At 43.1% G+C, this 144179-nt stretch overlaps 1 protein-coding gene across 1 annotated transcript; it reads left to right on the forward strand.

Annotated features, from left to right (window-relative positions):
• The first annotated feature begins 1510 nt into the window (after positions 1–1510).
• RYBP (RING1 and YY1 binding protein) lies at positions 1511–75375 on the forward strand. The gene is made up of 5 exons (XM_054481104.2): positions 1511–1728; positions 2486–2611; positions 70568–70744; positions 70858–70956; positions 71358–75375. Exons 1-5 carry the CDS (start codon positions 1697–1699, stop codon positions 71608–71610), a joined length of 687 nt encoding a protein of 228 aa, XP_054337079.1. The 5' UTR covers positions 1511–1696; the 3' UTR covers positions 71611–75375.
• Positions 75376–144179: the final 68804 nt, after the last annotated feature.

The following is a 144179-nucleotide window of genomic DNA, read 5'->3' on the forward strand; positions in this document are numbered from 1 at the left end:
CTTTCATCCCTCCCCTAAGGAGACAGCTGTGGCATTGAGGCCTTGAGAGGTTGCTGACCCTTGCTAAACAGTGTTGCTTCTCCTGGCCCTCCTGGGTGCGCCTGCCTGGAGAGGACACTGCGTGCTGATCAAACTTATTGTTGACACATTCATTTTCCGTTTCATTCTCTCCCTTCTGATCCCTGGACTGATCTCTAGGAATTTCTGCTCCCTGGGTGCTCAGTCTCAGTGAGCTTCCCTGGTCGCAAGCCCTAATATGCTTCCCTTCCATGGGGCAGTCCTGATAACAACCTATTTTATATTTGCATATAAACCTGGCTGAGGGTCTGTCTTATCTCCAATCCCCCCACCCCCGGGCCCCAACTCCTAGCAGCATTCTAAGACTCCGTCCCTCCCCTAACCTGGGGCTTCAGCACAGCCGTGTCTGTGTCTTTTATCATCTGGGGTCCTCCTCCTACCAGATCTCCCGGCCTGAGGACAGAGGGTCCTGAGTCACGTTCAAGTCAATTTGGCAAGCGTTTTTGGAGCAGGGCAGAAAATGAAGGGCACTACCCCTGTTCCTCGACTTCAAAAATCGAACGCGGGGGAAATGGTGCACAATTCAGGCCCAGTTATAATAGCTCCTAATACCCAATATCTTGTTTTGGTCCTTCGGGAATACCAGGCATCCATCAGCGAACCTTCCATGCACGATTTCTCTGAATTTTCAAAACAACCCTGGGAGGATTGGCCCCATTTTGGAGATGAAGGAGCTGAGGCACGAGGTTTTAATGCGCGCATGTGGTCGCCAGAATTTGAATAGCAACTTCCCTGAGGAAACGCCCTATTTAGACTCTAGGGGAGAGGAGGATCCCAGGAGGAGTCCGCCAGCAGAAGCTCAGAGTCTGGCCTGGGGGCATTTAGTTATGCCACACCCTTTCTGCACTGTTCCCTCCCGCGTCAGGGGCCTGACAGGGAGGGGGTCTCCGCCGGAGGCAGGGACTTCAGAAGAGGCAAATACAAAGCTCCGCATGGCAGAGGAACAGAAGGGCGCGGGGGAACGCGGTCCAAAGGAGGACCTTGTCGGCCCCCAGGGCACTGCAAGCCTCGAGGCGCTGCGAGCGGTGAGGCTGTTGCAAGCTCCCGCGGCGCGCGCAAACTGCGTGGAACTACTTCCCCGGGGCGGCTTCGGGGCCGGGGTCCCGGCAACAGCCTCACGGGGAGCCGTGCGGGGCCCGAAGCCAGTTGCCAGCTCCCGGGCGCGGCCACGTGCGCCCCGCCGGGCTTGCACGCTCCGCCGCGCCGGGTCGCGGGGCCACCGACAGGCACGCGCGCCCCAAGCGCGCACACACTCCCGGGCACGCACACCGACGGCCCGGCCCACGTCCGCCACGCCCCGCCTTCCCCCGCGCCCCGCCTCCGCCCTCGCGGCGCCGGCCGCCGCCCTCCCATTGGCCACACGGCGTGTGACGCGCGGCGCCAGACCCCGCCCCTCGTCAGTCACTCGGCGGAGGCGGCGCTGGCGGGGACTAGTCTCGTCCGGAGACTGGCAGCGGCGGCGGCGGCGGCGGCGGCGGCCGGAGCTCGAGCCCCAGCGGCTGAGGGCGGGCGGGCGCGGGGGAGGGAGGGGGGCCGGTCCGCGACGACTCCCCGGACGGCGTTTCTCCTCCGAGCGGCGCCGGTTTCGGCTTGGGGGGGGCGGGGGTACAGCCCATCCATGACCATGGGCGACAAGAAGAGCCCGACCAGGTACCTGCTCCGAGCGGAGGGGGCAGAAGGGGAGGGAGGGCTGGGGGCGGGCGGGGGCCGGCGACGACTAGGCCCCGGAGCCACCCGGGGCGGGGGGAGGCGCTGCTAAGATGGAGATCCGGGGGCGGGGGGAGGCGGCGGGCGGTGGCGGCGGCGGCGGCGGCGGCGGCGGGAGGCGGTGTCGCTCTCGCTCGGGGCCGGCGGCCGTGCGCGCCGCAGCCATGGCGGCTCCTCGTCAGCCGCCCTCCGCCGCCGCCGCCGCCGCCGCCACTCCTCCCAGACAAAGGGAGATTTAACCAGGTGGGGAGGGAGGGAGGGCGCGAGCTTGGGAGTGGAGAGGGAAGGAGCCGGCCCACTCCCCGTCGCCGGCCTCGGGCTGCCTCTGCGCGCCCCCTCCAGATCCGGCCCGCGGCTCCCCTCCCGGCCCCCCCAGCCCCACGCTCAAGTCCACAAGTCCGCCCGCTTCCTGCGCCTGCCGCGGCCCTTCCCGGGGCGCCGCCGCCACCGCCTGGTGTGCGAGGCTATCCGGCCCGGGCCCGGGGCTTGCAGGGTGCCAGTGGGGGCGCCCGGTTCCCTTCCTTGCTCTCTCTTCAGTCCCCGGAAGGGGTGGGTGGGTGGTCGCCCGAGCGAAGTTTCCAGCACTGGATTCCTGCGAAATTACGACGGCTCACCCGCGCCTGTGTTTTGCTGTCTCTCCCCCGTTTTCCTGCTCCCTGCCTCTTCCCTCCCTTTTCCCCCACTCTCCACTCCTCCGAAGGCCAAAAAGACAAGCGAAACCTGCCGCAGACGAAGGGTTTTGGGATTGTAGCGTCTGCACCTTCAGAAACAGTGCTGAAGCCTTTAAATGCAGCATCTGCGATGTGAGGAAAGGCACCTCCACCAGGTACTTGAAGATCTGTGTTACCTTTTGTTAAAGGACTTTTTTTTTTTTTTTTTTTAAGTGAGAGAGAGGGTAGTGAGCCTTACTTTCTGCCCTTTTTCCAACTTGTTGATTACGGCTTTTTTTGCATTTGCGGGTGGGTTGTGTGTGTTTTTGGGTTGAGTGTATTAAGTGTTGGGTGAAAAGCCTTGTGTTCACTAAATGATTTGTGGGAGGGAATTTTTCTAGGTTTTCATCTTATTTCAAACAGACACTGGATTTATTTGACACTTGTGTCTATTGGCTTATTGGTATTGGCTGGGGAAGAGAGGAAGCAGTACTATCGCTATGGATTGTAGGACATAGACCTTTTATATTTTTGCCACGTGTAGAATGGTTTTAATTTGCCTGTCCCGAGTTACTTTTCTCTTGTCTGAGAAATTTAGTGGGGGTAGTAAGGCTGGCTGTGCTTTTCCTGTCTTGAGCTGCAAATGTCTGTTACTTTCTTGCACTTGAAAATAAATGTCGGTATTTGATAAAGTAAGTGCATTTTGTGGGAGGCTGAGCTGTCAGTTTTTTTTTTTCTTTGACTAGCTTATGTGGGGTGGTGATGGGGGACGATTTTGTAAAATGGTGAAATGAGCAGTGACTGTGGAAGTTTGTGTTTAAAGCTCTATTATGATGAAAAGAATGTTGAAAGAATTCCTTTTCATTTTGATGAAGGTCGTAAACTGCATGTGATATTAAAACGAGTTGAACTACTTTAGATTTAACATTCATAAATACTTGGATAAAATGTCAAGACTGATGTTGTAGTCTTTCGGTCATCTTTTAATTTATGTCTGGAATTTGTTTCATTGGCGTTAGAGTTTAAAGTTAAACTGTTCTTGGTGTCATTTAATGAAGAGGCATTGGGTGTGTGTGTGAGACAGAATGAGTTTTTGATGGATCCTTTAGAACATTACAGTTGATTGCCAAAAGTCTCATTTTATCAGGTACTTATTTTTGAATTGGTGACATTCCAGTATGACTGTGTAGTAGTACTTCACAGTTCCAACTGGATATTGTTCTTTGATTAGATGAGTATGTCATGTTAAGGTTTCATTGGTTTATTTATACTTGGGATTAAATAGGATTATTGGGCAACCTAAAATAATCTAACTCTGAGATTAATTGGCCTAATTATTGTTTCTGTGAATTGCCCTCTTTGAATGATGAGACCTTTGAATAAAAATAATCAAAAACTAAAAATATTACTCCATACGTTGTTTTAAGTAAATTTTTGTCGGTGTTTTGTATTATCATGGAATGTATCTGAAGTAAAAAACACGCATCAGTAGTTTCATAGATTTTGTTTTGCTGTCTGAAATAGGGAATTCCATCAAATGGCATGAAAGTTTTTAGAAATGTATTTGTTATTTAAAGCAGTAGTGATTGTATATTATTTATGAGTAATGTTTTTTACATGTAGAATCCCTCAGAGGCCAAACCTCTTTATTGTGGTTTTGCTTTGAGTGTTACCGTAGATGGTGTTCAAGTAAATGATTAGGAAACTCTTAAGAACTTGAGAACATTACTGGTGAAGAGAAACGTAAACCAAATTCAAAAGTTTATGTCTGATTTATTGCTGGGAATGATTATCTCATAATGAAGTGCATTTCAGTTTTTAACATGTATTTTAAAAAACCTTACTCATCAGTTTTTTGGAAGCACATGGAAGGTGTTGACTTTTAAAAAAGGTATGTATATATGTTTAAAGTTTTTTCAGAGCCACAGATGACTGTTGACACTTAGTTAAAAATACTGAATTATTCACAATGAAAATATTTTAGAGTCGATTCAGGAACAGGGAAAGGCATCTACTTTAAGGATCTTCGAGTAATTTTCTGATGTCATTTAATAGAATTTGAATACAGCTGTAACAGGTGTGAGGACTGAAAACTGTGTCCATTCATGACACTCTTAGCTGGCCACAGTTGGTTTCATTTTGGTTATTGTCAATATTTTGGTGTTTTAGATCTTTTCAAAAGTCATCATTGGTTGGAATGCAAATAACGTTTTGGTTTTCCTATGTTATGAACAGGTTTTATGTGGAGAAGTGAGTTTGACAGGTTTTCATCCTATCCTGTCTTGTGTGTTAACTGTTGATTAATCCCTTTGTGATACTGGTTACTGCCATGTTTTTTTCTTGGCCCTCGTATTTTTTTTGTACCTCAAAGGTTTGAATATGAACTTGACATTTTCTATCTTGTGTAGTTTTAATCAGACTTGGTATTGATTGATGGCAGTAGAAAACTTGTGTTTTGGATGCTGGGTAATAGGCAAATATTTGTGATTTTTAGAATAATTTGTTTCGTGGCACAGAAATTGTGTTTTATTGCTCTGAGCTGGGGTTATGTATTTTAACAATTCTAGCTAGTTGGCTAGCCGGTGGTTATTTTGCAGTTTTTGATCATTCTCGTCACTGTCACCATCATCTACCAGTCAACCAAGGAAACCACCTATGACTTAGTGGTGGGCCGGTATGATGGAGAACTATATTTGCCCTTTGAGGGTAGAATTGATATTGCTGATGTGATTGGGAAAATACTGCCATTCGTCTAAAGAACACTTATTACATTCGTAGGATATGAAAGATGCTGCTGAAGGGATTGGAGAGAGGAGAGGGGAGTGTTAAAATGTTGATAAGCCATGTATGGGAATGACCATAATTCCAATTATAAAGGCTGTATGGAAGCAGGGGTCTGGCTTAGGGAATCAGTTAGAAGGATTCCTTCTCCATTTCTTTTGGACAAAGAGAATTACAAACTCACCTGTCACCTTTTCACTATTACCATGTACGTCAGATATTTTTAGTTCTGCAGGTGGAATTGTTAAGGTGATTGAGAATGAGGTCTTTTTTTTCTTTTTGGAGCAGCAGTAGAGCAGAATGAAAGGTGAGATGGTCTTAAGGAATCTGTTAAGGGAAGAAGGTGGCCTAGGCTGTGTGGAGGTTCAGGGGCAGCAGAAGAGATCTATATTTTAGACGTATTATCAATATGTGTTGGGTGTCTTTGATTCTTTGATAAACTTGTTTTTCTAACTAGACTGTCCACTCTTTATGCCTTTTCTGGTTATATATATATCTTTTTGTTTGGAGACAGGGTCTTTCTCTGTCACGCAAGCTAGAGTGCAGTGGCATGATCATGGCTCACTACAGCCTCAACCTCTGTGGCTCAAGCGATTCTTCCACCTGAACCTCCTGAGCAGCTGGGACTATGGGTGTGCACCACCACATCCGACAAAGTTTTGTTATTTTTGTAGAGACAATGTTTCACCCTGTTGCCCAGGCTGGTCTTGAACTCCTGGCCTCAAGTGATCGTCCTGCCTTGCAGGAGTGAGTGATAATTTACTTATAACACCCATTTTAAGTGTGCAAATGAGTGATTTCTAGTCATTTTAAAGAGTTGTGCAGCCATCACCGCAACCCAGTTTTAGAACATTTCCATCATGTCAAATGGTTTCCTTATATCCATTCTGTAAGTCTAACACAACAGAATGGAGAAGTCATGGGCAACAGGTTGCTTCCCTACCATGCTGATGTACCCTGAGCCTTTCAAGGTAGAAAATAAAAGAGTACATGTTAGAATGTGTGTGTAAGGTGGCAAGTGGCTGGGGGAGAAACACTGTCCCTTTCTTAAGTGGTAAAGTAGTATTTCCCATCCTGCTTTGCCAGTCTCAAGAAAGAGGATACCAGCTTTTAAAAGTAGAAGAAAACTACAAATGCATGAATGTACTCAACTGTGTGTGTGTGTGTGTTTTTTCTTTGTATTTTCCACCTTCCTGCACTTCCAGCTGATTTTTTTTGTTGTGGTGGTAGTTTTTTTTTTTTTTAATGAAGAGACAGGGTCTTGCTATGTTGCTCAGGTTGGTCTTGAATTCCTGGCCTCAAGGGATCCTCCTCCCTTGGCCTCCCAAAGTGCTGGGATTTGCCCAGCCCCTAACTGTTGTTTTGTTAAGTTGCATTTCTCAAGATTGGGCAGAGTAGCTTCCTAGACTTGGTGATTTAATTTTACTTTTGTGGTCTTGTTATTTCTCTGCATTCAATGTTACCTTAATTGTAAAATAAAAATTACCAAGACATTGCTGAATATAGTTGCTGATTAGTGTTCCCTTGATAGTAGTCCTGCATTTTTACTTTCAGCTACTGCTTAATCACATTCATTTGCAAAATTGGAAAATTTTTACTTTGGCTAATTACCATAGGTTTAGAACTTTCTGGTCTTCAACTCCAGAAATGTATCACTGTGTTGAGATCATGTTTTATTTCATCCCTGTTTATTTGAATACTGCGCCTCTGAAAAGTTGACTGTTTTTGGAGCTTTTATAGACAAGTATGTGAGGAAATTACTTTAGGTGTAGAATAAAATTGTGTAGAAATAATTATCTTTGAAAAAATTTGGTATTCAGGATATTGAATTGGAAGTGTTGAAGAAGCAGCTGTTTTGTGTGTAACATGTTTCTCTTGTTTAACTTACCAGTTTTTTGCAGTTGTAGCTTTGAACTATCCATCCCGCCCTTAAATTTAGATACCCTGACAACCCAAAATCTCTTGAATTGTAATGAAGTACTTTAGTAGAAGTTTTATGGAAAACACGACATAGTTATGATCTTTGCTGAAAGCTTCAAAAAGGCATCATCCTGTGATGCTTTTTAGGTAGAAAAACTCCCAGAAGTAAGATAAGGTACCTACGCTGGGCAAAGCCCAAGCCTCTTACTCATGTTTCCTGGTAATCCACAGCAGTGGTTTTGCTCCTTTCATCACATTGTTTTTGTTTTAGTGTTTGTCTTTCATAAAAATTCTCCATAAAAATACATAAAAATTACCTGTCTTCCAAATCAAACTTTTATCAAACCTTCCAAGCTGAAAGCTGGTACAATTTAAGATCATTCTTACCCAGGAACAGAGTAATAATTTATTTTCTGTTTACTGTTGCATTGGACTTACTGATTTATTGGTAGTGACTTGATCTTATGTGTACTTGGTGACCTTAAAGTAAATTACCTGGGTAGTTGTGGTCATTTGACAAGTTTTTATTGAGCACACAGCCATTTGCGCTCTCAATGTACGGTGGTATTAAAAACAGACCAGGTCCCTGTTCTTACGGAGCTTAAAATACTATGGACGGGAAGAGAAAATAAACAAATGAACAGAAAAATAACAATTTCAGCTGGCGACAAGTGCTACGAAGAATTTAGAGCAGGATAAGGAACTACAGAGTGATGAGAACTGGGTGGAGTGACTGCTTTATAGACAATGTTGAGATAATGCATTTAATTTTTTAGGAAAAAGTAATGCTGCTTCCTTTTGGAGCCAGGGATAATTCTTATGTAGGTTTACCTGTGCCATTTAGCTCATTTGGTTGGGGGACAGACAGCTTTTAGATTTGGAGCCCTTGTGCATAGGCTGCTAAACTTATAAACTTAGTTACATGTTGTAGACTAAACCTGGGCCAGCTAATTTACTAGTATTGTTAGTCATTAGGATGGGAGATTATGAATGGATTCACTTACATATGATTTATTCATGTGGCATCTATTAGTTGTGTATTTCAGTAGGTGCTGAAGAAAATTCCAAGATTAAGAAACTTTCTCAAGTAGCTGTAGTTTACCAAAATAGCTATCAGAACTAATTCGGTTCATTAGGACTTTCAGTAAATAGTAGGTCTCTCGTGTCCTAAATGACTTGAGCTAATACATTCTGCAGTCTTTCTTGCACTTGTTTTCTCTTTTGCCTCATCACCCATGCTTTTTCTCTTTGTGGCATCTTCTGTGTTACTTTTCATAACTAGTACTCCCACTTCCCTTTTTACCTATAGATATAAACTTTTTCAACTGTCACATACATAGAAGGGCACAAATCGTAAGTATAAGGATTTGATAAAGTTTTGCAGAATGAGCATACCTTTGCAACTAGCACCCAGATTGATTTTTTTTTTTTTTTTTGGAGACAGGTATCTGGCTCTGTTGCCCAGGCTAGAGTGTGGTGGTGTAATCACAGCTCACTGTAGCCCCTACTTTGAGGCCCAAGTGATCCTCTCACCTCAGCCTCCTGAGTAGTTGGGACCATAGACATGTGCCACCATGCCTGGCACATTTTTAAGAGCTTTTTTTTTTTTTTTTGTGAGACAGGGTCTCCCTATGTTGCCTAGGCTAGTCTCTAATTTCTGGGCTCAAGCGATCCTCCCGCCTCAGCCTCCCAAAGAGTTGGTATTATAGGCATGAGCCACTGTGCTGGCTTGCACCTAGATTCTTAAAGAGAACATTACTAGAACATTACCGGAAGCCCCTTTGTGCACTGTGCCCTGTGGGCCACTTCTCCCACCCCATTCCTGTCTTTTAATACTAGAGATCAGTTGTGCTTGTTTTTGAACTTTATGTGAGTGGAGTATGCTATGTATACAGTACACAGTAAATACCATATGTACCACTGCGTATATACAGTATACTCCACAGTGAGTGAAACAAGCCAGACTCAGAAGCGTACATACTGTATGTACCACTTTGCTTAGTAGCCACAGTGTATGCACCATGGTACATACATATACTTCTGAATCTGGCTTGTTTCACTCATGGTTAGGTGTGCAGGATCATCCATGTTGTTGTGTGCAGTTCTTGCTTATTTTACCAGTCTGTTTTATCCTAAGAATATCTTTGGCATTCAACTCTTCATGCAGACCCTTCCTTACACGTTCTAGAGAGAGGACCTGTCTTCACCCTGTGTGTATTACCCTCATACTTGAACAGCTGTCTCCTCCAGGCATCATTGTGCAAAAGGAATGAAACCCGGTGTGTGCAGCTTTTTTAGAGGACGTAAAAGGAGTCAGCTCTTGCCTCTCATCAATAGTATTGTTTATCAGTCATTTCTCTTTTGAGGCATTGGTTGAATAAATGGGAAAATTCCTGCTTTCAAGGAACTTAGCAGACTTGTTGACAGATAAGACCATAAGAAGAAAGTCAGTGAAGTACCCAGTGATGTGAACGCCATGGTATGAGCAAGTGCATAATAGAGACCACAAGTGCTTTTTAGAAGTTAGAGAGAGTCATTCTCTGGGGCTTCCTCAGGAAAATCCTCACTGAATCTGGAATCTAAACTGGGCCTTGTGATTCTTGGATGTAGGGTTTGTTGTATAGGTTGATACAAGTTACTTATTAATAGTTGTTTGCCCCCCTCCCTATTCACTATCTTTAGGTGATGATGTCCACACCTTTCCACATCTCCTCAGGAGCTGGTGATTCCCATATACTATTTGTTAACCTGCATCACCGCTCCCATGCACACAAACACAGGACAAACAAATCCAGCTGCTTCCTGGCATCTCTACTTGAACAACTTAAAGGCAATTCAGATCCCACAGGGTGAAAAGCTGAATTCATCTATCAGAGTGTTTTCTAAAATCCCAAATAGATTATGTCCCATTCCTGCTTAAAATGATCTCCTGATTCTCATTGCCTTTTGGATAAAATCCAATCCTGAGTATCACAAGGGGCTTGTGATTTGGTCCTTTTCTGTGTCATTCTTTGGAATTTCTGGAAGCAGCCTATCATCGCTTCATCTGATACACAGAGTTTGTGTGTGTTATGCCTCCATACACAGTTTGTGTGTGTTATGCCAAACTGCTTGGTGTTTTCCAACCGTGGACCATGATATCTCACTTCCTTACCTTACCTTACCTTCATATGCTTTTCCTTTGTGTCTTCTTCTGAAATGCTTCTTCCTTTTGTCCAGGCCGACTCCTGTTTGTCTGAGACGTGTCTCAGGAAGCCTTTCCGTTCCCCTCCAGTCATTCATACCTCTGTCATAACACATAGACTGTATTTTTAATTTGATTTCCAATCTGTCTCTTTTAGGTTGTCATCTTTTTTGAGGGCAAGACCTTTTTTTTTCATAGCTTTAGTTTGCTGTGTCTGTTACAGTGCCAGGCATTTGGTAGGGGTGGAGTAAGTGTATACAGAATAAATGAAGACTGGGAGGAGGAGTTCCAGTTAAGAGTTCTAATAAATAACTGTTTTTTCAAAATCTTGGGGCTTTCATCTGTGTGTTGAATGTTACTGGATTAGGGGAAAGATGTCTTTATGAAGTGTGCCCTTAAAACTAGTATTCGGTCTTTCTGTTACAGTTCCCTACTCCCCGCCCCACACCACCCCTAAAAAAAAACAAGTACTAGAAGTTAAACACAGAACTGTAGCCTTGGAGGCTGTAGGCAGTGCATTTAAAGTACTTCTGGAGTGGTTTTGAGCTTCAGAGCATTGACACACTTCCCTAAATAACTGTGACAATTCTTTCTATTTGCTCTTGACCATCGGTGATTTCGTTGGCCAGTAGTCATATTGGAAAGTCTGATAATAAAGCAGGGGATCAGTCATGTGGTACCAAACCAGTTGTGGGGAATGTTGGATGTGTTAAGATGTGATAAGCAACTACATTCCTGTTTGTAAACTGGCATCTGTGGCGGTTTAAAAATGGTGGCAAAACCATTTTGAGTATTGTTGGAAATGTTATCTGTTGTTCTGCCATGTTAATATACCTATAAGTTGGTAGTTGCGTCTTGTACCCTTGATAGTCATACTTTGTACATTGTGTATGCCACTATTCTGTTGAGTAATTTGGATTAATTACTTTGGTTAGATTGGTCTTGATTCATTCACTACACTCATTTATTTAGCTGTATTTTCAGTTCCATGCAGTGAGTGACACAGACTGTGGTGCCAAAAAGGAATTCTCAGTAAGGGCAGTGCACATAAATTACTGTGTTACTCAGAAATCATGAATAGTTGAAATCACAAGGTAAACGGTGAAAATTTTGTTTTTAAATAGGATTAGATATGACTTTCTCCCCTCCTTTCCTCCCTCTGTCAATTTAGGAAATCTACTTAAATTGTCCTGTGGTGGGGAAAAGAAACTAGTGGAAGGAATATGTTAAAAAAGCGTCTTTCTTAAGATGTATTCAAAATATTTTTCTCTACAATTTAAGAGCATTAGCAAATACAACCTAGGATGAAACTTTAACAGCCTTTGGGAGGGACAAGAAATGAAATTAAGGGTGATATATGATGCCAGTATCATCGGTGTATTGGGTCTCATAATACATACAATACATGGTAGTCAGTCATAGGGAGAAAACAAACCTGGTGGCTGCTTTCTAAGAACAAATCAGATTTCTTGTGTAGCTATGTGGTTTAACTGTTCTTGTCCTTCTTTTACAAAACTAAACAGGTTTAATATCATAAGTGCTACAGAAATAGTCAGGATTGCAATAATTAGGAATCTAGCTCAAACTACCTTAAGTCAAAAAAGCCAAAAATTTACTGGCCCACATAGCCAATGAGAGAAGGTTGATGTTTAAACTCAGGGAAACAGGAAGAACTGCAAGAATCAGAACTCCTGTCACTTGACTAGTCCCTAGATTAAAACAGAAAAACAAAGGTCACCCATCATCCTGCCATTCAGAATTATTTATTGAGCAGTTTGTTCATTGACTTCACATATTTGAGTAACTACAGTTTTCCAGGTGCTTTGCTTTAATAATGATATTTCATTGAATTTTCAAAATGATGGTTCCATATGGGAGTGGGAATTATGCTATGTGTTATATGAAACAAATTGAATTTGATTTTTAAAGGCATGTATTCTGGCCTGTTGGTTGATAGAGTTCATTTTGATTTTTTCTTCTAGGGGAGAAGTTTTATGAACACTTAATGGTTTTAGAGTTCTATTTGTAGAAAATAAAGATAAAATCCAGATTTCTTTCAGGATTATTTTCATTTTGGGAAGAACTGAAACATTGGATTCTTAATATCTATAGCATAATTAACTTTGCCCAAATCTTCCATTAAAGAAAAATTATATATACAAGAGAACCCACACTTAATATTTTTGTTGTAAATTTGTTTAGAGTGCTGGTTCTCAAACTTCAGCATGTTATCAGAATCACTTGGAAGACTTCTTCAACACATTGCTGAGTCCCATTCCCAGAGGTTCAGAAAATTAGATGTTGACATTTTCAAAGTGAGCTTAGGAGAAGTAAGTGGTCTACATTTATAGGAACCATGTTTTTGGCATTTGAGGTGATTCCTTAATTGATGAAAACATTGTGCAAAGTATAGGAGTGTTTATAAGTTAGGGAACCATATCAATTAAACTCTATCTTTTTGCATTCTAAAATCATCTGTCTTGCATTATTAACACTTAGGATTGGATTTCAGATACGTTTAAAAAAAAATCTCATTTCTGGCTCTGATGTGGTGGCTCATGCCTGTTATTCCAGCACTTTGGGAACCTGAAGCAGGAGGCTTGCTTGCTTACAGTTAGGAGTTTGAGACCAGCCTGGGCAACAAAGTGAGAACCCGTCTTTACAAAAATAAAATTAGCTGGGCATGGTGGTGCATACCTGTAATCCCAGCTACTTGAGAGGCTGAGTCAAGAGGATCCCTTGATCTCAGGAGTTCGAGGCTACAGTCATCTATGACTGCGCTCCTATACTCCAGCCTGGACGACAGAGCAAGACCTGGTCTCAAGAAAAAAAAAATCCTATTTTTTTTTTCTTGCATTGCGCAGTAGAGAGATGGAACCAGGTCTTATAATCAGTAAACCAATATTCCAGTAAAAAGCCTGCAAAGAATGCAAATAGGTAATAAAAGAACTACAAATTAAGTCTGTAAATATGAGAAATGTATAGCCTTCCCATTACTCAAAGGAATACAAAATAAGATAACTTTTTTTTTTTTGCAAATCAAGTTTTAAAGATTAAAAAAAAAACTTTACTGAGACTGAGAGATAGGCATTCTCATAGACTCTTTGCGAGTATAGGAGTTGATTTACATTTTCTGAATGCCGGTAACGGCAGTTGGTATCAAATGCCTTTAAAATATTTGTACCCTGTGATCCAGCAACATAACTTCTAGGAATTTGCTTGACCTGCGTGTAAAAATTTCTGTTACGAATTACATCATTATTACAACAAAAAATTGAAAATGACTGAAATAGGGATCGTTAGGGAATTGCCAAAGTTATGGAACCGCCATGATGGAATATTTTGCAGCTGTTAAAAATGTTTTGTAGGTTTTCATACCTGTCTTTTTTTTTTTTTTTGAGAGGGAGTCTCACTCTGTTGCCTAGGCTGGAGTGCCGTGGTGCGATCTTGGCTCACGGCAAGCTCCACCTCCCGGGTTCACGCCGTTCTCCTGCCTCAGCCTCCCAAGTAGCCCGGCTACTTTTTTTGTATTTTTAGTAGAGACGGAGTTTCACTGTGTTAGCCAGGATGGTCTCGATCTCCTGACCTCATGATCCGCCTGCCTCGGCCTCCCGAAGTGTTGGGATTACAGGCATGAGCCACCGCACCCAGCCTATACCTGTCGTTTTTTTTGTTTTTTTTGTTTTTTTTTTTAAGTTTTCAGATCTGCCACACATTGCTGGTGAGAATATAAAATGGTACATTCCACTTTGGAAAATAGTTTGGCAGTTTCTTACATAATGAAAAATATACTTACCATATGACCTAGCAGTTGCCTCCTGAGCATTTATCCCAGAGAAATGAAAGCTAATGTTCACAAAAAACCTGCCCACAGCTTTATTTGTAATAGCCCAAAACTAGAAAAATCTCACACGTTCTTCAGTAGGTGAATGGTACATTCAAACTATGGAATACTGTTCAGCAACAAAAAGGAACAAACTATGGATACATAGAATAACTTGGGTGGACTCCTGGGGCTTTATGCTGAGTGAAAAAAGCCAATCTTAAAAGGTCTTGTACTATAGGATACCATTAACATTCTTGAAATAACAAAATTACAGAGATAAGAGAACACATTAGTGGTTGCCAGGAGTTAGGACTAGTGGCAGGAGGGAGGGAGATGGATATAACTGTAAAAGGGTAGCAAGAGGAAGATCTTTGTGGTGATGAGATAGGTCTGCATCTTGATTGTAGTGGTAGTTACATGAATCTAAACGTGATAAAGTGGCCTAGAACTATATGCATACCTACTAGTGTCAGTTTCCTGGTTTTGACATTGTGTTATCAAGAAGATGCACATGTTGGGAAACTGGGTGGAGATTACGTGGGACCTCTGTGTACCATTTTTGCAACTTCCTGTGAATTTATAATTATTTTCAAAATAGTTAAAAATGTCGAGAACATGTGATGATAAAGGAAAGGGTTCATAATCAGAAAAACAAGTTACAAAATGATAAAATTACATGAAACTAATATTTCATACCATTCATACTAATACATATACCTAGAAGGAATGACAGATAAAAACCTTAACTCTGAGATGGTGGATTCTTTTTTGTATTTCTGTAGTGTATGCATGGATGAGTCAGTATCACTTTTATAGTGATATTGTAGCAATTAGGAAGAAAGCAATTTTCCTAATAGGAAATTTTTAGAATTAATCTGGTTTGGAATATTTAAGTGACAATGTTTTTACATTAAGGGATTAAAATTTTTATCGGGCACACTACTAACTTAGTATTAAAACAGCTGTTAAGATTGGAAAGTATCTGAATGTATTCTTTAAAACATTGTATTTGTAAATTTAAAATTATTTCGTACTCTTCATATATAAGACATTTTGTGTGATGTTCTAAATCAGTGCTATCCAAAAGAAATATATTGTAAGTCACATGTAATTTTAACTTTCTAGTAGTCACAGGAAGAAAGTAAATTAAGCAGGTGAAATTAATTTTAAGAATATGTTTTATCGAACCAATTATATCCAGAATGTTTTTTTAACATGTAACCAGTATTACAGTGAGATAGTTTACATTCTTTTTTTCAAAGAAAGTCTTCAAAATCTAGTATACATTTTAGGGTTACAGCAAAGTTTAGTTCAGACTAACCACATTTCAAGTGCTCAGTAGCCACCTGTGGCTAGTGGGTACCACATTGAAGAAGAGGATGAGTAGTTGGGAGTGAGGGCTTTGATGTCAGACCCAAGTTTGAGTAACAGCAGCTCTGCCATTTGCTCACCTTGTGACCTTGGGTATGTTACATGAACCTGTGCTTTTGTTTTTCATTTATAAGATAGGGATAATAACTTCTCCATAGTGGTATTATAAGGATTAAATGAGTCAATGTAGGTAGCATGCTTGGCACAGGACTGGGCACAAAATATGTACTGTAAATAGTATATGTTACACAGTGGTAATTTTTTAAATTCCCATATATTGTGTACTGAATTGAATGAGTAACCATTCTAAAAGTGTGACTGATTTCTTAGTAGTAGTAGTGAGTAAATATATAAGCAGTACATGAAATAATCCTTACTTTTTACAATTAAAGTTTTGGGTCCTTTTAAATTATGACTGATTGAATAGACAAATATTTGAGTACTCGTGCAAAATATTGTACCAGCCACTTGAACATTTAGAGGGTAGGTCTTAAGATGATATTCTCAGATATTGTATATTTACATAAGTACTTGACATTTTGCATGCCACTTTTGTGTCTTTTTTTTTTTTTCAATGTAATACTCAAAGCAATCCTGAGAGAGAGTTGTTACTCTAACTTTCACAATTGAAGAAGCTGAGTTTCAGAAAAGTAACTTACTTGGTGTCATACCCAGTTAGTAGAATAGAAGACAGGTGATTTAATTAAATGGACAAATTTAATATGATGTTTAAAGTGTTTCAGCTACACTCCTTTGATTCTTTGCCTTCCAACTTTGCCATCTTTTCCAGGACCATTTAAATTAGAGGACAATAAGATGTCACTTGAGGAGTTACCTTGCTCCTAATTATCCTGAGGTTATTAGCCTATTCAGATAATCTATAATGTAAAAAGTCAATATAAGCCTGTATAGATTGGATGATTTATTTTGCTTTTTGCAGTGTTTCTCTTTATAAAGTTGAGTATTCTTCATCCTGTCTTTTGGATACATATACCTATAAAAACGGGCCAAGAATGTGCATTCTGTGCTGACTGCTTTAAAATCGGATTCTTTGAAGTGTAGTTTGTCGTTTCACTTATTCAGGAAATTGCACAATTCTTTTAAGGAACTGCGTGCCACCATTAAAATCACTAGTGAAAGGCAGTGAGTTTGTGAATGATTGACTTTCCCAGGGCAGTGGTGCAGTGGAATGCACTTGTTACCTGGGCAGAGTTAGATGGAGCATATTTCATCAGGCGTTCAGGCTGTGTTATAATGTGTAGATTTTGTTTTCACTGTATGCATTGCTGGCTTTATTTCCAGTTTCTTCTCTAGTTAAAATATGGAGGAAGTCACAGGACATCCAGTTTGTTCTTGGGTACTATGGGACAAAATATATGACAGTAAACAATCAGCTCATCTTGGCAAGTACTTTTGGTGTGGACCACTGAAGCATATTTGTAGGAAGGGAGTTACATTTTGGTGCTCAGGATGGGAGTGATGATAGTTTCAAAGATTTCTATCTTGGAAGGGGGATCTCAATGCCTAGGATTTCTGAAAAATTTCACTGTACACAGTTTCTGCTACTGCAATTACGTTATAAATAAATGCTTTAATTATAAGATACAACTTTATATGTGTAAAGATGTGTATACTAGGTTGAGATTTAAAACCGTGGGTTGCAATTAAAGTAAAAGATTCCCTGAAATTCATGGAACTAGACGATGTCTTTCCTTTCCTTCTTTATGTTTTTTTAAAGACAGGGTCTCGCTCTGTTGCCCAGGCTAGAGTGCAGGAGCATGCTCATAGGCCGCTGCAGCCTTGAACTTCTGGGCTTAAGCAATCTTCCCATTTCAGCGTCCCAGGTAGCTAGGACTATAGGCTTGTGCCACCAGGCACAATTTAATTTGGTTAATTTTTTTTTTTTTTTTTTTTTGTGAAGATGAAGTGTTGATATGTTGCACAGGCTGGTTTTGAACTCCTGGCCTCATGTGATCCTTCTGTCTTGACCTCCCAAAGTGTTGGGATTACAGGCATGAGCCACTGAGCCTGGCCAGAACTAGATAATGTCTATGTCTTTTCCAGTTCTAAAATACTGTGCTATGTCAGTTTGGGCAATTTATCATACAGTAAGATGACTCTTAAAATTTTACAATGCCAAATTACTTGTCTACAAATATATAGAGAAGATAATTTGTCATTTACTCTCCCCCAATGTGTTGTATAGATATTCATGCATTTTGGGACGACTTCTTTTTCTTTCTTTCTTTTTTTTTTTTTTGATGGAGTCTTGCTCTGTTGCTCAAGCTGGAGTGCAGTGGTGCGATCTCGGCTCACTGCAACCTCCACCTCCTGGGTTTAAGCGATTCTCTTCCTTCATCCTCCTGAGTAGCTGGGACTACAGGCGCCTGCCACCATGCCCAGCTGATTTTTGTATTTTTAATAGAGACGAGGTTTTGCCATGTTGGCCAGGCTGGTCTCAAACTCCTGGCCTCAGGTGATCCACCTACCTCGGCCTCCCAAAGTGCTGGGATTACAGGCATGAGCCACCGTGCCTGGCCACATTTCGTGACTTCTGAAGAGGAAAGCTTTATTTTAAAATTTTTTGGTAGTGTTATTTATGTGTAGCTGAATGATTTTCTTATTTAAGTTATAATTAAGGTTTTAATTTTGAAATCTTCATTCAGGGGTTAAGAAATCTTTGCCCCATTCTAAGAAATTAAACTCAATGCAGACTGACCAAAGATGAGATTCAGTCAATCTCCTTTGCAGGATCTCTGAGATGAGGGCTTCAGGACAGAACACCTGGTGTGGAAGGCTAGTGTTTTCAAGTATAAACAGGTGTACTGCAGCCCTAAGGCTGTTGTTAATTAGAGCTTGGTTATATTAATTAAAAGAATGACACTGATACATCTTTTTTTTTGAAAAGTGTTTTTATTACTGAAATGGTTAATACTGAATCATGCTCCACAGCAAAGCTTGGTTCTAATAGAACAGGTGTACATTGGGTGTTTTTCCTGCTTAACATTTATTGATACCCATCCCTAGCATTCAGTCTGATACCAAATTCTGCTGACTTTATTTGTCCAGTATCCCTGTTGCGACTGCCTTAATTTAGGTTCACATTATATTTCATTTTTTATTTCAATTCTTAATTACAAGGCTGTATTGCCCAGACCTGTACCGTTGCAGTAGCCTTGAAAGTGTTCTGGCAAGTCTAGTCTGTTGTGCTGCCTAGAGATATCTCTAGAAAGCACATAGATCATGTAGTGTGCTTAAAAAACCCTGGATACTGCCTCAATCCCCAAAGAGGTCTTGCCCTTCTTAGCATGCACTTTCTGGTCAAACTGTTCAGTGTTCCCTGAACATGCTCTTTTTTTATGCCACGGTGCTGCCTGCCACATGTACTTCTAGAACTGCTTGAAGACTTACCTCTTTGCTACCGTGGTAAATGCTAGCTTCTGCTTCAAGACCCAGCTCATGTTAACTCTTTGGGGAAACCTTCCTTGATTTTTTTTTTTTTTTTTTTTTGTGACAAGATCTTGCTCCTTTGCCCAGGCTGGAGTGCAGTGGCGTGATCAAAGCCCACTGTAGCCTCAGAACTCCTGGGCTTACGCAATCCTCCCACCTCAGCCTCCCAAGTAGTTTGGACTCTACAAGCATGTGCCACCATACCCAGCTAATTTTTTTCTCTTTTTTTGAGAGATGGGGTCTCCCCCATTTTGTCGAGGCTGGTCTTGAACTCCTGGCCTCAAATGATCCTCCCATTTTGGCCTCCCAGAGTGCTGAGATTACAGGCGTGAGCCATTGCTGGGCCTTGATTTTTGTCTTTTGTGATCATTGAAGCACTTTGTGATATACTTATCGTACCACACAATCATTTTCTACTGGAATTTCGTGTTTACATTTGCTGCTCCATATCCACCCCTGTGTGAGGCTCTCAGGGATAGAGACTATAACCTGTTGTTGAATCTTTAGAGGCAAGGTCTTACTGTGCTGCTTTTGTGTTCTTCAAATGTATTTAGAGGGCAGTCTGTTCTTCTGATTTCTTATTTAAAATGTTTTCTTTTTAAAATAATTGTGTGATGTGTTGGTTAACCCCGTCTGCCAAATAGGTTTATTCATTTAAAACCTTTGGGAAATGCCTTGGAAATACTGCTACACTACTTTCCTTTTTCACTTCAGTTTCTAGTTTTACTCTGTGCATCATCTCTTTTGTTACTGTAAAGATGATTCCCTTGATCATCTGTCTCTCTTTGAAGTTCATGCCTGCTTTTCTGTTCGTAGCTGATACAACAGTTGATTGCTAAATAGGATTCTTCTGAAGCAGTGTCTGTTTTAAAACGGTGATCCCTCTTAGTAGGGCTCCCATAGAATGCCTTCTGAAGTTCTCTTCTGCTCTGTGCTCTCTGGCTGAAAGTTTTAGAAACAGAGCGACTAGAGTGGTCTAGAGTCAGAATACAGTGTAAGGAAGCAAAGGGGATGAAAATTGAGAAAATCGTGAAGTCTGTATTCTTCATGAGATTTTGCAGCTGAATAGAATTCAGAATAGTTGTAGTTCTCTTGGGCTAGATAATTGTTTGAACTGATAAATAATTTAGATACCGGAATTTTCTCTCTTCTTTTTCAGGAGCCACCTCCTAGATAATATTCCTCTTCAGCTAGTACTGTTTTATAAATGAAGCCTCTGAATTGTTCATTAGCATTTTCAGAGCTCTTTTATCTAGTAAGTTTTATGAGATAAGACATTTTTCCTGATGAATTGGAATGTTTTGATTAAAATTTTTTTTTATGTTGTAAGTTAATTTATTAGACATTAGTAAGCACTTAATTTTTGGGGCACAGTATGTGTGGAGACTAATGCTCAACTACAAAGTTAGTTTCTCAATAGATGTTATGTAGAAACTTCTGTAATCTCAGTACCTAGTTTAAAAAAAAATTAGAATTAGGAAATGATCTATATAGAAGTGAATAAATTTAGTACACAGTGACCAGATTGATCCCTAGATTGGGGGATTTTTGCTAATTTAATATTAGATTTAATCCTAATAGTTAAATCAACTGGTAATGCCATGAATAATTTTGATCCTTTTGTGGTTTGAAAGATGTATTTTCAGAATTAATTTTATTACCCTCATAACATGCTCAGGGAACTTTGGTGTAAAGATAATGCGTTGTTTTTCTTGGTGGCCAATATAATCTTTTAAAGTGTACTTTTTAGCTTAGGTATCCCTGGAAGTTTTTGTTCTCAGTTTAATGATCTTGTCAAGTAAATACCACCTAATTATCTATTCCTATTCCGCTATCATTTATCCAGGCAATAGAGTTTTATATTAAATAATGCTTTAGGAATGAGAGATTTATTTTTAATTCCTGTTCAGCTATCTTATCTATAAAGCAAAATTCATACTTAGAGTAGTTTTTATTCTCTAACTTCTCAGTTAATAGGCAGTGTGGTGAAGTGGAAAAACCCTGCAAACTAACATAATGACAAATACATCTTGGATATTTTTGTGTAGTTCTCTTGTCATTTTAACTTTTCTAATCTGCTAATGAATCAGACTTTAGAGGGAAGAGATAAGAGCTGACCTTCTGACTTCCTCCATATAACTGAGTAAACCTATCTGGATTGTAGATTTCATTTCATTTTTTTTTTTTTTTTTTTTTTGAGACGAAGTTTCACTTTTGTTGCCCAGGGTGGAGTGCAATGGCAGGATCTCAGCTCACCGCAACCTCCGCCTCCTGGTTCAAGCGATTCTCCTGCCTCAGCCTCCCGAGTAGCTGGGATTACAAACGTGCGCCACCATGCCTGGCTAATTTTGTATTTTTAGTAGAGTTGGGGTTTCTGCATTTTGGTCAGGCCGATCTCAAACTCCTGACCTCAGGTGATCCACCTGCCTCAGTCTCCCAAAGAGCTGGGACTGCAGGCATGAGCTACCACGCCTGGCTGTAAATTTCATCTATAAGAGAGTGATACTTGTGGTGTTCTTGTGTTTATATATTTTTTCCTCTAAGAAAGTGGGCTTTTTGACTGATGGCTTGTTCTTTAGAGTCATAATATCTTTAGTGTATAGATAAACCAAAATTCTTCTATAGTTCTGTGGTGGAGGACATAATTTGACCTTCAGGTTAGCGAATATTTGCATTGAGATGTGCAATATTTCTTCTGTGTATATGAATGAACACATTTCTGATTCTTGTCACAGGCTGTTTAGAATCAGAGGAAGCAAGGCTTGTTAGTCTCTGCTGCTTTACTGCAAAAGAAATGTGAGAGTGATGAATGCAGAACAATTAGTGTAGCTGCCAGTTTTCAGTTGTCTTATGATTGGAAAGTTCCTCATCTAAACACTAATTTATTTTAATCATTAACCTTTTCATTATTTTCTCCCTCAAAGATGCCCCCCCCCCATCAAAAACAAAAACCCACCCAAGCCCTAAAATTAAACCAAAAAAAGACTTCTGGCAAATAAAGTTGATTTGCTTTTCTTTCCTTACCTCTGGCCTTTCAAGATTCAGAGACTCAAAAGTAGTGAAACAAGTCATACTTTTCCCTATATCCTGCCCACAGAAACTTTCAAATGACATGAAGCAAGAAAGAACTAACTAGATAGTTGACTTTTGAGTAAACTCAGGCTTTGTTTCTTCTCTATCTTGTGGTAGATAAGAAAGACTTTGGACCAGATACTGGTGTGAAGATAAGAAGAGTAGGATTACTTTATTGTTGGGAATATGGGAAATATATTCAAAATATATGAAGCTGTGTTCCAGTGTAAATATGCTAGGTTGATTATCTCTTCCAGTCATCATGAAAAGCACTTCATGCCTTAGTGAAACTGGCAACATGGGTTGTTTCTGAAGAGAGATGCATGTTATAATTTATGAGGTGTATTTTTTGTATTTGTGTGTGTAAAGGTAATGATGGTATTCATACTGAATTTACTGCTACAATGTTACAATCTATTGCCAGTTAAAATTACCCAGGAATGAAGATAGAGCATTTTGAAAATACAAGTTAGTGGTAAAATACTTTGTTGTACAAAAATAGAATTTATTTGTTGCATTTCTATACTACATCATCAAATAATATTAAACAATTGGATTTTATCTCCTGATAAAGCTTGTCTAAAGTAAATGCTGTAGACTAATGTGTAATTTTGAATTATTTAGTCTCTGTGTTTAAGAAAATCCAACAAGTATTACACTGCAACCAGCATAAAAACACAGCATTTGCCATCCTCATTTAAAAATTTTCAGCTTTATTAAAGTGTAATTGGCATGTAAGTAACTTCACTTTTAAAATATTACCTGGGAAACTACCACTGTGAAGATAATGATCACATCTGTCACCCCTAAAAGATTTCTCCTGCCTTTTGGTAATTCCTCCTTCCTGTTCCTTTGTCACAGGCAGCCACTAATCTGTTTTCTGTCACTATAGATTAGTTTGCATTTTCTTGAATTTTATATAAATGTAATAGTGTATGCTTTTTTTTTTGGTTTGCCTCCTTTCAGTCATCATGGTTGAGATTAATCAGTGTTTATTTTGTTATTGCTGAATAATATTCCATTGGGTGAACAATCTGCAATTTAACTGTCCCTTCACCTGTTGAGGGACATTTGAGTTTTTTGCAGTTTCTAGCTCTTACAGATAGAGCTGTTGTATGCATCCCTAAACAAGTCTTTTGTGTGGACATATGCTTTCACTTCTCTTGAGTAAATACCTAGGAGTGGAATTGCTGGGTATTTTTAACTTTTTAAGAAACAAGCTGTTTCTGAAAGTGGTTGTATCACTTGAAATCCTACCAGCACTGTATGAACTCCAGTTTCTTCATATCCTTGCCGGCCTTGATATGGTCAGTCTGTTTAATTTTAGGCTGGTGGCAGGTGTCTAGTGGTAGAGTAGTTCGTTGTGGTTTTATCTTCTGTTTCCCTAATAATTAGTGATGTTGAGCCTGTTCTCACGTGCTTATTTGCCACCTGTATTTTTATTTATTTATTTACTTATTTTGAGACGGAGTCTCACTCCGTCGCCCAGGTTGGAGTGCCGTGGCACAATCTTGGCTTACTGCAACCCCTGCCTCCTGGGTTCAAGCGATTCTCCCATGTCAGCCTCCCGAGTAGCTGGGATTACAGGCATGCGTGACCATGTCTGGCTAATTTTTGTGTTTTTAGTAGAGATGGGGTTTCGCCATGTTGGCCAGGCTGGTCTCAAACTCCTGGCCTCAAGGGATCCGTCTGCCTTGGCCTCCCAAAGTGCTGGGACCGCAGGTATGAGCCACCGCACCTGGTGGCCCCCTGTACATTTTTTAAGTGTCTTCATATTGTTTACTCATTTTCAATTTGGTTGTTTGGCATTACTGAATTGTCCTTTATCCTAGATTCGTGTATATATTTTGAGAGTGTCTTTTGAAGAGCACACTTAATTTTTGCTTTTTGTGTCATAGTTAAAAAATCATTACCAAACCCAAGAATACTAAGATTTTCTCATAGCTTTACCTTTAGAAGGTTTATAATTTTAGCTCTTATATTAAGTACTTGGATCCATTTTGAGGTAATATTTGAATACATGTTTCTAAGGGTGAGGTAAGTTCATTTTTTTTTTAAACGTACGGCTATCTAATTGTCCTGGCACCATTTATTGAAAAAAATTACCCTTTTCTTATTGAATTGCCTTTGTATCTTTGAAAATTAATGGGCTGTATATGTGTGTGTCTCTTCATTTTGTTTCATTGATCTTTCTTTACACCAGTACTATTACTTAAATAATGTAGCTTTATAAGTCTTGAAAATTAGGAGAAGTGTAAGACCTTCAGTTCTTTTTAGAGTTATTTTGGATATTCTACATCCTTTGCATCTCCTTTAAAATGTTATAATTAGCTTGTCAATTTTGACACAAAAGGGATGCTGCTGGCATTTCTATTAGGATGCATTGCAGATATAGATACATTTGGGAAAAACTGAAAATCCAAAACATTGGACTCAGTATTCCAATCCATGAACGTAGGTATCTCTGCATTTACTTAGGTTTTCCTTCAGCAGTGTTTTGTAGTTTTCAGTCTCATTTGTTAGATTTATCACTATTTCATATTTTCGATGCTGTATAAATGTTACTATTAAAATGCCAGTTTCTGGTTGTTTGCAGGTAGTTTATGTACAGATTATTTTTGTGTATCTTGTTTCCTGTAATTTGGCTAAACTTAATAGGTTCTAGGAACTTTTTTTGTAGATTCTGTAGGATTTTCTCTGTAGACAATTTTGTCTTTGAATTGAGACAATTTTTACTTTCCTTCCAATGTGGATGCCTTTTATTTCTTTCCCTTGCCTGTTGTGCTGGCTAAAACTTCCAATACAGTGTTGAATGAAAGTTTTGAGAGTGGACGTTCTTGTATCAGTAAGTGTGATGTTAGCTGTAGTAAACATTTAAATAGGTTTAGGGAATTTTTTTCTGTATTAATTTGCTGAGGGTTTTTTTTTCTTAGTCTGGGTCTTGCTCTGTGGCCCAGGCTGGAGTGCAGTGGTGCAGTCACAGGTCACTGTGGCCTCAAACTCCTGGGCTCAACCTGTCCTCCTGCCTCAGCCTCTTGAGTGGCTGGGACTAATGCACCACTATGCCTGGCTAATTGTTTGGGGGGCCAGGGGGTTGGAGATGGGATCTCACTGTATTGACTACGCTGGTCTGGAACTGGCCTCAAGCCATCATGCCATCTGGCTTCGGTCTCTCAACGTGCTGGCATTAACAGGTGGGAGCCATCATGCCCAGCCCACTGAGCGTTTTTATTAAGGAATAGAAGTTGGATTTTGTCAAATATCTTTTTCTCCTGTATTTAGTAAGACATACAGTTTTCCATATAATGCTGGATTACATTGGTTGATTTTTGATTGTAGGAATCCTAGACCAACTTGGCATTCCCAGATTAAATCTCACTTTGTCATGATGTATTTTCATGTCGAATAATCCATGCTGGATTATTTTGTTAAGAAAACTTGGCATCTGTGGTCATGAAGGACATTGGTCTGTACTTATTTTTTACCTTCTAGGCTGTTTGTCTGGTTTTGGATTCACGGTAATGTGGGTCTCATAGAATGAGTTGGAAAATGTACTGCCCTCTTCACTTTTCTGGAAGAGTGTGTGAAGAATTGAAATTTTTTTTTTCTTTTTTTTTTTTTTTTTTGAGACGGAGTCTCACTCCATCGCCAGGCTGGAGTGCAGTGGTGCAATCTCGGCTCGCTGCAACCTCCGCCTCCTAGGTTCAAGTGATTCTCCTGCCTCAGCCTCCCAAGTAGGTGGAGCTACAGGCACCCGCCACCACGCCTGGCTTATTTTTTGTATTTTTAATAGAGACGGGGTTTCACCATGCTGGCCAGGATGGTCTCGATCTCTTGACCTCATGATCCACCCGCCTTGGCCTCCCAAAGTACTGGGATTACAGGTGTGAGCCACTGTGCCCGGCCTGAAATTATTATTTTCTTAAATGCTTGGTAGAATTTACTAGTGAAGCCATCTGGTCTAGGATTTTCTTTCTGGGGAGGTTTTACTACAGATTCAATTTATTTAAAATACATAAGGGTATTCAGATTATTGATTTATTCTTGTGTGAGCTTTGGCAGTTTGTACCTTCCAAGGCACTTAGGAATTTGTTTGTTTTATTGAAATAGTGTTCATAAGATTTCCTTATCTATACCTGTAGAGTCTGTAGAGATGTCACTTCTTGTTTTCATTGGTAATTTGTGTCTTTGTCTTTCGATGAGTCTGGAGTATCAAGATTTTATTGATCTCAACAAGCTTATGATTTCACTGTCTTTTTGTTTTTGTTTTGTATTTCATTGATTTCTCATGTGATCTTTATTTTCTTTCTTTTGTTTATGTTGAGTTTCATTTGCTCTTCTGTTTTTAGTTTCTTAAGGTGTATACTTTGCTCCTTGGTTTGAAACTTTTCTTTTTTTTCAGTATGGGTGTTTGGCGCTAAAATTTTTTCCCTCAAGTTCTGCTTTAGTTGTAACCCACAAATTTTGATATTTTTGTGTTTTCATTTTCATTCAGTTTCAGATGCTTTCTAATTTTTCTTTTTTTTTTTTTTAATCTTATGGGTTATTTAGAACTGTCATTTAGTTACTAGATATGTGAGGATTTTCCAGATACCCTTCCGTTTTTGCTTTCTAATTAAGTGATGTTCAGCTTTGTTACTTTGGTGCATAGACATTTAAAATTATGTCTTGATGAATTGACCTCTTTTTCATTCTGAAGTTAACCTACTTTATCCCTGGTAATAGTATTTGCTCTGAAATGTACTTTGGCCAATATTAGTGTAACCACTCCAGCTTTGTTTCGAATAGTGTTAGCATGGCGTCCCTTTACTGTATTTGTGTCTTTGTATTTGAAATGAGTTCCTTATAGGCAGTATGTAGTTGGTTTTTGTTTTTCTAATCAGATACCATAATCTCTGCCTTTTAATTGTGGTTTGTAGACCATTTGTATTTAATGTGGTTATTGACATGATCAGTTTTAAATCTACCATCTTGCACTTTGTTTCCACTTTATTTTTGGCTTTAGTTATTTTTAAAATATAATTTATGTCTTTTATTAACTTACTAGCTATAACTGTAGTTATTTTATTTATTTAGTTATTTTGAGACAAACTCTTGCTGTGTTTCCCAGGCGGGTGTGAAGTAGGACAATCTGGGTTCACTGCAGCCTGGACCTCCTGGGCTCAAGCAGTCTGCCCACCTCAGCTTCCTGAGTAGCAGGGACTACAGGCACATGCCACCACACCTGGCTAATGTTTTGTGTTTTTTTTTTTTTTTTTTTTTTTTTTTTTTTTTGTAGAGACAAGATTTTGCCATGTTGCTCAGGCTAGTCTTTAACTCCTGAGCTCAGACGATCCACCTGCCTCGGCCTCCCAAAGTGCTGGGATTATAGGGATGTGCCACTGCTCCTGGCCAGTTATTTTAGTTGCGTTAGTATACATCTTTAACTCAAATCAGTTTGCCTTTAAGTGGTATTACACATCTTCACATACAGTCTAACAACTTTATCAAAGCTCCTTTTTTCCTTGTGGCCTTTGTGCTGCTATTGTAATACATTTACTTCTGCATATGTTGTAACCCTCCCCACAGTGTTGTAATAATTTTTACTTCAAGTAGTCTGTTATTAAATATTAAAAAAAAAAAAAAGAAAATTTCCTACATTTTTACCATTTCTTGTGCTCTTCATTCCTTTGAATAGATCCACATTTTCATCCAGTAATATTTTTTTCTACCTAAGGGACTTTGTTTAATATTTCTTATAGTACAGGTCTGCTGGTGATTACTTTTAAAAAAAGTTGCAAATTTTTTGTTTTGCCATTTTTCTGGTAACAGCTTTATTAAGGTGTAATTCACATATTATACAGTTCATCCATTTAAAGTGTGGAATTTATTGGTGGTTCGTACATTCACAAAGTATGAACCTTTGCCATATTTTGTTACCCCCCCTCCCCAACAAGGAATCCTGTACCTTTTAGCGGTCACCCTCCAGCCTTCCCCAACTCCCAGCCCTAGGGAGTGTTTAAAATAGTACCTGTCTCTAAAGATTTGCTTTATCTTAGAATTTTGTATAAATGGAATCATACAATGTGTGGTCTTTTGTGACTGTCTTCCTTCAGTAGCATAGTTTCCAGGTTCGTTTATGTTGTAGCGTGTGTATCAGTACTTCATTCTTGTTTATGGCTGAATGATATTCCATTGTGTAGACATGCCACATTTTCTTATCCATTCATCAGTCGATGGACATTTGCTTTCTACCTTTTGATTATTATTAATAATGTTATTGTGAACATTTGTATACGTATTTGTGTGGATATATGTCCTCTTGGATATATACCTAGCAGTGGAATTGCTGAGTCAAATAAGAACTGCCTTTAACCTTTTGAGGAACTGCCCCACTGTTTTCCAAAGTGGCTGTAGCATTTTATTTACATTCCCACTAACAGTGGTTTCCCATTTCTTGCCCTTGTCTCAAGACATATTTTCAATGTGTATAAAATTTCCAGGTTCAGTTTGTTTCTTTTAGTTGTCTTAAAAGATGTTACTCCATTGTCTCCTGGGTTACATAATATACAGTCTCACTCTGTCACCCAGGCTGGAGTGCAGTGGCGTGATCTCTGCTCACTGCAACCTCCCTCTCCTGGGTTCAAGCGATTCTCGTGACTCAGTGAGTAGCTGGGACTACAGGCATGCACCACCACGCCCAGCTGATTTTTGTATTTTTAGTAGAGATGGAGTTTCACCACATTGGCCAGGCTGGTCTTGAACCCGACCTCAAGTGATCTGCCCACCTCCCAAAGTGCTGGGATTACAGGCGTGAGCCTCCGTGCCCGGCCAATATTTGATTATCATTCTATCATTTTTATTTTTGTTCTTTAAAATAAGTCTTGGTTTCTCTGACTGCTTTTAAGATTTCACTTAATCACTGGTTTTTTTAGCATTTTGATTATAAAGGGCCTTGGTATAGTTTTCTTCATGGTTGTTGGGCTTGGGGTTTGCTGAACAGCATTTTGCCTTCTTATTTAAAGCTTATATCCTGTTGGGAAATATATAGAATTTTATAAAATGAGAATGTTAAATCCTCATTCATATTAAGAAATATGCCATAGGCTGTCTGGCCAAGAAGAGCTAGAATCCTTTAGATTGCCCTTGGTTGCCACTGTATCTTCTGTGGAAAAATTTCTTTAAGACAGGTTTTAGAGATATTGCCCAACCTTTAACTAAAATCCAGTAATTGGCACAAGGTTATGTAACGAGCACATTAATAGTAATAGAGCCTGCACTGGACTCTTGGTCTACCCTTGGGTCTTCCCATCGAATTACACCACCTCTCTGACAAACCAAGTACTAGGAAGATGACCAGGGTTACTCCTCTGGACCCTGTGAGTGTGACTGCTGCTGTACTCTATATTTTAGATTCCTTTACCTCTAAGATAGAGAAAGAAATGGTGTGCCTCATTCCCCTTCCTTTCTCCCCTTATCCATCCTTCCCTGTCTTTCAGAACTATGGTAGACTCATGTGTATTTCATAATGAAATAAAAGCTATTCAATTTCCAGCTCTTTCATTTCTCCATACAAACACTTCTGTGAAACTTTTTTGTTATAGTCCACAAACAATGATAACTGTCTCAGACTTCCAGTTATGTTACTTTAGGAAGTCTATTTGGGTTGGCCTGCTATTCTCAAACAGCAGTTAGCTTGACCAACTTTTTTATTTGGTACGATGGGCTTTGGGGTGTGAACTTGCTTTCTCTTAACGTACGTTTCTGTTCTTCTGCCCACCTTATTTCCCCCTAATGGGAAGTATGTATGAGTGTGGGTTGGTGATTTTAAGTTACCATCTGTATCACATCCATAGCGCTTCCTTTCACTTTGTAAGATTTCCTTCGTTTTTAGAATCCTCTCATATTGGTTATTCGACATTCTTTGTAGATAATTGTGGAGTACCTGGAGCATTTTGGCTGAAGTGGAATGCTTTACATGTCTTTATCCTTTTTGAAGCTTATCTGATTGGTTGTACATTCCCATGCATTAGAAACAGATTGTCTAGTATTATGGAACATCCAGTCACCTTATCTTGCAGAGTTCAGGAAGTACGTGTATCTTCCTGAAGTATCTTCTGGCGTTCAGGAGGAATTTTCTAATGGAAAACCAAAATGTTGTAATTTTGAGAAATCTTTTTTAAAAAGTTTATTGAGGTATGATAATACAGTAAGAGTAACCCTTTTTGCTGTATAGGTTCTGTGAATTTTGATGAATTTTAAGTCCTATGATGACAATCAAGAAAAAATAATGTAGTTTTAATTTTCATTTCCTTGATGACTAATAATAAGCATCTTTCCTGCGCGTATGTGAGTCATCTATATATTTCTTTGATGAAGTGAGTTCAGATTTTTTGCCACAATTTCTAGATTGTGTTGCTTTCTTATTACTGAGTTTCTAGAGTTTTCTGTATATTCTGAATAATAGTTTTTAATTAGGTATTTGTTTTGCAACTATTTTTGCTGAGTCTGTGACTTTCCATTTCATTTTCTTTTGATTTTGACTTTCCATTTTCTTAATGGTGTCTTTTGAAGAGCAGAAATGTTTAATTTTTATGAAATCCAATATATCAGTTTTTCTCCTTAAAGGCTTATGCTTTTTTAGTTCTTCTATATGGAGAAAGATATGGATCGAGGTTCTTAGTTTTGATGAATGGATGCCCCATTTTTTTCTGCACCATTTGTTGAAAGACTCTCTTCTCCATTGAGTTAGATTGGCATATTTGTAAAAATTCTGATTACTATTAATATATATGTGTGAGTTTATTTCTGGACTCTGTTCCATTGACTCTTAAGTGTCTGACCTTTTGCCAATACCACGCTGTCTTAAAAATTGTAAATAGGTAAATCATGACATCAGGTAGCATCAGCTCTTCAATTTGGTACTTTTTTTCCAAAATTGTTTTGACTTCTAGGTGTTCTTTTTCCATGTAAATTTTAGAGTCAGCTTGTCAATTTCTATGAAACTTGCTGGAATTTTGACAGGATTGCATTGAATGTGTAGATCAGTACTCTTCAATAGGATTATCTGTAATGATGGAAATGTTGTGTATTTACACTGTCCAGTGTGTGGTAGTCACTAGCCATATATGGCTATTGACTACATAAAATGTTGCTTGTGTAATTGGAGAAATGAATTTTAAAGTTTATTTCATTTTAATTTATTTAAATTCAAATATATTCACATGTCACTAGTGGCTATTGTATTGGACAACATAACATAGATTATTTTGGGCACAATTATATATTATTTTGACTTCTTAAAGTCAGTATTGAGTTTTAAAGCCCACAAATGTGGTATATCTCCCTATTGAGTCCAAAAATTTGAGATTGCAGCATACGTAACAGATCTTATAGTACATATTTTGTTAAATTTATCCTGGAGTATTTAATGATTTTTGGATGTTATTTTAAGTGATATTTTTTCTTTAATCTTTTAATTGTTCATTGCTAATACGCAGAAATAAAAATGATTTTTGTATATTGACTTTGTATCCTTTGCCTTGCTTAGCTTCACTTATTTTATTCTAGTAATTTTTTGTATGTTCTTTGGGATTTTCTGCATAGACAATCATGTAAACTGTCAGTAAAGACAGTTTTATTTTTTCTTTTCAGTCTGTATGGGTTGTATGTATTTATCTTATTCTTTTAGTGCATAGGTGCGGATCACCAGCTAGTTTTGACCAAAAAGTCTTAGTTTGCTGAGTTTTAAAAATTATTATGAATGGATGTTGAATTTTATTAATGCTTTTACTGCATCTATTGAGATGATCATATAGTTTTTCTTTAATCTGTTGACATGGTGAATTACTGATTTTTCAAATATCGAACCATCTTTGCCCGACCCACTTGGTCATCATTTTTTTTTATATATTGCTGGGTTCAATTTACTAATAAATTGGATCCATGTTCTTGAGGGCGATTGATCTGTGTGATCTGTGGTTACTTTATATTGTCTTTGTCTAGTTCTGATGTTCTGGTAATGCTTGTAACATTGAGGTGAGAAATGTGTCTTGTCCACCCCCTCAACCCCAAAGACACACACGTTGTGTAAATTAGCTGGGCTTGTTGGCACATGCCTGTAATCCCAGCTACTCGGGAAGCTGAGGCAGGAGAATCACGTGAACCCGGGAGGCAGAGGTTGCGGTGAGCCAAGGTTGCGCCATCGCACTCCAGCCTGGGCAAGAAGAATGAAACTCGATCTTAAAAAAAAAAAAAAAAAAAGTTACCTTGGTGGGAAGAGGGAGGGGTGTTTGGTTTAATTGTTGAACGTTTTAAAGCACACTCTAGTTATTTGAGACAGGGTCTCACTCTGTCTCCTAGGCTGAGTGTGATCATGGCTCACTGAAGCCTCGACCTCACAGGCTCAGGTGATTCTCTCACCTCAGCTTTCCAAGTAGCTGGGACCATAGGTATGTGCTACCGTGCCTGGCACAGTTTTAAGAAAAATTTCTTGTAGAGGCAGAGTCTCCCTGTGTTGTCTAGGCTGGTCTCAAACTCCTGGGCTCAAATGATCCTCCCTCCTTGACCTTCCAAAGAGCTGGGATTACAGGTGTGAGCCACTGTGCCCAGCCTAGTTTAATAGATATAGATTTATCTGTTTGTTCCTTTATGTTATCCGGTTATTCCTTTTTGAGAACGGGTCTTGCTCTGTTGCCCAGGCTAGAGTGCAGTGGTGCAATCATACCTCGTCAAGTGCGACCTCAAACTCCCAAGCTCAAGCGATCCTTCTATCTTGGCCTCCCGAGTAGTTGGGACCAAAGAAAGGCACACGCTGTCATATCCAGTTAATTTTTGTATTTTTTGTAGAGACAGGGTTTTGACACGTTTCCCAGGCTGGTCTTGAACTGGGCTCAAGCAGTCCATCTGCTTTGGCCTCCCAGAGTGCTGGGATTACAGGCGTGAGCCACCATGCCCAGCCTAATTTTTATTTTATTTTGTTTTTTTAAGTGTAGACAAGATCTCACTGTATTGTTCAGGCTGGTGTCGGACTCCTGGGTTCAGGCAATCCTGCTGCAACCTCTCAATTATCTATTTATTCTTAAGTGAACTTTGGCAGTTTGGAAAAATTAGAGATCGAATTGCATTTAAGCTGTCAACCTTAATATTTATAGAATTGTTTGTATTCCTCTTTTATTATCCTTTTAATTTCTGTAAGACTACTCATGTTTTCCCTTTTGTTTCCAATACAGAGAATATTTATCTTCTTTTTTTTTTGGTTTTATATGCTACCCCTTTTAAAACTTAAGAAAAAAACCATAATGCTTCAAACGAATAGAAAAGCATACACAGTGATATAAGATACCCATATATGCTCACCACCTAATATTTGCTTTAGTTTTAATTGAATTTTTAAAACAATGAACATTTAGCATTGCTTTAAAAGAACAAATGCCTCTTCTCTTCATTTCCCTTAGTGCCTTTTCTAACCACTGTCACTGAAGTAGGTATACAGCATTCTTATGCATATTCTCCTATTTTTAGTTCTTGTTTGTATCAGTCCATCATCATTCTATACCTTTTTTGTTTGATATAGTTACTTAAGTGATACACTGTACATATCCTTTTGGATCTTGTTTTTTTCACTCAGCATTGTTTGAGATTATAAGAATGTTGACACTACAGTATGTGTACTATGTTAGAAATTAGATTCTAAACATCATGTCTTAAATGGGAAACTGCTGCTCTCTTCTTTTTATCTTACTTGCAATTTATGTTTGAAAACATAACCTATTGTCTGTTGGCAAATAATAAAATGTGAGAATATTTTGAAAATTGTATTAGCCTCTATATTGAAAAGGTTAGAATATTGGATTCTAAGTTTTATTGCCATGTAATTTACATACCATACACGTTGCCCTTCAAACAGTTCAGTGACTTTCAGTTTATTTATAGTTGTGCAACCATTACTACAGTTCAGTTTTAGAACATTTATATCATTCCCAAAAAGTTACCTCATGCCTGTTTGCAGTCTGTCCACTCCCTTAGGCAACCATTGATCTGCTTTTTGTCTTCATAGAAATTTTCTGTCAGTGGAATTATACAATATGTAGTCTTTTGTTTATGTCTGGCTTCTTTCACTTAGTATAATGAATTGAGATTTGTCTACCTTGTTTGTTGCATCATCAGTACTTAATTCCTTTTTATTGCTATGTAGTATTCCATTGCATGGATAAACCACATGTAGCTGGAAACGTAACTAATGAACTCTATATTGGCTAGTTGGTGGACATTAAGAGTGCTTGCAGTTTGTTGCTGTTGTGAATAAAGCTGCTGTAAGCACCTCTGTAGCAGTCTTTGTGTGCACATATATATATATATTTTGGAGTGGATATGTAGGAATAGATTGCTGAGTTGTATAGTAACAAGATGTTTTAACTTTTAAAGAAACTGCCACACTGTTTTCCAAGTGGTAATTTTATATTACCACCAACATATGAGGGTTCCAGTTTATCTGTATTTTCACCAACACTTGGTATTTTTTTAATTATAGCCTTTTGAGTTGGTGTATTGTGAAACCTCATTGTGATTTTTTAAATTTGCATCTCTCAAATGACTAACGATATTTAGCACCATTTCTTGTCATTAGCCATTTGTAGATCTTCTTTGGTCAAGTGTCGTCTATTCATATATTTTACCATTTTAAACACTGGGTTGTCTGTCTTATTTATTGAGTTGTAAACAGTTGAGGAATGGGCTTTACCAGATACCAGGTACGCTGGTGCCTTGATTTGGGACTTCGAAGGCTCCAAAATGTGAGGAGTAAATTTCTGTTATTTATAAATTACCCCATATCAGGCATTTTGTTAAGCCCCCTGAATAGACTAAGAGTTCAGTTTATAATTTACTTCTACAGAAATGTATTTTTCAAGAAGGTAATTTTAGCAGTGAAACAATGAGGTATACTTCATGAGCCTTTTTTAGTTGGTTTCTAAAACCATGTTGAGATACTGCCTTGATTCTTGGTTTTTAGCTTTCTTATCCCAAAACGAAAAAAACCATTTACCATATCTGTATTTCTGTTCTGAACCTTCTGGATGTATACTAGTCTTCTCCCCCGACCCCCCGCCCCATTAGTGGGAGATACATTTTAAAACCTCCCAGTGGATGCCTGAAACTATGGATAGAACTGAACCCTAGATAAACTGTTTTTTTTTCCTGTGCATACATTGCTGTGATAAAAGTTTAATTATACGTTAAGTACAGTTAAGAGATTAACAAAAATAACCTCACTACTCTTGTCTTTTGGGTCATGAGTAAGTCAAATAAGGGTGACTTAAACACAAGACTGATACTACCACAGTCAAACTGAAATGGCTATTGACAGGCAGGATGGTGTCTACAACATGAATATCTTGAACAAAGGGGTGATTCATATCCCTTGTGGGACAGAGTGGAACAGTGAGGGATTTTATCACGCTGTTCAGAGCAGCATGCAATTCACAACTTAAGAATTGTTTATTTCTGGAATTTTCCATTTAATATTTTTGGACCATGGTTAACTTCAGAAAGCAAAGTCTCAGATAAAAGGAGATGACTGTATTACATATCTGTGAGAAGTTTTCATTGTATTACTTTGTAGTGAAAAGCAATAGATACTCTCAGCCTAGGCTTGCTCAGGTCGTTTTCTTGAAGAACAAGTAATCAAGCCACCGACTAATTAATTTACAAAAAATAGTAGAAACTTATTTCTCACAGTTCTGGAGGCTGGGAAGTCCAAGATCGAGATGCCAGCATATTGTGTCTGGTGAGGGCTGCTCTCTACTTCCAGCTTTGTTGATGTGTCCTCACATGGCAGAAGGTGGAAGGGCAGAAAGGCCTTGCTAGTTCCCTCCAGCCCCTCTTTTTATTTTATTTTATTTTTTATAGAGATAGCATCTCCCTGTGTTGCCCAGGCTGCTCTTGAATTCATGGCCTCAAGTGATCCTCCCACCTCGGCCTTTCCGAAGTGCTGGGATTACAGTGCGCCTGGTCCCCCTTTTAGAAGGCACTGATCCTATCCATAGGGCACAGCCAGAATGGCCTAATCACGTCTTAGAGGCCCTGCCGCTTAATGCTGTCACCTCAAATGCTGTTGCGTTGGGATTTTCAACATGAATTATGGAGGGGACACAAACATTCAGATAGTAGGAGTATACGTTTTCCAATTCATATGTATTTTTTGCCTGCAAAAGATAAAAATTTTTCTTGCTCAAAAAGTAAAATTGACTTCCCTAAACTGGTGGTAAGATGGGGAAGAAGTTAATAGGGATTTCATTGGTGCTTTACTGCGAAGCTTCTTAAATGAAAACTCTGTGAGGGAGAAAGTGAGTGACTTGGAGTTTTGGTGGATTAACATGTAAGCTCTGGTGCAAGATTATTCCCATCAGAGAATTAGCTGTGCCTTTTTGGAAGATATCTATTTTGTATTTTACACAGTTATGTAGAGATTGATGTAACAGATGAAGCACCTGCTTCATGCAGACATTAACTTAACAATATTTTTCCAGCATAGTTGATGCACAGAAGTGCTAATATGGAAAATAAGGACGGTGTTTTAATAAGCATGTTATAATCTTTTAAACATACATTATCTTGGAGCTTGCCTGAAATGGATTTTGAGTGTTTTCAAGTCTTCTCTGGTGATGATAGGTACTGTTGAGTTAACCACAGTCTTTTGGTTAGGCTACAGTTAGTAAGCAAAGAGCTACATGTAGCTATGTAGGTAGTCTGATTTTGTTCTCTTATCAAGCATAGCCTAATAAACTGAATGGATTTCCCAAGCTGATTTGGATGTTTTCCCTCAGTTACAAACCAGGAAGCATGTTTTGCAGGCTGTTGAAGAAATGTGGATAACAGGTGACTGGACTTGATTTCCTTCTTTAATTCTTTCCCAAGCATGACAAGTTTTGCTCTCATTAGCTGCCTTTTCACTGTATAGTTTAATTAGGTTTTCCTTACAAGATTCAGCACTAATAATGCTTTTTGCTTTTCTGTTTTTGAAGAGTATTCTCTGACACTTTTGTTTATTAGTGTCTTTGGGAGTGGGGAGGGAGGGCATTTGGAGAAGGAATGCTGATATGACTGGGATACTTGTGCTACTACCTCAGCTCTAGGCTGCTCTACTTCATGTGGGCATAAAAATGTGTATAAAAAGGTAAACCTGCTAACACATAATGGAATCTCATTTGGTGCAATATAAAGGTAGTATCTCTTGTCTCTTATTCTCATCATTAGTATAGCTGCGAAAGAGGATTGATTGGAACCCTTCTGAATCTTTCGAGACTGATAAGAAAGAATAAACCAACTTCACTGTTCACCTCTCTGCAGATCGTGGCTGTTAGCACATCTAAGGTGCATCTGTAGTTCTTGTCACCGATGAAATGGCTTCATGGGATATGGGGGATCCTTTTTTTTCTTTTTTTAAACATTGGTTTCCATAGATAAACATTGAGCTGGCTTCTTGTAACAAATTTATGAATTGGCTGACCCATCCTTAATCTTTGCTATTTGTTTGTTTAGAATTTGTTCTCTGGGCTAAAGTTGATTTCTCTTTCTCCTTATATGTATGTAAAATGTCCTTAGGTTTGTGTTCTGAGATGTCTATGTGGTTTATAATATACTTTAAAATTTCTAAATAGCTTAGAGTAAAAGATAAGTAATTATTTGATAAGGCTTAACAGTTAAATTATTTGCACATTTTTATAGATTGTGGAAAATAGCATACCTTACTGCTTTTGTAACCACAGTGAAAGTTCCTTACTGTTTACTGGCTTTCAGATAAGAGCACAAACCTCAGGTAGAGTTCTGTGTGTTCAGTATTTGGGTAACTGCAAAGAGTTCTTATACCCATCAGCCTTTCTTAACCAGCTCTGAGAGAATTAAGCCCTCCTGCTCCAAGACTTCCATTGTAGACAGTTACCTTTTCCCCTATGCATTCAAAATGGTACTAGTTGTAATAGATACTTGGAAGAATTGAGAAAATAATCACTCACATCATTTTTTGGGTGTACTGTGGTTCAGACTGAGAAAGGCCATGGACCTAGAGAGTACACTGTGATATTATTTCTCATTCAGATTTACAAATGTAAAACAAAACTGCCTGCAGAGTTGTTCTTAGTACTTTGAGACATAACGTGGCATATGCTTTTGGCTTTTCAATAACCCAAATAGTTAGTGAACCACCTGTAGTCCTTTCTTTCACAGGCAGTAATGTGCTTTGGCTGCTCGAATTATTTGGAATTCCTGTACTTTTTGTCTCTCACCTTACATAGGTTTTCTTCTCTGTTAGGGATGTTCCCTTTGTTCACCTAGTTCACTGAACTTGAAGAGTCACTTCCTTTGTGAAGCCGTTAGTCATCTGCCAGCACAAGGTTGGTATTCCCTCTTTTGTGCCACAGTACCTGCACTTAAAATCATTATCTATCACATTTAAAAATAATATTTTACAGAATTGCCTCACCATTCCTATCTCTATCCATCTCTGGAGGGCAGGGACTGTTAGGTTTGTCAACACCCAATGTATGTTGGTTAAATGTTGAATGAGTTGTTGATACACGTTTGCTGTATAAGGTAGGCATTTTACAGTAAAGTTTTGCAGTATTAATAATGGCAGTGGCCGGGCATGACGGCTCATGTCTGTAATCCCAGCACTTTGGAAGGCTGAGGCAGGCGGATCACCTGAGTTCCGGAGTTCAAGACCAGCCTGGCCTACATGTTGGTGAAACCCCGTCTCTACTGAAACTACAAAAAAATTAGCCGGTTGTGGTGGCGGGTTCCTGTGGTCCCAGCAACTCAGGAGGCTGAGGCAGGAGAATCGCTTAAACCTGGGAGGTGGAGGTTGCAGTGAGCCAAGATCATGCCACTGCACTCCAGCCTAGGTGACAGGGCGAGAGTCCGTCTCAAAAAAAAAAAAAAAAAAAAAAAAAAAAACCCAGAACAAAACATTCAAAGGGCACCAAACAGTGGAACACATTGGCCTTTGTGGAGATAGAAATACCATCATGGCTTCATTAAAATACCATGCTCAACCCTGCTGAACCCGTAACCATAGCCTGACTGGGGCATAAGAACACTGAAGCACATTCTGAGCGATGTAAAACCATAATACTTCAAATACAGGTATGTAATTAATTGCAGAGAATGAGGCAGCATCGTATTTGATAGATTAGATAGATAGATAGATAGATAGATAGGTAGATAGGTAGATAGATAGATAGATAGGGCTTCAAAGGAGGTACGTACCCAGAAGACCTAGATGAGATTGCCTGCATTGTCACTACCTAATATCTTGAAAGGTCACCACCATCTCTGGGCTTCTCATATCATTTTCTCATTTGTGAAATTGTTGTTTTGGGAGAATTTCTTGAATATATGAGCAAGTGTGTTGAAAGTGAGAAGGCAACAAAATAGATGTGTGAGTGAACTGTAGTGAAACTTAACAAATTCTAAGTTTGGATTGTTGAGAGGTTTCTATCACTTCTCTTGTCAGTCAAAGAGACTAATATATAAAGTTCTGCCATATAGTGGCTATTCAGTAAATGTTTGTTGATCCAATGAAAGAAGTGAAATTCCAAGATAGAATTAACAAGAATGACACTGTAGGTTGAATTGGGGCCCAGAAAGAGTAGTCTAGGCAAAAGATGACTGGAGAATGTCTGGAAGTACCAGTACTACATGGGAATGGATTGTGAAGTTAATTAAAACCTTAGATCTGGCCTATAGTGCATTGTGGGAACCCAAGCTGATACTTCCGTACTTTGATCTGATGCAGGAGGTGGGATACTTACCATTTATTGAATGACCATTGTATGTCAGACCAAGTACAAAGCACCTTATAGATGATTTTTATGTTGACAGCAGCTGAAGACACCTATTTTTACCCCCATTTAAAAGATGAGATAGAAATAAGCCTTCCAGAAAATACGTAGAAGGTAGTATGATACAGTAACTTATGTTGCAGAGGAAGTAGTTACATGGAATAGAGGGGGGAAGAGGAAAGCAGGAGGGATGGTAGTTGTGTTGTTGCAAGGGTTGCCCTTCACACTGGATCTCTCAGACTTTGCCTTTACAGATTTGGTGGGGAACAAAGGTGAAGCTGGTTTTCCTTCTTTTGGAAACAGTTACTTGTTTTTGTTTTAATTATTTACTGAAGGATTTAGTCAGACTTTTAAGTTTGTTTTGTTACATTGAACATTGGTCATACTGTGAGGAAGGGTCACAATTGATAATGCTTATTACCTATTTTTAAAAGATCAACTGATGAATGAGTAGTGGCAGTGTATTGTGAAAGCTCTGAATTTGCGGAGGAAAATAACAGTTGAATTTTCTTGAAAGTAAAACTAAGAACTGTGTGTAGTAATTTAACTTCCCACGTCAGTGAGTAATTTAACCATATTAACCACCCAAAGAAGTAATGAAAATAAAACTTTTATTCGAATATTTGGCTGTACGCATTATATCTGTTGTTTTACATTTCAAAGCTACATTTATTGAATGGACAACATTTTTTTCTCTCACACTTCTTTACCTTCTGTAGAACAGATAGAGCGAGTCACTTAAGTTTTTAATTCCTACCTGCAAACTTTCTTCATAATAACATTTATTTCTGAAATGCCTTACAGCATCTTGTCAGCTTCCTCCCCTCAGCCCCAGAGATTTAAATCAGGTAGATTCTTAGGATATCAAGAAGTGTTCAGCTTCTTCTATAGAAAGTCATGATTTATTGCAACATACTGCTATAACTGCTTTGCCAATTCATCCACTGCGAATCCACTGACTGTACTCTCTAGTGTGCATCTTAGTACATTTTGTGTTGCTGTAACAATACCTGAGACTGGATAATTTATAAAGAAAAGAATTTTATTTGGCTCATGATTCTGAGGTTGGAGAGTCCAACATTGGGCAGCCCCTTTGGTTGCGGGTCTTGTGCTCCTTCAGTTCATGGCAGAAAATGGAAGGAAGCCAGCATGTGCAGGAGGAGGAACAACCCACTCTTTGAGTAATGAATCCAATCCTGGGAGAGCAAGAACTCACTCCCACAAGATGGCATAGTCTATTTATTAGCTATCCCTCCCATGACCTAAACACCTCTGACTAGGCCCCACCCTCTAACACCGCCACACTGGAAATCAGATATCAACATGAGTTTTGGTGGAGACAGACCACATCCAGACTATAGGCACATGCATCAAATATTTTTGCTTTGTATGCTCTGAATATTTTGTGGTGTTCATAGGTTTAGCTCATAATCTCCAAAAGGGAAATTGTAATAACTTCTAACTTGCAGTTGAACTCAAACCAGTATAAACAGGCTTATTACTTTTAAAAAAAGTTTTAGGAAGAAGTGGTAGTTTAGTATTTTAAGCTGTATCAATTGGATGAAATAAAGTGGAGGAAATGGTTTAGAAGTATCAAATTGCTGAGTTTATAGAAATAACTTATATGTACTGCATGAAAAGGAATGTATTTGAAAAAGATGCCTGATGTACGATAAAGCAATTTAGCATTATTTCAGCGCAGAGATTGATTCATAAGTTAATACTTTAATATAAAGTCATACCATTGCTTTAATAGTGATGGAGCAGAACACATTTCTAAGAATTTACTACTGTTAAAACAAAGATTTCTGTTGGAAGACATATGTAAGTCATCCTTTTTTTTCAAAGTGTAACTGTGTTTGGGAAGGAAATAAAATATGAATAAAATATATTTTAAATTATGTCATCAAAAGGTGGGATGTAATGTTCTTCACAGATTTAAAGAAACATTTCATGTATATTTGAACTTAGAAGTTTTGGAGACTGAAGGCATTTGCTAAGCATTGTTTTTCTTTTCATTCATTTAAGGCTCCGTATGGCATCTGTGTCAGGCTGACAAATTCACATGTGTTACAGAGTTCAGTCATGAGGCCAGGTGTGCAACCGTTAGCTAACAGGTGGTATAAGCGTTAAGAAGCCCAATAACCTGTTCTCACATCTGTCTCTGTATACTGTGGTCAGTGAAGACTGTACAAGTGTAGCTGTGGAAAAGTTTATGGACAGTAAGTGGGATAGGTATTGAAAGACACTTCTGGCATTGATGGGAGACTGTTCGGTGGAAAGTGACTTCAAACAATAGTGTCAGGATGGTGTAATTTACATTTGGCCCAGATTCACCTTAGTTCTTTGAGCGAACTAATTTTTCTCATTGTGGCAATTGTAATTGGCCCTCGGAATGGATCTGTCTTTAAAATAGTGAAGTGAACATTACATTGCATTTTTTACTTTTGAGATAAATTTTGGTAAACAAGTCTTGATTTTTTTCATGCGTAAAACTGCCTGCTTAATGGTTAAAGTCTCCTTATGCTTTAATGTAAACGTTTGTTATCGAAGATGTGCAACAGCCTGATAGTAAAAACAGATGCACAGATAAGCCCAAGTAACCAGTGCAATCTAAAACTATTCATAAGGTGAGTTTAGTTTTGAATTATTATATACACTAACCTGTGTATATAACCAGTATTGGGGGCAGAGTCCTATTGGTACAGATAACTAACACTGGTTATCAATTTTCTTATATAACAAAGCACAGGCTTTTTACCCAAGGCGTCTCTACTTGTATTTAGGCAATTTTAATAGCTAAAGAGTTGACCTATATGTGACTTGCATTTGAATTCTTAACTGTAATATGCCAGTAACTTTAAGAGTAGTTTTGAATGCAGCTCCTCTCTTCAAGCCTCTTGGGACACTGCATCTGTCCTTGTCTGTCAGATTCTCAAAAACTTTACCTGGGACGCACACAAGTAAACCTGGGTTCAGTAGTTTCCCTTTCCTTTTTTCCTTTCTTGAGAGTGGGGAGAAGCTTCTTTGTTGGACAAAAATCACTCATCTCATTTTTTTCTGCCACTTTATGGATTTTACGCCGTCTCCTACAGAATAGAGTTTTGATTAGAGTATTCAAGACCAAATTGCTTACTTTCAGGGTAGCTTTATTATTCCAGCCCAATACTGCACTCCCTACTGCATTTTTGATACAAACTTGCTCATTTGAAAGGGTGTGAAAAGAATGATGTGGTTCCTGAGATTTAGCTACTCAGATAGGGTGTAGGAGGAGACAGCAGGAGTTGGGTTAAATCTAGGAGGAATGAGGTGGGGGAATGTCTAGTGTTTTGAGGAAGGGCTGTGAGAAACAAAATGCTATTTTCTGAGAAGCTTGTTAAGAGAGTTATCCCTAAGGCAAGTAGTTCTCTACGAGGATTTCACCTTTCTAAAATCTCCTCGGGGGAGCTATTTAAAATACCTTTGCTTAGGTGGGCCCATCTCCTACCCATTAAGTCGGTGTCTCTGTTAAGTAAACAGCATTTGAGCTGTTTGAACTTAGGAGTTTTAGAGGCTGAAGGCATTTACTAAGGAGACTTTGATTTTCTTTTAATTAATTCATTCGAAGGCTCCATATGACACTTGTGTCAGGGTGACAGGTCTCCATTTGTGACATAGTTTAGGCTGGACCAGAGCATCATTGTTCTTTAAAGGCTCCCCAGCTGATCTAATGTGCAGTCAGATTTTTGAGCCACTGATCTCCAGGACAAGCATGGTTGAGAATCAATGATGTAATCTGGTGGCTTTGTCTTCCAAGTTGCTTATTTTTTAATAGTGTGTGTGTATTTTGTTTAATCTTCAAGTGAATTTTAAGTTTCCAGTTAGATAGTACAGTAGTACGGTATAGGGGTTCATAGTAGCTGAGTACATACATGATCCCTAAGTAACAGTGCTGATCTGGCTCCTTGCCTTCAGTTCCTGCCTTGTCTCGTCAGCCCAGTCTCTTCAGCTTAGCCACCCTAGTCTTTTAGCGTTAACTAACGTATGATTTTTCTTCCTACCACAGGGTCGTTTTCCATGTTTTTCCTGACTGAGACCACCCATTCTTGGCCGCCGCCTACCCCACCCCTGGCCCAGACGTGGCCACATTTTTTGAAAAAGTCCTTGATGTGCCTGTCCTTTGGAACACTTCCCTCGTTTTCAATTTTCTATCCATGTGTGTGATTATTTGCTTGTTTGGCTCCCTTATTAGACCAACCTTTTTGGATCTGCCTATTCTTATCCACCTTTATTTCTAGCATCTCCTCAGTGCCTGAGATACAGCAGATGTTGAATGAATGAATAAATGAAAAGTGCAAGGTAACTAGACAGAAATTCAATTAGTTGTATGTGTCTGTAGAACAGAATAGGAGAGCAGTGCAATAATGTAAAAACTTCTGGGGCTGGAGAAATTGGAATGGATAGGAATAGTCAGGGAAAGCTGTAAATTGGAGGTAGAAATAGGGAAGAGGGTAATCGTTGTCAGGTTTGGGGGTGAGAAATAGTGGGAAAATAGGTAAAGTAACCAGACCTATTTGTTTAGGATATAGGGATGTTGCTTGGGAAAGGCAAACATTAAATTGGTATCAAATTGAGGGGTTTAGGTTTTAGTTGAAAGACATTGAGGGTCTTAGAGGAGGGATTAAAGCAGTATTGGTAAAAGATGAATTTAACTTTAGGGTAGAGGCTAAAGTGGGAACGGTAAGGAAGGAACTGGAAATACTGTGTGTGAGAAATGAGTAGGATATGGGTTTTATCTTGGCTTCCTGGAGTGTAGTTTTGAGGAATCTGGGGCCCCATTTTCTACTGTGTTTCCTATGGGTTTAGGACGGAGAGCATTTGTTTATGCTTGGGTATTTGTTATCTCTGGGCTTTTTGGAAATGACTAAAGATGAATGGTAAAGTCAGTGTGGGAAACCTTGTGGAGGAGAAATAAATAGCCAGTGTTTATAAAGGGTGGTTATTTTTTAGAGGAATTGTTATCAAATGATAGTTAATGCTTATTGTAGCAAAATTTAAGTAGTTTGAATTCTTTGGGTTGATCTTTTTTTAAAAAAAAAATTAGGATAATCCAAACCTTTTTAAAGTTCTAAATTGGCAGGCAGACTACTTGTTCATTCTTTTGATTGTTTATTAATAGCAGATGAATCCTAGGACAAATTTTTAATATTTTAGAAATATATTTTCATGTATTTATGAACATTAATTCCAAGATATTTATATGAATTTTATAAGGAAGGCAGTGTTACAAGATTTTAAAAAAAAAAAAAGGCAAGACTACTGTACCCAGAAGTTAGCAGACACTAAACTTTTGGCAGATCACTTAGCATTTGCATTTCATCTTTAAAATACAGTAGTCCCCCATAGCTGTGATTTCACTTACCAGTTAGTTACCCACTGTCAACTTCTATCAGAAAATAGGTGAGTACAGAAAGATATTTTGAGGTAGGAAGAGAAAGCAACATATACCATGTTCACGTAATTTTTAATACAGTATATTGTTACAATTGTTCTGTTTTAATATTGTTAGTCTCATTGTGGCTGATTTATAAATTAAAGTTTATCATAAGTATGTAAGTGTAGGAAAAAGCGTAGTATGTAGGGTTCAGTACTGTCTGAAGTTTCAGGCATTCACTGGGGGACTTGGAACATATCCTCTACAGATAAGGTGGACTACTGGTAGAAGAAATCTGACTAAATAATTCTAAATGGGAAGGGGCAACAGAACATGGTTGCCCACTATTTATTGTATGGACTTACCCCATAGCTTAAAATAAAACAGATCCTAATACAAAGAAAAATGGTAATCATAATTGGTGCTTTTTAATTTTTTCGATAATTGTTCCTGTTTTTAATTGTCCTGGGAGTAAGATGCATGGGGATTTATCAGTGTTCTTTGCTAATGACTAGCCTTGCAGGAAGCCTAAGCCTATTTAGTGGCTAAGCTCATCCGAAAGCATTGTCAAAGCCAGAATATCCGTGGCAGTATCTTGAAGGCTTTTCTGTGATGCTGGTGGGCACCTGGTTGGAAAATTTTCCATGCAAAGGTTACCTTAAATGACCTGTGATGTACAACTTTGGGGAGTCAGTTTAGTATTGGTACATGTGCTGAGGTAGGCCCTCCAGATACCTAATGGCTTTGCCTTCAGCTGTCTCTACTATTTACCCCACAATGGGGTAGGATGGTCTGACCTGATTTAAGTTCCTTAATTTTTGCCATACTTCAGCACCTATCTCTATACCCAGTTTCTAATATCTAGACCCCTTAGAAAATGCTTCCTCTACTGCTTTCTATCCAGCTTCTTCCCAAAAATGGCAAAAAATTTTCGCATTTAAGGAAGATTAGAGGCAATATAGTCCCTTTTCCCCAAGACTGTCTTTCCTGAAGGATCAAATGGAGCTAATCAGAGGCTGTTAAACCTGGGAGAGTGTCAAATATGCAGGGACCCTGTCTTGTCTTACCCTAAGAAACTCATTTGTTTTGCTGGCTTCTCCCTATGCCCCCATCCTTAATTCATCCCCCTCTTCTGTCCTTTTTCATCAGAGCTACCTGGAGTTCATCCAACCATAGCAAACATGTTGTATATTGTATATTTGTTCTTTTTCCTAGTCCCAATTTTCTACTAATAAGCACATTTAAAATATTTCATTTCCACTCTGTACTTTGAAACATATAGGTGTTTTCTATCCTTGTCTTAAACCTACATTAAAGTAGTATATAGAATACGTTTATTGGAAGGGAGTTGATTAGCCATGGTACAGTGCTAAATTTACTAAAAACTAAATTTTAAAAATTAAGATTTCTTAAAACATTGAGTTTTCCTAAGATACTTAATATTTTTCAGTTTTTAAAGAATTTTACTTTAGTATGGACCCTATGTAAAGTACATGCACAGCTTTAGACTAAATAAGTCTGAAATTTTGAAGACTTTAAACAATTTATCAATGCATATTGTAGTTAGATTCAAGCTGGATCCTTACCTGTTATCAGATGCCAAATATAGGATAATGCTCTCAGCCACCAAGTATAGCCAAGCGAATTCAAGACTGTGTAATTTCACAGTGAGCACCCAGCTTTCCATTTGTGGCAGATGTAGCTTGGTCCTGTTATTTTTCCTGTGGGGATATTCAGGAGCATAGATTGGCCCACTAGACTGATTTCAAGTGCTTTGAGTGATATTTTCACTAGAGAAAAGGACATTTAATGGGAAGCTTTTATTGGGGAAAAAAGAATTCTACCGAGAAGATTAATGGGTCTATAATTTTAGAGACAGAGACAAAACACTGTTTCAGGACAAATTAAACAGGGGTACTGGCATTAACTTCAGAAAACATTTCACTGGATTCTTGGAAAGAAAAATTTTCCTAACCTGAGAACCTAAGCAGTGGCGCATTTTCCAGACCAAAATTTCTTCTTGTCATTCAAAGGTTTCAGATGTAATAAATTATAGCCCCATCATGAAGAGTCTGAATGCCAGAGAAAACAAATGACAGGATCGCACAGCTACTTACTATGCATGAAGGCTAGACGCTGGTCACCTCACCACCTTATTGTTATGAGGGCTAATTTAATCAGATTAACTTCATCTCAAGCATCTATTGGTTCAAATAAATTGAGTTTACAGAGCTGTGCGCTTTTTTTTTTTTTTTAATATGAAGCCTGTAACCAAAGGATGTGATAATGGCAGTAGTCAAAAAGGTAAATTGACCAGTATGTCAGCCTTGCTACTCAAACCCCTTACTTGCTTAATGATAGATATTTGCTAGGAACATTACCACCGCCAGCCCTGTCTTAATCCGTTCAGGCTGCTATAACAAAATATCATGGACTGGATAGCTTATAAGCAACAGGAGTTTATTTCTCACGGTATTCCAAGATCAAGGTGCTGGCAGATTGATTCAGTACGTGGTTCATCACAACTTTTTGGCTGTTCTTACATGCTGTGAGGGGAGAGGGGTCTCTCTCTAGAAGAGCACTAATCCCATTCATGAGAGCTCTGACTTAACTACCTTCCAAAGGCCCCACCACCTAGTATCATCTCCTTGGGGATTAGGATTTCAACATATGAGTTGTGGGGGCGGGGAGGACACAAACATTTGGATCACAGTAAGTCCCTTTTCCCTAATATCCTAACTGAAAGAAATGTGCATTTTTCCAGTTTGACGGGATTGTATATCTTTACTCTTTAGGGCTGTGTGGTTGAGTGGATACCAAGTATTGTTAACTTGAGAATAGCAGACCTTGCTCTCATGAAAAAGCAAGGTTTGCCATTCCTTGTAGCTCTTGTCATCTAGACTCTAGTTGCCCTACCCTCTGTATTTTTAGGGTCTGGGAGCTCAGAATGGTTTTTACAGTTTTAAATGGTTGTTATGTATGTGTCTACATAATATTGTTGATTTTGTTTCTTGGCCTGAAAGAGTTATTATCAGACCCTTTACAGAAAAAAATTGCTGATCCCTGGTCTAAAGGAATACGATACATGGCCAGGCACAATTCCTCATGCTTGTAATCCCAGCACTTTGGGAGGCTGAGGTGGGTGGATCACCTGAGGCCAGGCATGTTTCAGAGTGTGGAAAGTGCATATGTATCTATTCATTGTCTGTTGCTGTGTAGCACATTACCCTGAAATTAGCCACTTAAATATTATCCCACAGATTTTTGAGAGTCAGGAATTTGGGAGTAGCTTAGCTGGATAATTCTGGCTCAGAGTTCCTAATGAAGCTATAACAAAATGTTAGCTGGGGCTGCAGTCATCTGAAGGCTTGACTGGGGCTAGAGGATCTGCTTTTCAAGATGACTCACTTACATGACTGCTGAAGATCTCAGTTCCTTGCTGGTTTTTGGCAGGCAGGTCTTAATTGTTGACCATATGAACCTCTCCATAAGGCTTTATGAGTGTCCTCATGATGTGACTGCTAGCCTCTACCAGTGACCCAAGGGAGAGCAAGGTGGAAGCCAGAATTTCTTTTATATTCTAACTCAGAAGTCACTCAGAACCTCATATTCTGTTAGCTGTGATTCTCTAAGTCTAGCCCCACAGTCAAGGAGAAGAGAATTAGGCTCCCTATTTTCTTCTTTTAAGGGAGGAGTATCAAAAAATTTATGGACAAATTTTAGAACCACTGCAGTCTATTTCATTGGTAGTGGTGGCAGTGGCAATGGCAGTGGGCTGTAGTATATATGCATTGGAAGGTATTAATGGATTGTATGTTTTTTAGAAGTATGGTTGGGTTACATATAGTAAGTCTTGGTGACCTTTCTAGGCAAGCAGCAGAAGGGAGGCACATGAGCATGTATATTTTGGGTGAAATTAGGCGTGTTTATTTGGATGGTGTGTGTATTTTTTGTTGGTATCTTGGTGTATGTATGCATGTGTTTGAAGGCACGTGCATTTGAGGGGTGTGCGCACTTGTGTGGGGATAGATTGCTTGAGGGGCATGGGCAGGTTTGTGTGCGTGTGCATGTGCGCACACGTACCTGTCTGAAGGGCGAGTCTGTGCTGGTGTGTCTGGGATGAGGTTGGGGTAGGGTGACACTGGGATGCTGTGTTATCTGGAAGGAAAGTTGATTGGTAGGAAAGAATAGACTCCCCACTCTCATCAGATGGGTTAGGATTTCATTTGGAGGCCTCTAGGAGAGGCCATATCTCTACTTTTGGGGTCTGCTTTTGCCCTGAACTAGGATTATTTCATTACAAACGCACATATGTATGTACATACATACACATGTGAATTTTATATGGATGGTTTTGCTGCACAAGCCTGTGGAATGCATCTCACCCAAGCCACCCCATTGTAGTCTACCTCCATCAACTCAAAGGTTTGCTTGAGATATCTCCGGACTCTTAATTTTCATGTTTCCAAATTGGCCCGATGGATTTATCTATGAAGGAGATTGATTAATATACAAAGACTTATTCCCTCCTATTAGAACATATCCCAAAGCATCTCTATTCTGAGAAGACCTTAAACTGTGGGTTTTAAAATCAGGCTACTGGTCAAGTGTCATCAGAGGAAAGAAACACAGAAGTGATTGATCCTGCAATACCAGGTGTTGACACTCTTCCTTACTCTTCAAAATATTATTTCCAGAGGCTTGGGTTTTAAAAGAAAGAGTGAAAACTTTATGAAGTACTTAAGATTTAATTAGGGAATTAAATACATATGCAAAAACTGAGTTTAAGAATATATAAGCAAGTAAAAACAAAATATAAACTCTGTTAATTCTTCTGCAATAAAAAGCAATGACGGGGCCGGGGTGGAGAGGGAAAGTTCTTGGATGTAGATATTAAATTGCTCCATGATTGTGTCACTGTGTAGATGAAAGTATCTGTAAAAAAGAGGTAGACGACATTTGTGTATGGTCATTTTCAGTCAATTTAGCTATGTTTTCGAATACTCGTCAAGGCATAATCCAATGTAAATACTATGTTTTTTAGTTCCCATAGTTGATAACTTTAGAAAAATTAAAAATCAGACATATTAAATGTACCACCTGAGATTCTACGGGTCCCACATGGAATCTTAGCCAGTCATCCTTGTTGTTTGTTTTTTGTAAACGGGAATCTGCTGGACCAGACGTTCATTATTTAAGATCCACAAGGCCCCTGAAATTGCATGCAGACATCGTGTGTGTACTTATTTCTGAGTAGGTTAAAGTTTCAACATACAGTCCTTTGTATCCCAAGTTTCACTCCTTGGATTCACCCGACCACTTGTTGAAAATATATTCAGGAGAATAAAACCAATAAAAATAACAACACAATTAAAAATAATACAGTTTGATAATTATTTCCATAGCATTTACATTGTATTAAGCATTATTAGTCATCTAGAGATTAAAAGGTATATAGGAGGATGTGCATAGGTTAAATGCAAATATGCAATTTTACATAAGGGACTTGAGCACCCACAGATTTTGGTACCCGTGGGGGTCCTGGAACCAATCTGCACAAGGAAGATTTTGGTTGGCAGCGCCACTGTCCAGTCTAGTCGTTGCAGCTGTTGGTCTGAGTGTGGATAGCTGTTGGTCTGAGTGTGGAACTCAAAAATTCAGAGGGGGAAATCACCATATGCTGTACCTTCCCCCACAATCAAAACCACTTCGTTTTAAACATGTTCATAGTTAATCTGTGGGACAGTTTGTTCAGTTCTGCCAAAACCTTGTCAGCCAGGGGTTCGTTATGATCTTAAATATTTGAGAAGGTTGAATAAAGTTAATTGTTATTATGCAAACAGATCAGTTAAATTGAAAATTATTGAGTATTTTTTCTGTGCGAAGGCTTATTTTGAGTTTTGTGCTTTTGGAAATATTCTTAGTTGAATTTGCTAATTCCTTCAGAGAAGATGGGTCATTTGTTGGATAGGCAACACCTCTTTTATGATTAAGGTTTCAGTGGTTAGTCTTGATATGTCCTGACCCATATCCCTACCAATCCCAAATATATTTCCTAGCTCTCGTTTGAAAGGGAATGATTTTAGCCCCAGGTGACTGTATTTGTTGTTCCCATGAGATAATACTTCACATAAGAGACTATTGATGTGTTTGAGTCTTCTTGAAGTTTTTCTTACTAAATGTTATGTTTGGGGATGTGGAAACATACTGGAAATAACATGGTGTTGTGGGTTGCTTATTAAAAATAGTTAAGTATAAAAGGAAGTTGGTTTTCTTTTCTTTTCTTTTCTTTTGAGACAGAGTCTTGCTCTGTCGCCCAGGCTGGAGTACAGTGGCGCGATCTCGGCTCACAGCAACCTCCGTCTCCCGGGTTCAAGTGATTCTCCTGCCTTGCCTCCGGAGTAGCTGGGATTACAGGTGCGCACCACCATGCCCAGCTAATTTTTGTATTTTTAGTAGAGACGGGATTTCACCATGTTCTCCAGGCTGGTCTCGAACCCCTGACCTCAGGTGATTTGCCCTTCTAAGTCTCCCAAAGTGCTGCGATTACAGGCGTGAGCCACCGTGCCTGGCCATAGGAGGAAGTTTTAAACGTGCTTTTTATGACTGATAAATTTAATGCAGGAATACCTTATTTAAGAGGGTGAGTCTCTTTAAAGGACACTTGGAGAAGATGCTTTATTGTTGGTCGTGGATGGAACTCAAAATTGTGGTCTGCTTCTGAAACAATTATATTCTCAATTCTAGTATGTTGCTTTAAATGCGTTTGTCTCCCATAATGAGGGCTGGGTGCTGTTGTGGAAGACACAATAATAGTAGGAACCATGGACAGCTGCTAGAGTAACAGGTGGGACACTGTCATTGCTGTAAACCATCAAAACAGTGGCAGGAGCTGTATTGGGTAGGGCAGCTCTGAATACTTCTCCAGGGAATCTCACCATAATAGCAACTTAAATTAATCAAAAGAAGAAAAAATTCTTTTCCGTGTAATATTAAATGATACAGGGTCTATAGAATACAGTTTTTAAAAACTAGATTCAGTGGTGGTGCTCAGTAAATGTAGTGTGGTAATTAAGGCTTTTTTTTTTTTCTTTTGGAATATTTTTTCTGTAGCATCCACATTCTGAGGCATATATGTGTCTGAAACTTGGGGGAAAATATATTCTTCTGATTTCACTAAGACCAAAGTTTTTAAAACTTGAATTTGCTTTATTAATATGTATATACAAGTGTGTAAGAAAAACAAAAATAGCACTTGTATACTTTTTCTTCCAAGTGTTTATTTTACTGATTCCAACCTTTTTTTCTCAATCACACTGATGAGAATGTAGGACAGGTATTTTCTTTGTTTTAGCAGTTGGGAAAACAGGCTGAAGGCTGTGGTTCGTTCTTACAAGTCATCTGCAAATTGATAAAAGAGCCAGGGCTAAAATTCCATTTTCTTAACATCTGTTACTCTTTTCACTAGCGTTACATTCAGATTAAGAAATGCAAGGGCTGATCACGTGGCTCATCCTGGGGGTCCCAGCACCTTGGGAGGCCAAGGCTGGAGGATTGCTTAAAGCCAGGAGTTTGAGACCAGCCTGGGCAACAAAGCAAGATTCTGACTATAAAAAAACAAAACAAAACTGGAGACGGTATTACGCACCTGTACTCTCAGCTGCTCGGGAGACTGAGGGAGGATTGCTTGAGCCCAGGAGTTCAGGGCTACAGTGAGCTATGATCACACCACTGCACTTCAGTCTGGGTGACAGAGCAAGAGCCTAAAAAAAAAAAAAAACAAGCAGATGAGTTCTATAAATATTACTATGCTGTGAAATCTTGTCTGATCTCAGAATCTATTATTCCAGTTCGCTGAACCCCTTCAGATTTTGGTTGTCTCATCCAAAGTGCGGCATATCCATCCAGCTCTCCTTTCCAGTAGACGTCGCTTGTCTACTGTGTTTACTTCCAATTCACCGATTCTACAAACCTTTATGCAGTGCATACACTCTTACTCATCTAGGTCAGTGCTTCATTTTTAAGAGATGGTTGATTGTACCTTCTTATAAAGCTGTTCAGCTTAGAGTAAAAAATGCTTTACTCTATTACTCTGCTCCAAAATTAGACAAGTAGCTGTCTTTACTTTCATTCTCGTCTGAGTTCTTGTACCTCAATTAAGACATTCTTTGGCCATGAAACTCCGCGGGCTTCTAGTTTATTTTTAACTTTCAAAAATGGATATAACTGAAACACAAGAATAGAAATAATCTCCCTGTTCATCACCCAGCGTCAACAGTTTGTATATTGGCAGGCCTCTTGATCTTCATAAATACTGTACGGGCTTATTGTTTTTGTTAAGCCATCAGCTTAACAGTGCACTTGTATAAAAGTGCATTCTGGGCAAAAAATTGGCTCAACACCATTAGTCATTGGGGAATTACAAATTAAAATCACATTGGGATGCTACTATACACCCACTTTAATGGCTCAGATTAAAAAGACTGACAGAACCCAGTGTTGTTGAGGATATGGAGCAATTGGAATGCTCATACTTTGCTGGAGGGAATGTAAAATAGTACAATCCCTTTGAAAAAGAGTTTGGCAGTTTATTATATAGTTGAATATATATCTTGCCATAAAGTTAAACATATACTTGCCATAGGCATTTTAGCCAAGATAAATGAAAACATATGTCTGCACAAAGACTTGTTAATGAATGTTCATCTCAGCTTTATTTATAATAGTGTTGTTAATGAATGTTCATCTCAGCTTTATTTATAATAGTGGCAAGCTGGAAAAAGCCCAAATATCCATCAACAGGAGCCTGGATAAACAAAACACATAACAACATGGATGATTCTCAGAAATACTCTGCAATGAAAGTAGCCTTACACATAAAGAAGAGTATATAGTGTATAATTCCATTTACGTGGAATTCCAGGAAAGACAAATGGAATCCATAGTTACAGAAAACATCAGTGGCCTCCTGGAGCTGGGAATGGGGATTGTCTAGAAGGGGCACCGAAGAGGATGAGGGGTGATGATTAATAGCTGTATACATTTGTCAAAACTTCTTAAAACTGTACACTTTACTGTATATAGATTGTACCTCATTAAAATTTACCGTGTGCAAACATTGGCCATGTCAGTAAACTGCAGCACCTGTTCTTCACGTTTTTTATTTTTATTTTTGTTTGGATGGCAGGTAATCATTCACCTGTAAACAAGCAGGGTGTAATTTTGGAGGTACCACTAGTCTTTAGTTCTATTCCAGCTGTAGGGAGGGCTGGATAGGGTCAGAAGTAATGGGATTCTTTGCTGCTTTCCTCTACTACAGGCTGTTTGGGTCTTCTTTGGAAGATGAAGCTTTGGCTCTTATATCCTTATTCCTGGGCAGGATAGCTTCAGTTTCTTTCAGAGACTGAAATATTTTCCCCTCCCTTCCCCACTATCCCAGAAAAACATACTTAATGTTTTAGAGAACACTTTGTCTAACTAATGAATCTGTCGTTATTTCTCCTGATAGTTCTACTTTTAGCCACAAATTGTTTGATGCTCAAGTTTGTCTTTAGAACGCAGCAGTTTCTCAGTAGCAGAGGTATTCGATTAGTGATATAAATTAGTTTAAAACTCCGACAAAATATGGTCATAATGATATTCAGAGCTCCCACACCTAACTTTTGGTGTTGGTTATGCTGTCTGGAATATAAGGCTAATTGGGATAGGGTGTAATGATATATCACTTTGCGTCACTTACTAGTTAGAATATTGTAATCCTTCTCTAGGTGGCCCGTAATGGTTTTCTTTGAGTACAGTGCTTAGGAATGTGAAAAAGTCCAAGAAACATCTGTTCCTAAATATCATCTAGATTTTTAAGAGTTCGAAAAAGGATGGGGGCTTGTCGAAAGGAAATAGGGATTGGGTGCAGTGGCTCACACCTGTTATCCCAGCACTTTGGGAGGCTGAGGTGGGCAGATCACTTGAGCCCAGGAGTTCAAAACCAGCCTGGGCAACACAGTAAGACCCCGTCCGTACAATTAATTAGTTAATAAGCCAGGCGTGGTGTCATGTGCCTGTATGTAATCCCAGCTACTCAGAAGGCTGAGGTGGGAGGTTCACTTCAGCCTGGATATTTGAGGCTGCAGTGAGCTAGATCGCTCCATTGCGTTTCAGCCTGCTCAATAGAGTGAGACCCTGTCTTTTTGTTAAAAAAAAAAAAAAAAAAAGAGAGAGAGAAAATAGGAAACAGCCCGAAGGAGCAGCTCCTGATGGCCAAAGCTGGAACAATTTGAGCAAAAAAATATATGACAGTTTTCTATTTTAGCCTGTAGGATAAAATAATTATCCATGAATTCATATTGATATAAATAATTGAGTAAATATATGGGAGAGTAGAGACAGCTCTTAAAGAAAAATTCCACTTAATAATTATAAAAGAAAGAGGGAACTAGAAAATCACCATTAGGACAAAAATACCACCACTACCAACAAAAAGTTAAGAGATTTGTGCCGAATCCACGTTTGGACGCTAAAATTAGTAGCTTAAAGTTTCAGGAGAAAGAGCTTATTTATATAGTCTCAATAAGTATTTATTTGAAAGACAGTAACTTTAAGGTGGAGAAACATAGCAACATCATGAACCCTTTGGTGTGATACACTGAGGAGGGCACATCATTGTCGTGGTGTTGTAAAAAGGCACGACCTTCATTCTGATCATGAGAAAACATCAGACAGACCCAAATTAAGGAGCATTTCTGCAAAATAACTGACCAGTCCTCAAGAGTTTCAGGTTCATAAAGGACAAAGGCCAGAAAACTATCAGGAGGAGCCCAGAAAATGAGAAATAACAACAGAATGTGATGTGAGACCTAGATAGGATCCTGAAACAGAAAAAGGTCATCAGTGGGGAAACAGAGGTGAGATTCAGGAAAGGTCTGTGGTTTAGTTAACAGAATTGTACAGATGTTAGTGTTCCAGTTTTGATCATTCTGTGTTTATATAAGATGGTAACATTAGGGGGAACTGGGTGAGGGGTGTATGAGAACCCTACTATTTTTGCAACTTTTCTGTAAGTCCAAAATTAGTTAATAAAGCATCTTAAATTTCTACTTCTAAAAGGCATTCGAAAAATCTGTTTTCTCTTTGCAAATTAGTGAATCATTTTCAGCAAGTCTTTGCAGAAAGTATACTTATAGCAGTTTAGTTTGGTGGGGAGGGAGGTGTCCCCTCCCTCTCTCCCTCCCTTCCTTCTGTGGGGAGGTATCTCCCTCCCTCCCAACAAGGTCTTGCTCTGTCGCACAGGTTAGAGTGTAGTGGTGCATGATCACAGCTTGCTGCATCCTTGACCTTCTGGGCTCAAGCAATTTGCCCACCGCAGCCTCCTGAGTAACTGGGACTGCAGGCGCGTGCCACCACACGCAGCAAATTTTTTTGCATTTTGGTAGAGTTGGGGTCTTCCCATGTTGCCCAGGCTGGTCTTGAACTTGGGGGTCAAGTAATTGGCCTGCCTCGGCCTCTCAAAGTGCTAGTATTACAGGTGTGAGCCACCACACCTGGCTTCCCTCCCACCCCCCTCAAATAAAGACATTTCAGAGTCATTTATGGAACATACACAATCCTCACCTTGTTGGAAACTTTTTACAAGGGATAAAAATTGGATTACACTGATGCCAAAGGCAGATAATTTGGAGTGGAATACTAAATTGAAAAGCTTTTGTGTCGGAATGATTACACTCATGCAGATACTTTCATGTATGCAGCGTACAATCCCAATTTTCAAAATACCCGTTTTTTAAAGCTAAGATTTTAGGTAAGTCTGTAATTGGAGATCTTGCTAGTAGTGTGAGAATCTCACTTGATGCCACAATACTTGGGCTTGTGATAATGTAGTTTCTCTGAGGTTAAATAAGCAGGCATATTATGCCATGCTCTGGGGACTCAGTTTTTACTACCTGTAGACCTTTTCTGTTTTGATAGAGAAAGAGAAAAAGACAAAGAGCATTCCTGAAGGACTAGATTCAACTTCCTGAGAAGTTTATTCTAGTTCCTTGTTCTAAGATTTTTTAAAATCATAGGCATTGTAGAGCAGATTGCCAAAGTAGCTTTTTTCATACCAGTATAGGTGGGGCATGTTTTGGTAGTTGGACTATTTGAGGTAGGAGGAAAGGTGGAGGGTTAAGGGGCATGTATGTAATCTGGTGAAGGAATTGGAAAAGAAACGCTTTGGAAGGATACCTTCCTGATTGCCAGGTTCAGAGGCTTGTCCTCAGGCCTTATTTGCTATAGCTTTTAAGATTATTTTTAATATTATTGACCATTCTTTCCTTGAAAAGCTTCTCTCCCTTTTAAAATGGTATCTCATTCTCTTCGTTTTCCCCTCTTTTACTGGCTTCTGTTCATCTCCTTTCTTTCTCACGATTTAGTGGAAAGAGCAGAAACTTGGGTTAAACTCTGCTTGCGCTAGTCTCGTTTTTACTGTTGGGTGTTTGGTTTATTTAATAACTTCAAGAAGTCATGAGGATAGTGAGAAGTAATGTTATGTAGAATGCTCAGCACAGTGCTTCCTCATGGGAAACATTCATTACCTGTTAATTTTCTTACTTCTTCCCCTCTTTTAACGGGGAGCAGTTCTATCTCTGGGTAGATCTTTATATTCATTGAGATCGCTCTCTCTCATCTCTCTCTCTCATGTATCATATACATTGAGATCTCTCTCTCATATATATAATATCGCTAAAAAGCTCAGTTCTGAGGCCCAGAGAGAGACAGTTAAGTACATCATTATAATACAATGTTATGCAGGATGCTGATGTAGCATCTGCTGTCTGCACTGCATTATGCAGAGGACATACACTCTTGTAGCAGGCATTAGCTGACCTACTGGCAGGAAATTATTATTTTGAAGCAAGTTTGGGGAGTATACATAACATTGAAAAGGTCGGTACTGTCTCAGAGATGTTAATCATCTAGTAGGGGGACATAGACAAGCAGGGTGGTAAATCATAATGTAGAACCTTAAGTGGTGGAGGTATGTCAGGGTGGTTTGGGAACACTGAAAACCTGACCACAAACTTATTTGCCAGGAGAAGTTGGGAAAGAAGTGGCATTTGAGCTGGGTCTTAAAGCAGGTATGGGTTTTACAGAAGAAGTATGGAGAAAAAGGGCATTGCAGAAGCTAAGGAATAGATAAGCAAATAAAACAAGTAGTAAAAGGTATCTTCTGAAAAAGATAAGATAAAGTTTAGTGTGGCTTGAGTTCCTGTGAATGAGAGGCCTGGGACAGTGAGTGTGGAGAAAAAGCAAACTGAGAGAAATGTCTGAAGAAACTTGTGAAGAGCCTATATATCATGCTAGGGAGTTAGGATTCCATTCTGTTAGCAGCAGGCTGTGGCAGAGTTTTAAGCAGAGGAAAGGGAATTCACCTTTTCTCTTTAGGCCCTTTGGTCTTTAGCATCATGTATGATAGCTAGAGGGAGGACTAGAAAAGACCAGATAGGACCTTATGGACATAGGAAGATATTTAGGTCCTGAACTAGCATGGAGGAAGACAATGAAAATGAAAGGTGGGGATAGGAGATGAGAGAGTCCTTTCTGAGGTTTCCTTGGCATGTGAAGAATGAGGGTAGGGGGAGAGTTCACATACAGCGGTGTGTTCCAAACATAATCGTCTTAACTAACTGATGCTGAAGACATTAGATGATACACATTCTGATGCATTTTTTTTAAACATCATTTCACCACACTTGCTTGGAAAGTTCTTTGGAGAATTTTGCTTAGGTAAGAAAAGTACTCAAGAGTGGGAGCTGTGCAGAATTAAGTTTTTATGTAGAAGTACTTAACACCACTCTGGTCCTTCAAAATGAAAAGAGTACAGAATGAAAGAATTGATTAAGATTTTCTGACGAATGTTTTCTTTAGTTAGAGTGGACTTTGATACTTGCATGATTAATTTCTTAGGCACTAAGATGTGCATGCTTGGGTGTGTTAGGATGTGATACATGACTATTGACAGCCTCAAAGATTCTCTTCTTTATTCAAGTTTCTATTCTTATGCAAATGTTTTCTGGTTATTCTGATAAATATTTCATCCATATGTAAAAAATGACCAACATTTTAAGTTCAGAGATCACTATTTAAATTGACATACGAATTCTCATCTATCTGTGCCAATCTGTGCCCTCCCAGCCCCCAGAAAAACAAAACCGTATTTATGGAGTTGAAGGAATTATCAAACTCGGTGCTAGTGTCTCTAGTAATAGATACCAGTAATTTTAGAGTCTTCTTCACCTTTATTATTATCTGATTTTTCAGCCATTTGATCAAGTAAATAAAGATACCCTAAAACTTTTCTTCCCTTACTCAAAAGCCATTTCCTTCCCTTACTGGAAATAAAGATCATGATTACCAGAAATGTTTGAGGTATAGATGGTATTGTCACAGTTGTAATTGTGTAAAGACCATCAAATTGTCTTTCCATCTGGCAGGAGAAGAGTGATCACACATCTCAATACAGAGATAACATAGTATCAGTATACTCAGTGTTCTTGGCATTTCTCTCCCTATGTCCTACCCTTTTATAGCCTGGCCTACCAGTCAAAACAATGAACACATTGCAGATATCTTGGGCAGGCATCTTTTGATAAAACTGATGAGAGAAGTTCTCTTTGTTCTAGATTGCCCTCCCATATTTGCAAAAATTTCTACTCCCTTATATTGTATTCCTGTAGTTAAGGTTAGACATTAGCCCAGTGCTTCTCACCTGAGAGTGATTTTTTCCTTCCAGGGAACATTTGGCAATGTCTAGAAGCAAATTTGGGTGTCACAACTTGAGAGAGTATGGTACTGCTGGTGTCTAGTGGGCTGCTAAACATTTGCCGATGCATAGCACAACCCCCACAACAAAGAATTAAGGGGCCCAAAATAATCAATAATACTCACATTGTGAACGCTGCAGTTGGTGAAGTGTTGAGAATCTTCTGAAGTGAAAATGGGCTTCAAGAAAGTTTTTAATAACCAGTAATGTAATTTTTAATAACCAGTAATAACATTTTAAAGTATTAAAACAATAAAGTTTTAATAACCAGTAATTATAATAGATCTCTTGACCATGAATGAATTTATCAGGGCTGTTATTTTGTATTACTTAAGTTTTTGTTTTGTTTTAAAGGTTAGATTTGAGGGAAACCTTAAAAGTTTACCTTAGTTTAGTTGGAATCTTAATTTGATAGGTGAGGAAACTCACACCTGAGGAGGGCAGCTAGTTTAGTGTTTGTTAGGCTGTGGCTTATCTAATAGCTTCTTTCTTTGATGAATTACTAATTCTTTTGTGTTTTGGAAGTACCCATGTTTGTGACATGAACTGTAATTTCAGAATCGTTAAATGCATTTTAAATAGGATCTTTGACAGCTTTAAAGTAATTTGCAGAGCAGATTGGATTGCTTTAGTGTAATGTTTCTTGGAGAAAGACTTGATTTGTCAAATTTATTTGCATCTGAAAATAGCATTTGCTTAGAGATTCTTAGTTTCTGGGATTCATCTTAATCATTGACATGGTTTAGAAGGTACTTTTGTGTATCTTTTTTGTTGGGGGGGAAGGAGCAGTCATGTCTAAGTCACTAAACCAACAGTATGTAGTTTTAGAAGGTTTGTAAAAGGATGATGTTTATTTCTGACTTGAATGAGTTACTAAGAACATAAACTGCAAACTTGCCTGCACCTCAAGAACAGATACTTTATTTAAGTGTCTTTATTAAATACTCAATACAAGTGTCTGAGCTAAAGGAACCTTAGAGATCATTTACTCTAATCTTTTTATCAACAAAGAAATTGAAATTTGGAGGGATTATCTAACTCATCCAAAGTCACAGACTTAGGGTTCCAAGATAATATGAAAGTGAAAAGGGGAGGTCTAGGTATCTCTTCCACTAAAGGCCTGTGTCCCAGCTTGTGTGACAGAGCAGACCCCATGGAAGACGAAGGACCTCGCCAGAGGTCTGGGCTGTTGCAATCTCTTGTGTTATTATCCCATTGGACCCTTGGAAAATGAGCGTGTATCCACACACATCCAGAATGCACAGCACTGTGCCTCTACATTTAGTAGGCACTGGGAGAAGTCTGTTGCATGAGTTTGAAAACGTAAGTCAAAATGCTAAAGGTGAAACTGAGATGGAGAGGAGATGGCATAAGCCAAAATGCCAGAGATAGAGTTGAGATGGGAGAGGAGATGGCACAAGAAATGTTACATCTCTGACGCAGAGAGTAGGGCTGGATGTCCACGTAGGCTTTGCTCCTTCCAAGGAGGCAGGTGAGGAGAGGTTTGCCTCTACCTCTCCTGTAGTTGCAGTACCAGCAGCTGCCGTGGTGCTCACACTGCCTCAAATGGGACAGTGATCCTACAGCACTGCTAAACCAGATAATCAGCAAGCAAAAAAAGTCTTTTACCATAGAAGAAAGTTTATGTTGAAAATATGGAATGGAGGTATCAAAAAGAAATGTAACCATTTTCAAACAAAAGTCCATTTTCAAAACAATTTAGGAAATCTTTTTCTTTACGTGATACATCGAACTAACACATTCTTTGTCAGTGGGCATGTTCTTTGGAGAAGGGCTGAGGGAGAGCTAAAGGCCTTATTTATTATGGGACATTTACTTAAAATATTTGAATAACCACAAATAAAATTTGTTATAGGCACCACAAGAGAGAGGAAATGGAAGGAAGCCAGCTTTATAGTCTATGGCTTAAGTACTCGAAGCCCACTTTTAGAAAGTTGTTCTAGTGTTAAATAAGTTTAAGATTTTTCTTTATTCTCAAAATGTTTCCTGCAATTCGAGTCAATGCTGCTTTTCACCTTTTTTTTTTTTTTTTTTTTTTTTTTTTTGAGGAAAAATTTAAGCCTGAGAAGTTACCTTCTCAAGACTCTCTTTCTTTGCGCGCGATGCAGTAGACTTGCACAGTCCAGGTATTTGGCATGGTGCTGCAGTGGCCGTTTGCAAGCGTTTTGGTCAGAAGATCCCTTACATTTCGTAAGAGTATTAATGACACCAAGGAGCTTTTGTTCATCTTAGTTATAGATACTTCCCGTATCAGAAATTAAAACTAAGAAATGTTTAAAACATGGAAATATACAAGCTCTCAGACCAATGACATCAGACGTCATTGCTTTGGAAAGCTCCATTGTAAACTTTTGAAGAAAGGAAAGTGAAAAGGCAAGTAATGTTTTAAAATTATTATGGAAATAGTTTTGTCTCGTAGATCCTCGTGAAAGGGTCTTGGGGACACCCAAGAGGCTCTGGGACACCAAGAGTCTCTGGATCAATACTTTGAGACCCACTGGGCCGAGATAACTGTCTGTTGCTGCCAGATTGGTTTATAAAATAGATCTTTTGTTTCCAAAAATCAGAACCACTTTTAGCCCGTTTTATTTATTGAATATATGTTCCTGAGTTGCAGAAAAGTTACCCTGCTTTCCCCTATTGGTGCTCAGGTAGTTAAGTCTGTTTTCAGGGCATAAGAGACATTTTAATATCCAAAATGAGAATTTAAGGTGAAGGAGAACATTTCAGAATCTGCTGTTTATTAAGGTAAAGATACTTACTAATCGTGTGGAGCCAGTTATTTCTAACCAAGCAGTATCTGGTGTATCTGGTGAGAGTTTGTGTAACACCATGTGTGGATATTTTACAATTGAAGTTCAGTGGCCTTCCCTAAAGGCATCCTCTTTTAAAAGGGATTTCTGCAAAACCAAAATTCTCTCTGAAATATGCAGAAAAACTGGCAGCTATGTTGGTGAGGCTCCTTAGTGCTGCTGTTGCTGTTAGACAGCATAATTAACTTTAGGATGCTAACATATGCAAAGGATTTATGTCTCTAGAACCATTTCCCAGGGCAGACTTACCAGCTTCTTTCACTTGTAAATCTTTCCACTTGCCTTCCAGTATCTGAAGAAGGGTGGCAGACACATCTACGGCTGGAAAAGTAGTGCTTTGGAATGTGTGTATTATTTTTACAGGGAATTGTCTTGTGGAATATCTCTCTACATGTCCTGTTGCAAGAGCTAAGTGAATAGTACCTAATTTCGTCCTCATTTCATCCTGACCTCAGCCCTGTGAAAATAGGTGTGGCCTCATTCTCATTTCAGGTAATTTACCTTAGCTCAGTAGCAGGTCTGGATAAAGTCCAAAGGCTGTCTTAACTCCAAAGTCTATACTCTTCCTTTATACTACTCTGTTTCCCTATTACCTGTGAAGAAGACGGAAGGAAAGATCAGGGAGAAAGGGGATGACTTGAGTTTTGAAATTTTGATAGGATCAAATTTGAGGGAAGTTTTGCTTTTCTAATACAGAGCAGAGTGATTCTCTTGAGTCAAGGATGTATGTGGGAAAGAGTAACCTAGAGTGGGACTAAGACCCCCTTCAGGTCACCTAGTAGCTCCTTGTAGATGGGTCAAAGGATTTGAGAAATTGAAGAAAAGTGTTTACATGAAAGAGGAAAGTACTATTTAAGAAAAAAAAGGAACTACAAAAAACAATACTGTTTGGGAAGCAGAGGGAAATTAATAATGTCCTGCAATGTATGACCCTGGTAAAGTGACAATTGAGTTTTTAATTGTCCATATTATAATGATGGTTGGCTTCAGTCAAGTCATGAGGTCATATAGGTTCCTTGGTATATAAAAAATACAATGGAACAGACTGTATGGGTTAAGTGAACAGAAAACAAATTTTATTAATCATCAAAGCCAGAGACCAATAGTGTTTACTGGACAGTGCTGTTGGGATAAAACATTTCAGGTGCTTTCACACTTTAACACTGCTTTCCTTAGAAGTAAATATATATGTTGCCCAACTTAAAAATGGATTGTATTCCACAAACATATTTGCAATTTGGTTATTTACAACTTGGAATACATTATCTTAAACAAGTCCAGACAAAGATTTAGCCTCAGTATGGCTTTAACAAGGTACTTTTGCAAAGAAAAAAAAAGTTGTGTTCAGTTTATAAAGCATTTTCACACATGTAGCCCACCTAGTTTCCTGCAGTTGGATTTTACTACCATTCCTATTTTGTTTTTAGAATGTTTTAGTCGGCAGGTGTTAAAGAATAACAGCTGAGTTGTATACTTTGGTAGGTTCCAACCTGGGATATATGCATTTTGGGACATCAGTAATATAAAAATTCAGTCATTATTGGATGGGGTAAAATCTGTCCTAGCCATCCCAGTGCACATGTGTATGTCTGTACAGTGTACATGTATATGACCTTCTGGATGTAGGGACAGGAAAACAGGTCATATGAGAAGGCTCCTTTTAATTACAGTATCATAATGTGACTTGTCATAAAGAATCCTGATAAAGAGTACATTCAGTGGAGAGACTTGCCCAGAGTTGCTAAATTCTTTGAAGTTGCTAATTCTTAGACTAATAGATTGCCAAGGCAAGGAAGGGTTAGGGGGAACATAAAAGCAGCATATGAAGAACTCAAGGGCTCGATGTAAGCTGATTTGATGAAGACATTTTGTAGGTTGTAAGAATCTGTCTTAATTGTAAAGTACCTTTTGTTTGAGATGGAGGTTTATTGCCTTAGTTTCACAACCCGTGGGTATTTTAATTGAAAAGTGAAATGCCAGGTGGAATTCCAAAAGTGAGCACAATGAACACATGATTGATAGTTTATGAAAAGCTGGACACATAATCAAGGAAAAGATAGAATTTATTAGAGACTCTTCTTGCGCTTTATTGCCTGAATCACAAGAAGATGGCTTTGTCATCTCGTTGCTCGTTGTGGTAGCTGAGATCCAGAGAAGTATATGAGAAATGAGCAGTAAGATCTCAGGTTGCACAAGAGGAAAAGGAAAAGAAGAGTAGTACACGGGGGAAATGCCTCTTTAAAAAATAACTGTTTTGCCTGTGCTCCCTGAAAGTGGTATCAGTACACATACCAAAGCAATCCAGAAAAGGTGTCTTGTTTTCTGTTCTCATTTGTGCTCGTGTACATTTGAACTCTCTGAAGTTCTTCCTTTCCAGACACTAAGAATGCCCCAGATAAAGATCTGCTGCACTTTTTATAGAATGGACTCTTTTCTAAAATGTTAGCTGCTTAAATGCAAATAAATACTTTCCTGATGATGTCTCTTATTGAAGTTTCATAGCACATTTTCATTTATATGCTACTAAAATGGCAACAATAAACCTATAAAATAATATTTCAAGAAGACACCCTTTTCATAAGAAAATATAGTCGTGAAGAAGATACAAAAAGCTTGTTTGCTAAATTTATGAGGGAAACTGTTATTTACTATCTTGAATCTCTGGTCATTTTTTTTTTTTTTTTTTTTTTTGGAGATTGGTGGTGGCGGTGGTGATGGTGGTGATGATTGATTGGTTTTAATTTGAGACTTAGACACCAAAAGTTGTAGGCCATAGGCTCTGATCTAATATTTACCACTGTATTGTGAAGGTGTTTAACTGCTTATTTAATGTTAGTTGGGGAAACTTGAATGATCTCGGAGACTCAGACTGTCAGCTTCGTATTGAAGAAATGACTTGCCACAACATGTTGAAAGTTTTGCCCATTAAATGAGTGCTATTTACGGTGTGTTGTATGACACTTAGAAGACTTCATTAAGCAATGTGAATTTGTGGGAAGTCACTATTTCTCACCGATCAGCAGTGTTAAATATCATAATATGAGTTCATTCGTTACAGAGAATGTTCTGAAGGCAGTGGAAAGCAAGGAAAACATTCTTGCCTGTTCCCCCTGCCCCCTTCTCTTTTCTTAAGGACAACCAAGTAGTCCCCTTCTTGCCAGAGTAAGGCACGGTGAGGCTAACAAAGGTGGCAGTGGTGTTCTCAGGGAGGAGTCTAGCTAAACTGTAACTTGGGGACCTGAGTTTTTCAATCCGTAGTACCCTCATCACTCTTTTTATCTCACATTGCCACCCCTGACACACACGCCAGGCTGCACTCTTTAAAGGCATACCTGTAGAGTGTTTAAGGATACCTGAAGATAAGAGGAGTCCATGAAGAGTCCAGATGGAGCTGAACCTTGGGTGAATTTCTTGCTCTTTCTGCTCCTCAGTCTTCCTAAGTTGTAAAATGGAGATGACAATTCCTCCTTGAGGGGATGTTATGCTGACTCTGACTTCTTGATGTGCCTGTCCTGTGATAGCTTTGAAAAGATTCTACCTCTGTCCCATGTGAGGTACATTTGTAAAGTTTAACCAACCTGGAGAGCCTGGCACAGCGTCCCAGGAGTGGAATGTGGGAGTGTGCATAGCTCTCAGTGAAAATTGGACTTTCTCATTCTTCCACTTGCCATGCAGCGAAGAGAGTATTAGCCCAGAAGTGGGGAGGGGACAGATGGCAAGAGCTGCCAGAACAGCTCTGATGGCGCAGCATCTTTATATGGGAGGGCTCAGCCTGGTGGCCCTTGTATTTTTCTTTTCCTTTGCCTTCCAAAAGGTGAATTTCCCTACCTCATCCCCTGCCCCCCAACTCTAGGAGTACTGTGGCATTTATTGGGAGAAATAGTTTGAAAAAGCAGTTACGCTAATTAAGATGATAAATGCTCACCTGTTGTTGAGGGGTTTGGGTGGGGAAGGGGGCAAGTGATGGTTTAAGGGTTAGGTTGTCATTTAAGGACACATAGAGGACATTCAGAACACAGCAGTAGTTTTCAAACAACACAGGTAGTTTAGCAGATGCCCCATTTTTCTTGGTAATAACCAGATCCCAAATAGTCTTGCGACCTTTTCATTTGTGAAGTTTTGGTTTGTTGACCAACAGAGGGAGGAACACTTCACCATACTAGTCAAACATTTTCTTAGGAGCAACTGAGATATTCACCCAGTTGTGCTTATATGTTGCATTTTAGGAGGACTTATGGCTGAAATTTACCTTTTGTACGTACAGACTTCATCCTGTAGATACTGGATTGTGTTGCATGCACTGAGGAATTCTGAGCGTGCATTTGCTGAACTGTTGAACGATATCAGTGGCAGAACCATCCAGAGGGCGCCTTACATGTTGTCTACAGTGTGCCAATAAATAGTCCTGGCAGATGGGCCGTGTTTTAGGAAATAAGTCATTTTGGATAAGCATGATCTCTGGGTAGTGGAGACCTGCTTCTTTTAGGCATACCATATTCATGCTATTAAGAGTAATTTGTGAGATGCAAGTAAATTTCCTATTCTCTCTCTGTTCATCACTTGCTCTCTTTTCTTCTGTACTGTCCAAACCAGGCACTGCTTTCGATCTCCGTGGTTCATTTAATCTCTTTTCTGATTTCTCATTTCCAAATTCTGCTCACGACCCCTACACTATCTCTGCCATATTGCCTGCCTCCCTGGAAAGGGAGAGGCCAACTGAGAGAACGTCCTCAGATTGTCATCTTTCTAGTAAAAATGTCACTTTATCTTTACCTAGCATCTCTCTCGTGTCTCAGCAGAAAGTGTCCCCATTCCTTTCCCCAGGCCGTTTGTTTGATTGTGTTCTTTCTCTCCCTTTGACCAGTGATTTAACCTCTCTGTCTTGCATGCCCTCTATCGTTCTCCCTTTTTGATTGTACAGCATCATCCAAGACCCTATTTCCTACAGAAATTCTTCTCAGTTTGCTTGGGTAATAAGCAGAGCAATCTCTTAACTCAGCACCACAGTTCTGAGGTAAGGAAGAGCTCCTGTGCTCTTCCTCTGACAACCTTCAGGCTCTTAATTCTTGCCGCCCTGATCCCACATAGCCTGCTCTCCTAAAAGTCACCAGCGACCTCGATTTCCAAAGCTTGGACCCTCTTCTCAATTTGCATCCTACTTGGTCTTTCTCTGCAGTGTTCATTTATTCATACAGTAGATAATTTTATTGAGTACCTAGCACTGCTTAATGCCACGATGACAAAAGATGATTAAATGTGGTCTTTACTATGGAGTAGTACACAGTTGATTGACAGTTACAGTGTAATGTGATAAGTGACAACTTTTATAGGTTGTCCTGGAGTAAGGTAGGCTCCTCCATCTCAGATTGGATGGGCCTGGTGATTAGGCTGAGATTTCTCTGGGGCCAAGCACCTGGCTTACCTTTGATTCTCTCTGTGTTTAGGATAGTCTTAAATTGGTGTTCAGCTGTCCTCTCTTGTTCTTGGATCAGATTTCTCTGGCGTAAAGTACCCATATTGGCTTAATTGAAACTCTTCATCAGGGTGTAGTTTCTCATAAAGTTTGAGTGGTTTATTCACATTATTAACTCTGGCTACATTATTTCATTTTAACACCTGAATATTGGTTAATGTATGGTAGTTTATTTTAGCACTAATTTAAACTGTTTGGTAATCCCTGTAGACATCTAATCTGTGGCCCCAGTGAGTGCATGTGCAATGTTTTGTAACGGTCATTTTTTTTTTTTAACTATTAACACAATCATACTTCCTCTTTAAAAGGAGTAAAATGTGTTAGAATGGCTACTGCTGCTGTTAGAATCTGTGAAAAAGGGAAAGTCACCTTTCACTTAGGGAGTCCTTTGTGTTTCTTGGAAGAGAGGGGCTTAGAGTAAGTACATGCCCCTTCTCCAGGGTGCTTTCACATGTGTTTGAATCAATCCCTTGTCACTTGTGATCCAGGCTCAGGTAATACAAGGTTTCATGGTATGCCATCCCATGACCAAAACTTGCATTGCTAGAGGCCAGTGGCAAACTTGCTCTGAGCTTGCCCCTTTTTTTGCAGTGTTTTCTTGCAAAGCCGTGACCAGTACTGAAACACTCAGAATATACCCAGTTCAATGCTCAGATTAACTTTGATACTGTCATGGCATAAGCATCTGTCGCTACCTCTCCTGCGTCACCTGTCAGCTGTATCATAGCCACTGCTCAAGAGGTGCTCCAGTAACCACACTTAGCTTAGGGAGCCAGCATGTCATGCGCCTAGTGACTCTCATTTTGTTTCCTGGTAAAGAATAGCAACATTGGCCAGGTGCAGTGGTTCACACCGTATTACCCCAGCACTTTGGGAGGCCGAGGTGGGTGGATTGGGATCCGTTCAAGATCAGCCTGGCCAACATAGTGAAACCCTGTCTTTACTAAAAATACAAAAATTAGCCAGGCATGGTGGCAGGCGCCTGCAGTCCAACCAAGCTACTCAGGAGGCTGAGTCAGGAGAATCGCTCAAACCTGGAAGGTGGAGGTTGTAGTGAGCCAAGATCGTGCCACTGCATTCCAGCCTGGGCAACAGAGTGAGACTGTCTCAAAACAAAAAAGAATAGCAGCATTAGGTAAGAATGCAGCAGCTTTGTTTTGGGTTTTGTTTTTAGATTTTTGTTTTCTAATCCTCCACCACTGACTCTCCCATTGATGAGTCAGACTTGGTCTGTCCAGTTATTTTTCTCCAGTCCATTTCTCCATCCTGGGGAATTGGAGAGGGAGCTGTCGGTTCTGAAGGGGACTATAACATTGTGGCAGCCAGTTGTTTTACTTTGTTAATGAACCATTTGTATATTTGTTTTCCATCTTAAACTTGGAGAGTTTATTATATTGTAAATGTCTTATCTAGATGGGAATGTCTTGGAGAGTTAATATTATGTAGAAATAAAGCATAGGCATTCCTCTCTCCCTTTCTCGTTTAGGGCTGTGAATGGTCATGCATTATGAAAGTGTTTGGCATCTCTTAGAATTTGTGAACAATAGTGCTAAGAGCCAGTGTCAGTTGGAGATTGGCACAGACATAATGGTTTATGGCACAATGAATGTGTCACTTGTGTAAGATTTTTTTACAGTGACTTTCAGTCTTCACTCCCTTGGGAGCTAGTATGAACCATAGTTACCTTTATTGCTCTATATGTGTTGTCTGTGCCAATCACAGAGCTGCAGGGGAGCAGAACAAGTTGGAATAATTAGATTGAGGAGTGAATGTCACACTTCTAATTTCATTCTCTTTTCAAGGGATTACCAGTGTCCATTTAATAAAATGAGATTAACCCTCTGCAGCAGGAGTACTTGAAAGCTGTCAGTCAGTATAATCTTGACGGCTTGAAAGTAGTGTTCTCAGCGCTCTTAGAAACACTGTCATGTTTTATTGGCTCAAAAACTATTTTACTGCACAGGGATGTGTATGTTAGTGTTATCACATGTGAATGTATCGTTTCCTTTGAAAAAGGAAAAGTTTAGTATCCATACTAAATAATCCATACAAAATAATGCAGAAAGAACATGTACCTTATAATTTAGTTTTGAGTTGGCAGTTATCAGTAATAAAATACCCAAGGAATGTGAGACCAGATAAAAATGTTTTAAAAATTTATAAAGGAAATAGTGATATATGTTTTTTGAACATTTCAGAAAACCTCGGATCAATTCTCAGCTGGTGGCACAACAAGTGGCACAACAGTATGCCACCCCACCACCCCCTAAAAAGGAGAAGAAGGAGAAAGTTGAAAAGCAGGACAAAGAGAAACCTGAGAAAGACAAGGAAATTAGTCCTAGTGTTACCAAGAAAAATACCAACAAGAAAACCAAGTAAGTTTCTGGTTAACTAAGTACAGGATATTACTTTGCAAGTGAATTCAAGATATCTTCTAAATGCCTGGTTTTTTTTGTTTGTTCGTTTGTTTTGTATCTCCCTCATTTAGACCAAAGTCTGACATTCTGAAAGATCCTCCTAGTGAAGCAAACAGCATACAGTCTGCAAATGCCACAACAAAGACCAGCGAAACAAATCACACCTCAAGGTACTTGGAAACTAGAATGACATACTAAATTACTGCTCTGATTTATTTAATTGTAATCATGAATCCAGGGTGGTTTTGTGCCTTGGGTTTGTAGGCTAAGAAGGTGAAGAGCTAAGTGTGGGTGGGGCTGGTGACTTTTTCCCTTTTTTAAATACTGTGGCCAGAACAGGAAACAGATAATAGTAATTTTACATTGGTCCCAAGCCTTGCTATCTGTGCTTGTTGGATTATTGCTAAAACTGAGCAGCATGCTCTGTAGTTGGCTTTGGTATGTGTGGTAGGCAGTTCAGATTCATTGCCACAGTGTCATGAAGTCTTGTGTGTATTGATGATATTCTGCCAGAAGCTGTTTTTGATCCATAACTTATTAATTGGCTCTTCCCCTGTGGTGTTGCTTCTAGGCCCCGGCTGAAAAACGTGGACAGGAGCACTGCACAGCAGTTGGCAGTAACTGTGGGCAACGTCACCGTCATTATCACAGACTTTAAGGAAAAGACTCGCTCCTCATCGACATCCTCATCCACAGTGACCTCCAGTGCAGGGTCAGAACAGCAGAACCAGAGCAGCTCGGGGTCAGAGAGCACAGACAAGGGCTCCTCCCGTTCCTCCACGCCAAAGGGCGACATGTCAGCAGTCAATGATGAATCTTTCTGAAATTGCACATGGAATTGTGAAAACTATGAATCAGGGTATGAAATTCAAATCCTCCACCTGCCCATGCTGCTTGCATCCCTGGAGAATCTTCTGTGGACATCGACCTCTTAGTGATGCTGCCAGGATAATTTCTGCTTGCCATGGGCATCTGGCCACCAAGGAATTTCGCACCCTGACGATTACTCTTGACACTTTTATGTATTCCATTGTTTTATATGATTTTCCTAACAATCATTTATAATTGGATGTGCTCCTGAATCTACTTTTTATAAAAAAAAAAAAAATCTGCTGTGCACAATTTTCCATGTACATTACAACTGGTTTTTTGTTTTCGTTTTGTTGCCGGGGGGGAGGGTTGGGAGGGGGAGGGAACTTTTATTTATTGTGTTCACAAACTCCATCCTTTCAGTATATCCTTTTAAGTTTAGTTCTTTCTTCCAGTTATACTATGTACTATCAGTTTTGATATAACTATATATATATAAATATAAAATTATATATAAAGGGTTATTTGAAACCAATCCATGGCAACGCTGGTGCTTGATACACTGTGAAGTGAATACAACATTGAACAGTTACAGATCTGGGACAGTCCCTTCTATGAAAGTGCTGAAATTTAATTAAAATCAGTCTTACATGAAGTATGTTCCAATCCATGTGGGAACTTGACTCTCTCATCTGTCTAAAGAGTACTGGACGATATAAAAATATATATTTTTTAAACAATGTGATCTCAAATTTAAAGACTGCTCCAGATAGCCTGCATTTGCAATGGAATAACTGACAAATCACAAGTGGTTTAGTTGGGGAGGGCTTTGATCATTCAAAAGTAACTAAAGTAGCTCCAGAATGCCAAGTATTCATGTAAATTACGGTTACATGTTATCATTTGCTGTTCTTACATAAGCACTCATGAAAATATGGTATTCTGTAACTCGAATTCCATCCATTTTCCAGACCTCTACTCATGTCTGAGGTAAATCTAGAAATTGTCTTAGTTTTAGGATTGAAACAGTCTATAAACTGTATTTTCAGTCCATACAGGAAGCTAGTCCCTTGTTTCTACTTTCTACATGACATTGCAGTGGTGGTTTCTGTAATTAAAATTTGTTTGCCTCATGTCCTTTGTCTCATAAACCTTCACTCTACCGATTCAGTTGTGAGCATTTTTTTCCTTCTCAAAACCTACTATGATTTGTTTTACTGAACAAAGGTTATCAACCACACATCCAGTCCTGACATGGAGCTTTTCAGTGTTTGGAGACATTTCTCAGTCCCCTGCTGTGGTAGGAACTCCAGTGGTGAACGGCTTGCGCGCCTGCAGCCAGAGTTGCAGGGAAAGCTTGTACTTACCGCGAGCAGCATGTAATCTTTTTTCTTCCTGGACATAAAGATAGCTTGAATAAACTGTTCTATTTCATTCTCTTCACTCTTTTTACTGTCTTGCAAAAAAAAAATAATAATAATCAAAGACCACTAATAAGATTCCACCTCTCCTTATTAAAATAATTTTTTAAAATTTTGTTTTGCTTTTGTTTGGATGTGGGGTCTCTCTTCTATTTGACTTTTACATTTAGATACAGAGTTTGTAGTACTACAGAGACATTTCAAGCATGAGAATTTGAGGTTACCTCTCTTTATTTGACCTTTAGGGACTCACGGGAGGGCAGCCCAATTTGTAATGAAGCACCACATTTTGGTGTTAAAAACCTGGTTTGCTTAATAATAGAAGTAATTTCTGTCTGTGGAGGCAACAAATAAAAAAATTAACAGCTTGAATTGAGTAGCCAACAGGAAAGGTTCCTTTCACATTTACATTAAAACTATTCTGTAGTTGCTAATGTATCATAATTTAAATTCTTTTCTCAAAGGTATAGATGATAAAGCAGTGCCATTTGTTGCTGTGGTCCTATTCTCAAATGCATGGACAATGTTCCCCCCTTTTTAAAATAATGCTTGTGTCTGGGATGCAAGCTATGCTTATCTTTTTAAATACATTTTTAAAGTATTTATTAATGAACCAAAGGAAATCAGATGCTTTCTATGAGCATCAGAATATATAATACATAGTGATTTGACTATGAATTTTAAATCCACATTTTAATATTAGTGGGATATTGCAAAGACATTCCTTCTAAAGTTTTAATATTCCTTTTATTAAGGGTCTCAGGGAGGGTAAATTAGTCAGCCATATTTATTTTCCAGAGGTTTAAGAAATTGCTGTTTTTAACTTTTTAAAAAAAATGCCACCAAACTCAACATAGGTTGCACTGCTTTTTGAACCAATAACTGTTGGTATGCACTTTGTTCAGACACACTGTGTACTTTTTCAAAAACTAGTTTCATGTAAAGTGATTGGACCCCATAGATTAGTGGAAAAAGCTGATTAACCAGCTACTCATAGGCTGCTAATTCATTCATGCCAATGTTTTGGTTTTTCAGTTTTGCCTCCGTGATAAATTAAAGAATGGGGAGGGGTGAAGGAAGGGGAAGAAGATTGCTTTAGAACAAGTGGCATGAAATTACCATCTTCATAGAAACCGCAGCTAACAGTGAGAGTTACCTAAGCAATCAGATGTTACAGGGCCAGCCCTTTAGCTGCTGTGATGTATTCTGTTGGGTAATGAGGTAGTAGGTACTTTATAGACTTTTAATTTTGGAAATTGATGACGTCCCTCAGGCATGTATTCTGGAAATGGAATTCCTGTAACTTCCTGTGTCTGCAGTGTGCCCTACAATTAGTAGGCAGCGCGTAAAAACACTAGTGTAGATTACAAAGATACTTATTAAAAGAGGACCAGAAATACTTGGTATTCAGTGGCACAGAAAGCAGGTTAAACAAACAAAAAGCACAGTGTTTTGCTTGCAAGTTTCCATTTGTTTTAATACCACGCAATCTTTCACACTCGTGCGTGTGCGCGCACACAGAGCTTACCTGACTTGCTCTACTTGAGTCATGCAGTTAAAAAAAAAAAAAGACATCTTGACACCCACACAATATTCTAATCAAAACCTTTCAGTTTCAATCTGGATATTTAAAAACATTGGCAGAAGCTTCTGTGAGTTTAGTTCCACTAAGATGTTTCACCTGCCTTATCAAGACCATTCTCAGTCTACTTTTTTAAGCTACCGTATCTTAAATTATTGAAAATTTATTAATTGCTGAATATATAATAACCTTTGCTTGTATGTAACCGAAAATGGTTTAAGAGCCAACATTTAGAGTATGACAATGGAGCTGAACAGTTTTTAATGCGCAAGCAGTTCTGTTCTTGTGTATGACTTGTAACCTTAATTTACTGTGTAAAGATGGTTACATTATTTCCTTAGCTTTGTTTGTTGGAGACAAATAGAGAATGCTTGTTAAGTATGTCAAAACAATCTTGTGAATTTTTGTTAATGTATTATACGAGCTATATTTTTCATTTGCCCAGAAAGACAGCTTGTATAACGCTTTTGGAAGTTTCTGCTCTGTAATGTCTTTAGAGCTGACAGTCTGTTAGGTTTGTTTTTTTCTTCATGCTAAAGTGTCAGTTGGTGGTTTTGTGAACTGGTCAAAAATTCACAGGTCTTAAATGTTTTGGGGGAAATTTATATTGGACACTGCTCTTTGTCTAGCAAATAAAAGATGTTAATATATTCCTGTTACTGGCATGTGCACGACTATGTTATTAGAAGCCACTTTATCATTTTCCTGCTTTAAATAGAAATGTCTATTTATGAATTCTGCTTGTAGTTTTTTCACAAATAAAATAGTAAAATTTACATTGGAAATCTTTATTTTTGTGTGTATAGATTTTAGCCTTTAGAATAATAGTTAATTTTTAATCTGTGGAATATTTCCAATGTGAATAGGAAGCTCACTTTGTATTTTAGAACTCGTTATTCAGAAGCTGAAATAGCTGGGTATCTTAAGTACATACCTCAAAGATGCAAAAGGACATAATTGAGCAAAAGAATCACCAAAATTTGAAAGAAAATGAACTGTCTCCTAAGGTAACCTTTGAGATAGATTGCAATGATGTAAAGGAAGGAAATGGGATTTAAGGAAAGAAAATGGAGATGATGCTAAGATTTGCTAATTGAGGATTGAAAATCCTCAAAAGACAACCCCTGTTCCTGGCCAACTGGATTTAGGTGAACTATGTCTGAGAGATGTGAATAAAGTGTGTTACTAACCTAAAAGCCACAGAAGCTCACTTATTGCCCCATGCTAGGGAGACTCCTGCCTGCTTCTGCAGGTGCTGAGGCATACCAGTCTATATAACCTTCCAAAGAATTAAGAAACCACTTAAAACACGTCAAGATCCATCCCCAATTATTTTGTCCTGGGTCTGCACCTGAACTAGCACTGGAAGGAAGAGAGTGTAAATAGTGCAGGATGTTGAGTTGAAAATGGGTCTGTTCTGATAAAACAGCAAGTTCCATTCTTTGTCCTCATTTTTTAGTACTGAACGTGACCCAAGTTTGGCCCCTCAGAAGTCTTGGAAAGGATCTGGAAGGGTTGAAGGACAGGGATTGGATGGGGTCTCTGATGTTTCCCACAGGCCATTTTGGATACAGACGTGCAATCTGCTAACCCCATGCCCCTCTGCTTGCTTTTGTGCCTGAGGAGTTCACTGTGAGGGCCCCCATTGCTGCTGGCACTGGTACCATCCTTTGGAGGAGGATGGAAATTGTCTCCCATACCAGGTGTGGACCAAAGCAAGCACTTGGCCTTTATAGGCGAGGCACAAGGAAGAGTCGTTTCTTTCCAGTTGTGTGGACGGAAAGGGAGGCAAAAAGCTTTTCTCTAGTCCTCAGCCAAACTCTAGTGTTAACACCAAGTGTCCAGACCCCCATTGAGAAATCCCATGGCTAGAGTGTGACAGGATCATGGAAGCAGCTCTTGCTCAATTATTCTTGATCAAGGGTGGAATGACAACTTCAGCCAGCAAGGGCCCAGGCTTGTGCTCTCTGATTTCATAGCCATGCGGCATGGAAATGGAAACCAGCCAGACTCCACTTTGGGCAGTGAAGAGAACATAAGGGACGTCCAGGAGGCCCTGGGTCTAGCACACCCCTGACCTCCCAGCGGTTCTGGAAGGCCACTCCTAACCCTTCAAACCATAGCAAGGAAGGTTAGAGCCATCTTTGTGTTAGGATCAAAACTCTTGAGAAGGTTCTGTTTGCTAACCACTGAGGGAAGCCCACGGCCTGTCTTTACGGCTTCTGTCAGGAAAATACAATGGACATAGACAACTAGATACTGCAGGAGGGCTCTGATGTTCTGAGACAGGATCATAGGATGTGTCTGGAAGCCCGGGGAGTGAAGGTAGACATGCAGGTGTGATGTTCTGCCTGATAGTGCCTCTCTCCAGGCATTAACTACAAGGCTGGGTGGGGGGGTCACTGTAAGGCATCCAGTCCCTAAGCGTTTATACAGTCCCAATTGTGCATCAGTGCAGTGCTGGTTATAACGGAAGAATTTGTGAAGGGGAGGGCACAGGCTGAAACTGGCCCATTCCTACACGTGCTCGTGACCTAGACCTAGAGTAAGTGACACTGACCCCAACCACCTCCAGCTTGTGCCAGACATCACTAATCAGTCACAGCGCTTCTTTCCATCTGAATCCAGACTCAGAAGCCTCATTAGAGCTCATTGTTAGCACGTCTTCCTGAAGTGCAACCCATTTGCCATTCCTTCCCTGGACGAAACCCACCCCAAACAACCGGGAAACCCTTCAAGGCAGTTTTTAATCAACGCTTCAATTGTGGAACTGCATGAATCCAAGAAGGCCAGCTGAGAGGCTTGGAGGAGTCAGGAATATCCAGCACCCAACTCTCAAAGAGTTCAACTTCCTGTTCAAAACAGGGTCAGACCAGGGGATTCTTAGTGAGGCCAGTGCTGAGCACTGTAACTTTAAATGCAGCCCCGAACCCCAGACCTGAAGGCCTGCCAGTGTCTTACCCTACAGGCCAGACCAGGACCTACTTGCCCAAGCTGTCCCACTGGTTCTGTCAACTGGGGACTCTCAAATAACAGAATAGAACACCACACGGATATGATTCCTGGAAACCACAGAACTAGGCGAGACTCCTACCTCTGACTGCCTGGGTGTCCTTGGGCAAGTCAGCCGACCGGGCCATTTCCCTCAGTTATCAAATAGGGATTAGAGGTGTATGTGCTCCTGCTGTGTTCTCTGCTCCAAGGAATGATGGCGCAGTGCTCCCAGAGGTGGGTTGTGTGTTAACCATGTTTTTAACAAGGGGGAGCAAAAACTTTTTTTTGAACTTTCATTCTGATGCTTCACTGATGACACTGGAAATGAAGATAATTTGTTTTGTGATTGTTTTATTGTGTTTTCAAGTTTTAATTCATGAATTTTCCTGTACTAAAACAAAGAGCAAAGTTGGTTAGAGCCTGCATGTAAGTAAAGTCCCGTGGGATTTTTGACACCTGCTTGATGTTACTATGTCTACAAACAGTGTTGTAATGAATACGGCCTTTCATCATTAAACATTCGATTTTTTCAAAATGATGTTTACTGTCCTGTTATTATTGAAAAGGTAAAAGTTGAAAGTTGATGGGAGAAGTAGAGATGTGCACGGCACCTGCTGTGATCACACTGCAGAAGCTTACTAAGCATTAGTTGCTGGGTTGTGCATAAATACACGTATACGTACACACATGTATATCTTCTTAATTGAGAATGGGATTCTTTTCGTTGGTGCATAAATGCCACAGGCTTCTTGCACGGAGAAGTTTGAGGTACACACCCCTAGATCTGCCACAAACACACTCATGGTGTGAATTCTAGATGAGAATCATTTTTTCAGCCTGAGTAATTCAGCCATCACAGCAGCCCCAGAATGAGGAGCGCTCAGTGTCTGGGAGCCAGGCAGATTTATAAATTGTATTCATTGCCTCTTCACATTAAAAGGAATTTGTACCCGTTTGGAGAAGTCTCCAATAGAGTTATCTTATTGGTTGGAATTATAGCAATCTAGAAAATGTGTGAATCCAAGGCATTCCCAAGAGGCAGAAACCTCTAATAAATTATACTGTGAAGTTCCAAGCAACTCCTGCTTGTAAAAATCATCCTGACAATGCACACGAAGGCAGCAAACAAATAGGGAAATAAGAGGGAGAATTGCAAGTGGCTTCCATTCATCTTAGAACAATCAGCGGCCTCCGGCGCTGTTAATGCCATTAATCGTGTCGTGGTGTGGTGTGTGGCCTGTGCTGGCCGGCAAGATGGGGACCACTTTGGTGGGCTGCTGAGCAGAGGCAGGAATGCCAACACCCCGGCTGGGCTCGCCCCTCTTCTGCAGAGATTGATAAATCCCGAGTAGGAGCTTACGCCTAGATGAGACTGAGTGAACTGGAAATGGAGACACGTGTGAATAGAAGTGGTGGGACCAACAGTTCACTCTGCAACCTTTGTTTATGTTCCCAGCCCTCTGACCGTTATTCATTAGTGGTTTGTTTTTTGTCTTTTTGTTTTTCTTGTTTTCTGAGACGGAGTTTTGCTCTTGTTGCCCAGGCTGGAATGCAATGGGGCAATCTTGGCTCACGGCAACCTCCACCTCCTGGGTGCAAGGGATTCTCCTGCCTCAGCCCTCCAAGTAGATGGGATTAAAGGTATGTGCCACCACGCCCAGCTAATTTTTTGGATTTAGCAGAGACAGGGTTTCACCATGTTGGGCAGGCTGGTCTCAAACTCCTGACCTCAAGTGATCTTCCCGCCTCAGCCTCCCAAAGTGCTGGGATTACAGGCATGAGCCACCATGCCTGGCCAGTTATTCATTAGTTCTATGCAACATGGATTGGTATCATCATAGCAAAACTTATCGAAGTAGAAAGAATGGCACATTTTATGGGTACTGTTTTAATGCCTTATGTAAACACATTTCATCTTCACAGTGACTCTATTGAATATAGCAGGGGTCAGCAACTACAGCCCATGGGCCTAATCCATCCCAATGCCTGTCTTTGCACAGCCCTCTAGCTAAGAATTACTTTTACATTTTTTTAATGGTTGAAAAAATATTTAAAGAATAATAATTTAGGCCAGGTGCAGTGGCTCACACCTGTAATCTCAACACTTTGGGAGGCCAAGGCAGGTGGATCTCTTGAGGTCGAGAGTTCAAGACCAGCCTGGCCAACGTGGTGAAACCCCATCTCTACTAAAAATACAGAAAATTAGCTGGGCGTGGTGGCGTGCACCTGTAATCCCAACTACTCAGGAGGCTGAGGCAGGCGAATCACTTGAACCTAGGAGGCGGACGTTGCAGTGAGCCGAGATCATGCCATTGCACTCCAGCCTGGCAACAGAACGAGATTCTATCTCAAAAAAATAAATAAATAAAATAAATAAATAATCTTAATGATTATTAAATGATTTTTGAAGAATAATTGTGATGTGAAAATTATATGAAATTCAAATTTTAGTGTCTGTCAATAAAGTTTTATTGGAACACAGCACACTTATTCATTTATCTCTTGTCTATGGCTGGCTGTTTTCCCCACTACGATAGCAGAATGGAGTCATTGCAACAGAGACTGTGCGGCCCAGAGCCTAAAATATTTACACTCTGGCCCTTTCTAGAAAAAGTGTGCTAACCCCTGCAATATACTCCCATCTTAGTCACGTTCTATGAGGTAAGCACTGATACAGCCCTCCATGTCTGGAGACTTAGTAAAAACTCAATAAATAGTTGTGGATTGCAGGAATGCTAACTCCCTGCTTTAGAAATGAGGATGCTTGGGCACAGGAAGGTTACCCAGCTAGTAAGTGGGGGAGTCAAGGTTTGAATCAAGGCTGTCTAATGTAGAGCCCTGGCTTTTAGTTTTCAAGAGACTGAATGCACAGCTTGCCCCAAAGTGTGTTCCTTGAAACATCAAGTAGGCCAGATGCCTAGCTTTGGCCAAATGTGTTTGGCAATGACTGTTTAACATAGACGCCTTCTTGAAGTTCCACAGTGATCATTAGCATATCAAAAGCTCTCAGAAGTGCTACAGGAAAGAGACCCATTTAACTTTCTTTACTATGGGGTTTTAAAAACTTAAAAAAATTTGACCTACCTTCCACCAACTTATATAGCTTGGGTGAAAGCTTAAGTGAACAGAGCCAGGGACTTGCAGGTAAGACATACTAGGTACAAATTGCATCTGTGACCTTGAGCGCATCATTAAACCTCTCTGAACCTCCGTTTTTTAATCTGTAGAATCGTAAGACAGTTGTAAGGATTTAGTGAGCTGATGAGGTCCTGGCTTCTGGTAGATGCCCAGAAAATGACAGTTCCCTGCTCCACCTGGGTACTAAGTCAGATGTCCTGCAACCTGCTATTTCCCACCATAGGGACCACATTGGGAACCACTGTAGCTTTGCAAAGTGACAGCTCATTTCATGTTCAGGTGCCTAGTGGTTACAGATAGGACCATTCAGAGCCGTCAAATGCAATCCCAACTGCAGAAGAGGGAAGGTTCTGGCATCCTAACCGCAGACCGGAAAATGCTCCCGGAGCATCTGCATGCCAACAGCATGGCCTGGCCCGGCACCGTGGCAGGGAGCCACACTCCACGCCTTGTGGGTTTCTCGTCCATCATTTTCTGGGAGAGATCTAACAGTGTACTCTGGCTGTCAGTAGCGCTCTTAAATCCGCTCTCATCTTAGTCACACTCCTGATTAAGTGAGTCGTTCTTGATTCCCTGGACACCAGAAGCCTTTCTTCCTGACAGCAGGTGAGAGGCTGGCAGCCTCTTGACGTGACCATTCACTTCAGTGCTTTCGAAAATCCCCGGCTGCCCCGCGACCCAGACATCTGAAGATTTTGCTTAATAGACTCTGCTGCTAGAAGGTGTGTTAGGACTTGGCGAGCCCAGCCTTGGACTTGCTCTGCCTGAGCCAGGGTAATTCCCTCATCAGTGCCTACCCTTGCCTTCCTGGAAAAGGCTGGCCCTCCCCAGGGGGAAGAGAGGGAAGGTGGCACACCACCTGGCACACAGCAGGAGCTCAGTAGATGATCTCACTGCCCAAATTATGGAGTTTGGTGAAATGCAAATTCAACATGTATTCTAAGAACAAAAGGGAAGAACTCAGAAATTTCCTTTTCTTAGTATACTCTTCTGCCCTGATGGTGCTTTGGCTGGAAAGTTTGAAAAAGCCTGCTACCTTCCTACCTCGCACTCCACAGGGTGCCTAGTTTGGGGAGGGTTGGAAGGAGGGGGAGGTATATATTGACAAAGTATGAGTTCCCAGGCCCTCCCATGAGCAGAGTTTTTTGTTCGTTTGTTTCAGATTCCATGTACATTTGCTAGTTTCTGGCAGTTGGCAGATCGAGCCAGCGGCTGTCTTTCACACACACTCCTGAAGGCCTCTAAAAAGCGTGAGAATCAATCACCTCAGCACCCCAAGAAGCCAATGGAAGACCAGCGTTGACTCTGCTGCCGTTTTTGTTTTGTTTTGTTTGTGAGACAGAGTTTTGCTCTTGTTGCCTAGGCTGGAGTGCGATGGCACAATCTTGGCTTACTGCAACCTCTACCTCCCGGCTTCAAATGATTCTCCTGCCTCAGCCTCCCAAGTAGCTGAGATTACAGGTGTGAGCCGTCACGCCCCACTAATTTTTTGTATTTTTAGTAGAGACGGGGTTTCATCATGTTGGCCAGGCTGGTCTTGAACTCCTGACCTCAGGTGATCTACCCGCCTCGGCCTCCCAAAGTGCTGCGATTACAGGCATGAGCCACTGTGCCTAGCCTCTGCTGCTGTTTTGATCAAAGGACATAGTTGCAAGATAGTGACCTAGTCAATACCCTCACCCCCTTCTCCAGCTCCTCCCTGTCCTACCTCACTGTCCTCTTGGGGAACAGGTGCTCCCATTCCAGGGCCAGCCATCCTGCTGGGAGTTTGTATCCCAAGCAGCAGCAGGCCCTTCGGGAGGAGGGGAGCCAAGATGGCAGTCAGCCTTCCACTGTCGCTTTGAAAGGTGTAACATTTTATTCCCTGAGTTTTGTATGCCTCCGCTTAGCTGCTTTTCTCTTAGTGCACAGCCAGGCTGAAAACCAGATTTGTCTGATGAGAAGAGCTTGTATTTGAATATAAAAGCAATGACATCTCTCAATTACTACATGGTAGAGAATTTAAATTGCTTCTCAATCTCCTTCCTTCCCTTTCTGTGTCTTTCTTTCTTTCTTTTTTTTTTTTTTTTTTGAGACAAAGTCTCGCTCTTGTTGCCCAGGCTGGAGTGCAATGACATGATCTTGGCTCACTGCAACCTCTGCCTCCCAGGTTCAAGCAATTCTCCTGCCTCAGCCTCCTGAGTAGCTGGGATTACAGGTGCCTGCCACCACACCCGGCTAATTTTTGTATTTTCAGTAGAGATGGGGTTTCACCATGTTGGCCAGGCCAGTCTCGAACTCCTCAACTCAGGCGATCGCCCTGCCTCGGCCTCCCAAAGTGCTGGGATTACAGGCATGAGCCATCACGCCTGGTCTTTTCTTCCCTTCCTTTTTCATAATGGAATCCCAGTGATTAGCCGGGCAGATTGCCTTCTAGGGTAAAGACAACATTTCCCAGCCTCCCTTACAAAGCTAAGCATGGCCATGTGACCATTTTCTAGCCAATGTGAAGCAAGCTGAAGTGCCATGTGTCTCTTCCGGGAAGTGTTCTCGAATGATGGGGGTGGAAGTGGAGAGACAAGCATCCTCTAGCTTTCTAGCTTGGAACTTGAATGTGATGCCTGGAACTCTACCAGTGATCTTAGACTATAAGGGAAACATTAAGGATGGAAGCCACATATTAAGTATGGCAAGAGCTGAATGACAGAAGCCCGGGTCCCAGATGAACCCATGGAGTTGCTGTTCCAGGTCGGCCCTGGCTAGCATTTGACCTCTCATAGATGTCATAAATAAACTTCTCTTTTATTTAAGCCACTATTACTTTTGAGTTTTCTTTCTGTTATATGCAGATGAAGTTAACATTAACTGATTTTAAAAATTTCTAGTAAAACTGATGCTCCCCTCCCCCCAGAAAAAAATAGGACATGTTTCTCCTGAAGCCTCCTGTAGCCCTGGGTTTGAGTAGCTTGGAACTATGGACAATGCAAGGGTTTAAGGTCAGTGGATTTGGGGTCCAAATCCACCTATCACTTAATAACTAGATGACCTTGAGGATTTTTCCTATACAACCAGGTCATATTAATACCTTTTTTCATAGAGCTGCTGTGTTTAATCCAATATATATTTCTTGACTGCCTGGTTTGTACCAATTGCCATATTGATCCAGAGCTGAATAATACAGTCCCTGTCTTCTAGCAGAAATTGTCTTAAGTGCTATGTTAGGTTTCAGCTAGCCGACTTAGTCTCTGCTGCTGGGAGGTTTTGAAGATGAGATGAAGTTAGATCTTAAATGAAGGATTCGTGAATGGCTTCAGAAGGTCTGTGACACAAGTTCCTTCTTGAAAATTTTCACAAAAATTGTGTGTGTGTGTGTGTGATAGCAAACGTGCATTTTTATTGGAGGCAATGTTTGTAATGTTTTTTTTAAACAGAGTCTCTCTTCGTTGCCTAGGCTGGAGTGCAATGGGTGACCTCTGCCTCCTGGGTTCAAGCAATTCTCCTGCCTCAGCCTCCCAAGTAGCTGGGATTACAGGTGCCTGCCACGATGCCTTGCTAATTTTTGTATTTTTAGTAGAGACAGGGTTTCACCATGTTGGCCAGGCTGGTCTCGAACTCCTGATTTCAAGTGATCTGCCCGCCTCTGCATCCCAGTGCTGGGATTACAGATGTGAGCCACTGTGCCTGGCCAGGTTTGTAATTTTTATTAGAGTCTAGAATGCTTCCATGGTCTTAAGTGGAAGTGCTACTGCGAGCTAAAAAGGATCCAGATAATCTTGGTATGGCTCTCACTTCTCTTCCGCTAAATGGCTTCCTCCTTGAAAAAGAATCTGTATAATGTAGAGAATGTGATGGCCACATAAGTTAATGGGGCACTGTTGGGCTGCTTCAAATGGAAGATATGCCCACCAGAATCAATCAGCTGAGGCTGTGTTTTCCTACTGTAACAAATGACCTCAAATCTCCAAGGCTAACAACAAAGGCTTGTTTCTCACCCATACCAGTGTCCCTGTGCCTTACTCTGGAACCCAAGCTGATAGAGCAACCTCTCTCTGGGATATTATTGTCAACCTTGGGATAGAAGGGACAGCAAACCGTGCACTGGCTCTTCAACCTCTGTTTAGAGGTGACACGCATCACTTTTGCTCACATTTTACTAGCCTAAGAAGTACATGATCACTTTTGACCACAGAAGACTGGGATCCCATGAGAAGGGTGCCAGAGGGAGAGGAAACACACATTCTGAGCATTAATCGATCGACCACACCATTTTATTGGGATACAAGAATGCAAACAGAAATTGATCAAAAACGAGCAGGAATTAAACCTAACCCAGCTCCCTCAGTTTCACTGTACTCAACACTCTGCAGCCAAGGAGACATACTGAACAAAAAAATCTGGTTTCCCATTCTTGCCACGTTGTTAAAATCGGAAGAAAATCAAAACCAGGTAGAGGCACTTGGACTCTGGGAGTCTTTGTGATGGGCAAAAGGCAAGACTAGTAAAACAGGTGTGTTTAACAAATGTCTACCATTAGCCGAACTCGGGGCCTGCCTCTTTATGCCCCCAGTACTGGCCTTTATATCAGGATTCTTTTAAGACATAGTTCATGCTCCCTGGATGTACCTTGCTTAACATACTCATAGTTTGAAGAATTTCCTAGATCTACACAGCATGCTAAGTGTAATTGATTGGATCATGTCCTCGCCACCCCAGCTACCACCACCAAATTCATATGTTGAAGCCCTAAACCTGTATTTGGACACAGAGCCTTTAAAGAAGTGATCAAGGTGAAATGAAGTTACAAGGGCAGGTCCCTAACCTAATAGGACTGGTGTCCTTGTAAGAAGAGGAAGAGACACAGAGGAATGGCCGTGTGAGGACACAGCATGAAGACAATGATCTGAAAGCCAGGGAGAGAGGCCTCAGGAGGGACCAGCCCTGCTGGCACCTTGATCTTAGACGGTCAGCCTCCAGAACAGTGAGAAATAAATGTCTGTTGTTTAAGCCGCCTAGTCTTTGGTGTTTTGTTATGACAGCCCAAGCATCGCAATACATTAAGAAAAACTGGCCGGGTGTGGTGGCTCACACCTGTAATCTCAGCACTTTGGGAGGCTGAGGCAGGAACATTGCTTGAGCCCAGCCTGAGCAACATAGTGGGACCCCCATCTCTGCAAAAAAAATTAAAAAATTAGTCACACATGGTGGAGTGCACATGTAGTCCCAGCTACTCGGGAGGCTGAGGTGGGAGGATCATTTGAGCCCAGGGGGTAGAGGCTGCAGTGAGCTGAGATTGAGCCACTGCACTCCAGCCTGGGTAACAGCGAGACTCTGTCTCAAAATGAAAGAAAGAAAGAAAAAGGAAAATAGCAGCCCCAATTCCCAGCCCTACCCTCTTCCCTTCTGCCCTTCTTCAGAGGAATATTTTCTGTTCTGTATCATTATTTCTTTGGTACTTGTTTCCACATCTCTTAAGAATCACGCCTAGAGCTCCTTGCTGTGTTTTCCATCTTAAGTGTTATCTCTTGACTTTCCACTATGGAAGATGAGATTTTAGCCCTTATTGCTTCTGCCCACCCTCATCCTATGTAAGCAGACTTTTCTCTCACCTCCTGCCCAACTCTCAATATTATTATACTGTATTTGGCTAAATCAATATTCACTATTTCTATTGTTTTGACTTTATTAGTGCACATCATCACAGTGGTGTTTTATGGTAAAACCATGATTGTTTTTCCTTTCCTACACAATTTTTGTTTTCCTAGAGTTTATGGTTTTTTTTTTGTTTGCTTCTTTATCATCAGTTCTACCACAAACACAGGCAGGGTGAGTTGGAGTCCTGGTTGGACATAGCATTTCACACAGAGGTTTTAATCCAAGGGTTTGTAAATGAAGGGGCTGTTGAGAGAGGTGTGGACGAGGATGGAGAGGCACCCCAGGACTTCAGCAACAGTAGGAAGCTGTTGACAGTGCCAGGCCTGAAGGGCAAGGGAAGGAAATAGTGTTCCTGGAGCCTAGGAGATTGAGCTGCAGAGGAGATGCCTGTAGGAGCTGTGTTTGGGGAGGGATGACATAGCCACTGCTGAAATGGTGGTTTATTAGTTTGTTCCCATATTGTTGTAAGGACCTACCTGAGACCGGGTAATGTATAAGGAAAAGAGTTTTAATTGGCTCTCAGTTCTGCATGCTGTACAGGAAGCATTGCAGGGGAGACCTCAGGAAACTTACAATCACGGCAGAAGATGAAGAGGAAGGAGGCACATCTTACCATGGTGCAGCAGGAGGAAGAGAATGAAGGAGGAGGTGCTACATACCTTTAAACAACCAGTTCTCATAAGAACTCACTCACTATCACAAGAACAGCAAGGGGGATGTCCACCCCGATGATCCAGTCACCTCTCATCAGGCCCCTCCTCCAACATTGGAGATTACAATTTGACATGAGATTTGGGTGGGGACATAAATCCAAACCTTACCAGGTGGCATCAAAGCAGTCAGGGAGAGGCATGGAATACACTTGGCCTCTCTCTTTTCTTCTGCTCCCATGTCTTCCCAGTGCCTCCGATTAGCCAAACTCAATCAGAACCCAGGTAAGGGAGCCAGGAGTTTCAATCCGCAGAGACAGCCTCCTGGAGGCTGCCGGCCAAAGAGAGGCAGAAAACGGATGAGGTGGGCCATAGTGGAGACTCCCAGCACTTTCATCCAGTAGTCTCATTTCTTCTCAGCAGATTCACTGGTTTCAGGTATTATAGCAGTTTCAGCTTTTTGGAGACATGTCTCCCGGAGCAGAGCCTCCTGACCTGTTCCATCCAGGCTGGGGGGCCCTGCTTTCATAGCAGGATCTCCTTGACCGTCATCCTGGGACTCCCTTCCTTCTCTTCAGTGTTGTATCTCCTACTTCCTGCAGGCTCTGTCTTTCTCCTTCTTTGCTTACTCCCTCATTTTGGTGGAGCTCATCGTGCAGTAGCTTCCTGAGAAAGGATATGTGTGTGGCGGGTACATTCTTTGAGACCTTTCAAGACTAATGATGTCTTTATTCTTCCTTTACATTTGACTGATAGCTTGACTGGCATAATCTCCCAGGAGGAAGTGGTGTTCCTTCCTCACAGTTGGTGACACTAATGAGAAAATCAAAGCCCTCTGATTCCTGATTCTGTGCATGGAGATTGTTTTCTCTCTGGAAACTTAAGGAATCTTCTCTGTGTCTTCGGTATACCGAGGTTTCATGACTATGCTCTTTAGTGTGGGTCTGTTTTCACCACTGTGCCAAATACCCAGTGGGCCCTTTTTCAACCCTTCAGTGTCGGGAAATTTCCTTGAAATATTTCACTAACGACTTCCTTCTCTTCATTTTTTTCTGTCTTCTTCCTAGACCTCCAGCTATTCAGGTATTGTATCTCCTCTAATTTTCTTACAATTTCTGTCTTGTGTTGTGTTGTCTTGTGTATCTCTTTTTGCTTTTGTTCTTCTTGGAAGGAGATTTCTTCATGTTATGGTTGCATTGTGTCTTTCCAGAAGATGTTGAAGTCCTAACCCCCATTGCCTATGAATGTGGCCTTATTTGAAAATAGGGTCTTTGCAGATGATCAGTTTAAGATGAGATCATTATTAGGGCAGGTCCCTAATCCAATATGACTGTATCCTTATACAAAGGGAAAATCTGGATACAGAGACAAACACACACACAGGGAGAACACCATATAAACACAGATCTGACAATAAATCTACAAGCCAAGGAATGCTCAAGAGTGCCAGCAACCCACTAGGAACTAAGAGAGGAGCAGGGCACAGATGGCTCTCACAGCCCCAGGAGGAACCAACACTGCTGATTTCCCCCTCTAGGCTTCAGAAAAGTGAGATGATACATTTCTGTTGTTTAAACCACTCAGTTTGTGGTACCTTGTATTAAGCTTAGCCTCTACTTTAGCCCAAAGCTGCCTGCTTACATATTTCAAATTCAACCTAGAGGTTTCTCTGTACACAGTGAACTGTAACCCAACTGGTTGTGGAAACAGACTGTAACCTACTCTTGTACGAATCACAGAGTTTTGGCCAATCACAGGCTGCCAGCTGTTCAAACCATGTTCAAATAAGGCAAACGCCCAGCTATAGCCAGTTCAGCTGTTTCTGTGCCTCACTTCCATTTCCGGTACCTCACTTTCCTTTTTCTCTCCATAAATATTACCCCATCATGTGGCAGCCCCGGAGTCTCTCTGAACGTATTCTGGTTCAAGGAGCTGCCCAATTCTCAACTTGTTCTTTACTCAATTAAACTCCATGAAATTTAATTTGCCTAAAGTTTTTCTTTTCATATGTGTTATGGCAGCCCTAGCAAACTAATATACTTCATTTTTGCCTCTAGTTCTTCCTATTAAGTTCTTCCTTTCTTCCATCATGTTTCAAATTTCCAAGAGCCATTCATTTTTACATGTCCTTTTGGTCACCTCTTCTTCTCTCTCTTTTTTTTTTTTTTTTTTTTTTTTAAATTAGAGATAGGGTTTTACCATATTGGCCAGGCTGGTCTTGATCTCCTGACCTCAAGTGATCCACCCACCTTGGCCTCCCAAAGTGCTGGGATAACAGGGGTGAGCCACCGCTCCCGGCCCTGTTACATCCTCTTCTTATTTCATACCTGCAATATATTCTTTCATTTCTCTGAGAAAATTAATGATGCAAATATTCAAAGCTTTCTTTTCCCAGACTAGTCTCTGTTGTCAAGTTCCTTGTTTCATGTCTGTCCTGTTAGAGGATTTTCTCAGGTGTGTCTAAATCTCCTAAATCTCCTATTTAACAGTGGAGGAGGGCCAGGTACAGTGGCTCATGCCTGTAATCCCAGCACTTTGGGAGGTGAAAGTGGGAGGATTCCTTGAGGCCAGGAGTTCGAGACTAGTCTGGGCAACATAGTGAGAGCTTGTCTCTACAAAAAATTTAAAAATTAGTTGGGTGTGGTGGTGCATGCTGGTAGTCCCAGCTACTCAGAAAGTTTGAGGTGACGGGATTGCTTTAGCCTGGGAGGTTGAGGCTGCAGTGAGCCACGATGGCACCACTGCACTCCAGCCTGGGCCACAGAACGAGACACTGTCTCAAAAAAAGAAAAAGAAAAGAAAGAAGTGTGGAGGACAATAAAGGAGGACAATAAAGGACAATCCAAGAGCAGAGGGCATTAAACTTAGAGGGATGTGGTGAGCTGTGTTTTGGGGAAACCCAAATATAAATGTCTTTAGGTCTTCCCCCTTGGCCTAGTCAGCCCTTCCAGTCTCCTGCCTGGACAGCAGTCTGGAGTCTCAGTCTTCATTATGTGAAGTCACACATCCTGCCCTGGGGACCTCTGTGTCACCCTCACCAGAGGGCAAAGCCTCACCTAGAGTGGATTGGGGAGGACAGTTTCCTGCAGCCTGGAGTGAGGGCTGGGCCTAAGGAGCAGATCTGGGAAACCATCTACTCCTTTAACAGCTTTAACCCACTCCTTATTTAGTTCTCCTCACCCTTCACCTCCACTTCTGGAATTACAAGAGCAACAAATTCCTGAGCTCTGGAGGATTCCATTTTTTACAACTTGGCTTAGGATTTGGCTTTCTCAAGGCAGTGCCTGCCTACCCGTCTATTTTCAGCTTAAAATATTTTCTTGTTGTCTCCTCGCCATTCTCCCAGTCCTGTGGGGTTTTTGTTTGTTTGTTTGTTTTTCAGTAAAGAAAAAATAAATCCTTTACTCTAGTTTAAGTGGTTCCAAGAGGGAACAAAATGACCTGTGTTCAAGGGTCCATCTTTGCCCGCAAATCCTAAGTTCTCTTTTTAAAACTAACATTCACTTTCATGATTAAAAAAAACACTCAACAAATGAGGACTAGAAGGAAACTTTCTTAACGTGATAAAGGGCACCTATGAAAAACCTACAATTGGCATCCCACTTAGGGATGAAAGATTGAATGCTTTCCCCTGAGATCAGGAATGAGACAAGACAAGAAGTGCTCTTGCCACTTCTGTGCAACATTGTACTGGGACTTCTATCCAGGAATCCAAGTATTAGGCAAAAAAATGACATTAAAGGCATGCAGATGGAAAGAAAGAAGTAAAATTATCTCCATTTGCAGATGACAAAATCTTGTATATGAAATATCCTAAGCAGTCTGCTAAATACCTATTATAGCTGATGAACAAGTTCTGCAAGGTTGCAAGATAAAAGACCAATATACAAAAATCACTTGTATTTCTATACACTTACAGTGAAAAATATGAAAATGAAATTAAGAAAATAATTCCATTTCACAATAGCATCAGAAAGAATACTTAAGAATAAGTTTAACAAGGAAGTGCAAAACCTCCTTTGTGTGGGTCTGTTTTTGGACTCCTTACTCTCTATCTGATATACGAATCATTCCCTTTACCAATGCCATATCATTTTGATTATCTTCCTCCAATTTTACTCTTCTTTGCAAAAATTGTTCTGATTATTCTAGTGTCTTTGTCTTTCCATACAAATTTTAGAATTAACTTGTCTACATCAGCAACAACAGAAATCCTGCTGGAATTGTGTTAAATCTATTTATCAATTTGGGGAATGTTGACATTTTTACTCTGTAGAATCTTCTGATCCATGAACATAGTATGTCTCTCCATTGCTTTAGGTCTTTGATTTCTTTCATCAGTGTTTGTAGTTTTCAGCATACAGATCTTATATGTAAATATTGTCATTTTTATAAATACATGTATAATACATATTATTTTTATAAATGAAATAAATTCAAGTTGAGTATCCCTTTAAAAATAAAATAAAATTTAAAAGTGCAAAACCTATGCTTTGAAAACTATAAAACATTGTTGAAAGAAATTTTTAAAAGACCTAAATAAATAGAAAGACACCCCATGTTCACCAACCAAAAGATTAAATATTGGTAAGATGGCAGGACTTCTCTGAATTGCTCTACAGACTCAACACAGTCCCTATTCACTGACTTCTTTGCAGAAATTGACAAGCTGATCCCAATAGTTGTATGGAAATACAAGGGACTCAGAATAGCCAAAACAATCTTAAAAAAACAAAAAGACAATTAAGGGGCTCACACTTTCTGATTTGAAAACTTAGTACAAAGCAACAGTAAACAAGGCAATCTTGGTACTGACATAGACATATAGATCAATGGAATAGAATTGAGAGTCCAGAAATAAATTCTCACATTTATGGTCAATTGATTTTTCATGAGGTTACCAAAACAGTGCAATAGGGAAAGAATAATATTTTCCACAAATGGTGCTGGGACAATTGAATATCCACATGCAAAAGAATAAAGACAGATCTCTATTTCACATGGTATAAAATACGAACTCAAAATGGATCAAGATCCTAAATGTAAGAGCTAAAACTATAAAACTCTTAGAACAGCCTGGGCAACATAGGGAGGCCCCATCTCTACAAAAAATAAAAATAAATAAATTAGCCAGGTGTGGTGGTGCACACCAGTGGTCCCAGCTACTTGGGAGGCTGAGGTGGGAGGATCAGTTAAGCCCAGGGGGTTGAGGCTGCAGTGAGCTGTGATCACATTGAACTCTAGCCTGTGTGACAGAGTGAGACCCTGTCAAAAAGGAAAAAAAAAAAAAAAAAACTCTTAGAAGAAAACAAGGATAAATCTTCATGACCTTAGATTGGCAATGGTTTTTTTTTTTTTACATTATACCAAAACAAAAGCAACTAAATAAACATTGATAAATTGGACTCCATTAAAATGTAAAACTTTTGTGTTTTAAAGGATACAATCAAGAAACTGAAAAGATAACTCATGAAATGGGAGAAAATATTTGCAAATCATATGATAAGGGACTTGCTTATAGAACATATAAAGAACGCTTACAATTCAATAATAAAAAGATAATCTAATTGGATGGGCCAGACATCCTAATTAGTGGTGTGCACCTGTTGTCCCAGGTACTTGGGAGGCTGAGGTGGGAGGATGACTTTAGGCCAGGAGTTCAAAGCTGTATCGCTTCTGCACTCTAGCCTAGGAAACATAGTGAGACCCTGTCTCAAAAAAACAAAAAACAAAAAGACAACCCAATTAAAAATTGAACCAAAGATCTGAATAGACAATTATCTAAAAAATTACATACGAATGGCCAATAAGTACATGAAAAGATGCTCAACCTCGTTAGCTATCAGGGAAATGCAAAAGACAGATAATAATAACAAGTGTTGTTGAAGATGTAGAGAAACTGGAACCATTATACGTTGCTGATGAGAATGTAAAATGGTGCAGCCACTTTGGAAAATAGTCTGGAAGTTCCTCAAAATGTTAAACATAGACTTACTGTGGAACCCAGACATTTCTGGGTATATAACCAAGGAATAAAAACATGAAAACTTGTGCACAAATATTCATGGCAGAATTATTCATCATAGCCAAAAAGTGAAAACAACTCAGATATCCCTTAACTGATCAATGGATACATTCAATGTAATGTATCATATAAATTCCAATGTTGGAAATAAAAAGAAACAAAGTACTGATACATGCCACAACGTGATGAACCTTGAAAACATTCTAAGTAAAAGAATCCAGACACACAGCTCACATATTGCATGATTCTATTGACATGAAATGTCCAGAACAGGCAAATCTGTACAGACAGAAAGTAGATTAGTGGTAGATTACGGTTGGGGAGGGATTTGGATAGAAACATAGAGTTACTGCTAACGGGCACAGAGTTTCTTTGGGGAGGGTGATGAAAATGTTCTGAAATTGATTTTGGTGATGGTTGTATATTCTGCCATGAATATACAAAAATAATTGACTTGTCCACTTTAAATGGTTGAATTGCATGGTATGTGAATCATATATAAATTAGTCTGTTTTCTTAATTAAAAATTTTTCCCTTTTGCTATGGCGCTGATGTTATTTTTTAAGCCTAATTTTAATTGTCCTGGCTTCTGTGTTCCTACTACAGCCCTTTATGTTAGTTTTTTTTTTTTTTTTTTTTTGAGACAGAGTCTTGCTCTGTTGCCCAGGCCGGAGTGCAGTGGCACAATCTCGGCTCACTCACTGCAAGCTCTGCCTCCCAGGTTCATGCCATTCTCCTGCCTCAGCCTCCTGAGTAGCTGGGACTACAGGTGCCCACCACCACCCACGGCTAATTTTTTTTTTTTGTATTTTTAGTAGAGACGGGGTTTCACCGTGTTAGCCAGGATGGTCTCGATCTCCTGACCTCATGATCCACCCGCCTTGGCCTCCCAAAGTGCTGGGATTACAGGTGTGAGCCACCGCGCCCGGCCTCCTTTATGCTAATTTTTAAAGTATTTGGGCTATGCATTAAAATTAGTATAATGACACTATAGATTTAGAAGGAGGATTAGGGACAGTGAGTCAGGTAGACCTGAATGGATTCTGGCACATCTGCCACTTGTTTGCTCTGTAGTTTTGGACAAGTAGCTTAACTTCTTTGGACCTCATCGTTTCATAGTCTGCAGAATGAAATTACTAATAGAACCACAGGAAGGGGTTTTGTGTTTATAGGAGCTCTGTGCTAAATGGACTATAGGAAACACTAAGATGCTTTTAGCCTATCTTCCACCCAGGAAGAACATGTTAGAAGTATGTATTAAGCAAGACACTTTTGGTTGTAAGATACAGTAAAACACAGCAGCTTAGAGGGAATGAATTGGCTTGTATTACCTGAGAAATCCAGGGGTAGCTTCAGGCATGGCTGGATCCAGGGGCTTAATTGATGTCATCCCTTCCTCTTTCCCTTGCTCACTCTCTGGTAATGGTTAAGAGTAAAGACTCTCAAGCCAGACACCTAGGTTTGAATCTTACTTCTTATGTGACCTTGGGCAAGTTGCTTAGCCTTTCTATGCCTCAGTTTATTCATCTACATAGAATGGGTGGTGATAAGAGTGTTGAGGAGGAGGAGGAGGCTTGTTAGGATTCAGTGAGGTAATATGTGTAATGTGCTTAAAACAGTGTTAGGCACAGTAAATACTAAATAAGCCTTTGTTATTATCATTATTATTATTTATTTTGTGATCCAGCTGCAGCCAGGAATATTCCATCAGGCCAGACAGTTGGTTCTTAGAAGCGTGATATATCCCTATAGCACAAAAATGTAAGAAAAAAAAAGAGAGAAGGACTATTTTTACACACTAGCTTTGAATCCCAGGGAATGTGGGTTATGTGCCCATCCCTGAACCAAACAGAGGGACACAGTTGCCCTATGATTGGCACAGTCTGGGGCACGGACCCACGATGCCCAGGGTCTGGGCACCATAATAACAACCTGTTGAGACCACGTGGAGACACATGGAGTTAAAGAGGGCAGAGGAAGCAGAAAGTAGTCAGGTAGACATAAACCAGTACTACCTCCACCTACTGCAGGGAAGTTTCCAAGCATCGCTGGAGAGAACTGAATCTGGGAAGGGTGTGATGGGGCCATGGCTCTTTGGTAGAGCTTATGGCGGGGAAGAAGCTCAGCCTTGGTACTGGAGGCCTGCTCTGCACCCTGCCATTCCAGTTATCTCTAGAAATATGAGGCCTCTGAGGCTTCCTTGAGGCTAAGGAATGCCATGTGGTATGCATTATCCACCAAGTAATAGGCCATTTACCTTCCCCAAAGCTGGGAGCAAGCAGACCTAATTGGTGTAGCCACTGGAATATTGTATGTCTCCCACTGGGGTCCCAGAACTTGAGACCCTCTTACTTTTGCAACCAGGACATGTTGAAAAGATGGTGGTCTTTGTTCTAAATGGAAAAAGCAACAAAACCGCATTTTAGATGGTTATGGGTGTTTTGAAGTGGTTTCTGGTTAATCCTAGCTCCATGGAGCCATCTGAGAGGTTTGCTACATCTGGGGTCTGCTAGAATGAGGAAACGATTTTGCTAAGCCAGCCTGTGTCTGCATTCCCAAATATGGAGTTCAAGGACTCATCTTGGAGAAACTGAAACAGAAGCTTCCAACAAAGGGTTCTTGAAGTCGGTTTGTAATTAACCTTTCTGTGTAATGTGAGATTTCTCAACTAAATAAAGGGTAGAAAAATAGATTCAATTTTAATAATTAACAGATACTTGATTACAGGAGTTCCAATGTGCCTTGCAGAGTATTGTTTGCCATATGCTGGGGGTATTAGTCCACAGCCACATATAAACTGATCTGACCTATCTATTTTTTAAATTTCGGTTTCTCCTCTATGTGACAAGCAGGCTGGGCCTCGTCCGGCTCTGTGACAGGCAGCAGTGCAGCTTCTGGAGCCCGGAGCATGAACACCACAGCGAGGCCCAGGCTGCAGTCCCTGCCCTCATTTAATCTGTGACCTCACGGACTCGTCTCCAAACCATAATTGAATTCCCATTTGATCTGTTTGACCTCAGCCTCCCACAGCGCCAATTCCCTGGTGGACAGGGTGTGCTCTGAGAACTCTCCGGGCTGCAGGGGTTGCCACCTGCGCCCTCTCGGGCAGAACGTGGCCTCCAGACAAATCTTATTTGGCCTAGCCAGGGTTGAAAAACGCTTTTGAACGTGGATGCCTTTGGATGCTGTATTTGTTCCCTGGGGCTGCCGTAACAAAGTACCACAAACTGGGTGGAGTAAACAACTGAAATTGTCTCGTGCTTCTGGAGGCTGGAAGTCTGAGATCAAGGCGTGGGCAGAGTTGGTTTCTTCTGAGGGCTGTAGGGGATGGATCTATTCTGTGCCTCTCTCCTCGGCTTGTAGATGGCCATCTTCTCCCTGCATCTTCACACTGTCTTCCTTCTGTACACGTCTGTGCTTGAATTTCCCTTTTTTATAAGGACATTAGTCACACTGGATCGGGGCCCACTGTAATGACCTCACGTTAACTTGATTATCCCTGTAAAGTCCCCGTCTTCAAATAAGGTTGCATTCTGAGATACCAGGGGTTAGGACTTCAGCATGTGAATTTTGGGGGGTGTAATTCAGCCCATAACAGATGCCATGGCACTATGTTTTGCCATGGTACCATCCATTCGTGAGTACCGTACACCGGCGCTTCTCCTCTCACTTGTTTACATGCCCTCCTGGCTCCTGTATATCTTTTTTTGGGGGATGGAGTCTCACTCACTCTGTCGCCCAGGCTGGCGTGCAGTGGCGCAATTTCTGCTCACTGCAACCTCTGCCTCCTGGGTTCAAGCAATTCTCCTTCCTCAGCCTCCCAAGTAGCTGGAACTACAGGTGTGCACCACCAAGCCCGTCTAATTTTTGTATTTTTAGTAGACATGGGGTTTCCCTATGTTGGCCAGTCTGGCCTCAAGTGATCCGCCTGCCTCACACTCCTGGGCTCAAGTGATCTGCCCGCCTTGGCCTCCCAAAATGCTGGGATTACAGGTGTGAGCCACCATGTCTGGCCTCCTGTGTGCTTTTGGATGGTGACTCCTCCCTTGTTAGTTTATAGTTCATTCATTCATTTGTTCAATCATTCATCCTCATAAGATTGTTGAAAAAAATGAAATAATTTATTTCCATGTTAGCTTAATATCTGGCATATATAGGTATTCAGCAGCATTTATTTATTTATTCATTTACCCATATTTATCAAGCAAACATCTACCAAATGCCAGGAATGCAGCAAAGCCAGACAAGGTCACTCCCCCGATGGAGTGTATAGTGAGGCAGGGAGAGACTCGATCCAGTGTTCACAGTGTAAATGTATGAACCAACTGTGATAAGTGCTCTGAGCTGCAAGGGGCAGCGGGAGGCCAGGCCATGTGGAGCCTGCAGCCCGTGGGAAGGCATCTGAGCTTCTTTGGGATGTACCAGATGGTCAAACTGATAACTTATCAGCAGAGGATGACGCTCTCAGGGTAGCACTGGGGCAATCAGGTTGGAAGTGGGCAAGAAGGGATTCCGGAGATCTCAGGGAGGCTGCTGCAGGTGACCCAAGAGAGAGATGGGAGCTTGGTCTCAAAGGGAGTGGAGAAGATGGAGAGGGGTGGATGGCTTTGAGAAATTAGGGGTAGATTGGCAGGACGTGCGGATGGGAGGGAGGTGCCAGGGATGGACAGGCTTACAGATGTGGTTGGGTGGTGTGGCTTCTCACTGAGAGAAGCAAGAGGATCCGGTTTATAGGTACATGTTGAATCTGAGGAGTCCGAACTTGATAAAGCATGGGGCGTCACTGTCAATCACCTACTCATTCATTCGACAATCATTTATAGGGCACTTGGACAAGGGCAAGAGTGGTGTTAGATGTCAGGAATACTGCAGGAAGCAACGCAAACTGCCTTATGCAATGGACATTCTAATGAGGAGGCAGACAGTAAATAAGTGAGCAAATAGATAAGACTATTACAGAGTATGATAAGAAAATAACACCAGGTGAGGTGCTAAGGAGTGATTGGGGGTAAAAAGGGTGGGCTAATTAAGTTGGGGTGGACAAGAAAGGCTACTGTGAAGCGCTGCCATTTGAGCGGAAGCGTGAATGGTGAGAAAGAGCTGGATACGGAAGAGATAGGGGACGATCATCTCAGGTAGGGGGCATAGCATGTGCAAAGGCCCAGAGGCAGGAAAGGCTCAAAATGGGGTTGGTGTGAGAATCAGGGACCAGAATGTGCGCGTACTTACAGGCTAAAGTAAGGCATTCACACCTTTCCCCAGGTCCATTTAAGAAGGAAAGCCATGTAAGAAGGCCTTAAGCCGGGGAGTGACAGCGTCTGCTTTCCTCGTTATAAAGATCTGCTCGATTTTGAGAAAAGACAAAGTGGAATTTTAGGGACCTTGCCCATACCTTTCTCTTTTTGCTTAACTTGGTTTGAATTGAGTTTTTGTCTCTTGCACCCCAAGAGTTTTGATGAGCACATTTGGGAAGAAAAACCTTTCTGGTGGGACATGTGTCGAGATCCAAGATTCACAGAAAGTCAGAGCTGGGTGGGGCCTCCAGGATGGGCTAGGTCAGGAGTATCATGACGGCTCCCCGTGGAGACTGAGGGGCGCCAAAACCCAGGCCTCTTTTGTCCGGAACAGCTACTCTTTCATTGGTTTTGCACACACAGAGATCTGCGAGCGCTTTCATCAGTGCTTTCCTTGCCCGACGATGTCTGGAAACCACTGAGACAAGTTTGTGCCACTGCTTTATACATGGGGAAACTGGGGCTCAGGGAGATTAGGCCACACGTCCGGGAAGAGGTCAGACGTGGCTGTGCCACTCCTAACTCAGTGCCCTTGGCAGTGGAGAAGGCTGCCAGCCTCCAAGGCTGGAACTGGGCAGTTTGCTGTGAGGGCAGAAGGTTCTTCCTTTCTTTCCTGGATGTGGCCAGAGAGGGGCCTGAAGGAGCTGCAGCTTTGTGATCCACCTCTTCCAGGACATGAGGGGAGCCACGGGGCCAATTCACAGACTGGGACAGATCATGCATAAATAGAAGGCAGGCCCTGGAGCTGAGCTGCCTTCTGGGGTTCCACACATGATGGAGATGATTGTCACTTACCCAGCCTCCTCTGAGGACTCAGGACCTCAGAGTCCTCGGGACCATGGACCATGCAGTGTGGCCCAAAATAGGGTTTGGGGCGCAAGCTTTGGAAATAGAGCTGGGTTCAAGACCCAGATCTTCCCCACATCTAGCTGTGGACACATTATTTACATTCTCTGAGTGGCAGTTTCCTCGGCTGAGAGAGAACGCATAGCAGTCTCCCAGCAATGTGGTGAGAACTAAATGAAGCACTTAGCACATCAAGCACTGAGCATGGTGCTTGGTACCTGGTCAGCGCCCAATACATGGCTGTTCTTCTATTATAATAATTTAAGAGTGATCACTATTTTCGTTCCAAGTTCCACACTGCACAGTAGGGGACAGGAGCCTGAGGAAGGCAGAGCCTGAAGGAGTCTGAACTGGGAGCTGGTTTGTCAATTGGCATGAAAATCCCACCTCACAGTAAATTTCCAATGGAAACGAAGCGTGAGAGTTCAGTGTTTTCCCACTTAATGGAATTATGACTTTTCTTCTAGCCATGGTTCTTTGTCCTGAGTAAAGTTGTAGCAAAGGCTGTCACTGTTCGCACTTCTTTGTTTTATTTTTACTTGTGTGAAGAGCAATCAAAATAAATAAATCGGCTGTGTGATTTCAAGTAACTAAAACAGAAACCAAAAATTGAGGGAGAAAAAAACCCAACAAACCAAAACAAAACCAATCAAAATTTGCTTCTTCAGTGGCCCAGATGCCTCTTCTGAGTTTAGGCACCTGGGGGTTTGTCTGCTCTGGAGAACAGACACACCAATTGCATGGTGTTCCCAAGGCTTAGAGGAGCAGACTGAACATTCAAATGCATTTTCGCTCCTCCAGCAATTTCAAAAATAAATAATTACAAACCTAACATTTTTTGATCTATTTATCATGTGCCAGGTGCTATAAATATGTGTTTTACAGGCATTCTGTCCATTAGTTCCCCGCAAAGCTAAGGATTAGTATTATTCCCTTTTACAGGTGAAGAAACTAAGGCTGAAAGAGGGCAATTAACTTGCTTATGGCCACGCAGCTGGTAAAGATCCCAGGAGACTCAGGATGCAGGGTAGGGCAGATTGCTCCAGAAAAGATGCTGAAATTCCTTCTGGAGACTCTGCTGAGTGGGGGTTGAAATATGGTGGTTGAGCCCTTCTGTGTTCCTAGGGCATCTTGGGAAGAATATAGAGTGGCCATGGCTCAGAGGACCCACTTCCTGACAGACTATTTACCTCCAAGAGTAGTGGCCTCCCTCAGTGGAAGAACTCCTAGACTTTCAAAGTGCGTTAGTCAGATTTTGCACTGTGATATGCTGCATGACAAGCACCTCCACAAAATCTCAGGAGCTCACAACCACCACTCTTTCTTTGTCTTGCTCTTGGGTCTGTGGGTCATCTGGGGGTAGATCTGCTCTAGGCTTTGGGTTAGGATCAGGAATGTTCCATGTGCTTCATTCTGGAATCAGAGGTTTCACAGAGGATGTCTTATGGGGAATGGCAGAAGTACAGAAGACCCAGCCAAACCAAGCAAGCACATTTAAAACCTCTGCTCACCTCACATTCACTTACATTCTATTGGCCAAAGGAAGCCAAGCATTCCATCACTGTTCAAAGCAGATGCACAACCCACTTCCTCTGCAGTCCCATCTCCACACAATGGCAGGCTTACAGCAAGACCACCTTGCCTTACCATGGTGGGCAAAAGTTTTGCCTCTTCTTTCCATGAGAATGAGGTTGGAAATTTTCCCAAGACAAAACAAAAAAAAAGAAAAAAAGAAAAAACTTTACTAAAGACTAAAGGGAGAAACACAGAGAGGCTGTAGGGGGTGTCCACCAGTTCTGCTTGTGAAGCCTCCATTCAGCTGGTAATTCCCAATCTCCTCTTAGAGAATCACCTCTCCTCATTCTCGGTCCCTGTGATTTGAGGGTGAGAGGTTACTGCCCTGGCCTGCCAATGTCAGGGGGTGGACACCTGATCCATTCCTGGCCAATGGAAATACTGCTGCAAATCCTTGTCCAAATGACTGTCTCTGGGCTGGTCATCTCACCCAAACTGGGCCAGTGACTTACACTAGGGCTATTAGAACAGGGGTTCACATTTCTGGTGAGTCTGTGAAGCTTCTAGTATGTAAGCTGGGAGCCTCTGGTAGCCATATTTGGTACCTCTCATACCATAAAGTGAAGCTCACACAGAGGCAAACAGGGCCAAAGGATGAGGCAACATTGAGAGAACATTGAGCATCTGGATCTAGCTGTGCCTGAAAGCCCTAAACTACAACAAATTTCTTTTTGGGGTAGGGGTTGGGGATAAGCCAGTTTGAATTGGATATTTGTCCCTTGCAACCAAACAACACCTTACTAATTCAGAAATAGAGGCAAAGGTAAGTAAGATAGTTGAGATCAGACTTGGGTTCAAATCCTGGCCCTGCCACTTAGAGCTGTGTGCCCTTGAGGAGTCTTGATCTCCGCATCTGTCAAATGGGAATAGTCATGCTGCCTTTGAGGTGGCTGTGAGGGTAAACCATATAAAACGGGTTGTCTGGGTCTGGTGAATGGCTGATGCATATGCTAACTCGAGAATTCAGAAGCAGGCTTCCTGTCTTCCCTGGGCGAAAGTCCAGCCTCACAGTTTGTTTGCCCACAGATCCCACAAGTCACGCGACCTCCCCTTCTTGTTGCCCGCAGGAGGCCGGGGTTGGCACGGGCTCCGAGCTCTGGCAGGCTGCGCCTTCTCTCCCAGAACGTCCCTCTCGCCAGCTCTCGCCTGCTCTCCAGGCCACCTCTGGGCCCAGCAGCTCTGTACCTTGGAATGCGGCTGTGCTCGCCCTGCAGACCAGCCCCTCCCTGCCCCTGGCGGAGGAGCTCTTCCCCTTCGCAGAACTGCAGGCCCTAGAGACTCCTTCAGCTTTCTTGGAGGGAAATCTCAGGTTCCCAGGGCACAGAGCAGCAAGTGGCACCCCCAGAATTCAAACCCTGGCCTTTGCCTCCATGCTGCTTCTGCCCTCAACTCCCTCCCTGGGAGCACTGCCCCATGCGGGGGTCACAGACAATCAGGGGACATACCAACCAAGGAAATTATTTTTTTTGAGACAGGGTCTTGCTCTGTTGCCAGGCTGGAGTGCAGTGGCATGAACATGGCTCACTGCAGCCTTGACCTCCTAGGCTCAAGCGACCCTCCCACGTCGACCTCCCAAGGCGCTGGGATTACAGGCATGAGCCATCACGCCTGGCCCCAAGGAATATTTTTAACCTTAACAGCTATAGACTCAAGTCAGCAGCTATTCCCAGCCCCTTCTGCACGAGAATGCAAGCTCCACAAGGACGGGGTTTTTTGTCTGCTTCATCCCTACTGTGTTTCCAGAGCCTTAAATAGTGCCCCTTTCACAGTCAGTGCTTCATAAATGTTTTGTTGACGGAATAAGAGGATGGAGTGAATGAATGTATGCAGTGCTGCTTCTCCCTCTGATAAGTGACATAAAGTTCTATTTGTAAATATTTTATGTGGCTTTTTTTTTTTTGACATATAGTCTCTCTCTGTTGCTCAGGCTGGAGTGTAGTGGCGTGACCTTGGCTCACTGCAACCTCAGCCTCCTGGGTTCAAGTGACTCTCGTGCCTCAGCCTCCTGAGTAGCTGGGATTACACCCAACAAATATTCATAGCTACCACACCAGGCTAATTTTTAAAATTTTAGTAGAGACTGGGTTTCACCATGTTGGCCAGGCTGGTCTCGAACTCCTGGCCTCAAGTGATCCGCTCATCTTGGCCTCCTCAAGTGCTGGGATTACAGACATGAACCATGGCTCCCAGCCTGTAAATACATTTGAGTAAGAAAAAGTTAGGTCAGTTAGAAGGCAAATGCTAAGGGAGGAGCTGCAGGGTGGTGAGTGGAAGTAGAAACAGCAGTCAGGTGGGGCCGGGATGCCGGGATTTAGGCAATGTCGGGTGACTCAGCTCTGCTGTTCCTTCCAGCAGAAAATTCTGTGGTTCCCAGAAGCATGCTCTTCATGGGCTGAAGCAAGAGGTGAGTTTGCTCTTCCCCTGTGTATTCGTTTCCTGTGGCTGTCATAACAAATTAACTACAAACTGGTGGCTTACAACAACAGAAAAGTATTCTTTTACAGTTCTGGAGGCCGGAAGTCTGACCAAGTTGTCAGCAGGGCCACGCTCCCTTCGAAGGTGCTGGGGGAGAATGCTTCCCAGCCTCTTCCAGATTCTGGCTCCAGGCTTTCCATGGCTGTGGCCCCATCACTCCAATATCTGCCTCTGTTTCCACATGGCCTTCTCCTCTGCGTCGGTATCTTCTCCTCTTCCCTTTCTTAAAAGGATGCTTGTCATTGGACTTAAGACCCACACAGGTAATCCAAGATGATCTCATCTTGAGATCCTTAATTTAATTACATCTGCAAATACCTTTTTTCAAGTATAGTCAGGTCACATTCACAGGCTCCAGGGGTTAGGACTTAGACATGTCTTTTTGGTGGCCACCATTCAACCCACTATAACTGGATCTGGTCCCTGTACGGCACCGTTCCCTGTTCCGCAGTGCTGCCCTCTCCAGGGAAGCCTCGCTATGTCCTGAGGCCCCTTGGGGGATGAGGATTGGGGGCATCTTTGACGGGGCCCGGGTGTGGAGCAGCAAGAGTCTTCCTGGGGAAGCGGCTTGCTCTCAGGCAGCCATTGTGGGGGCCTGTTTGCTCTGGTCATCCATTTCTGAAGAAGGAGGAAAGGGGCTGAGCTGGGAGGATTTGGTCCTTAGGGAATTTGTTGAGGGCGGAGGCCTGCTTATCCAACTCTTTGGAGTTATCTAGTTCCTCTGTAGACTTTGATGAATATTGCTTTCTGAATGCAGTGGGGGGAAGAAAGAGGGGAGAGTAGGGTCTGCGTCAGGCATGTGACTTGGGAGTCCATAGCCTGGATGCCAGTGCTGCATTCACTCCACAGATATTCATAGATCACCTACTGTGTGATAGAGCAACAGTAACACAGCGCCAGGAGCTTGCAGCCCAGAGAGATTAGACAGATAAAACAATGACAAAAACTGTGATCACTGCTAGAAAGGAAATAGACTGGGTGTGGGGATGGAGAGTGTCAGGGAAGGCCTCTCAGAGGAAGTGGTATTTGAGCTGAGACCTAGAGCTGGAGGAAAAGCATTCCAGACAGAGGGAGCAGCATGCGCAAAGGCCCTGAGGTTAGAAAGAGCCCAGCTCATAAATGGAAAAATGTCCAGTGTTGGAATGTACTCAGTGGGAGTGAGAGTGGGAGAGGTACTGAATCCTACTGGCCTCATGGGCTGTGGGAAGGAATTTGGATTTTATTCAAAAGATTTTAAACACGTTGTGCCATGACTTGAGTCAGCATCTTTAAAGATCCCTTTGGGGACCGGCAGAGAATAAATTATAGTGGTCAGAAACCTTTCTCTCTAAAGGTGCAGATGGAAAATATCTTTGGCTTTTGGCTGGGCACGGTGGATCATGCCTGTAATACCCGCACTTTGGGAGGCCAAGGCGGGTGGATCACTTGAGCTCATGAGTTTGAGACCAGCCTGGGCAACCTGCATTTTTTGTCTCTACAAAAAATACAAAAATAAGCCAGACGTGGTGGTGAGTGCCCGTAGTCCCAGCTACTCAGGAGACTGAGGTGGGAGGATGGCTGGAACCTCGGAAGCGAAGGTTGCAGTGAGCTGAGATCATGCCACTGCACTCCAGCCTGAGTGATAGAGCCAGACCTTGTCTCAATTAAAAAAGAAAGAAAGAAAATATTTTTGGCTTTGGGGGCCATATAGTCTCTGCGGTAACTACTCTGCTGTTGTAGTCCCAAAGCAGCCAGAGGTAATACATGAGCAACCAGGCATGGCTGTGTGCCAATAAAACTTTATAAAAACAGGCAGTGGCTGGCCTGGCCTGGGGGGCTGTGCTTTGCTGACTGCTGTTGTAAAGTGGAAATGAGAAAAGTCTTGTGGTCCAGGGCAAGTGACTTAACTCTGTGCCTCAGTTTTCTCATCTGTAGAACAGGCACATCTTACCTCATAGAGATGTTGTGAAATTTCTGAACGTTAATGGAAATAAAGTTCTGAGCACGGAGCCCTGGCACGTGGTAGGTGGTCGACTCTCAGTGGCCATAACAACACTAGTGGCTGCACTAATTATTATTACATCCAGCTGGGATGATCATCACAATTATAAAGCAAAGACTTGGAGTGAGTATAGTTCACCATTGCTGGTCATTGTAGTATGTCAGTGGTGGGTTGGAATGTCTGTGTACAGAGTTGAATGAATCCTACAGTGACATGAATTAGAGCTTCCTCCTTGGGTGTGCCAACATATCGTCCTCAAATCTTGCTCAAAGGCAAGATTTGTCCTGAAACTTTATTCTTCAATGTAGCGTCTGCCACCTCCTGCCTGCCAGCCCAAGTGGCCCTCCTGTCATCCTGTCCCCCTTTGGGGAATATCTTTCCAGCTGCAGCAGCTGCCCTAGGTTGTTCCTCTGGGCTGCATATGAGGTTTAATTAATATTTGTTTATACCTTCTTCTTGCTTTTTTTCCTCTCCCAACATGGGGGGTTTCAAGACTTCTCTTTTCAGTAGCTTGGTAGGAAGGAAACTATAGAGAAGGATAAGGGTCAGTTTTTCTCAAAAATCTCACCTGGGGAAGGAAGAAGTAGGTACAGAAGAGAGACATGGGTGGGGAAAATGTGGGTAGGTGTTTGGGGGAGTCTAAGAGACCACATTTGTCTACATGTTCTGGCTGATTTAGAGGGCATAGCTCAGGCTGAGAGGCAGGAAGGGTAATGTGGGGCCTTTTCCTCACCTCCATGTCCTCAGGGTCACTGTTATGGTCCCTGACCTCTGATACCAGGTGCTTCAGGGGAGGTGGGAGGGGCCTAGTCCTAAGGCATTTCTGAGTGGGACCGATCACAAAACCAAGAGGGACAGAGGCAAGAGGGATGGGCACAGAAGCAGGGAATGCGGCTAGGACTTTAGAGCAGAAAAATGGGGGTTCCTAAAGTTCACTTTCTCGTAAGCCTGCTCTCCCAGAGCAAAGACCTCCATGGTACAGTTTGGGAAGAAGGCGAACCTTGTTCAGAATTCTGTGTTCTTCCAGTTGAATATCCCACGGTCGGGTAAACGTTGTGAGTCTAGAAACTGCTACAAAATAGAAACAGACAGATAGATAGATGGGTGGGTGGATGGGTGGATGGGTGGATGGATGGATGGATGGATGGATGGATGGGCAGAAGAATGGATAGACAGAGAGATAGAAGATGGATGGATGAATGGCTAGATATATGATCGATGAATAGGTGAATAGATACATATAGAGCAGATCTTCTCTGTACAATCAAGTGAGAGTCATTCATCATTTATTAACAAAGATTTCATGAGCACCAACTATGTGCCAGCTATGTGTCTAGTACTGATTAGACAATGTCAAGTGAAACAGGTGGGCTCTCTGCTCTCGCAGTGCCCTCAGTCTCTTGTAAAATCTAATGCTCTGAAGAGAAACTATTACGATTTCTCTCAGTGATATTTCTTAGTGTGAGTTACAGAGGAGCCCACATCCTCCACCAGGAGAAGGCAGAGGGAAGGGCCTGAAGGCCTGGTACCCACATAAGTACATTTTAAGAGGCTGACAGGCATCATTGAGCCAAACCATTAAGGCTTTGGAGTCAGGCCTACCTGGGTTCAAATCCCTGGTTTTGCCACTTTATAATTTGTGACCTTGGACAAGTCATTTCACCTCTCTGAGTTTCAGTAGCCCCATTTGTTCACTCATTATTTATTTTGAGTTCTTGATACTAGATACTGATTTAGGTGCTGAAGAGACGGTAGTCAACGAGATAGATAAAGTCCCAGTCTTTGTGCAGTTTATAATATACCTGTGGGGAGACAGAAAATAAATAAATACATCAATTTCTAATACACCAGTTCGTGATGAGTGGATGGAGAAAAGTCAAGCATGGGGCGAGGGGTTTCATATGAGCAGCTCTCTGAAGGAGGCGAAGAAATGAGCCATGTGGATGTCTGGGGGAAAAGCATTTCGGGTGGAGGCAACAGCACACACAAAGGCCCTGAGGCAGAGGGCACTTTGCAGATGTGATTAAGCTCAGGATCTTGAGATGAGACGATTGTCCAGGGGGATGAGTGTGATCACGAAGGTCCATCTAAGGAGGCAGGAGACTGGAGGGACAGAAGGTAATGTGGCAAGGGAAGCAAGAGGTTGGAGGGATCTGAGGAAGGGACCATGAGCCTGGGAACGCAGGCAGCCTCCAGAAGTTGGAAGAGACAAAGGGGATGGTTTCTCCCCTGAGGCCTTCAGAAGGCAGACCTTCGGAATGCAGACCTGCTGTCACGCTGATGCTAGACTTCAGACCTCCAGAACTCTAAGAGAATCAATCTGTATTAGCCATTGAGTTTGTGGCAACTTGTTCCAGCAGCAATAGGAAACTAGTCCAAGAATGCCTTTCTTCTTTTGTAAAACAGGACCGTGAGAGTCCCTGACTGAGACCCTGTAGAGTTGGGGGACAGGAAGCCTGGCAGCTCTGCCTGAGGAGGGAGAGCTGACTTGGAAATGGCCTGAGAACCAGGCTACCCCTGGGACTCCAGCTCCAGCCCCTCTGGCAGGTCCAAGGTGCCCCTGGAGGCTCCACTCTCTCCTGCCTCCAGGCCTCTGCACAGGCCCTCCCCTCGGCCAGGAGCTCCCCCATCTGGCCCCATCCATCCTTTGGCTAAGCCCCAGATGGCTCTGACCCCTTCTTTCCCTTCCTCATCACCCCACCAAGTTAAGTGGAGCTCCTGCTTCTGGATTTATACTGTAACTGAGCCCTTGCACACTCTTAGCATTTAAATACTTGTTTTCTACTTTGCTTTCCCCTCTAAGAGTAAGACAAATAGCTCCCCGTTTATGGGGCCCTTACTGTTTGCCAGACAGGGGCACTGTGAAGAGCTGCACAGGCCATGACTGATCAACCCTGGTGTGAACAGCCCCCACTAGAGCTGTGCGAGGTGGTAGCAACAGTGCTAAGTGCTCATTCATTCTTCACAGTGACCCTGTAGGGTAGGGCCTTATGCCCGTTTTGCAGATGAGGAAGGAATTGTGGGGCAGAAGGGACACACTCACAGCTCCCTGGAACATGTTTTCTAAGCATTTATTGAACATTTTGTTAAATCCTCACCATGACCCAGTAAGATTGGTGCCATAACTATTCCCATTTTACAGATAGGAAAATTGAGGCTCGGAGGGGCAAAGCCACTGGCCCATGGTTGCGGATCTAGTAAACATGTGAGCTGGGATTCAAGAATGGGTCTGCCTGCTCCTGAATCTGAGGTCTTAAGCCTCTGCTGTGCTGTCCTCCCGACTACACACCTCTAGAGTCAGAGACCGGGCCCTCATCACTGTTGTTTCTGCCTGGTTCAACAGAAGAAATGCTCATAAAAACTTGCTGAATGAAGGAATGAATGAGGAAGGAATGCATCAGGAGGTGGCCCTGAAGTTCCTTGGCTATGACCTTGGGGATGCTTTATTACCTGGCGCGTTGTAATTTACAGTTATAAGTGGCTGTGAAGGTCAAATGAGCTCACCTCCCCAGCAGCCCTTTGAGAACAGGACGGCAGTGTTAGCGTGGGAGGGATTTTCCTGGGCCCACACCCAGGTTCTCAGCCTCCTGGGGAAATTCTGCCTCTCTGGCTGCCCTCACTCTTCTCAGCTTCAGAGAAGAGTCTGGCTTTTTCTTCAGCTCTGGAGGGCCCGAGACCCCGGGCGTTCCTGGAAGAGGCTCCTGTCCCCACCAAGGCCTATTCGTGACAACTGGGCCCTTGGCTCTTACCTGGGGGAACCCCAGAAAATTTCCTCCTGTTTTTACCTCCCTTTCCCTGGGGACCAGGCCCCAGTGGCTGTGGTGTCAGGAGCAGCTGGTGCCCCCCAGAGGGTCTGTAGGATCCTTTGGGGAAGCAGGTGGCATTTCAGGGTGGCTGCAGAGGGCCCAGCTGGGCTCATGGGTGGCACCGTTACCAGGCTGTGCAGCTGCCTCCCAACACTTTGGGGCCGAATGTCATGGCTTCCCAAGTACATGCGAGTCAAAGATCTTGATTAATCCTAATGCCTCCCAAGAGATGAGGATTAATCATTGTGCAGGTTCACATTTCTGGGTTGTTTACTAGGTGCCAGGCACCAAGCTGAAGTCTTCATGTGGATTGTGTTTTTCCTCCTTATGACAAGCTTATGAAGTAAGTGCCTTTCTTGAGCCTGTTCCCATTTGTGAGTGGGGACACCAAGGCGTGAAATGCAAAGCTCCCTGCTGGAGACCACACAGGTGGTGGCAGAGGCATCTGGGCACCCAATCCGAGTTCTGCCAAATGGCTTCTATCAGAAACAGCTGTTTAACTGATGAGGAAACTGAGGCTCAGAGAGATGGAGTAACTTGCCCAAGGTCATCGACCCTGCCCCCCAAAGTCTGCTGCCCAGCATCTTGCGGGAGAGTAAGGGAGGGCTGAGGCTCACCACCTGCCCGGGCTCTGGGGGACAGCCCCAGGGGGGCCGGGTATGGGAAATGCCCTGGAACCTCGAGGGTTGTGGGCCTCTGTTTCCCCAGCTATAAAACGGTGGTGGTAACAGAGGTGTGACTGACAGACACATTGCTCTTTCCTAAGGCTTCTCCAGCCCTGCATTCCAAGACCTGGATTTTCTAGGGCAGCGTTTGGCCCCAATCCAAGCCCCATAAATGGCTGCCGGTAGGCCCGCCCCACCCCCACCCGGCTATCCTCCCTCCCCCAGCCCTATAATTGGAGTCCTGTAGGTGAGTTATTGGCTCAATATGTTTATAGGTTCCCCCAGCTCCCCTCCCCCCTCACCCCCAAACAAAGGAGCTATAAGACTGGAGCCAAAACACAGCTCCAAGAACGTGTGTCTGTGACACAGCCCCCGCCAGGGTGAGGTGGAGAACTTTCCATGTGGCCCATTCCTGGGCAGGGCCTACTCCTCTTCTCCCTCCGGCGGCTCCTGCTTCCCTTTTCCTGTCCCTGCTGCTCCACAGAAGCTGCTCTGTCCCCTCAGGCTGGGCCAGCTCCCACTACAGCACTTTAATGGTTTTGGGAAGGGTAGGGACTGTGTTGACAGGCTACCTGGAGGCAGTTGGCCAGGAAAGTCAGTCAGTCCTCCCTTGTCTCACAGTCAGACTCCGAGACACAGCCAGGGCCACACAGTGAGGCATGGCCACGCACACCGTGAGTCCCAGGCACGGTCAGCTGGTCTGTTGGCCAGCCTCAAGCAGTCAGCCAGTTGGCACACCCGGCCAGTCAGGGAGTTAGCTGTTGTCTCACAGCCAGACTTGCCTATACGAGTCAGGGCCACCCAGTCAACACCCACTCACATCAGGAGTCGCAGTCACAGCTGGTCAGTCAGACACCCAGCCAATCTCAGTCAGTTGGTCAGTCAATTAGTCATTGTCTCTTGGTCAGATTGTGTTACACAGTCAGACATGGCCGCTCACACAGTGAGTCACAGCCGTGGTCAGCAGGTCTCCTGCTGCCTGGTCAAACTTGATCTGTCAGCCCATCAGTCAGTCAGTCAAGGCAGGGTTAGCCAGTCAGGCAGGAGTCATCAGTCACCCACATAGCCAATCAGAATCAGCCACCCAGTCAACACATTCAAGTCAGTCAATCCATAGGTTATTGTCTCACAGCCAGACTCAGTTACATTGTCACTGCCATCCAGTCAGACAAAGCCACTCACACCACGAGTCACCCAGCTGTTTCTTGGCTGGCCTGTTCATCTCAGTCAGTCTCTGGCAGTTGAGTCAGCCAGAGTCAGTTTTCCATGACAAGGCGGGTGGTCAGTACACCCGGTCTGTCCTGTGAGTTGGGTGTAGTCAGTTTCATGGTTAGTCACAGGTAACCATAGGCTGTGGCTTGTTCAGCCACAGCCACAATGAAACACCAGGCAACCAGCCAGTCAGTTGATCTCAAAATGTCAGGCGTGCAATCAAGGCGGTCAGTCAAGACTCAGGGGTCACAGTCAGACCCACGGTTACCTAGTCATTCTGGAAGAGACAGCCAATCCCAGAGCCAGCTAGTCAGTCAGTCAAGATCATCACTGACAGCTATCAGTTAGGAGATCATAGTCAGTCATCCAGACATTCAGTCAGTCTGAATCAGCCTGCCAGTCACACTGACTCAGTTATTCCCTCAGTCAGCCAGGCAGGCAGTCACAGTAGTCAGTCATAGTAAGCTGCCTAGTTATCCAGTCAGTTTGAATTAAACAACCAACCAGTCAACCATACACCAAACCCATTGTCATCAACTGGCCAGTCAGTCATGTATGTGGTCAATGAGTTGATCTCCTTGTCAACCTGTCACCTCACCAGTCAGGTTCAATCCACTGAATCCATCAGCCCAGTTGCAGTTGGCCCAGTCATAGTTAGTCACAAGCTCCCACAGTCCATGGCCTGGTCAGTCGAGATCACAGCCAGCCAGCCACAGTGAAACCCACAGTGACCATCAGTCAGTCAGTCAGTCAGTCAATCATCTAACCTTGTCAACACCAAGGCCCTGACTGACTTCTTACAGTATCACATGAATCACTAGCGATCACTGACAGAAACCCTAGATCAAACCGAAAGCATGCCTTGACCCTCTTCAGCAATGTCCAGAATAAGTAGTCCCCAGTCAGCCAGCTACTCCTATTTATCAGGAAGGATAGGGGCAGGGGGAGGCAATTAAGTTGACATATGAGTTCAGGGGAACCCACTTGTCAGCCAGAGAGGCCATGGGGCTGACGGCCATGGAGAGAGGGCAGAAGACCTTTGGGCCAGTTTTCCAGTCCCACCACCTGGATGCTCCATAAGGGTTTTCTCAGAGCAGGGACCCCCAGTGCACTTTCCAACACCCCTGCTGTCCCCAGGTAGGGGAGAGTGAGAGTATGAGATACTCCTGCAATCGCTGGCCTCCTCCTTTCTCCTCCCTCCCTTCCCCCTTCCTCTTCCTCCCTCTCCTTTTGCTCCTCCACTTCCTCGTCACCTCCGCCTTGCTCTACACAGGTGAACCTAGCCCACCCACACTCAGATCCTGTCCTGGTGTTCCACAGTGTCAGTCCCTCCCCCCCCCACACACACACCACACAATCACAAACACTCCCACCACACACATACACCAGTCACAAACACCACCACACATACCACACACATACCCACACACCACACACATGTACACCCACACACCACATATACACACATACACACCACACACATCACACACATACAGACCCACACCTACTACACATACACCCACACACACCACACACATGTACACCCACACACCACACATACACATATACACACCCACACACCACAAATACACATATACACACCCACACATACCACACACCCACACACACCACACACCCACATACACCACACATACACACAGCCACATACCACACACCACACACATACACACCCACACACATCACACACACCACACACATACACACCCACACACAACACCACACATACACACCCCCACATACCACACACCACACACATACACACCCACACATACCACACACATACACACCCACACACAACACCACACAATCACAAACACCCCCACCACACCCACATACACCACGCACACCACAAATACACACCCACACACATCACACACATACAGACCCACACCCACCACACACATACACATATACACACATACACACACCCACACACACACCCCCACACACCACACATACACATATACACACCCACACACACCACACACCCACATACACCACACATACACACCCCCACCTACCACACACCACACACATACACACCCACACATACCACACACATACACACCCACACACATCACACACCAATCACAAACACCCCCACCACACCCACACCATGCACACCACACATACACACCCACACACATCACACACATACAGACCCACACCCACCACACACATACACATATACACACATACACACACCCACACACACCACACACACACCCACACACCACACATACACATATACACACCCACACACACCACACACCCACATACCCCACACGTACACACCCCCACATACCACACACCACATACATATACACCCACACACACCACACATACACACCCACACACCACACATACCCCCACGTATCATACACCACACACACACACCCCCACACACCACACACACACCACACACATACACACCCACACACAACACCAATCACACACACCCCTACCACACCCACACCATGCACACCACACATACACACTCACACACATCACACACACCACACATACACACCCACACACCACACATACCCACACACACCACAGTCCAAACACCACCACACCCACCACACACATACACACCCACACATCACACCACACAATCACAAACACCCCCACCACACCCACCACACACACCACACAATCACAAACACCCCCAAACACACTATACACACACACACACCACACAATCACAAACACCCCCACCACACATACCACATATGCCAACACATATACACGGGCCCACACACATACACTTACACACATGCACACACACCACACATACACAAACACTCCCTGCCACACACCAGACACCGTGTGCATGTGCACATACCACATGCATATACACACCCACACACACCACATACATCACATATGTCACACGTCACACACAGACACATTCACACATAGCCCTCGCACACCACACCCTCCCACATGCACATGCACTTACAACACAGGGCACACACACCACACATGCACACATGCATATACCGCATGCACATATGCACACCACGCACACACACATACGCTACACAGACACGTGCACACACACACGCCCTGCTTCTTGGCTTGCCTCCTCGTTTTGGAACATCCTGTTCCAGGCAGCCTGGGAGAAGGCGCTCAGACACTCCTTGGGCCGGCCCCTCCCCCTCTGCTCCCGGGGTTTCCGCCTCCTGTCGCCGCCCTTGCTGGGGTAGGGGGGAGCCCTCCTGGCATAAGCCTGAGTGCAGTGTCCTGGGTGTGGACTCTTTCTGCAGGAACTCCTCCTTCCAGCTCCTCTGGAGGAGAGGGATGAGCAAGGGAAGGCTGGGGAGGGGAGGTGTCCTGCTCACTTCATTTCTCTGCCTGGGCCCCCCTCCCCTCCTGGCTTCCCCTGGAGTCAAGCAGGGCTCCCCAGGCAATCTCGTTACCTGGGCGAACACTGGCAGGAGTCCAACTCAGAGAAGCAGCTGGGAGTTCTAAGCCCAAGGGGAGAGCTGTTCATCTCAGGCTGACTGGGGCTGCTTTCTGCTCGAGCGGGCCACACTCTAGGCAGAGGTGCTCTCTGGACCTCTTTCTAGCACCTGGACTCCACCCCTTACTAGCCTTGTGATCACACTGGGCACATTAATTGGGGTTTAGGAGCCTCAGCTTCCTCCTCTTTAAAATAGAGAGGATAACAGAGCCCACCTGCTTGGGTCTGGGTGACGAGGAAACGAAGAACACGTGGAGAGGGCTCAGGGCAGTGTCTGGTAGCTCCTGTGACTGCTGACTTGGGGCTCATTTGTTCCCACCATGCAGTTTGGTAGCCAGGCCAAAGGGGGTTCTAGAAGCTTCTTTCCATGGCCCTTCTCTCATCTGGCTCCATGACCCCTGCCCTATTGCAGCTTCCAGTCACCGAGGGCTCCTAAGTGCCCAATACCACGCTGGGTGCTCTGTTGATGTTATCACCCTGCACCCTCACAGCAGCCCCATGATGTTGGTGCCCGTGCTATGCCCATTTTACAGAGGAAGAAACTGAGGTTCTGGGAGTTAGAGTAATATGACCGAAGCTGCAGGTAGTGAGTGGAAGAGCCAGAACTGGCTGACTTCCTGAGGCCCATAGGGTGGCATGGTGCCTGCCCTGGTACTGAAAGCCACATGAGCATCTTTGGGGCCTTTGGGGAGGGTGGGGAGGTGTTTTCCCTGCCCCAGTTATCCCAGGTTCCCAGCTTCTGCTCTATCTTGTACTGGTTACCTGACATGTTTGTTGACAACATTCATTGACTTTGGATTGGTGAAGAGTTGAGTGGATGTTGGTGGAAGCACAGGCACTCCAGAAGCTGGGGGATGGGTGGGTGGAGGCACTCCTCAGACTGGGGAGGCCCCAGGGACGCTTCTGAAGCTCCGGTTTGGCTGAGCAATTCATATCTGAAAGGAATGTATGAGAAGGCTTTGGGAGACACAGAGAAGCTCTCCTTTATGGGCGTAGGGGAGGCCGCAGAAGAACTGCATCCAAATCTCCACATCATGTGGACCTTGCTGTCGATAATAGCAATCTTAATGACAACTCTCTACGGGCCCTGGGCTCCTTAGGAGGTAGGAGGAGGGTGTCTTTATCCAGAAACCCTTTCTATTAACAGTAACAACATAAGGATTCCACCCAGTGCCTCCGGGGCTGGCGGCAAGAGGACTCCAGCTTGGGGCCACCCCCTAGGAGAGATTCCTGTGAGGAGCCCTCGAGGGCCTCGCAGTGATGCCCCTCAGCCTTCCAGCTTTCCCTCAACCCGCAGGTGGCTCTGCGAAGTCCTCTCTTTATTTGGAATCGCACTTGGCAGTGATGACACTTTTTGAAGGGCTGCAGGGTGGAAGTCGGCAGCAGAAGCCCTTAATTCCCAGACCCGAGGGGGCTTTGCAAAGACAGCTCCTCTCCTGCTGAGCACAAACCCACCATTTCTCTCACTTCCAGGCTCCAAGGAGGAGGGCCAGGCCACAGTGTGAAATGCTCTTAGAGGACTCCTGCTGGGGTGACAAGGCTTAGAAGAAAAAGGCAGATGGCTCCCCACTGCCCTCGGATGACATCCAAACGGCCTGCCTGCTGAATTAACAAAGGCCATCCTCATCCTGCCTCCGGGCACTGCTCCAGCCCAGGCCTTTGCCACGCACACCATTCCAGCTACTGCGAGCTTCTCAGTCCTTACAGCAGGACTCCTGGCACCCCAAGCTGCCCCCTCTACAGAGAATATGCTTCCCTCCCATCATCTCTCAGCTAACTTCTATGCATCCTTCAGGACATAGGCGTCACTTCCTCCAAGAAGCCTTCCCAGAATGCCTCTCCCCTAGCGTCTAGTAGCCTCAGGCGTTCTTCAGCTTGTACATTGCATTCTCCTGGTGTCTTCTCACTGTCTTCCTCTGTGCATGTCTGTCTCTGTCCATTTCCCCTTTGCATAAGGACACCAGTTATATTGGATTAGGGCCCATTCTAATCATTTTATGTTAACTTGATTACTTCCGTAAGAGCCTATCTCCAAATAAGGTCACATTCTGAGGTTCTGGAGTTTAGGAGTTCAACACATCTTTGAGAGAGAGCACAATTAAACCAGAACACTTGCTTCGTGACCTTAACTTCTAAGCTAAGTGTATTCCTTAACTTCTCTGAGCTCTGCTTTTCTGTCTGTTAAATAGGGACTGTGAAAGGGAGAAGAATTACCCCAGGATGCTGGGGACTTTGGCTCAAGACTGGGTTCCACTGAGCGGCTGTGTGACCTTGGGCAGCCCCTTATCCTCTCTGAATCAGTTATCTACTGCTGCAAACAGACCACCTCCAAGCACAGTGGCTTACAACAACATCATATATTTTGCTCATAAATCTGCAATTTGGGCAGGGCATGGAGAGGAGGGCTTTTCTCAGTTCTCATGTGACAGAAGCTGAGGCAGCTCCACTGGGTTGGAGGATACACTTTCAAGATGGCTTGCTCATGTGGCTGTGGCTGGCAAGTAGGTCTGTCTGGTGGCTGGGAGCACAGCCTGGAGCTGTGGGTTGGGGACCTTGGATTTTCTCCATGTGTAGGATTTTCTCCATGGGCTGTGTGGGCTGTGTGGGCTTCCTCACAGTATGGTGGCTGGGTCCCAAGAGTGAGCATCCCAAGAGAACCAGGCAGAAGTTGCATTATCTTTTGTGACCAGGCCTTGGAAGTTGCATAGTGTCACCTCCATTGTAATCACAAGCCTGCCCAGATTCCAGGGAGAGAACCCAGGTTCTGCCTCCCGGTGGAAGAGTGCCGAAGTTACGTATTTTGGAAAACATGATTTGCCGCATCCTTCACTGACTTAGGCAACAAGAGTTACCACTTAACCAGGCATAGCTGGTGAGCTGAGGCCTTTACACACATTATCTCATCTAATCCCCACAACAACCACCTGCTGCTGGTGGTATTGTTATCTTATTCCACGGATTAGGAAATTGAAGTTCAGAGAGGTAACTTGTCCAAGATCACCCAGCTAAACAGTGACAGAGTCAGACCTTCCTTCCCTCCAGAGCCTTGTGTTACTCAGATGGACATCACTAGTCACTACTGTCTAGAAGGTCCTGCCCACCCCTCCTCCCTCCTCCTTTGGAGTTCCCTGAACTTAGTACTTATAGTGTTCTTGGCCTTGTGAAGTTTGCCTTTTGTACCCAGTCTTTTCTCACATAAGGTGATCCAGCTGGTGGTGGGGTGAGGCTGATGTGGGCCTCTGAGCCAGCCTTTAGGCACATGGTGGCTTAAAGAAGCTTTTGCAGGCTGGGAACACTGTTTCAATGGGAAAAGCATTCAGAGTCCATCCCATTATTTTTCAGACACTTCTGGAAACTTCTAGAAAGATAGACACTGCCTTTACCAATAACTTCATCTAGATTGATGTGTAGGTAAACGTGTGTGTGTGGTGGTGGCGGTGTTTCTTTAAATACAGGGTTTAGAGTCTGACAAATTGCGTCTGAGTTTCTTTTTTTCTTTTTTGAGACGGGTTTTGCTCTTACCCAGGCTGGAGTGCAGAGACATGATCTCGGCTGCCTGCAACCTCCGTCTCCTGGGTTCAAGTAATTTTCCTGCCTCAGCCTCCCAAGTAGCTGGGATTACGGCTGTGTACCACCATGCCCAGCTAATTTTTGTATTTTTAGTAGAGACGGGGTTTCACCATGTTGGCCAGGCTGATCTCAGGCATCCGCATGCCTCAGCCTCCCAAAGTGGGAGATTATAGGTGTGAGCCACCATGCCCGGCTGGGTCTGAGTTCAATTCTGTAATAATAGTCAAAGGGCATTAGTTTATAATCAGAATACAAAGACCCAACCCTCGCCACCACCCCATTTTACAGATGAAGAGTCTGAGGTTCAGAGAGGTGAACTGACTTACCCAAGCTCACAGAATGAGTAAGGGTAGGAATGGGGACTTGACTCTTGAGCCTGAGCCCTTTTCATCTTAACTCCTCCACTTAAGGCTGAGTCATGAATAGCCACTAGCCATTGGATGAAAACATGACAGTGGTTGCATGGCTGGTGAGAGGAACCTGGCTCCTCGAGGCTCTGCACCAGCTGGTGGTTCAAGGGGAGAATGAGCATTTGTGCAGCTTGGTGGTTAGGTCAAGGTTTACCAGGCTGAAGATTCCCAGAGACCTTGCTTGGGATCTTGGCTTTGCCACTTACTGACTGTCCTGTCACCTTGGAAAAACACTTAGCCTCCCTGAGAGTTCAATTCCCTGCCTGTGAGAGGGGTCTAATAATAGCGACTTTACTGGGTCATTGTGAGTAGGCAGAAAGAGAATGCCCATGGAGGTCTTTGCACAGGGTCTGGCGCATGGGACACCTTCAGTAAAGGCATCTGTTTTATTCATATCCAGAGATATCTGAGATGGAGCTGGTGTCAGAGGCTTGGCACGTGGAGTTCCTCCATTGCTCCATAAATGTTTGTTGCCTGAATAACAAATCTCATTTTCTAGAGATGGAAACTGAGGCCCACAGAACTAACTTTTTATGCTCATACAATGACAGGCAACGAGGACCTGAAGCATGAATGAATGCATGAATGAATGAATGAATGACTTCTGTGTTAGGCTGGATTCCCTCGGAAGCAGACCCTGAGGTGAAGATTTGAGGACCAGTAGTTCGTGTGGGAGGTGACCCCAGGAAACTGGGAGGATGTGGGAAGCAGGGGACATTAATAAGCAGGTTACTGCTGTGGGTGATGGGGACTCCATCCCATCAGGGACCCTGGGAGACAGTGGGGGACATGTCCTAGAACGTTCCCCCTGAGGATGGAGGAAGCTGGGTACTTAGCCTCCAATTCCCGCTGTGTATCCCTACAGCTGCTCCTGGGGCGCTAATTCCACGTCCTCCCCTGGCCAAGCACGCTCCTGGACAGAGGGCCCCATGCACAGAGGGGTGTAGGTACTTGCCCAAGAACCATGTGGGTGTCAGGGAGCAGCGAGGGCTGATGGGGTATAGGCAAGGCACCAACAGACTCGACTTGGGCTCTGGCAGCTCTCTGATTCTGGATGTCCTTGGGAGGCAAAATATGATTCTGAAAACAATCTCCCTGTAATCCTTCCTCCTCTCCTGCATTCTGAAGTGCCCGTGCTAACCCTCTGGTCTCTGTCTGAAGCACCTTCTCCCACTGCCACCTTCACCAGCATTTTCTCCCCAGTCCCTCTATAGCAGGAGGATCCTGCCTGGAGAGCAAGCTGAACCTCTGAGGTTGCAGCGGGGAAATGGGTGGTCAGAGCTTGAAGGAGCTGGTTTGGACGAGGCCACTTCAAGCACTTTTGGCTAAGGGAGCAAGGAAGGGGTTCTCTGTACAGGTGTCCAGAGGCCACTGGCCTGTTGTTTGCCTGCACCACTGCTGCCTGCAACCCTAGGCCGGGCTCTGAGTCTTTGGAGGAAGAGGCTGGGGTGGAAACCGAAGTCGCCTTTTTCTGTGGGATAAGGGGACAAGCTGCCTGCCTAGCATGGGGGAAGCTGACATTCCCACTAGACTTGAAGTTAGGCTTTGGTATTAATCTTGGCTGTGCCACTTCTGGCTGTGACCTTGGGCAAGTCTCCAGGTTCATTCTTCTGCATCTATAAAATGAAGGCAGTTTTAATGCCAATTTCACAGGGTTCATGTGAACGTGACATTAGCTATGGACACATTTGATAAATGATAGAGTGAAGGTAAAGACTGTCTCCCTACGTCAGCTTGAAAACTGGGGCTTCCTTGGGTTTGTTCTTGGAGGATTTGAGCTTTTGAGGATCCTTGGGAATCACATGCTATTGGTCTAGACATTGGGGTCCACTCAGCTGACTTGACATCGGGGGCACAGCTAAGGACCCCCATCAGAGATTCCAGGCAGTGAACACTGATGGCTTCAGACGAGGGGAGCCCATGGCAATTGCTGCTTCATGAAGCAGGTTCATAAGCCAATGGGAATCACCCCCTTAGAGTACCTAACACACCCAGGGAAAAGTGGACAGGGGAGAAAAGGTACTAAATGGTGCAAGAAACCAAGGGCAGAGCCAGAAACTGTTAGCTTTCTTTACGCACAGGAACAACTGAGCCCCAATGGAGTATCTACTATGTACCTGGCTCTGGGTTCAGTGATTGCCACACAGAAAAAAAATCATATTTCATCCTTGCAGCAAGGAAAGAGGTAGAAACTATTACTGTCTTCGTTTTTACAGACAAGGAAACTCAGGCTCAGAAAAGTGAAGGCAATTCCTTGGAGTGCACAGCTAAAAAGCGGCAGACCTGGGATTGGAACCCAAGCCTGGGTGACTTCAGAACCTGAATCTCAGCTGTGAACACAACACAAAGAAAGTCCACCTTGATTCTGAACAGGAGGAAGAAAAATTGAGAAACTAGTTGAGCGTGCAGATCAGAGGAACTTGCAGGAGGGTTCTCCAGCAGCACAGGTGGCATCATTTGCAGGGCCCAGTGCAAAGTGAGAATGCGGGGCCCCCTGTTAAAAAATCATTGAGAATTTCAAGTCAGTGACAGCTGAGCATTAACTAAGCATAGGGTCCTTCTAAGTGTGGGGTCCTGTTTGACTGCTTGGGTCACATGCCCCTGATGCTTGTCCTGTGCCCCTGTTTTGAACAGTGAGTGGGTACAGATGGGGTTTCCTGCAGCAGGATGGGTAAAGGGCAAACTCCTGGGTCAGATGGCTTGGGTTTGAGCCCTAGGAATTCCCAGCTTCTTAGCTAATGACCTTGAGCAACTTCTTTAACTCTTCTGGGCCTCAGTTTTCTCATCTGCAAAATGGAATGTTGTTGGCTCTTCTTTTCTAGGAGTGTTGTGGGGCAGATGCAGTAAATTATTGAGCACAGCGCTTAGCCCATAGTACTGACCAGCAGTACCAGGTATTAGAGTTAATAGTCCCTACTGCCCCACCTCCCCAGGGCACAGTGCCCATGGAAATGCCAGGTCCCTGCTGTCTTTACCTCTGCGCTGCTCAGCCTGGGTTGGAATCTTGGAGGCTGTAGCCTCCCCACTCTGGCAGCCCTTCTTTCCCTCCCCATCCCCCAGGCTTTTAATGAGTTTAGTATTTTCACCAAATCATTCTTCCTACAACACAGGGCTGGGGAGGCTAAAAATAGCTCCCGAGTCACATGACAGCTCCGAATGCGGAGGCTCCCAGCAAAGGTACAAGTGCGACTCCCTGTTTCCTAGGAAATGACAGTCATTGTGATGCCTGATGCCAGGCTGCCGCCAATGCAGCCGGGCCCTCGCAGGGGCACATTGTTTCCTCTGACATCCTCCAGTGTGACAGGCGGAGGGCAGGGGGCAGGGAGGGCAATAGCACCCCCAGAAATGGCAGACCCCAGGCCTGGTGCTCCGGGCTCAGAGCCAGAAGCTGCCCCTTCCCTTCAGGAGCAACGGTCTTGGAGGCAAGGGCTTTCTCATACCTGGACACCGTGTCCCCATCCCTTTCCCAGCGAGCAGGCAAGGCATGTCTTTGCCAGCAAGAGAGATGGGTTATTCTCTCAGGTACCCATGCTCCCTGCCCACTTGGTTCCCTCACCAACTCCTTGCAACTAAAGCTATTTTATTATTTGGGAGTAAAGGCAAATCTGTTGACAAATATCCCCCAAGGAAGCCTTTCTGGACTTCTCCCAAGTTCCTCCCCCGAATATAGAATAACTTCCAGCACCCTGGACCAGTCTCAAGAGACCCAAACTTGAGGGCATTACAGTAACGCAGAAGGCTTCTTAACACACTGGATGCTGGACGCTGGCCCTGGAGTTTCTGCTCCAGCAGGTGTGGGGCTGGGCTCAAGAATCTGCATTTCCAGCAAGTCCTTATGTGTTGCTGATGCTGTGCTCCAGGAGCAACCTTTGAGAACTGCCATCCTAGATGCTGTGACCCCTGCCCCTTTCTTCTTTTTCCCTAGCCCCTTTTTTCTCTTCTTTTCCCTCTCTTATCACTGCTTGTAGCAACCCTAAACTACTTTTAGTCTCCCCATGCCCTGGCCCTGCACTCACAATTTTGTGGCCTTTGGGCCTTTGCTTTGGGTCTTGCTGGCTGGAGTGCCCTCCCCACTACTTCTCCTTTGGCTAACTGCTACCCTTGCTTTAAGTAGAAATAGTAAGAGCTAGCATTTATTCACAATTCTATCTGGTAAGCACTGTTGTTATCCCCACTTTACAGATGAGGAAACTGACATTCAGATGGAAAGTCACACCCCTAAGTTACAGAGCTAGAAAACAGAGCTGGGATTTCAGGTGGTTTAATTTCACACCTACAGGTGAGTTACAGTTCACCTGTTGACTCCCATAGGAAGCCTTCTCTAAAGCTTCCAGACTGGATTTCATACACCTTCTTGGAGGTCTCCTGCACTAATAGCCTTGCAGAACAGTTTTCTATTGATGGGTCTGTCTTCTTGCTTAGACTGTTCGTTGCTAAAAGGCATGGACTTTGTCCTAATAATCACAGCATCCCAAGTGCCTGGAACAGGGTCTGGCACTAGTAAATGCTCACTAAATGCCAGCTTGCTGGCTGATTGACTAAATAATGACTGCGCAAATGTTCACTGAATAAATAAGTAAGTGTTTGTTGCCTAATTACTATTAAGTGAATACATAAATAGTAGGTGCTCAATGCTGAATAAATGAATGAGATATTAAATTCTCTGTACATGCTGGTTGGCTGAGTGAATGAATTAATAGTAGCTCTTAATAAATATTTTCTGGATAAATGAATGAATACATGAATGGTTGGTAGGTGCTCATTAAGTGTCTGTTGCCTCACTGGGTGAATGGATGGGCTGGCTGGTAGATGATAGATGGGTTGGATTGGTAGGTGGATGGATAGGATAGTTGGATCAATGGATGGGTAGATTGGTATATATATGGATAAACAGGTGAATAGGTGGAGGTAATGGGTAGATGGGTTGGTGAGTGGATGGATGGTTGCATGGATGGGTGGATGGATTGGTTGGTATATAGATAGATGGACAGCTAAGTAGACAGAAGCTATGGGTGGCTTGGTATATAGATGGATGAATAGGTGAATAGGTGGAGGTAATGGGCAGGTGGGTTGGTGAAAGGATGGAAGAATGGAAGGGTAAGTTGGTATATAGATGGATGGATAGGTGGGCAGGTGGAGGCAATGAGTGGATTGGTATATAGATGGATGAATATGTGAATAGATAGAGGTAAGGGATGGGTGGGTTGGTGAGTGGATGGATGGATGGATGGGTAGATGGATAAATGGATGGATGGATGGGTAGATGGATAAATGGATGGATGGATGGGTATGTGGCATATAGAAGGGAGGATAGTGAATACATAGAGGCAATGGGTGGGTAAACTGGTATATAGATGGATGAATAGGTGACTAGATGAAGGTGATGGATGGATGGATAGGTTGGCAATAGATGGATGGATAGGTTGGCAATAGATGGATGGATAGGTGAATAGATGGAGGCAATGAGCGGGTGGGTTGGTGAGTGGATGGATGAATGGATGGATGGGTAGGTTGACATATAGATGGGTGGATAGTGAATAGATGGAGGCAATGGGTGAGTGGGTTGGTGGACAGATAAATTGGTGGATGAGTAGGCTGGTAAATAGACGGATGGGTGGTTGAATAGATGGAGGATGGGTGGGTAGATTGGTGGATGGAGGGATAGATAAGTGGGTTGGGAGGCAGACCCATGACTTCGACATTGTTAGCACAGGGCAATCTGTGTGATGCCATTTCTGCCAGATAAATGACAAAGAATAAGTTATCGACAGAACCCCAGGGCATGCTGGGTCTGCACTCAGCAGGACAGCCTGAGGGTTCTTTGGGCCACCAGCTATGACTTTGGAGACCAGATGGATGATGCATCTTGAGCATCAGGAGAAGGTTGTGGAACTGTTTTAAATGTCAGGATATCACCCAGCTGTGAGATTGGGGCTTGATGTTTGTCATGTTCCTGAGCATTTGTTTCAATGACTAATTATTTCCCTTTTCTGACATGGCTCCTTGGAAGGGGAGCAGGGGAGCTTGGCTGGAAGCTGGAGACCTGTGCTCGCTCTCAGCAATTGAATTCACTAACAAGCCAGAAGTGAATTAACCCCAACCTGCCAGGTGCAGAGCAAAATCTGGAGGCCCAACTCCCAGGCCCAGCCAGGTGCTGCTCAGCTGGGAGTCCCTTCCAGGGTTGGCTGGCACCTGCAAAGAATCCAGAAAGCTTAAGCCAAAACTCAGGAGGATATCTGAAGAGTTGAGGAAAGGTAGATTGTTGACTTGAAAGTTACTTGATTTTTCCCCAACACAAAAACAAGTTAAATGCTTCAGGTGATGGATATCCCAATCATCCTGATTTGATCATTACAAACTGTAGGCTTGTATCAAAATATCACATGTGATCCCCAAATATGTACAACTATGATATGTTAATTAAAAAGAAAGTTACTTGATTTTGGTCTACATGAAATGATTAACCGTGTGTGTGTGTGTGTGTGTGTGTGTGTGTGTGTGTATTGCAAGTACTTACTATGTATAGAACATTATATAAATACTTCAGTTGAATTATCTCATGTCATCCTTGCAACAGCCCTTTGAGGTAGACTGTATTATCATCATTTTCCTCATTTTACGGCTGTGGAAACTGAGGGACAGAAGTTGTTACAGTGGTTTTAAAACACGCCTGCAAATCCTGTGATACGCCCTTCAAGAAGTAAAGCCTAATTCCCTTCCCCTTGAGTATGGGCTGGGATCTGTGACTTGATTGCAAGGAATTAGAATGAGGTGTAGATGGCACGTGTGACCTCTGAGACTAGATTAAAATGGTGATACAGCTTCTACCTAGCTCTGTCTCTCTTGAGACATGTGCCTTTGGAGACCTGAGCCACCAGGAAAGAAGCCAGGCTGCCTTGAAGCCATCATGCTGGAGAGACCATGTAGGGAGACCACACACAGAGAGAGAAAGAGCCCCGAGGAGCCCTAGCCACTCTAGTCTCAGCAGTTTGAGTCTTTCCAGCCCAGGCAGCAGACATGTAGGTCAGGAAGCCTTGGAGATGACTCTCACCCCAGCCCCTGCCTGACTACGACTGCATGAATGACTCTGAGGGACAACCGCCCAGCTGAGCCCAGCCAGCCCCCAGAACCAGGAGTGATCATAATAGAATGATTCTTGCTATGTTTGGGTGGTTTATTATATATCCATAACTGATATGATGGTGAAATCAGCTGCCCTGTATCAAGGAGCTGGAGAGGAATGGAAACAAGGTTGGAGACAGACAGGCTGGTTCAGGAACCATGAGCTCACCCATAGAGCATCCAGCCCTGCCTTCATGGTCTTGCAGATTTAATCTATCCATTGCATGGACTGGCAAGGCACTAGACTCACCCTTGTAGGCTTGGAGGAGAATTAATTTAAAAATTCAAGTAAAGCATTTTTGTTCAGTGCTTGGGACATGGCAAGTTCACCATCTTAGTTAATGGCAACTCCATCCTTGCAGATGCTTAGCCATAAATCTTGGCATTATGCTCAAATTCCTCCCTTTCTCTCGTATCTCACATATAAGGTGTCTGCAGACCTGTCTGGTGCTACTTTCTTTTGGGTCCAGAAAGCTAGGCCTTCTCCCTCCCTCCCCCTGTCCCTTCACTGCTACATACTGGTGGGAGCCTGCATTACCGCAGCAGTTTCCTGACTGCTCTCCCTATCTCAGTCCTGGCCCTTTTAGTCTCTTCTCAACACAACACCCAGAGAGATCCCCTTACAATGTAAGTCAGATCATCTCTCGCCTCTGCCCAAAACCCTCTTGTGACAGCCCATTTCTCTGAGCACAAAAACCAAAATTCTTGCTTCAAGTGATTTCCAATGCCCTACACCCTCTGCAACTCCCTCTCTAATGCTTGCCTCCCTGACTCATCTCCCAACTCACCCACCCTGGCCTGGTTTACTCCACTCCAGCCACACTGAGTTCCTCACTGTCCCTTGAACATCCTGGGCACATATATTCATACTATCTTGAGGTTTCCAGTTGCTGTTTCCTTGGCTCAAATTGCTTTTCCTGTTGCTGACCAAATGGCTTACTTTCAGCTCTTTCAGATCATGGCTCAAATGTCATCTTCTTATTGAGGTTACTTCTCACCACCTATTTAAAATGATGCTCCCTTGTCTCTATCTTTCCCTCTTTTTGATTTTTTCTTCATAGCACCTGTTGCTGTAAAACACATCAATATCTTTTTTCTTATTCACCTTGTTTCCCGACTCTCTCCACTAGGATGGAAGCCTCACCAGGACAGAGATTTTTGTCAGTTTTGCTCACTGCCCCTAGGATAGTGCCTGGCACATAATAGGTGCTCACTAAAGAGTTGCTAAGTGAATGAAGGGATGTTGGCTGTTGTTAATAGGGAGGCCAGTTAGGAAGTTGTTGGGCTACTCCAGGTAGCCTGTGCTGTGGAGATGGAGTGGGCAGCGCTGTGGTATCTGGTGGAGAGAGGGAGGCATGAGGATGTTCTGGGTGTTTTGGCCTGTGTGGGAGTGTGGAGACAGGGTGGGAGGAGCCGGCTGCAAGGGAAGAGGAAGATGGCAGGTTGGTATGGGAGAAGCTTGAGGTGTTGCTGGAAGTCCATGCAAGGATTAGGTCCCTGATGGAAATGCAGGCGGGAGGCGTGGTGAAAAGTCCAGCATGGAAGAACCCTGGAAACCCCCAGAGAGTGGTAAGGTGAAGCGGCGGGGAACACAGAGAACAGAGTTCCTCACTCCAGTGCCCACAAGGTCAAGTGGGTTGTGTCAGGGAGCAGCAGGGCCTATGGCAAAAGAAAGTGCGAGTGTCACTGCCAAAAGAGACAGGGACATCTCCCAGTTTCTGTCAGTGTCAGTGTGTTGTCATGTGGGAGACAGGCCCAGGCTTGCAAGAGCTTCTGGTTCATTGAGGGAAGCCAGAAATCTGAATTTTCATGTGAAATTTATCGGGGTTTTTTTGAGGCAGTTCATTCAAACTTTGCAAAAGCACTGTATGGGCCAAATAAGCCACATCTGTGAGCTGAATGCAACCCATGAGCAATCAGCTGGCAAACTCTGGGGTAAGAGGAGCAAGGAAGAAGCTGGGGCAGAGCCCTGGGGCCATGGCTGCAGGGTTTGCTCTCTGAAGGAAATCACAGGAGGTAGGAGGTTTTAGGAGGGAGTGGGTTGGAGTGCTGGGTATCACAGAAGGCCACGAGTTTGAGAATGGAAATTTGGCCTACAGAGCACCACAGAACAAGTTTGTGCAATGGTAGGGGCAGAAGCCATCTTTTCAGAGCCATCAGAAAGTTTCCACCTGCTATGGCTGAATGTCTGTGTTCCTCCCAAATTCAAGTGGTGAATTCCTAACCCCCAAGGTGATGGTTTTAGGGGGTGGGGTCTTTGGGGGGTGATTAGGTTAAGGGGGTGGAGCCCCCCTATGACTGGGATTAGTGCCCTTATAAAAGAGACCCCAGAGAGCTCCCTCGTCCCTTCCACTATGTGAGGACACAGCAAAAAAATGTCACCTATGAACCAGGAAGACAGTCCTCATCAGACACTGGACCTGTCAATGCCTCGATCTTGGACTTCCATCCGCTGGAACTGTGAGAAACAAATTTCTGTTGTTTTCAAGCTACCCAGTCTATGGTATTTTGTTATAGCAGCCCAAACATACTAAGATACCACCTTATTTACAAAGGACAATAAGGAAGAATGAAGAAAAGTGTCTTTGCTTGAGCAGAGCTACCCTAGAAGGGAGTGGCCCAGGACTGCTCGGCCAGTGTGAAGCCCATTCCCCACCAATCCTATTTGAAGGCAGATGGAGCTGCTGACACCTTCCAGTGGCCTCCTGCGATGTTGTGAATCAAAGACTTTGTGAAATGAAAGGTTAACGATGTTCAAAACAGAAGAATAAGGTTCATCACTCCCACCCCCAACTCCTGTTCCAGGTGCAAGGCTTGGGGTGGGCTCCTTGGTCCATTCACCTGAAAGCGACTGTGAGAGCTGGAAGCAGCACCGCCCAGCAGTGCTTTCCTCATGCACAGCCACCTTCTCCATCTGTGCCGCCCAATACAGTAACCACGTGGCTGCTGAGCACGTGAAATGTGGTTACTGTGACCGAGGAGCTGGATCTGTTATTTTATTGGATTTTAACTAAAATAGCCTCATGGGACTAGCAACTGCCATATTGGATCATGCAGCTCTAGAGGTTTGGAAGAAACATCATGACTACATAGGCAACGACTCTGCCCTTCCCTATCTCCTTTCTCATCTCTCCCCAGGAGGAGGGAAGGCCCACAGGGAGCCTGGTGTCCTGGATTGGGTCACTCTGTATTGACAAGACCCCATGAGTGTGGCTCCCTTTTCTCTCTCTTACCTCCCAGGGGCTGGATAGCGAGGCTGAGGTGAGGCCTGTCTCCTTGGGGCTCTCAGGGTCATCTTGTCCTCTCTCTTTTTTGATTCTTGTAGGCAGCTCTGGCACTCTGGTCTTATCAGGCCCAGAGAGAGCTGGACATAGACCAGGGCTTAGTGGACTGGACACGACTCCATGGGTTGTGGGCCTGAGCCTTGAGCTTCAGCTCAGTTACCCACCTATGGGTTCTGCTTGCCTGGCAGCTAGCCAGGCTCATCATAAAAGGACCACGATTAGTTTCCTTCCCCTGATTTCTCAGGTGAGGTTGTCTCTCAGAAGGACTTGGTGGGACAGGAGTAGGGGAGGAGTGGCCTCGGTTTGGCAGGATTCAAGCATTCTTGAATTCCTAAAACATTTGCATCTAATAGTGTCTCAAGCCCCTAACAATGGTATTTTCTTGTTTTTTATTCTGGTATGCAAATAATAATGATAATAATAAAATTAACTTCACATATAATATAGAAACATATTCCCGTTGTAAAAGATTAAAATAATTCAGAAAGTCCTCTCCATAGATAAAATTGCCTATAGCCCTCCTCCCAGTCTTCCTTCTGTACACACACACACACACACACACACACACACACACACCCAGCAGGGATGTTTTAACCCCCACTGCCAAAGATTATACTATATATTCTGTGACTTGCTTTTCTCACATATCATATCTTAGGGGAATCTTTCCATATCAGTTAATGGAGGTAGATCCCACTCTTTTTAAATTGCTGCATAGTATTCCATTGTACTCATGCAGCGTGGCTTCCTTAATCACTCCCTGTGAATGGATATTTGTTTTCCCCCCTAAATTTCGATATCACAAACTGTGTTGCAATGAGCATTTTTGTACATACCTCTTTGTACATGTCTGTGAGCATAAGCAGACACACACACAATAGGGAGGTGTGTAGACTGTGGTTCAGCAAGTGTTCACTCCTCCCCTACCCCAGCCTCCATGGGAGGGGTGTACCTCCCATCCAGTTGACATCCAGCTTGGCCCCGTGACTTGCTTTGCCCAACAGAATGAGGGCAGGAGTGAGGGGCACCAGTTCTGAGCTTAGGCCTGAAGAGTCCTTGAAAGTTCCCACTTGTCCCTCTTCGGCTTCTACTTTCATCACGAGAGTAACACTCCCCAGGGAGCTATTGGTCCAAGAAGCCTGAGAGACACAGTCTGGAGCCCAGCCCAGCCATATCCAGCCTAGATCAGCTGAACCCCAGCCGAACAGCAGGCAAGTAAGTGAGAAAATAAATGCTTGTTGTTCTCTCCAGCTGAGAGTTCAAGGTTGTTACACAGTAAAAGTTGCCTGACACAAGTGAAAACTGGTAGAGCTCTTTGTGTCTGTCAGAATGTTTAATGATATGCCCTTTGACCTAGGGTTCTACTTCCAGGAGGCCAGCTTTCTGAAACATTCCATGGAAGACATATGGATGGTGATCTTTAGATGGACTCCAGCTGGAGTCCCACCAGTCCAATTGATGGGTGGACTGTCCGGGCACTGAGCTTCCCGGTCACTTAGCAGTTCATACAGAGTGTCATTAGGGGGGCTAGGAAGGCCTCTATTGCTGGCCCCCTCTCCAACCCCTATCCCTTGCACAGTGTGATAGCTCCAGAGGTCAAACAGCTCCCATAGCTACATAAGTGTGGGTACCACCTGGCTTTTCTGCAGCCACACAATGCTGACTTGAGAGAAAGCCTTCCAGTAGATGCTCATAATCTTGGGCTTGTGTAGGACCAGTGGCTCCCACACAAGTAGTTCCCATCCCTAGAGGGCTGCGGGGGCACAAGGCTGGCCGGGGAGACTCATAAGACAGAATGCTGGCAGAAAGAATACTTTCTCATTGGGTTGAAGTTGACTATTTTCCATTCACCCCCTAAGATAGCCAATCCCTTTTACTAAAGAACCACATTTCCAGACCTTCTTTTCCCCTCAAGGTCCTCCAGTGGCATCTAGAATTGGGTCATGTGGGAGCCTTGTTGGGTGAGAAGACGCTCAGGGCAGTGATAAGGGGTTTGTCGCCCTGGTCTCCCGCCTCGTTCCTCAGCTGCTCACAAAAGGTTGAGGGGTATAAAATTGACTCCCACACAAGGCCCTGCAGACACCTTTGCAGATAAATTCCTGTTTTGTTGGGGGGAAGCCCAGATGGAATCTCGGGGCTGGGAAACAGATCTGCAGGCTGGCTGTCCCCACTCGCCTCTCGGTTAATCTGTCACTGTTCGCTCACTGCTGATAATTCTGTCAAGTTGGAGCACTTGCCTGGTTTGGCAGCAAATTGAGTCGAGAAGGATTCTCCCCCATTCCCTGGTAGAAACTTACTGTGTCCACGGATATTGGGGGTGATGCTTGAGTTGGGACCGAGGGTGGCTTCATGGTGGGGGCCTGGAGTTATTGAGGTCTTCATATCCAGCCAAGATTATGAGCATCTGTGCATCAGCCTGCAGTGGCTGCCCACACACAGGGGCCAGATGAGCCGAGAAAGCTGTACTCATCAGTCATCCCTGGATGTCGACTAGCCCATCCCGAAGGACCTGCTTCATCCCAGCCTCTGCTAAGAAATCCTCCCACATAATAACAAAGGTGGGGGGTCCATTCCTTTTTAACTGCTTCATAGTATTCCATTATGTACACGTGGTGTGACTGCTGTGTTTGGGAGAGGTGGACATTGACTGAAGTAATGTGGGGACATGACTGATTATTCACAGGCTGGTCAGTGATTTACGAGATGCCAGGCACAAAGCCCTGTCTAATTGGTACAAGAGCATCTCATTTCATCCTCCAAACAACTTGTAGGGTAAGTACTATTATCCCCATTTTACAGGTAGGGAAATTGAGGCACAGAGAAGTTAAGACATTTGCCCAAGATGACACAGCTAGTAAGTAGCAGGGCAAGAATGCAGTCCAGGCCTGACTTAACCCCCAAGGCCACCCTTGTAGCCACCACCACCCTCAAGGAGAAGCAGAGGAGATGGCTACTGAGTCATATCCAGGGCCCAGTACTCAGGAAATTTGTTGAAGTCTTACTATTGAAAGAGAAGATAAGAGGACACGACTGCACCTCACCCTTTGTGCCTGTTAGAGCCCCAGGTATGACAATAACCCCCCCTGTCCATACTCAACAGCTGTGAGGAGCCAGGGTGGGTGTCTGGCTGCTGCCAGTGACAAATAGCTAAAACTCAGCAGCTGGATCCAAAGCCTTCGGCTTTTGGTTTTTTGCTTTTGCCTGAAATAATCAGATAATTACAGCTGAAGCAAGTCACTCAGCTTGACTTGCAGAAGCCAATTGCCTCCTTCCTGGACTTGTTCTCCCCGAGGGAAGCCTTGGCTCTGCTGTCCCAGACTCTGGTGTGATCATCTTCAAAGCCAACACCCTAAATCCCAGCCTCAGCTCTTGTTCTGCTGCAATCAGAGAACCTGGGCCTGGGGGCTTCAGGGAGATGCTCAGATTGACCCTTCCTGGTCACAGGGTGTGGGATGGGGGTACAAATATTGCCAACTGAGTGCTCCCCAGCTCCGACCATCCCGTAAGCAACCCAGAGCGCTGGGAGCCAGGCTGGGCTGGGCCTGGTGCCTGGCCACTCCCAGCAGATGTGCCATTTGAGACTCCAGCACACTCGCTCTTCTGCCTCCAGCAATCCCAGGCTGGGCCAACGCTAATATTTACATTCAAAGGCAAGGCTGCAGCTCAGGGCTGCTTCCGTCCCTGTGGCTTTCCTGGGCCCAGGGGATAGATTTGCAGAGCAGGGTGTTGGGAGAGAGCTTGTGTGGGCTGAGCGAGATAGCAGGCAGGGAATTAGGCCCAAGGACTCAAATAGCAAAAATAACTGCAGTGATGATAATAGCAACTATTTATAAAGTACTTATGATATGCCAAATGCTGGGATAAGTCTTCCCCATGCAATTTTTTTTTTTTTTTTTTTTTTGAGAGAGGATTTCACTTGATCACCCAGGCTGGAGTGCAGTGGCCCGATCATGGCTCACTATAGCTTCGACCTCCCAGGCTCAGGTGATCTTCCCATCTCAGCCTCCTGAGTAGCTGGGACTACAGGCACATGCTACCACACCTGGCTAATTTGTGTGTTTATTTAGTAGAGACAGGGTTTCACCCTGTTGCCCAGGCCTGTCTCAAACTCCTGAGCTCAAGCAATCTGCCCTACTCAGCCTCCCAAAGTGCTGGAATTATAGGCATGAGCTACCATCCAGCCATCCCATGCATTTTAACTTTAGTTCTCACCCCAGTGCTCCAAGGCAGGTATATCATAGTTTTACAGGGTAGAAAACAGAGGCAGAGAAAAGTAAGTAACTTGGCTAAAAATCATACAGCTAGGAAGGAAGGGATCTGGGTGCACAGCTGAGTGAATGTATCTTGGGACTCCTAAAATCAAATGCCTACAGGGGCTGGGTGGTTTAATTCGATGAGTAAAATCTGGTAAGTTTAAGGCTCTAGGGAGGGGTGGGGATTGGGGCCACGGGGATGGAACACACCATCTATTGCCCACCTCCAGCTAGTTGTTGCTGCAAGGAAATGCGTGTCCATGCGTGGGGCCAGCTTGTCTGATTTTCAAAAGAAAATCTTAGCGTGTTTGTTTCTACAATCGGGGGGAAAACACATATTTATACATCTACAGGTTTTTATTTGAAGTCTTCTAATTTTTCAATGTTGGCAACACATTCCTTTTCTAAAAAAAACACAGCAGGAGCCAAGTCAAACATGTGTTCGGGTGACAGCACTGCTGTAACTGCTAAGCCCAGCTCACTCACACTGTGCTCTACCTCCACCACGCAGGAGGCAGGACTGCGACTTCAGCTTGGAGAACCACAATCTGGAAGGTCACCCCTGAACCTCTTTCAAGGTGGATGTTTGGATGCACCCTTGGATCCAGACCACTAGGTCTTTGCTGGGCCCTGCACTTCAGAAGGCCTCACTCCGGTCCTCCTACAGCCGTGCCTCCTTTCCACCAGGCAGAAGATCTGCTGGGCCTAGAGACCCCCGAATTTCCTGCCCCAAAGGCCTTGAGTCCACTTTCAGGACCTGTGCGTCAGTTGTCTGTTGCTGTGTAATAAGCCACCTAAACTTAGGGGTAGGAAGCACCAATCATTTCAATATTATTCTCAACCTTCTCCGGGTTCTGGGGGCTGACTGGGTCGGTTGAGAGGCTCTTCCTTGAGCCTCTCCTGAGGTCCTGTCAGAGGGTGGCTGGGCTGGAATCACTCACATCTGCAGTTGATCTGGCTGGGGCTGACACTTTGGCTAAACTGTGGCCAGAGCACCTGCACGTGGCCCCTCCATGTGGCTAGTGCTTCCTCACAGCCTGGCAACAGGGTTCAAAGAGGGAGGACCAGGTGGAAGCTGAGCCACCTTTTATGACCCAGCCTTGGAAGTCACACAGTGTCACTTCACCGTGCTTTATGGCCTGAGGCAGTCACAAAAGTTCATCTGGATTCAAGAGGTGGAGGTAGAGACTCTACTCCTCTTGAGGTGGATGGGTAAGGTCACATTGTAAGAAGAATCTATGGGATGGGAGATACTTCTAGGGCTGTCTTTGGAAAATAGACTCCATCTGCAACAGCCTGCATGCTGCTCTCCCCCTGAGGTCTTCCTGAGGAGGCACCCTGCGGGAGGCAAGGCCAAGGACCTACTGCTGGGGCTGTGGTGGATGGAGCCAGCTGCAGGCTGGGCAGGCACCCGCTGGGCGTGCACACACCACACACAAGGCCCTCTGACCCTGCCAGTGTTAGGGGCAGGCTGCCTGGAGAGCAGCACAGGACCCTTGGACTTGCTTTGAGGAGTCCCTACTGAGAGCAGCATGTGAACAAGATAGAGGACTGCTCCTGGGGGATCTGAGCGATGGCTTCCACTGAGAAGAAAGGGCTGTGGGAAGGAGAAAAGAGATGGAGATACCCCTGCTGTGTGTCCACCAACGTCCTGACAAATAAGTCTTGATTGAGGTGGAAGGGTGGCTCAGGGCTTACAGGATGCTCTGCGGGATTATTTGTGGAACTCCAGTTTGCAATGACACACAAGCCAGTTATCACACAGTGAAAGTCACTGGGCAGATTTGGGCCAAACTGCAGGCCTCTGTAGAAGGCAGGCGTTAAAGCACCAGTTGTGCATATCTAAATCACCTGGGGGGACTTGAAGACCTACGGATGCCTGGGCCCACCCATCTTCAGGATTCTGATGCTATTGGCTGCTGTGTGGCCCATGCCTGGGGTTTTTTAAAAGCTCCTAAACAATTCTAATGTTCAGCCAAGTTTGGGGTCCACTGAGCCAGAGGAACAATAGCTGGAGGTTCTTGGGCCTTAATGAAGGAATGGCTTGAATAGGCCCAGATGGCAACAGAAGGTGTTGCAGGTGGGAACAGCTACAGCAAGAAGGGGCTGTGGGAATACACATTGCAGAATTTGGTGGGGAGCAGTAAAACATAAGGTCAGGTATTCTAAGGTACTGGTATTAGTAATAGTAAAAAAAAAAAAAGGTGGCGTTCTGCCAATCATGTGCTTTACTGATACATTCTTACTAGGTTCTTACAACAACCCTGTGAGGTAGATATTTTAATTCCCATTTTACAAATGGGAAAACAAAGGCTCAGACAGACTGTATGACTTGCCATAGCTAACCCTGAGCTGGGATTTCAATCTGTGACTCTTAAATTCTGAAGGTCATGCTTGGAGGGCTCCTGGTGCAAACGTGGTGCATTCCAGACTTGACGTAGAGGTAACATAAAGCCAATGTAGTAAATTGGGGTTCTAGTGAAGTGGTGTGTTGGAGTAGGTATCTATGAGGTGGTGAGCATGGCAGGGTAGTGTGGAGGGGAGAAGATAGGATGGTGTGTGTGTGTGTGTGTGTGTGTGTGTGTGTAAGAGAGAGAGTGAGCAATTAAGCAAGAGAGAACGGTAACCCATATCCCCTAGAGGAGGGATCAACTCTGGGGACCTGAACAGATCCTTTCAAGCTGTGGTTCCCTTTCTGCTAGGGGCAGATCACTTGAGGAGGCCTGGATAGTCTTCTCTAGCCCGTGTGGTCTCATGGAGCCTCAAGCCTCCCGGCCTCAGCACGTGCTACTCTCTTGAACTCTCAGACGTTTTCCACCTGTTTCAACGCTGTTCATCTTTGCACACATTGCTGAGATGTCACTAGCTCCCGAGGTCAAACTGAGTTTCAAGTTTGAGCTCTGACACATACTAGCCCTGTCTTCCTGGGCAAGTTACTCAACATCCCCGATTCTCAGTTTCTTCAGCTGTAGAAGGAAAATAGTAAAAATAGTCCTTGCCTCAGAAGGTGCTGGGAGGTTCTATGTCATCATGCACGCAAGCTCCTAGGATACAGCCTCATTCAGAATAAGCGCTCCTCAAAGGCTGCACCCAACACTCCCTCATAGCACTCACAGCTGTATAATGGCTGCCCCTCTTCGAGACTGGAAGCCCCTTGAGGGCAGAGGCCATGCCTGGTCGCCACTGAAGCCCTGTGCCCAGCATGGAGTAGGTGTGGTAGGGATTGTTGGATGCTCACTCGGTACCTCTTCCCTCCTTGCCAACAGAACCCCAATATTGCTGGGAGCAGGGATGTAGCTACCAAATAGATTCCACTTTCCATACTCCTTTGCAGACAGAGATGGCTACGTGATGCATTGTGCCCCACCAGGTCATCTTAGGCTGGGCTCCTAGAAACAGATTCCTTGAAGCCAAGAGTCGAGGGCAAGTAGCTTATTTGGGAGGTGATTCCTGGAAGGGGAAACGAGACAAGGCAGAGAAGCCAAGTGCAGAGAGTGTGAGTGAGCAGCACGTTATGGCTGGGGGTAACTGGGGCCAGATCCTGCTGGGAACCTTTGAGAGCTGGTGTACAACAGGCCCCCAATTTTCCCACCCGAGGGCCAGAAAGCTGGGGTGTTTGCCCACCAACTGCTGTCTGTCATTGGTTGATGCTGCTTCTGGGCAGCATTAACTCTGGCCTCTCTGTGTGGCAACCTGAGCAAGCTACTGGGGCCGAAGAAAGGTGTTTGTAGAATGAAGGTTCTACAGAGCCCAGATGATGAATGCCAAGGGGATGTGGGTAGGGCAGGTACCAATAGTGTCTGTTATGGAAGCGTAAGCCTACATTGTTGCAAGGGATTTTCAGAAAAGCCCCCCAAATGGAGACTGATTCATCAGATATGGCCCCTTTTGCTCAGGATCTCTCCACTTTCCTTTTGCATAGAATACAGGCTTAATGGCTAGAACTGTGGCAGCCTTCTATGTACATGAGGCAAAAGCCTAGAGAGCCACCAGGACTTCTCTCTGTTCTGACACCTTTTAGTTATTATTTACTTGTGGACATTATGTCTTATAAGGAAAGTAAAACCCCTCTCTTTAGCGTTTTAAGTGGCCATTGATATCTGAGTTTCCTGTTACTTGCAGTGTAACTCAATTTAAGTTCAATAATTCAAAAATGTTGAAGAATGAGTGAGGAAGTGGTGGGGTGGGGTGGAGTGGAAAGCATCACTTACTTGTAGAGATGCCCAGAGGTTTGATTATATTCCTAGACTGTAAGCTCCTGAGAGATGGACAGGGATTATTTTTGCTCATTATTTTATCCTCAGCATCTAGACCAATGTTTTGTAGAAGAGAATTGTGATCATTATTTCCTGAATAAACAAATAGCCAATGATCCTGGGGAAGGAGAGGAAGCTGCAGATGCTCTAGACACAATTTATTTGAGTTTGCATTTATGGAAAGTCTTTTCATATAACAGATTGTACTTCCCTTTTGCTAGAGGGAGAAGGGTTGAGAGAAGTGAGAGCAAATGAACTAGGATCAAGTATTACAAGTTGAGTAGGTTAGATTTCCTCTCTCTGAGCCTCAGTTTTCTCATCTGTAAAGTGGGGATAATAACCATACCAGAGTTTGTTCTGAGGATGAAATGAGAGAATGTATAATCAGTGATTTGCAGAGTTCCTGGTACACAGTAGGTCCTCAAGAAAGGATACTTGATTATTATTATTGTTTTTGTTATTACTAATAGGTACCTCTACCGGACCCTGTAGAAAATAACTAAGAAGGCTGGGCATGGTGGCTCACACTTGTAATCCCAGCACTTTGGGAGGCCAAGGTGGGCGGATCACGAGGTCAGTAGATTGAGACCATCCTGGCTGACACGTTGAAACCCTTTCTCTACTAAAAAAAAAAAATACAAAAAATTAGCCAGGTGTGGTGGCGGGCGCCTATAGTCCCAATAGTCCCAGCTACTCGGGAGGCTGAGGCAGGAGAATGGTGTGAACCCGGGAGGTGGAGCTTACCGTGAGCCGAGATCGGGCCACTGCACTCCCGCCTGGGTGACAAAGTGAGACTCCGTCTCAAAAAAAAAAAAAAAAAAAGAAAATAACTAAGACATGGGTCCTTATCCTCAGCTCATTATTCTGATAGGAGGAACTCACCGTATTATGAAGGAGGATAAATCGTGTGATTCCCACTCATAGACTCTGAAGTGTTATAAAATGTACCTGAGGGCCTGGTACAGATCTGTAATCCCAGCACTTTGGGAGGCTGAGGTGGGAGGATCGCTTGAGCTCAGAGTTCAAGATCAGCCTGGGAAACATGGTGAAAACCCGTCTCCACAAAAAATAAAAAAAATTAGCTGGCTGTGATGGTGCACACCTGTAGTCCCAGCTACTCGGGAGGCTGAGACAGGAGGATCACTGGAGCCCAGGAGGCTGCATTGAGTCATGATTGTGCCACTGCACTCCAGCCTGGGAAACAGAGAGTCTCTGTCTCAAATAATAATAATAATAAAATAAAAAATAAAAGGTACCTGAGATCAGCTGACTGGTTTGTGGCAGGGATCTCCTAGCAGCACCATGCAGGAACTCTGGAGGAATACTTGAAGTGTTACTAATTTAGGGACACATTCAGCAAAAAAATTCTGTGAGTTGGTCTTGTACCCAGGATCAACATTTGACAAGGGTCCCAGGTGGCTCTGTGATGGCAGCTCTAAGCCCAATCTCGCCTCACCTACTTCCCTCCCGGCTTCCAAAACCTCTCAAGGCCATTCCAGCTCTGAACTGGAAAATGCGTTTGTTGAAAGGGGTTGAATTGGCATGAAATGACTAAAGGAGGTGCAGTTTAGCAAAGCCACGAACTGGAGCTACCTTCTAAATTAGGATGAGGGACTTTCTTTTCCAGATTAGTCATTGAGCAAGCTCCTTCATTCTCAGAACTGCCTCCGTGCTGCTGGTTGGACAGTTATTCTCACCAACAAGAAGGTAGACGATGGTGAGTCTGTCTGCAGCTGGTCCCGCTTACTGAGGGGAAAAGAGAAGACTCCCCCTTGTAACCTGGCTGGGAGCCTTCCCAAAGTGGGTGAGGACATTTCCAAAATATTTTTATGCTAATTAATGGAGGTATTAAAACGTACTGGCTAAATAATTCTGCCACTGACAGAAGCTCAGGTTGGAAGCACGTCTAACTTCCCTGTAAGTAGGCTTCCTTGTTGAACATTAAAACTCCCACAAGTTCCCTTGTGGCTTCATCATAGACTCTGTGGTGACCACAACCTATGGACCACTATTATGAGACCACTGTCTCATAAAGTGACTTTCTAAAGGCCTCAGATGGTCATCTTCAGAGCGTGGAGGAACAGGGGCCTGGGGCTGAGAAGACTTGATAGGTCTCAGCCTCAAGAAATCAGTACCAGCCCAGGTAATGCTGGGCTTTGGGTCTCTCCCCGTGCCTCCTTTGATAGTTTGGTGTCTTGAGGCACAAGGCAAGGGGACCTCTCCTTCCTCCAGCATCTTGTTACCTAAGAGATGATTTTCCTTTGGTGACACATTCCCACAGGCATAGGTCAATTTTTTGTGTGTGAAACAAATGAGCAAAAAATATCATCATGGGTCTTGCCATAAATCCTCAAGAGCGTGTAGTGGGGTGGTGGGTGACTCTGAAAGTATGAAGGCATGAGATTTTTGTTCCTGGTGTTTCTCTCTACCCTCATCCCCTCCTCCATTCTGGCTGCTGTGTGCATTTTGTTCTCATTGCCTCGGGAGAGGATGGTCCAGCAGCAACTCGGAGAGAAGAGAATGTCAGCTCTTGGCCTTGGAGTTGCAGTATCTTAGGCCTGCGGGGATGAGAAGGACTGATGGGCACCGGTGATGGAAGTGGGGAGGAGAGCTGGGAACAAGACGAATTTCTGGGCCTGGAGATGGCAAGGTTTCTTCTGGGTGGGGAAGGAAGAGAGATGGAGGGGACACAATAAAGGAGAGAGGTCCTGCGGCCATGTGGGCTGGAGGAGACTCAGCTTCCAGGTACTGCCCAGCCCTTCCTGGAGAGGGGACTTGGGTCACCCACCAACGATGCCCAAGGGCTCTCAGTCAGCACCTCCACACCCTCCAGCTTATTACTGCATTACCATCCAGCATCAACACACAGGAGTTGCAAGGGTGGTCCTTTCTGTGGACGGCTGGTGGGACCTCCTAGCTCAGAGGGGAACCTCCAGCCATGTCCCGAGTGCTTGTCTGGCACCTTCTACTTCTCCCTCGTGGATCTTCCTGTTTCAGCATCTCAGGCCATCTGCAAATTGTGGAGATGGGGTGAGGGCCTGGACACCTGCTGGGGTAGCAGTGATAGAAAGGACAAGAGGACAGGGTCCCTCAGCACTTCTACCTCCTTGAACCTGCCAGGGTCCACCGCGGAGGTGGGGCGATGGTGAGCCACAGCCCCCAGGAGCCCTTTAATTACAGAAGCTCACGGCTTGCAGAGGGAGGCAAAAGATGGGCCATGGAGTCACGTGAATCTGAGGACTGGCTCCAACTCCACCTTTGTCTCCCTCTTCGGAAAGCTGAACAGGGTGCAACGTGAGAAGGCGATCTTCCTTCCTGCCTTGCAGGCACTCTGGGGACGCTGCTTGTTTGCTCTGCTCTGCCAACCCTCCCCTGGGGACTCTCCTCCCCGGCCAGGCTGCCCTGGAGGGTGGAGTCTCCCCGCTGCCCTCCTGCTCCACCCCTCAGTCCACAGACCTTTTCATTTAAAGAGTTCATTGCTACAGGAAACAGATGGGAGTCACAAAAATAATAAACAGAGAGAATTTCAAAGGTTCCGGAAGCTCAGAGTCATGGTCTCAGGCCCGTTGTTAAAGACTTCCTTCTGAGATGGGGCCTGAGAATGACTGCAAACACTGTTGTGTCAGCCACTGGGATGGCCAGGCAGGGACCTGCAGTGCTGACAGCTGTCAGCCCCTGGACTAGTGTGTAACCCTCACAGTCGTCTTGCAATGGGAGGGTGTCATGACCCCCACTTTACAGATGTAAAAACTGAGTTCAGAGAGCAGGACTGGCCGCACGATTTAGGACATTCAGTATAAAACAAAAATGTGAGGTCCTTGGTTCAAAAATTAAGAACTTCAAGACTGAAACCACAGCAGAGTGTTAAACCAAGTGAGGTGTCCTTCTGATCACAGGCCCTGAGTGACTGCCTGGGACACCGGCTTGTGAAGTCAGCCCTGTCAGAGATTATGTAACTAGCCCAAGGACACCAGCTAGTGAGAGGCAACCGCGGTTTCCATGCAAGGTCTAGGACAGCCTTCAATTGAATTTTGCTACCTTCCTGGTCTTTACCTGTGGACACCCCCATCCCTCCCTCCCACCCCCCATGGCTTGGCTGTCGGCATTCTTTTTATAACTTAAAAAGAATCGTTAAAAAGTAAAGCATGACTTTAAGACACCAACACTACACAAATCCTGATGTTGCTCCAAGGAGCCCTTTGGCTTTTGCTAAAACGGAGGCGGAAGAGGTGATTGGGCATTGCCCCACCTCCTCCTCCATTCAATTAACTTGACAAGGAAACATTTTTGAGACAGATGATTCTCATTTTTAATGCAGTTTGAAAGTCCCTAGGGGCAGGAAGACACTCGGGCTTGCCTACTTCAGGAAGTGGTGTCTTCCCTCCAATTTATATGGACTTTATTTTCAGAGACCTCAGCTGGCTCAGCCCACATTGATAAGCTTCCCCAATGGGATATGCATAATATAGGGCTTACAGTACACATTCAACACAATATCTTAATACATGTTTATACGAATATATATTTGTATTTTATGCTATTATCACAGTGGTTCTCAGAGGAGAGAACGACTTTACCCCTTAGGGGAACATTTAGCAATGTCTGGAAGACATTTCTGCTGTCACAGCTAAGAAGCAGCTGCTATTGGCTTCTAGTGGGTGGGGTTTAGGGGTGCTGCTAGACATCCTACCGTGCACAGGGCAGCCCCCCACAACAGAGAAGTATCCAGCCCAAAATGTCAGTGCTGAGGCTGAGAATCCACAACAAGCAATCACAATTAATTGGTATTGTCAAGGAATGAAATAGATTACTGGGACTGGAACCCCACTTTGTAAAAAAATCTACCCTTAGGAAATAAATTTTTGAGTGCTGCCAACTGAATTTGTGACTATTATGTAATAACTAACTGGGTCTCAAGTTAGGAGTCAGTTGAACCTCAGATAATCTTCACAACTCCCCCCAAGAAGTTTGAATTATTTTTCTTTTTTTTTTTTTAGAGGCGAGGTCTTGTTATGTTGCCCAGGCGGGCATCAAACTCTTGAACTCAAGTGATGCACCTGCCTCGGCCACCCAAAATGCTGGGAATATAGGCGTGAACCACCACATGCCTGGTCAGAAGTTTGAATTCTTGTACTCATTTTGCTGATGAGAACACTGAGCCTCAGAGAAGAGAATTAGGGAAGGACTTCCTGCAGGTGGTTTTACCCAGAGATGCTGTCAAAGAGTCAGCCAGGACAACCTGGGGTTCTTTTTCTCAAAGATCTACTTTTATGTCTTGGTACCAGGCCAGCTGGGCTTACTCCGCTAGTTGGAGCTGGGGGACACCCACATCCCTGCCTCTGGTTTAAGACTCTCTTCTCCTTGCATCTGCTCACAGTAGATCCTGTTTTTCCTTCCTTTCAAATACACCATCTACAGTACTATCTACAGTACTTGCTTTTTCTTTAAGGGAAGCACCCTCTTTCCAGAAGCTAGAGGTAGACAGACTCTGAGTCTGGGGATGGAGTGTGTAAACCAGGTGATAGCAGCCAATGTATTAAGCTCTCCTGCCCACAGTGACTGGCTCGGGATAGTCACATAACCCAGTCTGAACCATGAGAGGTTTGCTGCCCTATTGCTACCCCAGAGGACCCAGCCTAAGGCTGAACTCCAGTGAGCTGCCAGATAAAACACAGGTGGCCCAGTTAATTAATTCAACAATGAATATGTTTTTAGTACAAGTATGTCCTAAATGGGCTGGGGACAGTGGCTCATGCTTGTAATCCCAGCACTTTAGGAGGCCGAGGTGGGCTGATCACTTGAGGCTAGGAGTTGGAGACCAGCCTAGCCAACATGGTGAAACCTGTTTCTACTTTTAATAAAAATGCAAAAAATTAGCCGGTTGTGGTGGCCTATGCCTGTAATCTCAGCTACTCAGGAGGCTGAGGCAGGAGAATAGCTTGAACTCAGGGGGCAGAGGTTGCAGTGAGCTGAGATTGTGCCACTGCACTCCAGCCCGGGTGACAGAGTGAGACTTTGTCTCAAAAAAAAAAAAGAAAGTATCTTCCAGATATTTAGTGGGACATACTTATACTAAGAAAAGTACTTCTTGTTTATCTGAAATTAAAGTTTAACTGATGTTTTATATTTTCATTTGCTTAAATCTGGTAACCAGTCAGTGGAAGCTAAAAAGGAGCTGCCTCTTGGTGACATCATGTGAGCCCTCAATTGTACCTAAAGCCAAACTGTGCGTGGACTTGTAGCTGAAAGATTGTGAAGGAATTTTCTGGACCTTATCAAGGCCTTGGCCTTAGGAAACGTAGAAAGTCTTGTGAGGTGACTACACTTCCTTGCCCATCACAGTGCCCAGCGTCCAGCGACAATAAAGACTTGCTGGGTAACAAGGCTCTGTGCATAGCTCGCTTCTAATAACTACCTTCATTTTTTGAGCATTTACCGTGCCTGAGACACTGCGTTTAACTTAAACTACTTCCCACCCTTCAAATATATGTGAGATAAGTAACATCACACCCATTTCACAGGTGAGAAAACTGGGGTCTGGAAAGGTGACTTACCCTTGACTTCAGGGCACAGGCTGAGAAAATGAGAAACAGAATTTGAACCACGGCCTCCTGGCTGCAAAGCCTGTGCCACTTTCTTGACAGCTTGCCACCTCTCAGGCCCCACACCTTGCCTGCTGGTCAGGCCCCTTGGAAGGAACCTAGTGTTATCCCTGACCCCGCTCTTCCTCTCTCAGCCCCTGAAGGCCCCCATTAGCTGCCCACCTCCTGCTTGAAACACGCCGCAGAACATCTGGAAGCCCTAGGAGGCCGTTTCTTTGACAACCTTCGATTTAAAAGCTCATGGAAATTCTTGCTCCAACTGCTGTGACGTGAGCAGCCCAGGTACACAGCCCTCTGGAGG

Source organism: Pongo pygmaeus, chromosome 2, assembly GCF_028885625.2.
Source record: "Pongo pygmaeus isolate AG05252 chromosome 2, NHGRI_mPonPyg2-v2.0_pri, whole genome shotgun sequence".
Lineage (NCBI taxonomy): Eukaryota > Metazoa > Chordata > Mammalia > Primates > Hominidae > Pongo > Pongo pygmaeus.

Coding starts and splice junctions, on each gene's coding strand:
- RYBP (XM_054481104.2), top strand. CDS start 1,697: ATGACCATGGGCGACAAGAAGAGCCCGACCAG. Junction 1,729..2,485: donor GACAAGAAGAGCCCGACCAG/GTACCTGCTCCG, acceptor ACTCCTCCGAAG/GCCAAAAAGACAAGCGAAAC. Junction 70,957..71,357: donor GAAACAAATCACACCTCAAG/GTACTTGGAAAC, acceptor TGTTGCTTCTAG/GCCCCGGCTGAAAAACGTGG.